The 140763-nt window shown below is 45.4% G+C and overlaps 7 protein-coding genes across 21 annotated transcripts in view; 5 read left to right on the top strand and 2 right to left on the bottom strand.

Moving 5' to 3' along the window:
- Positions 1 to 35922, bottom strand: part of UNC13B (unc-13 homolog B) — a 216894-nt gene extending 180972 nt beyond the window's left edge. For 4 of the 5 annotated variants that reach the window (XM_029203278.1, XM_029203277.1, XM_029203275.1 and 1 more), the window contains exon 1: positions 35602 to 35907. In XM_029203278.1, coding sequence (XP_029059111.1) covers positions 35602 to 35623 — 22 coding nt within the window. In that variant the 5' untranslated portion in view covers positions 35624 to 35907. Of the gene's footprint in view, positions 1 to 35601 lie in introns of all 5 variants that reach the window. The other variant, XM_029203274.1, reaches the window with a different exon arrangement.
- A 26236-nt stretch (positions 35923 to 62158) lies between these two features.
- Positions 62159 to 73770, top strand: FAM214B (family with sequence similarity 214 member B). 5 transcript variants are annotated; one of them, XR_003790622.1, is made up of 10 exons: positions 62174 to 62262; positions 69555 to 69698; positions 69950 to 70919; positions 71079 to 71137; positions 71329 to 71434; positions 71560 to 71718; positions 72046 to 72114; positions 72198 to 72373; positions 72491 to 72722; positions 73077 to 73770. XR_003790622.1 is itself a non-coding variant. In XM_029201369.1 (10 exons), exons 3-10 carry the CDS (start codon positions 70026 to 70028, stop codon positions 72642 to 72644), a joined length of 1503 nt encoding a protein of 500 aa, XP_029057202.1. In that variant the 5' UTR covers positions 62174 to 62262; positions 69555 to 69698; positions 69950 to 70025; the 3' UTR covers positions 72645 to 73769. The 5 variants fall into 5 exon arrangements, 4 of the variants coding, with proteins under 4 accessions (XP_029057199.1, XP_029057202.1, XP_029057200.1 ...); XM_029201369.1 differs by having other exon boundaries at positions 69950 to 70617; positions 70732 to 70919; positions 72491 to 73769; XM_029201366.1 differs by having other exon boundaries at positions 62159 to 62262; positions 72491 to 73724.
- Positions 73771 to 74393: 623 nt separating this feature from the next.
- STOML2 (stomatin like 2) lies at positions 74394 to 77962 on the top strand. The gene is made up of 10 exons (XM_029204021.1): positions 74394 to 74793; positions 75033 to 75170; positions 75640 to 75739; positions 75857 to 75915; positions 76007 to 76108; positions 76254 to 76388; positions 76548 to 76692; positions 76813 to 76892; positions 77128 to 77256; positions 77682 to 77962. Exons 1-10 carry the CDS (start codon positions 74749 to 74751, stop codon positions 77817 to 77819), a joined length of 1071 nt encoding a protein of 356 aa, XP_029059854.1. The 5' UTR covers positions 74394 to 74748; the 3' UTR covers positions 77820 to 77962.
- A 3806-nt stretch (positions 77963 to 81768) lies between these two features.
- Positions 81769 to 89767, top strand: PIGO (phosphatidylinositol glycan anchor biosynthesis class O). Of its 5 annotated transcripts, none has more exons than XM_029201597.1 (11): positions 81769 to 81805; positions 82569 to 83080; positions 83660 to 83802; positions 83999 to 84138; positions 84804 to 84963; positions 85176 to 85355; positions 85603 to 87127; positions 87697 to 87900; positions 88118 to 88332; positions 88943 to 89013; positions 89167 to 89767. In XM_029201597.1, the coding sequence occupies exons 2-11, from the start codon at positions 82570 to 82572 to the stop codon at positions 89426 to 89428; spliced, it is 3411 nt and encodes a 1136-aa protein (XP_029057430.1). In that variant the 5' UTR covers positions 81769 to 81805; position 82569; the 3' UTR covers positions 89429 to 89767. The 5 variants fall into 5 exon arrangements, with proteins under 5 accessions (XP_029057430.1, XP_029057429.1, XP_029057432.1 ...); XM_029201596.1 differs by having other exon boundaries at positions 81775 to 81805; positions 82540 to 83080; XM_029201599.1 differs by lacking the exon at positions 81769 to 81805 and having other exon boundaries at positions 81812 to 83080; positions 83686 to 83802; positions 84015 to 84138.
- A 254-nt stretch (positions 89768 to 90021) lies between these two features.
- Positions 90022 to 97107, top strand: FANCG (FA complementation group G). Of its 3 annotated transcripts, none has more exons than XM_029201604.1 (15): positions 90022 to 91147; positions 91290 to 91396; positions 91582 to 91672; positions 92416 to 92547; positions 92779 to 92981; positions 93488 to 93623; positions 93801 to 93931; positions 94032 to 94178; positions 94313 to 94464; positions 94837 to 94903; positions 95162 to 95451; positions 95603 to 95649; positions 95826 to 95981; positions 96441 to 96564; positions 96694 to 97079. In XM_029201604.1, the coding sequence occupies exons 2-15, from the start codon at positions 91301 to 91303 to the stop codon at positions 96800 to 96802; spliced, it is 1881 nt and encodes a 626-aa protein (XP_029057437.1). In that variant the 5' UTR covers positions 90022 to 91147; positions 91290 to 91300; the 3' UTR covers positions 96803 to 97079. The 3 variants fall into 3 exon arrangements, 2 of the variants coding, with proteins under 2 accessions (XP_029057437.1, XP_029057436.1); XM_029201603.1 differs by having other exon boundaries at positions 91230 to 91396; XR_003790650.1 differs by having other exon boundaries at positions 90022 to 91396; positions 96473 to 96564; positions 96694 to 97107.
- Positions 97108 to 98271: 1164 nt separating this feature from the next.
- On the top strand, positions 98272 to 112749 carry VCP (valosin containing protein). The gene is made up of 17 exons (XM_029201602.1): positions 98272 to 98579; positions 101778 to 101889; positions 102075 to 102247; positions 103348 to 103490; positions 104060 to 104190; positions 104913 to 105044; positions 105994 to 106096; positions 106749 to 106882; positions 106961 to 107096; positions 107455 to 107567; positions 107976 to 108140; positions 108230 to 108352; positions 108613 to 108825; positions 109024 to 109332; positions 109613 to 109768; positions 111297 to 111451; positions 111602 to 112749. The coding sequence occupies exons 1-17, from the start codon at positions 98563 to 98565 to the stop codon at positions 111705 to 111707; spliced, it is 2421 nt and encodes an 806-aa protein (XP_029057435.1). The 5' UTR covers positions 98272 to 98562; the 3' UTR covers positions 111708 to 112749.
- Positions 112750 to 117207: 4458 nt separating this feature from the next.
- CUNH9orf131 (chromosome unknown C9orf131 homolog) lies at positions 117208 to 121162 on the bottom strand. Its single transcript, XM_029203462.1, has 4 exons — positions 121152 to 121162; positions 120896 to 120970; positions 120387 to 120517; positions 117208 to 118727 (listed from the first exon to the last, which is right to left on the bottom strand). Exons 1-4 carry the CDS (start codon positions 121160 to 121162, stop codon positions 117208 to 117210), a joined length of 1737 nt encoding a protein of 578 aa, XP_029059295.1.
- Between the last annotated feature and the right edge of the window lie 19601 nt (positions 121163 to 140763).

Raw genomic sequence — 140763 nt, 5'->3', positions numbered from 1 at the left:
TTGGTGGTACGCGGGCCTCTCACTGTTGTGGCCTCTTCCGTTGCGGGCCCAGCCGCTCTGCAGCATGTGGGATCTTCCCAGACCGGGGCACGAACCCGTGTCCCCTGCATCGGCAGGCGGACTCTCAACCACTGCACCACCAGGGAAGCCCTATTTCATTCTTTTTTATGGCTGAGTAATATTGCATTGTGTATATGTACCACACCTTCTTTATCCATTCATCTGTTGATGGACATTTAGGTTGTTTCCATGTCTTGGCTATTGTAAATAGTGCTGCTAGCAACATACGGATGTATGTATCTTTTTTTTAATAATTTTTATTCGAGTATGGTTGCTTTACAATGTTGTGTTAGTTTCTGCTGTACAGCAAAGTGAATGAGCTATTGCATGTATCTTTTTGAATTATAGTTTTCTCCAGATATATGCCCAGGAGTGGGATTGCAGGATCATATGGCAACTCTATTTTTTAAATTAATTTATTTATTTGGCTGTGCTGGGTCTTAGTTGCCGCATGTGGGATCTTCACTGTGGCATGCAGGATCTTTAGTTGTGGCATGTGGGATACTAGGGTCCCCTTCATTGGGAGTGCAGAGTCTTAACTGCTGGACCACCACGGAAGTCCCCTGGCAACTCTGTTTTTAGATTTTTAAGGAACCTCCATACTGTTTTCCATAGTGACTGCACCAATTTACATTCCCACCAGGTTCCCTTTTCTCCACACCCTCTCCAGCATTTGTTATTTGTAGACTGTTTAATGATGGCCATTCTGACCAGTGTGACGTGATACCTCACTGTAGTTTTGATTTGCATTTCTCTAATAACTAGCAATGTTAAGCATCTTTTCATGTGGTTATTGGCCATCTGTAGGTCTTCTTTGGAGAAATGTCTCTTTAGGCCTTCTGGCCACTTTCCGATTGTGTTTTTTTTTAATTTTACTTATTTATTTTGGTTGCACCAGGTCTTAGTTGCAGCAGGTGGGCTCCTTAGTTGTGGCTCATGGGCTCCTCAGTTGCGGCTCAGCAGCTCCTTTTTATTTAGTTGCAGCACATGTGCTCCTTAGTTGCAGCTGGTGGGCTCCTTAGTTGTGGCATGCATATGGGATCTAGTTCCCTGACCAGGGATCAAACCCATGCCCCCTGCATTGGAAGGCAGATTCTTAACCACTGCACCACCAGGGAAGTCCCGTGTTATTTTTTTGTTGTCAAGTTGTATGAGCTGTTTGTATATTTTGGAAATTAAGCCCTTGTCAGTCGCATCATTTGCAAATATTTTCTCCCATTCTGTAGGTTATCTTTTCATTTTGTTTATGGTTTCCTTTGCTGTGTAAAAGCTTGTAAATTTGATTACATCCCACTTGTTTATTTTTGCTTTTATCTCTATGGCCTTGGGAGACTGACCTAAGAAACCATTGCTATGATTTATGTCAGAGAATGTTTTGACTGTGTTCTCTTCTAGTTTTATGGTGTCATGTCTTATTCTTAAGTCTTTAAGCCATCTTGAGTTTAGTTTTGTGTAGGATGTGAGGGAGTGTTCTAACTTCATTGATATACATGCGGCTGTCCAACTTTCCCAACTCCAGTTGCCAAAGAGGCTGGTCTTTTCTCCATTGTATATTCTTGCCTCCTTTGTCAAAGATTAATTGACCGTAAGTGTGTGGGTTTATTTCTGGGCTCTCTGTTCTGTTCCATTTACCCACATGTCTGTTTTTGTGCCAATACCATGACGTTTTGATTACTGTAGCTTTGTAATATTGTCTGAAGTCTGGGAGGGTTATGCCTCCTGGTTTGTTCTTTTTCCTCAGGATTACTTTGGCAATTCTGGGTCTTTTATGGTTCCACATGAATTTTAGGATTATTTGTTCTAGTTCTGTGAAAAAGGTCATGGGTAATTTGATAGGGATAGCATTAAATCTGCAGATTGCTTTGGGTAGTATGGCCACTTTAACAATATTAATTCTTCCAATCCAAGAGCATGGGATATATTTCCACTTCTTTCAATCATCTTCAGTTTCCTTTGTCAATGTTTTATAGTTCTCAGCATATAAGTCTTTCGCCTCCTTGGTGAAGATTATTCCTAAGTAGTTTACCTGGCAGGTTGCACTTTTATTTATTTATTTTTAAATATTTATTTTATTTATTATTTTTTTGGCTGTGTCGGGTCTTAGTTGCAGCATGCAGGATCTTCGTTGAGGCACATGGTCTCTTTGTTGCAGCACATGGGCTTCTCTCTAGTTGTGGCATGCAGGTTTTTGCTTCCCTAGTTGTGGCACACAGGCTCCAGGGCACGTGGGCTCTGTAGTTGTGGCTCGCAGGTTCCAGAGTGCATGGGCTCTGCAGTTTGCAGCACGCGGGCTCTCTAGTTGAGGCACACAAGCTCAGTAGTTGTGGCATGTGGGCTTAGCTGCCCTGAAGCATGTGGGAACCTAGTTCCCAGACCAGGGATCGAACCTGTGTCCCCTGCATTGGAAGGCAGATTCTCTACCGCTGGGCCACCAGGGAAGTCCTGGCAGGTTGCGATTTTAAAAGTTACTGTTTTTTTACATTCCCTTTCTGATATTTCACTGTTGGTGTAAAGGAATGGAACCAATTTCTGAATGTTAATCTTGTATCCTGCTACCTTGCTGAATTCATCTATCAGTTCTAGTAGCTTTTGTGAGGAGTCTTTAGGGTTTTTGATATATAATATCATGTCACCTGCATATAAGGACAATTTTACCTCTTGCCTTCCAATCTGGATAACTTTCATTTCTTTTTCTTGTCTGATTGCTGTGTCTAGGCACCTGCTGATTGTCTAACACAAATTGACAAAAATATTACCTTGAAACAATAGTTTCATAATAGTCTAAAGAGTATGAATAGTTAATATGAAAGGGTAGATCTGTTTTAGATTATGCCTCCCTAACAACATTTAACTATATGAATGCCAACGCATCACTGAATGTTCCAGGCAGGGTATTAGTTGATCTCAAAGTGGATGGATGCCTTATTAAAATGGAAAGCAAACTACAGCCTGAAAGTAATTGGTCTAGAGTTTTACTATGAATAGAGTCTGAAGAAATAAAGCAGCAGGCAGGGGTGACTGCAGGTAGACTCATAGGAAGTACTGCCCCAGAAGGAAAGTGTACAGATTGGAAAAGTAAAACCTTTCTTCTAACCACAGGCTTTTAAAAGTATAATACATAGCTACCTACTGACTGGAAGAGATAACCAGGATGTATTGTCAAGTAAAAATATGATACACTTTGTATAAATATAATTTTACTTTGTGAAAGCAAACCAAAAACCCCATACCATATACAAAAATTAACACAAAAGAGATCAAAGACCTAACTGTAAAAGCTAAAACTGTAAAAACTCTTAGAAAACAACATAGGTGTAGGGGACTTCCCTGGCAGTCCAGTGGTTAAGACTCCATGCTTCCAATGCAGGGGGCACAGGTTCGATCCGTGGTTGAGGAACTAAGATCGACATGCTGTGCGGCACAGTCAAAAAGTTTTTTAAAAAGAAAAAAGAAAACAATATAGGTGTAAATCTTTGTGACCTTAGATTAGGCAGTGGTTTCTTATTTATAACACCTAAAGTACAAGCAACAACAAAAAAATAGATAAATTGGACTTCAAACTTAAAATTTTTCATGTCAAAGGACACTTTTAAGAAGGTGAAAAACCATAGAATGACAAAATATTTGCAAATCATATACAGGCATACCGCGGCACTGTGCAGATTTTGTGTTTTTTAAAATTGAAGGTTTGTGGTAACTTGCATCGAGCAAGTCTATCGGAGCCATTTTTCCAACAGCATTTGTTCACTTTGTGTCTCTGTGTCACATTTTGGTAATTCTCAAAATATGTCAAACCCTCCACCAGCAAAAAGATTAGAACTTGCTGAAGGCTCAGATGATGGTTAGCATTTTTTAGCAATAAAATCTTTTTAAATTAAGGTATGTACATAACATTTTAGACATAATGCTACTGCACACTTAACAGACTTCAGTATAGTGTAAACATAACTTTTATATGCACTAGGAAACAAAAAATTCATGTGACTCACTTTACTGTGATATTCACTTTATTGCAGTGGTCTGGAACCAAACCCACAGTATCTCTACAGGGTATTGGTGATACACCAGTATATAAATGAGGTATGCCTGTAACTGATAAGCGTTTTATATCTAGAATATATAAAAATTCTTACCACTTAATAAAAAGACAACCCAATTTTTTAATGAACAAAGGAACTGAATAGGTATTTCTCCAAAGAAGAAATATAAATAGGCAATAAACACATGGAAAAGATGTATAACATCATTAGTCATTACAGAAATGTATATAAAAACAAAGCTGTAAATCAAAATTGGTATTAGCAAATGAGATACCATTTCACACCCACTAGGATGGCTAAAAAGCAAAAAAACAGAATAACAACAACTGTTGGCTTGGATGTGGACAAACTGGAATCCACATAACACTGCTGGTGGAAATGAACAATGGTACACTTTGAAAATCAGTTCACAGTTCCTCAAAACATTAAACACAGAGTTACCATCTGGCTTGTAGGAGCAGTTATATATCTGAGGGAAATGAAAACATATGCACTCACAGAAACATGCACACAAATGTTTACAGCAGCATTATTCACAATATCCAAAAGGTGGAAACAACCCAAATGTCCATGAACTGATGAATGTATAAACAAAAGGTGGTATAGCCATACAGTGGAATATTATTCAGCCACAAAGAAGAATGAAGTGCTGATATATGCTACATGGCTGAAGCTTGAAAACATGCTAAGTGAAAGAAGCCAGTCGCAATGGACAACAGTCTGTGATTCCTTTTATATGAGATAACCAGAATTGGAAAATCCACAGAGCCAGAAAGCAGATTAGTGGTTACCAGGGGATGGAGGGAGAGGGAGTGATTACTTAGTAAGTATGGTATGTTTTTCTCTAGTTTGAAAGAGAAAGGTGGTAATTGCACAACATTGTAATATGCTAAATGCCACTGAACTGTTAAAATGGTTAATTGTATGTAATGTGAATTTTACCTCAATTTTTTTAAAAGTCTACACCAAATACTGTATACAGATATTCACAGCAGCATTATTCATAATAACCTAAAAGTGGAAACAACCCAAATGTCCATTAACAGATGAATGAATAAACAAAATGTGATACATCCAAACAATGGAATAGTATTCAGCCATAAAAAGGGACAGAATATGATAAAACCTACAACTTGAATAAACCTCAGAAACATTACACTAAGTGAAAAAAGCCAGCCGCAAAAGACAAATATATTGTATAATTCCATTCATATGAAAAATCCAGAATAAGTAATTCTGTAAAGAAAGAAAGTCGATTAGTGGTTGTCTATACCTGGAGAGGTTGGGAGAAAATGGAAAGAAGTGATAGCTAATGGGTAAGGAGTTTCTTTTGAGGGTGATAATAATGTTCTAGAATTGACTACTGATGGCTACACAACTCTGTGAATCCAGTAAGAACCACTCGATTGTACTTTAAATGGATGAACTGTATGGTATATGAATTATATCTCAAGCTGTTAGAAAAAAAGTAAACCAAAACACCCTAATAGAGGGGCTTCCCCGGTGGCAGAGTGGTTAGGAATCCGCCTGCCAATGCAGGGGACATGGGCTCGAGCCCTGGTCCAGGAAGATCCCACATGCTGCAGAGCAACTAAGCCCATGCGCCACAACTACTGAGCCTGCGCTCTAGAACCCGTGAGCCACAACTACTGAGCCCGCGTGTCACAACTACTGAAGCCCACACACCTAGAGCCTGTGCTCCACAAGGGAAGCCACTGCAATGAGAAGCCCGTGCACTGCAACAAAGACCCAATGCAGCCAAAAATAAATAAATTTTTTTAATAAATAAATAAAATTTGTTTAAAAAAACAAAAACAATAAAACACCCTAATAGATGTGTAAATATGCTTGTATAGTTGTTGTGAATAGGAAGAAAGGTATGGAAAGATACATACCAAGTGGGCTGTTTACATTAGTTACCTCAGGAAATGAGATGGGGACAGATGTGAGGTTATCAGGTTTTCACAAGTTTTTAAATCTTTATTCACCATTATATTGTTCACTTATTAAAACTTTAATTTTAAAGTCTGAAGAATTTTGAGTTTGAAAAACATTAAGTATATATTTAAAATAAGAAAACACTGTAAGGCTCTACACTATAAACTATTCCCACTAACTGTTAAAACATAACAGATTGGGGCTTCCCTGGTGGCGCAGTGGTTGAGAGTCTGCCTGCCGATGCAGGGGACACGGGTTCATGCCCCGGTCCGGGAAGATCCCACATGCCGCGGAGCTGCTAGGCCCGGGAGTCATGGACGCTGAGCCTGCGCATCCGGAGCCTGTGCTCTGCAACGGGAGAGACTACAACAGTGAGAGGCCCGTGTACCGCAAAAAAAAAAAAAAAATAACAGATTGATCAACAAACTTGTTATCCGTCTAAATATGAAGTTAATTTCAAAGTAGTATTTTCATAGTCAAAGCTGAGAGGAGCTACAGCTACAGCACACAATTCCTCATCATCTAATTCCATGCTACTAACAGGTGTGAAAAGCAAGGAGAAAAGTAAAAGGTGCAAAAAAGGAGATAATCATGACTGAACACAAGCTCTTTAAGATTCCACCAAGCCACGGAGCAACTAAGCCCGTGCGCCACAACTACCAAGCCTGTGCTCTAGAGCCCATGAGTCACAACTACTGAGCCCACGCACTACAACTACTGAAGCCGACGTGCTCTAGAGCCCGTACTCCACAACAAGAGGAGGCACTGCAATGAGAATCCCGCGCACTGCAACGAAGAGTAGCCCCGCTCGCCACAACTAGAGAAAGCCTGCGCACAGCAACGAAGACCCAATGCAGCCAAAATGTAAATAAATTAATTTTTTAAAAAAATTTAAAAAGACTCCGCCAATATGAAAACCCGAGAAGTCAGGGCTAAAGAGAAAATGGACAGGCAGAGCATTTGGCTCCAGACTGCTTACACTTAAAAGCAAAAATAAGAGAAGATTATTTCTTTTTTATTTACGCTATGCCTAATCCTCAAAAACGCTGTAACTTCAGTTCCTGAGTTTCCTTGACCTTGCTGAAGAATCAGATCTACAACTGGCACCCTTGAGATTACAGGAAATAATCCTATTCACACTGACTCTGCATCCAGTGACCTGGTTCCTCAGGCACTGGGAACGGCTAACCTGCCTTGTTCTAGCCTGTCCTTCTTATGAAATAATTTCCAAAGACTTGCGGCACTAGTTCCCCGGTTTGTAACCTCCTGTTTTAGAATCTAGCATTAAAGAAGTGTCACCTGTCAAAATCGATAACCACCATTTCCTTCTTATTTAAAAGTTAGCATTTTAGGGCTTCCCTGGTGGTGCAGTGGTTGAGAGTCCGCCTGCCGATGCCGGGGACACGGGTTCGTGCCCCAGTCCGGGAAGATCCCACATGCCGCAGAACGGCTGGGCCCGTGAGCCATGGCCGCCGCAGCCTGTCCTCCACAACGGGAGAGGCCACAACAGTGAGAGGCCCGCGTACCGCAAAAAAAAAAAAAAAAAAAAAAGTTAACATTTTAAAAGATAGGAATCATATATAATCCTACTGCCCTGTTTTCAATCTGCTATAGTGTATATATATTTTTAATATAGTTGCAATTATTAATGTGCGTATTTTGTTGTATTATACTTTTACATTTGTCAAATATTTGGACATAAAGATGCACTAACTGTGACATCTGTCAAACAACTGAACACAGGAGTTGACTCAGGTGTTCTTACTGGCTAGCAAGATGTCCTTTTCCTTCCCTCTCCTTTATGATAAACTGTCAAGTGGCAGACCATTTTCTAGTGCAGCAAAGGTAGCTACACCAAGCAGATCCATTCTCTAGGAGAAAGTGGGACTATTCTGGTACAAAGCAGCGGGGCAGCCATACCAGATCTGAACCTGATATAGCAACTTTGCCAAATACAAATAAAATTCTACACAAAGAGAAGTTTCCGCTAATAAGATGATTTGCAGCCAGGGCTCCCTCCTCACTTCCTGAGGTTGCTGGATCACTTAACTGGCAATCAGGGCCTTATGTTAAAATCTAAGTGGAGGCTTCTAACAGGAAATGGAGAGTGAGGCCATCTAAGAAATACCCTGTTTCTAGAGGGGAAAAAAGCCACATATGAATGAATATCTCATTATTCTTGGGTAGAAAAAAAATTTTTAATTGTTTTTTAAGAAGACCATGAAATGATTCTAAAACAATGTAATAAGAAAATAGCACTCAAAAGTAAACATTTTTAAAATTACGCATTGCAAAAAACAAAATTTAGGCAGTATTTCACAGCTTCTAAATATTTAAAAAATGGAGTCACAGAGCAAAATGAAAGACTAAAATAATAAGGAAGCCTGCTGAGAGGCAGATAAAGAAAGGAAGCTCAGTGAGATAAGAATATTAAGGTAAACATAAGAAAAATTATAGGGAGTTCCCTGGTGGCCTAGTGGTTAGGATTCTGGGCTTTTACTTTCGTGGACTGTTTTGATTCCTGTTTGGGGAACTGAGATCCTACAAGCCACTGCACAGCCAAAAAAAAAAAAAAAAAAAGGAATAAAATAATGATAAAAATATTTTTAAAGAAAAATTATAAAAATTCATTATAAGTAGTGAGAGAAGAGTCAACTTTGAATAAACCGAAGCGATGATTTAAAGAAGAAATTTAAGAAAATCTCTAAGAATGAAAAAGGAAAAAAAATGAAAAGATTAATATAATTTTAAGGGGTGAGGGGACGGGTGCAAGAGTAGCAGAGCTCTAACACATTGATAATTGGAGTTCCTGAAGTTGATACAAGAACAAATGGAACAGAAGTAATATTCAAATACAAAAGGAAGTCTTCTTCAGATGAAGAAAGAGCTCAAGCGTATCAGATAAGATTAATAAAAAAAAAAAAGAAGGGATCAGTACCTAAAAATATTTTAGTGAAAAGCACCATCTATAGACATTCTTCTAATGACAAAATGACAAAAAATGGCAATCCAGGAACTCTATACCTAGCCACTTGGCATTCACCTATGAAAAGGAGTCCATTATGCTCTAGGTGCCTTGCTAAAATAAACACTGTATCATTGACCCTGAGCTAAGGAAAGCAACCCAGTGCAATTCTTCATGTATTTAAGTACCTATATCTACAACATGACCCCACCATCCTGTCCCTCTTTGATTAAATCAAGGGTGATCATCAGCCCCAAGGATAATCAGTAGACTACATAGCATCTTAACAGATGTTTTGAAAGAAAAACTATGCTAGAAATAAGCATTCATAAGGGATAGTGACTGACCAAATCAATCAGCACCTCATTTAGGGAAGAAAAATGTGAATCACACAGACAAGTCTGAGAAAAAGTGAGGACAAAAGTAAGAAAAAAAAAATCAAGGAGAAAAACCAAACACTTATTATGTCTCCACTCCACACTGACAAATTCCTGAGGTTCAAGTGGTAACAAGATAGCCTGTTTATTACAATTGCATTCACACTGAACAACCTTTTAATTCCCCAAGTAAGCTCTATTCTCTTGAGGGTCTGATTCCTGTTCTTCCTAGGAAACCTAGATGTGTGGCTTTGCTGGTTTTCACAAGGGTAGGCTTACACTTGACAATTATCTTCATATCTTTACTCCTTATGTATCCAGAAGTGAGAAGGAAAACTGCATTTGAGGGATCTCTAGTAGTTCGATTATGGTTGGAACTTAAAGAGTGGGGACAGAAAATGGAAAGAGTGAAGGTGAAAGCCAGGGATGACCATCAAGTGCCTTGGAAACCAGTCCAAGGAATTTGGAGATCGACTTTATCCTAAGGGATTTTAAGCAGAGTAGTACCCTGATCAGATTTATATTTTAGAAAAGTAATTCTGGCTGCTGTATGTAGAATAAACTGGAGAGAAGCAAAAACCAATAAAAAGGCTATTGCAGAAGTCCAGGTGAGAGAGAGAGAATGGTAGCCTCTACCTAGGTAGGAAGAACTAGAAGGGAGATGAAGCTAAGAAGAAAAAGGTGATGACATTCTTGACATGAAACCCAAAGACTGAGAAAGCTGGAGCAACCACTACAACTCATGGCTATAATCTTGTAGAACCGGAGATGCACTGAATGCTGGCCACCCTATACCCACAGATAAGATACAGCATAAAGAAAGCAAGGAGGAAAGAGATGAGGGGGAGAGAGTAACAAATAAATAGCTTCTACTTTAACACCTTGCTTGCCCTTGCAAGTACTAAACAAGTTCGCCTTGGGAATTCCCTGGCGGTCCAGTGGTTAGGACTCGGCACTTTCATTCCCATGGCCAGGGTTCAATCCCTGGTTGGGGAATTAAGATCCCACAAACCGCATGGCATGGTCAAAAAAAAATTTTTTTTAAGTTCCCCTTAAAGAAACTTCCAATGTGAAGGAGGGGAGACTGCTGTTTATGGTAACAAAATGTATAGTACTTACTGATTGACCCTTTAAACTATACACACATATAGCTTTGATAAAAATTTCTTTTTAAAAAAAGCAATGTCTGGCAGGAAAGAACAAAGCAGAAAAAAAGTTAAAATACAGATAATAGATATATGAGGATTAAGTTAATAAAGGTAAAGCACTTAGGTTCTGGCACATAGTAGGCCATCAATAAATGTTAGCTATGATGATAACTGTTAATGTTGTTACCAAAAATGGCAGAAAGCAATTATGCAAAAAAGAAAATCCATTAATAAACATAGGCTCCTGTCCTTAATAAGGACATCCACAATACACTTCATTTCCACATGTTCAAAATATTCATTCTTCAACACCACACATTAATATTATCTCTCTTACCAAATTTCCCAATTTTTTTCCAACATACTATCAGTCAAAGATAGTCTCCTTGCTCCAAATTCCCACAGCAGTTTATATGCATCTCTTACTTTCTACCTCCCCCTGGCAATTACTTATATCAAAATCTTAACTCCTATAATGGGCAAAAACTCTTTAAGGCCAGAATTCTTTTTTTACTCATCAGATTACTTCTGTAAAATTCCTTGAATGTAATCTTGGTAAGGGGTCCCTGAGACAATTCCTTTTTTGGAACCCATAACACTCCCCCAAACAAATACCATAAATACTTCTTTGCAACAAGACTTTCCTTGGTAACCAATTTGGTAACTACAAATTCCCTCACATAATTAGAAAATATGGGCGTTACATATAAAATTGATTGATGCAATGTAATTATAATAAGGCAGTTTTGAGTTTAGATGCCAATGCTACACCTAAAATATAAACATGGAATTGGCTTTTACTTATATATTTTTAGGAATAATGGATTATCCGTGCCCAATCCTTGAATGCATAGACATATTAAAGAGTAAAGGCCACATCTATTTGGCCCCATAAAACATAAGGACCAATGGCCATTTCTCTGGGATAGTTAGAGACAATAGAACTAGTAGCTGAAGGACTGAGGTTCTTCGGGGACCCAAAGGCTGTCAGAAGAACTCTACCCATCATTCTTTGATGTTGATATACAATGAAACAAACAAAAAAAACCCCTCAATTTTCATATTTGACAAAGGAATCCTCCCTTTCTTCCCCACTAGACCTTGGGAGACAACATTAAAGCTTGCTTATGCTTTATCCAGATTTTGTAAGTCTGTATTCTCTGTACTAGGGGCCACTAATTTAGAGGTGTTAAACATTAGTCTTTATTCAGATTAACCCAGATGTACATTGTGTGTCAAGTATACTAGGCGCTAGTGGAATACAAATTTAAAAATGGGTGTCTTAAAGTCTGTGGGAAAATAGATGTAGAAATAGAAAGTTACAACACAAATGCTACAATGGAGATAAATACAAGACACTGGAATGGAATAGGATTATAGTGATGATAGTGAGAACTGCGAAAACAACAACTACAACTAACAGTTTTGAAAACACAGTGCCACTTAATCCCTTAAATGCTGATTTAATCCCCACAGAACTATGAGATAAGCAGTGGTATTATTTCCATGTTACACATAAGGAAACTGGGTTTGGGAGAGGTTTATACAATTTGCTCAAGGTTACATAGCCAGTAAGTAACAGAGCTGGGGCTCAAACTCAGGCAGTTTGACTTCAAGACCTATCTACATTCTTAATCACTATGGTAAGTTGCCATTCTCCTGGTCTGGAGAGTATAGATATCTTTCCAGTAGGTATCCTTGTTAGCTTCCTCCATTTTGATTAGAAGAAGCTTAAAGAATTTAGTAATCTTTTCATTTCTCTCCTCAGACCTAGAGAAGGGCTCAATAAGTGACACCATTATATGAAATGCATGTACACTAGAGGGCTTTCCTGAGGAATTAGATGAGAAGGTTGCAAAGGTATATTGACCTTTACATGGATATTTTAATTGGATCTGGGTTTGTTTTTTTTTAAAGGGAACCTTTATATATATTATTTATTTATTTATTTATTTATTTATTTTTGGCTGCATTGGGTCTTTGTTGCTGCGCGCGGGCTTTCTCTAGTTGCGGCAAGCGGGGGCTACTCTTCATTGCAGTGCACGGGCTTCTCATTGCAGCGGCTTCTCTTGTTGCAGAGCACGGGCTCTAGGCACACAGACTTCAGTAGTTGTGGCTCGCGGGCTCAGTAGTTGTGGCTCGCGGGCTCTAGAGCTCAGGCTCAGTAGTTGCCGCGCACGGGCTTAGTTGCTCAGCGGCATGTGGGATCTTCCCGGACCAGGGCTCAAACCCATGTCCCCTGCATTGGCAGGCGGATTCTTAACCACTGCACCACCAGGGAGGCCCTGGGTTTTTAAAATATATTTGTCCCTCTCTTTTGAAGCTTTTCTGCCTGCTGCTAATGATGTTTTCTCTGTCTGTGTGTGTGTGTGTGTGTGTGTGTGTGTGTGTGTGTGTGTTTGGCAGGGGGGAGTAGAAATACTGTATAAAAGAATTTCTCGTTATCAGAATGTCAGCTCTCCTAACTCAGGAATGTAATAGATTTAAAAAGTGAGAGATATATACTGGGAAGCCATTGGAAGGTCAGGGTAGACAGGTAACATGATCTGATTTACATTTTTAGAAGACAGCTCTGATTACTCTTTGGAGAATGTACCTCAGGGGAGCACAAATGGAAGAAAGAAAATATATATATTGGATAGCTATTGCAGTGGTCCAGATGAGAGATGATGGTGGCTTGCACTAATGTAGTAGAGGTAGAGATGGTGAAAAAGATCTGAGAAAATAAAGTATGTGAAGGATTAAGAATTAGTTTCTGGAGCCAAGGCAGAGCAGATGAGCATTAGCAGTCTCTGGTATGCAGATGTTTTTACATTTTAGGTTCATTACTTCAATATTTACTGAGGGCCTACTGTAAGGCACTGTGCCAAGTAACACGGAGATAAAGATACCCTCTCTGCCCTCAAGGGTCTCAATCTCAAACTAGTATAGGAATGGCAGCACTAGACAATGTGCTGTTGATGCCTCAGATTCTGTTTGACTCTAATCAAAGCTGAATTACATTCTCCAATTTCAAGATCAAATCAACAATTTGATTTGCATCCAGGACCTTGAAGGGTTACAGTACTCAACATCCAAAAAAATCAAAACCAGCAAAAGACCTGATATTCTCAACTCAGTCCCCAATTGTTTGCCTAGACCCATCTTAAACTCAATTTCCCAAACTGTAACTGAGCTCCTTGGTCTTCATTTCATATTTTCATGGATCTAACTCATCCCTGCTATTTGATGATTGGTGCTGTTTCTCTAAATCTAAATAGGCAGACTGAAGGAATTACAAAATTATGAGGCTGGAAAATAGTAATTCTCTCTTTTCTGTACTCTTTCAACAGAGCACTGACAATGCCTTCTCCTTAGAAAGTCCCTGTGGCCCTAGGGATATAAGCAGTGCTAAGGCCAGAAGAAAGGAATCGAGGTAGTTTCTTAGGCCTGGATCTGCTCTAGGATTTAAAAGTGCAAGATAAAAGCTGGGTGCTGAGATTTCCTCAGTTCCCTACTTTGCTCACTGGAGAAGGAAAGGAGAAAGCAGATATAGGATCAAGAATCAGGACAAAAGCCCTGGCTAAGAATAAAGAGTGTATATTAACCTGAATAATCTGCTGGATGTGTCTCTCTTAAGACCCCTAAATACAGTGAAAGGTATATAAAGGGAAAGCACAGAAATGTTCAAGGCAAAGGAACACTGAAAGGAAAAGAGTAAAGTGGGAAGAACTTAGGAAAATATACTCACAAAGGAGAAATAACTAGCATAAGCTCAAGACTTAAAAACCAGCTTAGAGAAACTAGTGATTGTGAAAAGGGAATAACTGTGTTGATAAAGATGCCCACTAAGTGTTTTCATGGAAGATATACAAGAAAAAAAATTGGGCAAAATTCTTAGAAAGGTAGAGAACATTTATAGGTATGAATGAATATAAAAACACCTTCAGTTCTTACCTTTTCAGGCTTCAGAAATGATGGCTAAGAAGCAGCTTTATACAAATGTAAAATAACGTAGAATAAACTTAACATATCAAGTATATACTTTTTAAAAAAAACATGAAACCATGAAAGGAGAAAAAAGCATGCTCCAAAAAAAAAAAAATCTACAGGACATAAAAAAATTTTCTTAATAACAACTAAAAAAATACATTAAGAGGCCCTGAAGAATTAAAAGCAGAAATTTTTATGATAAATAGATTTGAAAGAGATTAATACTATAAAGTAAAATGAATAGTATGTTGTGCAAACTACAAGGTGTTTTATTCATTCAACATTTTATCGAGGGCCAATTATGTATAAGAAACTTAAGGGAGGTCAGAAAAGTGACTATGACATCACCACTGCCCTTAAAGAACTGAGTCTAGCAGGGAAGCAGCCATATTATCCAAACAGGGAACAAGAACTATAAGAGAATTGTTGACACATATTTGTCTCTACTTCCCCAATTCCCAGTGATTCTTAACCATTCTAGTCTGGCTTCCACTCCCACTACTCCACTGAAACTGCTCTCGACAAGGCCAGTCAACTCCATGCCACCAAATCCAACAGACACTTTTCAATTCTCATCTGACTCTATTGTAAATTGACAACTCACTCTTTGAAATAGACTCATCTTGACTTTCATGACATCTATTGATTTGTGTGCTGCATATGAGTTTGCTCCTTTACAGTCTCCTTTGCCATCACCTCCTCCTCATCTACCAACCCCTCAGATTGCTGGAGTCCCCTTGAGCTTGGTCTCATACCCTCTTCTCCCTTTCTATTTATTCTGTAAATGATATCATCTGCTTCCACGGTTTAAAATACAATCTCTATGGTTACAATTTCCAAATGCCCATCTGCAGACCAGTCTTCCAGGTTTCTCAAACTTAATATTTCTGGAAGTGAACTCTTGATTGATCCTCCCACCAAGTCTATTCTTTCACCCAATCTTTGGTACCTCAGTAAACAGCACTGCCATCCAGCTGCTCAAGCCAGAAACCTGTGAATCAGCTCTGAAGGACCCCTTCTCTGTCACCCTCCATTTCCAATCAATCAAGTCCTGTCAATCCACCTACTTAATAGTGCTCAAATCAATCGACTATTCTGTATCTCCACTTCCACTAACCTAATAGTTTAAGCCATCCTCATATATCACCTGGTCTACTGCAGTAGACTACTAATTAGCCTCCAATTTTCAATCCTGCCCTCTCCAATGTATTCTACACCCATTCTACCCCATGAGTTTTTTGGGTTTTGTTTTTTGGGTTTTTTTGGGCATACCACATGACTTGCAGGATCTCAGTTACCTGACCAGGGATTGAACCCAGGCCATAGCAGTGAAAGCCTGGAATCCCAACCACTAGACCACCAGGGTACTCCCTATCCCATGATTTTTTTTAATGTAAATTAGGTCCTTCAATGGCTGCCCATTAGAAATCGAAACTCTTTACCACAGCCTAAAATTCTGCCTGATCTGGCCCTGCTTACTTTTCAACTTCTCTGGCTTTACTCTCTTCCCTCTATTCTAGCCTATCATTGGGCCTTCTTTCAGTTCCTAGAATACTATAATCCCTTTTCACCCACAGGATCTTCCAATGGGACCATTTCCTCGATCTGGAAGGCTCTTCCTCCACCCCATCCCCAATAGTCTACTGATTAGCTCCTTCTCACCTTTCAGGTTTTAGTTTAAATGTCCACATTTCAGAGAGGCCTTCTTTAACCATTCATAGCAAATATAAAACCCTCTTATTTATTCCCAGTTCTTTTTCTTTAAAATATTTATGACGATTTATATTTACATATTTATTTTTGATCACCTATTATCTTCTCACCCACTAGTCTATGACTTCCATGAGAGCAGGAACCATGTTCTGTTATCTACTACTCACTCAACCTGGCACCCTGTCAAGTGTCTACAACATAAAAGGCACTAACAAATACCTGCTAAATGAATGATAAATGGATGTACGAAAAGATGCTATAAGGGACCTAAAGAAAAAAAGATTCTGATTTTCAATTGGGATTTTCTTTGGATTTAGTTTGGTGTGGGTTGTGGAGAGGGAGGCAGATATAAGCAGGATCACAAACAGGTAGTCATTCTTCAGCTGGAAAACGAGAATACAAGTAAGAGCATATGCAAAGGCATAGCACTATGGAAATGCATGCCTTCTATAATTAAAACAGTATTTCACACAGCTCCTTGGGGCAGAGTCCCAAGTGAGTTTTCTATAAAGTCCTGGAACTCATGGTGCTTTTTACAAAACACTAAGAACACTTTTCTTTTTTTGCGGTACGCGGGCTTCCCACCACTGCGGCCCCTCCCGCCACGGAGCACAGGCTCCGGATGCGCAGGCCCAGTGGCCACAGCTCATGGGCCCAGCCGCCCCGCGGCACGCGGGATGCTCCCGGACCAGGGCACAAACCCGCGTCCCCCGCATCGGCAGGCGGACTCTCAACCACTGCGCCACCAGGGAAGCCCTAAGAACACTTTTAAGAATTTACTGAAATTACTGTAAGGAGAAATTCTAACCACAAGGATATTAATCACAGTTACATTTGTATAACATGGGTTCGTGCCCCAGTCCGAGAAGATCCCACATGCCGCGGAGCGGCTGGGCCCGTAAGCCATGGCCGCTGAGCCTGCGCGTCTGGAGCCTGTGCTCCGCAACGGGAGAGGCCACAACAATGAGAGGCCCGCGTACCGCAAAAAAAAAAAAAAAAAAGGAGATGCTGTGACAAGCCAAGGAATGCCACAGATTGCCAGCAAGCCAGCAGAAGTTAGGGGAGACTCATGTAACAGGTTCTCGAAAGGAACCAACCCTGCAGACACCTTGATCTTGAACTTCACGCCTCCAAAACTGTGAGACAATAAACTTCAGTTGTTTAAGCCACCTTGTTTGTAGTACTTTGTTACAGCAGCCCTAGCAAACTAATACAATTGTAAATAATCTTTGATGACTATCCTTACAGATAATCAGGAATGTGTAAAAACTGTATTTTCCTAGGATCAAGTCCTAGAAGTGGAACTGCAATTAAATAAGCAGCACAGTTTTATGGCTCTTATTATAGCTAATCCTTGAACAACACCAGAGTTAGTGGCCCTGACCCTCTGCACAGTTGAGGTCACTCCCTGTGCGCAGTCGTTCCGTCTGCGAGGTCTCTCCAGGCGGTTTGGGATCCATGTATTCAAACTGTGGGGACTTCCCTGGTAGTCCAGTGGTTAAGACTCTGCGCTTCCACTGCAGGGGGCACGGGTTCAATCCCTGGTAGGGGAACTAAGATCCTGCATGCTGCACAGCTTGGCCAAAGAAATTAAAATCTGTGAATCATGTAGTACTATAGTATTTAGTACTACTGAAAAAAACCCCACGTATAATGAATCCCAGCAGTTCAAACCCGTGTTGTTCAAGGGTCAACTGTACATAACATCCCATGTGACTAGTCTTTTCTCAACAGGCTCTCATATATCCTTTAACTTCTCTCTAGGATCCCCAGAGGTGGTTAGGACAAGAATTACTAGTCCCCTTTTAAATACAGGAGAACAGGCTCAGAAAATTCAGTGCTAGTAATCAAACCTAGCCGTCTTTTCAAGACTAGAGCGGCACTGTCCGGTATGATAGCCTGCAGCCATATGTGACTATTTAAATTTAAATTAATCAAAATTAAGTAAAATTAAAGATTCAGTCCTAGGTTGTACCAGCCATGTTCAAAAGCTCAATAGCTACATGTGACTAGTGGCTGCCAATACCAAAGAGCACCGATGTGGAACATTTTCATCATCACAGCAAGTTCTATCAAATAGCACTAGATTAGAGCATACTGAGAATCCAGAATGCAGGCTTACGATGCTTAGCGCAACAGATCTTTGAATAAGTACTAAAACTGGTTAACCAGGATCTTCAAGAAATTGCTCATGATGATTCAGCAGAGGACATCTCTAACACAATAAGGGCAGGAGCCAAGCTAAGACACATTGAAGCACAACTATAACAAAGTCCATCTGAGAAACCACAGGAGCCTCTCAAGGGTAATCACAAATGCTGTGACTCATCCTAGAAGAGCAGTGGGCAAATAACATGCATAGTAAGGTGGCAGATTCACACGTACAAAGAAAAATGTCTAGGTTGAAGCTCTGGTTCCATATGATAAAAACCGACGCTCAATAATTCTACTTTCTGGTTTTTTAACCTATGTCTACACTGAACTGAATTATCATCTTACTGGAAATCCTGGAAGATCACCTAAGTAGGTTAAGCCCTAGTTCTCAGGAAGTTCATTGTTCTCTAGACCTCAAAACAATGTGCTATTTTTAATAGATACCATTGAGTATTTAATCTGTGCCATGAATTGTACACTAAACTTTGTAAAGAAATGTGTGTTATTATTTAAATATTTTAAACATACAGAAAAAAATTATGACCGCCCCTGTACCTAATAGCTAGACTGACCAGATCTCAACATTTTGCTATATTTGTTTCAGATCTTTTTTCCCCCAAGATTTAATAATACATTACAGATACAATTAAAATACCTACTTAATCCCATTCCTTCCCTCCCTCCCTCTCTTGAAGTATCCATTATCCCGACAGTGATATGTGTCATTCCAGGCCAAAATTTTTTTACTACATATATTTGTGTCCATAAACAATATATAGTACTGTTTGGATGTTTCTAAATGTTAAATATATGGCATCAAACTGTATCTGTCTGCAACTTGCTTTTCTACCCTTTTTGGTTTGAGATTTATCATTATTGATAAATGAAGCTTAGTTTATTCATTTAACTTAGTTCAGTTTAGCATTCTATTTGATGAACATACCACAATTTATTTATCCAAACATCTACCGCGGGACTTTTAGGTTCTTTCCAAATTCTTGCCATTCAGATAATGCTCCAATGAACATCCTCCTGCATGTCTCCTTTGACATAAGCACATGGATTGGAACTCATTAGGATGTAAAGTATACGTATCTCAACTTTACTAGGTATTGCCAAATTGCGCTCCAAGTGGTCGTATAATCATTCACTTCCACCTACTGCGTATAAAAATTCCCCAAACAATACTTTCCCAAAAAACCTTTATGTGTTAAATAATTTTCTAAATAAGAAATAATTTTCCATGTGCAATAACATTTTGAAGTAACAAACCAGCTTTCAGTTTTATAGCTCTTGGAATAAAGACCAAATCTGTATAAATACAACAAAATCCAACAAGGCCAAAATATCCCTTATGACTTCTCCAAGGTTGTCTTTCTTTCAATGCTTATCTATGAAACAGGAGCTGTGGTAGGCACTTAATCCTAACAACATTACAGAAAAATGGTTTTCAAACTTTTTTTTAACCCAGCCTATAGTAAGAAACATATCTTACATTGCAACAAAGTTCCCATCTGCTTACATCCATGTGTATTAATATATATGTATACTATGAAACAAAAGTCTCACAGAATAATACTTTCCCTTATAGCTGCAACTCTATTCTCTATCTTTTTCCCCTGATGCTGGTCACTCACTCAGCTGATTTCAAGACTAATGAATTGTACCTACAGTTTGGAAAAAACACTGCAGTACAGTGTACAACTTCCACTTTACATATTAACTAAAACAGAGGTTAAATAACTTACCCAAGGTCTCGGACTTAAATAAACAGTGAAATCTGGAATTCAAACCCAGTTTCAAAAGCCACACTTCTTGCAGTCCATAGCATTCTCCCTGCAATACACTATTAGTACTAAATCCACACCAACGGAAAGAGCTAATGCTTCAATTTATGCTCACATGAACCAAAGCAAAGAAAAATAAATTCTGTAAAAATATGGTGATATGATTAAACAAAAGTTGCAAACCAGTAATATACATATGATTTCATTCATGCATTATATTCCTGAAAGAGTCAAATATCAGTGCTAATCTTCCACGTTACTATGCTATTTATCATAACTTAAGTATGGATGAAGTATAAATATGCTACCCTGTCCTTGGAAAAAAATAACTTAATTTCTCAAAGAATCAAAAATTTACTGCCTGTGAGCTCCTTCTCAAACCAAAAGACAAACAACTTACTTACGTCAAACTTTAACAAAGCCAATGACTAATTCTAAAGTAAATACAGTCCAGGTTATAACCGAGCATGTGCAAGTGTGCAAATGTATCTTTTTCAATGTTTTCTAAATAAATAAACCTCAGTTGGAATTGAGTTTACATCAATACACAACCAAATTTCTATGGTTACTATTTATTAGAAATAATTCCAGCTTGGTTATACATGGATAGCACAAGGTCAGTCTAGCCATCTATCCACCTAATTCCTCCATTAGGCAGCTCATTCAGGCTACAGTAGAATGTAAAGAAAAATTCGAACATTATTTGATTCATTTGGCTTAATGTTTTAACTTCAATACCTAAAATTATTATAGTAAAATCTCTTACTTTGCACATATATCATAACTACTTCTTGGTCTTTATTAAAATCCATTAAATATCCCACAAGGGAGCCCACAGGTTATTAATTGCTCATAAATAGCTGATACATACACACACTAAATCAAATCAAATGTTTATTGAGCATTACTTATTATGTGAAAGATTCTGTGGCCCTGTTTAAAATATCTCAAACTAGCTACAAGCTAGAATTACTCATTAATATGTGTGTGGGCGCACATCCACACGTGCTCGTGGTATAGTTTTTAACAACTCCCTTCTCCAGTTGCAACAAAAAGTATAGACCTAGATCTCAAGAAAGGTAGAGAACAAGTTTTCTGGATGTTATGGAAATAGCATTTACAGATCATAGCAAGAAACACCAGTTAACACCCTGACAGGAGAACAGAGGTTGTAAGTGACTTTAGACTGGAGTTCTGCTAGAAATGTCTGGATCATTCCAACCAAAGCAACAGCTACTGACACCACAAAGACATGTTTTGCAACTAATCCTCAAATATCAAATACTGGTATCATTTCATTTCAATGAGTTATTATGATTTCATTACAGTGATCTCTTTTGGTTTTTTTAATAAATTTATTTTTTTAATTTATTTTTGGCTGCATTGGGTCTTCGTTGCGGTGCGCGGGCTTCTCACTGTGGTGGCTTCTCCTGCTGCGGAGCATGGGCTCTAGACGCGTGGGCTTCAGTAGTTGTGGCGCGTGGGCTCTAGAGCGCAGGCTCAGTAGTTGTGGTGCACGGGCCTAGTTGCTCCATGGCATGTGGGATCTTCCTGGACCAGGGCTCGAACCCGTTTCCCCTGCATTGGCAGGCGGATTCCTTTTTTTTTTTTTCTTTTGCGGTACGCGGGCCTCTCACTGTTGTGGCCTCTCCGGTTGCAGAGCACAGGCTCCGGACGCGCAGGCCCAGCAGCCATGGCTCACGGGCCCAGACACTCCACGGCATGTGGGATCTTCCCGGACCAGGGCACGAACCTGCGTCCCCTGCATTGGCAGGCAGATTCTTAACCACTGCGCCACCAGGGAAGCCCCCCCAAAGACTCTTAAACCGCTTTAATATGATGCGTACTCTCACACTACTCTAATGAAACTTGCTCTAGTTTTCAAATCCAATGACATTGTTTTTCTTTATTCTCAACCAGTATCATTCATCTCTATCATTTGATCGTTCCTTCTTGAAACTCCCTTTAGTCTAGGCTTCAGACACTGACACAGCACCTCCATTTTCCTACAGTTCTGATCACACCTATCAATTCTTCTGCCCATTCCCATAGGTACAGCATTAGCTCATTTTTCTCCTCTATTATCCTCTATGTACAATTTTATTCACGCTAATGGCTTTATTACCAAATAACTACAACTCCCAAAATTTATCTCTAATGCAGGCTTCTCTACTAAGCTACAGATCTACATTTTCAGGTACCATTTTCAAGGGTGATCTGCAACAAGACAAATACTTCCCAACTCAACATATTTTTTAAGTAACTTATCTTACAGACACCATGAACTCAGCTGAACCTAACAATTTTCCTTCCTCTCTATATATTTTCTTCCTCAATTGAGAAGTCTAGGATGACTTTCTGACTTAGATAAATAGATGTCACAGAGCAGGATGAAGATCATTAACACTATTTTCATATTAAAATAAGTGCTCACTCAATGCCTGGGAGAGTGCTAATCATCTTCCCAATTATCTCAGCAATACTTTGCTATAGCTATTGTCACCATCTCTAGTACTACTACCTTAGTGCAAGCCTTTATCCATCTCTCACCTGGACACTCCAAGTGGACCCCCTGCTTCCACTGTTGCTAGCCATGGCTTCCCACTCCAGTCCATTCACCACAAACTGGACATTTGCAAAATATAAATCAAAGCATCTTTGATTTATAGTCTCTGCCTACCACTCTTCCAATAACCCCTTCCTTTTCTCCTTCACCTCAAAATATTTGCTTCCAACTCACTTTGCATGAAAAACTTACCTCAGGTCTCTGATGGATGGTTCCTTCTCATCAATCAGGTCTCAGCTCAAATGTTACCTCCTCAATGAGGCCTTCCTTGAAAATCCTCCTTCAAATAGCTCTCCCACTCAGATCACTCTCAATCCCTTTATCCTACTTTCTTACCTTCACTGTACTTATCATTGCCTGAAATCATATTATTTTTTATTTGTGTATCTCCTTTTAATAGGAGCTTCATAAATACTTTGAATGGATGTATAAATTTTAAAGATGTAGAAATTAAGGTTCAGTGGCGTTAAGTAACATATGTAAGGATATACAACTTATAAGTGGTGGAGCTGATATATTCACCAACTGAGGTCTGCCTAAAACCAAAACTTTTAACATCTACCCTATATCACACTAGTAAAGCATAGTAAGAGTAAAAGCTAGAAAGACAGACTGGGGAATATAATCAGATAGTCAGATAATGAAGTTTGAAATTATAAAAGCAGAGCACCATTCCAAGAAGTGACATGCTCTATGATGTGATCATGGGTTTAGATGGCTGAAATGAGGTGGACAGAGGTTTATATCTGTATCATTCACCGCCCTCTCCTTGGCAACCAGACTTCTTGTATCCATTTGCAGATGAAGGCTCTACAAATCTGGCTCATAACTAATAACAGTAGACAGAAACACAAGTGAGCTAGCCCTTTGAATCATCTTTATCCCACTTTGAATCACATGTAAAAGCAATTACCTTCCCACTACCCAGCCCCTCCTCAGTTGCTAGGCAGATCTTCCTCATTCATGGCCCTCTGGCCTCTTCTCAATATCACTCATAGTAAAACACTATGGAAATTAATAAAGCAAACAGTTGTAAGAGAAAATTAATAGCCTAACACAATCCACAGGCCTATTTGTTCTCCAGTCTCAAATAAGTACTAAGAACTAAATGGACAGAAATAGAAGAAGTAATAGAATTTTTAAAAAGATTTTTCTTTTTGGAAAGCTGTACTTCCTAGTGATTAAGAATTGATTTTTTCCTATTTTATATATTTAGCAGAATACAGTTTGTATACATACACCGTAACACAAACTTTCTCCTGTCATATTTTTACCACATATTTTATCACTATGGGGTTCACTAGCACAAAAAAAAAGAAGCCCTGATAACTCATTTTCCTTTGATGCCATGAGCTGCTCTCAAATGTTCAGTGGATAGTTGCTTTTGGAGATTACACCTGAGAATTACCAGTTCACTTTTACTGAAGAGACAAATAGAAGAATGCAACAATTTCCTTTATGAAGCTGAACACAAAATTCTACCACATGCCTACATTTTTATTTCATTTCTCAGTAATCACAGAAAGGATCACAACAAAGCATGAAATGCAAAGCTGGTCATCTAAGCTTCCTCATCAGAAGCAGCTACACCTAAGTATTCTATACAGAAGGAAGTAAGTTATTTTTCAATAGCCCTAGGAAAATGGAGCTCACTGCTCTTCTGTGACAGTTCAAATCTCATCAAAAAATTTGGTCCTTTAGTATCCTCCAATAGTTACCTATTAGTTGCTGTTGTTTTCAGTATTATGAAGTCATGGATTTAAGCATAGTTGATATGCTTCAATTCTTGTGGTTGTTATCCTTATTGATATTGCAACTTGCCCATCTTTGGCCATTAGGAGCCTCTCACTGATAATATCTTGATATGTATCTTTTCAGCCTTTTCCCCCATATAGTTACATACCATTTGACCATTCTCCTCACCCCTTTTTTCTTTTCTCATTGAGCTCCATTTTCACATGCATTTTCTCATGTCAGTAATTTTTTTAAATTTTTTATCTTGCAATTTCAGACTTACAGAAAAGTTGCAAAAATAAAAATATGTTAACTGATCTCTTTAGAAAATGATATTCTTTTTTAAAAGTATGTAATGTCACTAAGTTCAGGGGCTATGCTGTTATCTTGTTAGGCATCATAAACATGAACTCAATATTTCTTTCAAAAAATGAGGGCCGGGCTTCCCTGGTGGCGCAGTGGTTGAGAGTCCGCCTGCCGATGCAGGGGACACGGGTTCGTGCCCCGGTCCAGGAAGATCCCACATGCTGCAGAGCGGCTGGGCCCGTGAGCTATGGCCACTGAGCCTGTGCATCCGGAGCCTGTGCTCCGCAATGGGAGAGGCAAAAAAAGTGAGAGGCCCGCGAAAAAAAAAAAAAAAAAAAAAAAAAATGAGGGCCACAAATGATGTGAGGCATCATTTTGAGCATAACGGATCTCGTCAGGTCATTAAAAAAAAAAAAAAAAAAAGACATTACCAAGCCTACAGGACTAACATGTAAAAAGTATGTATTAATGCCTGTGAAGTAGTTTGAGAACCTGGCCAAACTCCCTTTTTTTAAAAAATGAATATTAGGAATACAGTTACTAGGAGGTAGGTTTTGGAAAACTGTTTTATATTATCAGCTACAGTTGAACATAACCAATGACCAAGAAATTTTAATCCCAGATATATATATATCAGATAGACATACAAAGGTAGGACTAAAAGATACAAAGTACATTTGGAGTGGTATTATAAAATCATAGTCCAAGATGGAAAACAAAAATGTCCAGCAAAGGTAAATAAACTGTGGCATATTCATACAATGAGATACTACACAGTAATAAAAATAAACTACTGCTAAATGCATCAAGAGGAGGCATCTGACAAGCATAATGTTAAGCAGAAGCAGCCCAAAAGAAATATCTTATAATTCCATTTATGAAAAGTTCAATATGTCAATAATACCTCAATTTTAAAAAGCTCAAAAACAGGCAAAATATACTCTATCTTGCTATGAACCTAAAACTGCTCTTAAAAAATAAAGTTAATTAATTTTTTAAAAACAGCTAAACTACAGTGTTAGAGTAGGATAATGTTACCTTTGGGAAGATGGAAGGGAGTAATGACTGAGAGGAAGGGTACGGTGGGCTTCTGGGGTGTTAGTAGTATTCTATTTCTTGACCTAGGTGGTGGTCACATAAGTGTGTTCAGTTTGTGATAATCCAGTGAGCCATACAAGTTAAGATTTGTGTATTTTCTTTTTTTTTTTTTTTTTTTTGCGGTACACGGGCCTCTCACTGTTGTGGCGTCTCCCGTTGCAGAGCACAGGCTCCGGACGCGCAGGCTCAACGGCCATGGCTCACGGGCCCAGCCGCTCTGCGGCACGTGGGATCCTCCCAGACCGGGGCACGAACCCGTGTCCCCTGCATCGGCAGGCGGACTCTCAACCACTGCGCCACCAGGGAAGCCCTAGAGATTTGTGTATTTTCAAATATAAACTCAAAATGGATTAAAGACCTAAATGTAAGGTCAGACACTATAAAACTCTTAGAGGAAAACATATGCAGAACACTCTATGACATAAATCACAGCAAGATCCTTTTTGACCCACCTCCTAGAGAAATGGAAATAAAAACAAAAATAAACAAATGAGACCTAATGAAACTTAAAAGCTTTGGCACAGCAAATGAAACCATAAACAAGACGAAAAGACAACCCTCAGAACGGGAGAAAATATTTGCAAATGAAGCAACTGACAGGGGATTAATCTCCAAAATTTATAAGCAGCTCATGCAGCTCAATATCAAAAATACAAACAACCCAATCCAAAAATGGGCAGAAGACCTAAATAGACATTTCTCCAAAGAAGATATACAGATTGCCAAAAAACACATGAAAGGATTCTCAACATCACTAATTATTACAGAAATGCAAATCAAAACTACAATGAGGTATCACCTCACACCAGTCAGAATGGCCATCATCAAAAAATCTACAAACAATAAATGCTGGAGAGGCTATGGAGAAAAGGGAACCCTCTTGCACTGTTGGTGGAAATGTAAATTGATACAGCCACTATGGAGAACAGTATGGAGGTTCCTTAAAAAACTAAAAATAGAACTACCATACCACCCAGCAATCCCACTACTGGGCATATATCCTGAGAAAACCATAATTCAAAAAGAGTCATGTACCACAATGTTCATTGCAGCTCTATATACAATAGCCAGGACATGGAAGCAACCTAAATTGTCCATCGACAGATGAATGGATAAAGAAGATGTGATACATATATACAATGGATTATTACTCAGCCATAGAAAGAAACAAAATTGAGTTCTCTGTGGTGAGGTGGATGGATCTAGAGTCTGTCACACAGAGTGAAGTAAGTCAGAAAGAGAAAAACAAATACCGTATGCTAACACATATATATGGAATCTAAAAAAAAAAAAAAAGGTTCTGAAGAACCTAGGTGCAGGACAGGAATGCAGACATAGAGAATGGACTTGAGGACACTGGGAGGGGGAAGGGTAAGCTGGGACAAAGTGAGAGAGTGGCATGAATACATATACACTATCAAATGTAAAATAGATAGCTAGTGGGAAGCAGTCATGTAGCACAGGAAAATCAGCTCGGTGCTTCGTGACCACCTAGAGGGGTGGGACTGGGAGGGTGGGATGGAGACCAAGAGGGAGGAGATATGGGGATATATGTATATGTATAGCTGATTCACTTTGTTATAAAGCAGAAACTAACATGCCATTGTAAAGCAATTATAGTCCAATAAAGATATCAAAAATGTAATAAAATAATTAAAAAATTAAAATGAATGACTAATCAAAAAAAGATTTGTGTATTTTAATATACATGTTATAAGTCAATAAAAAAATTTTAATATACAACTATCAAATCTTCTCTGAACTTTATTAAAGACAGTCCACTATAAGGTATGTATAAAACACCTCCCAAACTTAAAGAATCTTGCTTTAAAAGTTAGAAAAAATAGTGTGGTATTTCCCTGCTCTAGCAGGAACTTAACTTACTCTGCTTATCCCAAATCAGACCTAATAATCCTAATGGATTCTGAGTTTATCTAAGAAAGGAGATATTTTAAGACCTATGTAGATTGCTTGGGCTCTTATCTACTACATAACAAGCACAGAGAAGGTACTCAACAAATATTTACTAATGATACACAGCCCAAACTTTAAACAAACTCACATAGCAAAATCTGAAATATCTAGCACTGGTAAAATAGGATAAACAGTCTGTTGGCCTAGAGTGCAACTTCCAGAAACCCCACCTCTAGAAACTAAAAAAATTACAGAATGTACCGCTTATAAGGAAGAACACAATTTATGACACTATCTTTGGCAGAGGAAATTGGTCCTTTCCCCCTTCTGCCTAGCTCAGACAAGGCACAATCAACTTCCTGATGCCATAGCTAAGCAAAAGACACCCAGAAGCTACTCTGCCTGTAAGGGCAGGGACTACTTGAACCATGTTGTGATGAAAACGTAGCAGCAAGGATTTAGCTGAGGCAGATGACAATGTTGGAGAAATAAGATGAGAAGAAAGCACTTGAGCAACCTGTTCTTATACCTAAAAACTCTAAAATAATTACTATTCCTACTTTCCAGAGTGGCAGTAAATCAAAATATATCTTTGGAGTCTCCCCAGGCTAGAATTAACCCACAATCAATAGGTGTCCTGAGTGTCCATCAGAGTTCACCTCCTAAGAGTTTCCCAGTAGTATGTGTTCAGTTAGTTAGATGGCTGATATGTAGTGATAAATTATGATAAGCTTTTCTAAGGGCAAGTCACAACATACATTGACTTGGTATAGTTCTCATCACTAGTGACATTGTTTTGTTCTGTTTTAAAAACACAAGTAATAAATGTTCAATATAGAAAAAATAATTTTTAAATAATACAAAGAAGATAAACAAGAAAAGTACAGGAAAATCACAGGTCAAACTTAAAAGAGCTGAGGTCTTTGGTATTTCTGGTAAGCATAAAATATTACCTACTGGTGAAGGACCTGCTTCTAATAGAGGATTACTGATATGAGAGATGTTGAGGCACTTGGTTTGCTAATGGGTCCAGGTGAGTGTAATTATTATGCCAAGAAAACAGCAATGAGCAAATCACACAGAAAGACCAGGTGGAAAGCTGATTGGCGATCTCCAAACATAATAAAACCATCTACAGGGATGTTCATTGTAGCATTGTTTATAGTAGCAAAATTATAAATTATATTGTTTATAAAGGCAAAATTTATAATAGTAAAAAAAATTCTGATCATCAATATGAAACTGGTTAAATTATATATGCTCATATAAGGGAATAGTACTCCATAGCCAGTAAAATGAACGATTTAAACTCACATAAGCTGATAGGAGGGACCCCCCTCGTGGTCCAGGGGTAAAGAATCCGCCTTACAGTGCAAGGGACACGGGTTCCATCCCTGGTCGGGGAACTGAGATCCCACATGCCACGGGGCAACTAAGCCCTCGCGCCACAACTACTGAGCTCACGTGCCTCAACTGGAGAGCCTGAGTGCTGCAAACTACAGAGCCCACGGGCCCTGGAGCCTGCACGCCACAACTAGAGAGAAGCCCACGCGCCCCAAGGAAGAGCCCGTGCGCTGCAATTAAGACCCAATGCAGCCAAAAATAAATAAATAAAATAAATAAATAATAAATCTTTTTTTAAAAAGCTTATAGGAAAATATATCATTAAGCTTTTTAAAAAGTTGAATAATATTGTATACCTCCAACTGTAGAATCTATATACTCATACCTAATGAAAATTTCTATGATGGCCAAGAAAGAGTAAACAGTAGTTACCTCTGGGGAGTAAGAATAGGGAATGGAGACAGGAGAACTTTTTCCTTTAACTTCACATCCTAAATTGTTTGAATTTCTTATCATGCATATATATTATCTCTATAATAAAAACAAAACAATGAAAGCAATGAACAAAAAACTTAACAATGGTGTTGAGTGGGTGGTAGGACCATGATGATTTTTATTCTCCTTTTTACACTTTTCTGCATTTTCTCAATTTTCTATGATTAACAATATATTAGCATATATTGCTTTTTATACCTCCAAGACTATTTTTTTGTTTTTGATTTTTTAACAAGCCAAGTGTAGTCACTTCTGGTTCAAATTAGGGAGAGAAATCCAGCGCTCAGTTATAAACACTGTGGCAGTTACAAAGAAATATGGAAAGACTCAATTCTCAAAATGCTTATTTGTTTGGAGAAAACAGTCATGAACACCAAGACAACAAAAGTTAAAGAAAATCATTGATTTAATTTACTGGAGTTGCTTATGTGGTACTGGCTCCTATGGAAGCAAAAAGATATCAGTATTGTGAAGAAAGCTGTGCCGAATGTTTGAAGAAAGACTAAGTGAATTCTATAAAAGGGTGTTTTTTAAAATTCAAGTCTAACGTCCCACTCAACGTCAAAATTCCTTTTACCACTCATTCAGTCTCTGCTTAAAGTATCCTATGTCAAAAAATCCTCAAAAGTAGTCCATGCCATTAGTTAAGAACAACTCTGTTAAAGTTCTTCCTTATGTTAAGCTAAAATCTAATTTCCTATCATTTTCAATCACTGGTCAACTTGTCCTAGTTCTGTCCCCTGGAGCGACAGTTTAGACAATTTTCATTTACTATTATGATCCTCCCCCCTCTTAAATCTTCTCAAGAACTAAACCTCTCAATTCATCAAATGGTTTCTACACCATTATTCTAATTATTCTTCTCTGAAGAAATTCCAGTTTCTCAGTGTGCCTCTTAGAATCAAGTACCCTGACTGAACACAAAATTCCAGAACTGATGTGACTAGTGCTTTTATCTCCTTTGTTTGGGTCACCATGAGCACAGCACAAGACTAGTTGCTAGGCGGTATACAATTCATTGTCAATTTAATGGCACTGTTCAGACCATAAGTAATTTATGTTTTAAGGCATTTAAGAGTTTAAAGAGTGTAAAGAAGAAAGATCACTGTGGACTGAGGAACTGAGGACATTTTCAACAATAAAAGTTGAGACTGTAAGCTGGGAAATGAAGAATACATTTTTGATAAGCGGAAAACACAAAAAGACTATTTCAGAGAGTATAAATGTGGAACACTGCCAAGGCAGGAATGAACAAAGTTAGTGCTAATAAGGATAGGCAAGAACATAGGACCAAAAGGAGGGCTGGAGTCAGACTATTGAGAGCCCTTAACCTGCAGGGAATAGGCAGGTTAGACCAAGAAATTGACTTCTTGATTGAGATATCTGGAGATGATTAAATCAATACCAGTTTGCCAAATTCTACATCAGGTTAAATACTGTTTGAAATTTTTTTCTAAATTGAGGTATAATTTACAATGTTGTGTTAGTTACAAGCGTACAGCAAAGTGATTCAGTTATAATATATATGTATTCTTTTTCAGATCTCTTTTCCATTATAGGTTATTATGAGATACTGAGTATACTTTCCCATGCTATATAATAGGTCCTTGTTGTTTATTTATTTTATATATAGTAGTGTGTATATGTTAATCCCAAACTCCTAATTTATCTCTCTCCCCCAATCCTCTTTGGTAACCACAAATTGTTTTCTATGTCTGTGAGTCTATCTGTTTTGTAAGTTCATTTGTATCATTTTTTTAGATTCCACAAATAAGTGATATCATATAGTATTTGTCTTTCTCTGCCTGATTTACTTCACTTAATATGATAATCTCTAGGTCCTTCTATGCTGCAAATGACATTATTTCATTCTTTTTTATGGCTGAGTAATATTCCATACTGTGTGTGTGTGTGTGTGTGTGTGTGTGTGTGTGTGTGTGTGTGTGTACATATATATCTCACATCTTCTTTATCCATTCATCTGTCGATGGACATTTAGGTTGCTTCCATGTCTTGATGATTGTAAATAGTGCTGCTATAAACACTGGGGTGCATGTATCTTTTTGAATTAGAGTTTCCTCCAGACATACGCCCAGGAGTGGGATTGCAGGATCATATGGTAACTCTATATTTAGTTTTTTAAGGAACCTCCATACTGTTTTCCACAGTGGCTGCACCAATTTACATTTCCACCAACAATGTAGGAGAGTTTCCTTTTCTCCACACCTTTTCCAGCATTTACTGTTTGTGGACCTTTTAATGATGGCCATTCTGACTAGTGGGAGGTGATACATCACTGCAGGTTTTTTGTGGGTTTTTTTGATTGATTGATTTCTATTTTGGGCTGTGTTGGGTCTTTGTTGCTGCATGTGGGCTTCTCTCTAGTTGTGGCGAGCGGGAGTTACTCTTCATTGTGGTGTGCAGGCTTCTCATTGCGGTGGCTCCTCTTGTTGCAGAGCACGGGCTCTAGGTATGCGGGCCTCAGTAGTTGTGCCTTGATGGCTCTAGGCAGGCGGGCCTCAGTAGTTGTGCCTTGTGGCTCACGGGCTTAGTTGCTCCACGGCATGTGGGATCTTCCTGGACCAGGGCTTGAACCCGTGTCCCCTGAATTGGCAGGTGGATTTTCAACCACTGCGCCACCAGGGAAGCCCTATCACTGCAGTTTTGATTTGCATTTCTCTGATAATTAGCAATGTTGAGCATCTTTTCATGTGCCTATTGTCCACCTGTATGGCTTCTTTGGAGAAATATCTGTTTAGGTCTTCTGCCCATTTTTTGATTGGGTTGTTTATTTTTTGTTATTGAGTTGTATGAGCTGTTTGTATATTTTGGAAATTAAGGTATTGTCAGTCACATCGTTTGCAAATATTTTCTCCCATTCTGTGGGTTTTCTTTTCATTTTGTTTATGGTTTCCTTTGCTGTGCAAAAGCTTTTAAGTTTCATTAGGTCCCATTTGTTTATTTTTATTTCCATTACTCTAGATAAAAATATTGCTGCAATTTATGTCAAAGAGTCTTCTGCCTATGTTTTCCTCTAAGAGTTTTATAGTATCCGGTCTTACATTTAGGTCTTTAATCCATTTTGAGTTTATTTTTCTATACGGGTTACAGAATGTTCGAATTTCATTCTTTTACATGGAGCTGTCCAATTTTCCCAGCACCACTTATTGAAGAGACTGTCTTTTCTCCATTGTATAGTTTTGCCTCCTTTGTTGTAGATTAATTGACCATAGGTGTGTGAGCTTATTTCTGGGCTCTCTATCCTGTTCCATTGATCTATATGTCTGTTTTCGTGCCAGTACCATACTGTTTTGATTACTGTAGCTTTGTAGTATAGTCTGAAGTCAGGAAGCATGATTCCTCCAGCTCTGTTCTTCTTTCTCAAAATTGTTTTGACTATTTGGGGTCTTTTCTGTCTCCATACAAATTTTAAGGTTTTTTTGTTCTAGTTCTGTGACAACTGCCATTGGTAATTTGATAGGGATTGCACTGAACCTGTAGATTGCCTTGGGTAGTATGGTCAATTTAAGAATATTGATTCTTCCAATCCAAGAACACAGTATGTCTTTGACTACATGGAAAAAGTTTCTAATTCAATTCTACTCCAAGATAGATGAACTAAAATTGAGTTATTATATAATATCATTACACAGGTTTCTTTCTGAATATGAACAACATTCCTAACTCCCAAAATATAATACAAGGAATGTCACTTTAAAAAGATTTATTTTTCAGGGCTTCCCTGGTGGCGCAGTGGTTGAGAATCTGCCTGCCAATGCAGGGGACACGGGTTCGAGCCTTGGTCTGGGAAGATCCCACATGCTGCGGGGCAACTAGGCCTGTGAGCCACAATTACTGAGCCTGCGCGTCTGGAGCCTGTGCTCCGCAACAAGAGAGGCTGCGATAGTGAGAGGCCCGCGCACGGCAATGAAGAGTGGCCCCCGCTTGCCACAACTAGAGATAGCCCTCGCACAGAAACGAAGACCCAACACAGCCAAAAATAAATTAAATAAATTTTTTTTTAAAAAAGATTTATTTTTCAGCTTGGTGCTTTGTGATGACCTAGAGGGGTAGGATAGGGAGGAAGGGAGGGAGGCTCTAGAGGGAGGGGATATGGGGACATATGTATGCATATGGATGATTCACTTTCTTGTACAACAGAAACTAACACAGTACTGTGAAGCAATTATACTCCAATAAAGATCTATTAAAAAAAATAATAAATAACAAAAATATTTTAAAAATAAAAAGATTTATTTTGATCCATTTCTGTAAGTTTCTCCAGCATGAATACCTTGCCATTTAATATGACTACTTCTGTACAAGGTAGCCACTTGTTTCCATAATTAATAATCTTCAGGATCTACATTCAAAAGACAATGACCTGCTGGTCTCCAATCCTCCAGGTTCAAAAGGAGAAATATGACTAATGTAACATTAAAAAGAAAGAGTTTAGTTAGCTAACAGAATTTCTAGAAAATGAAAGCTTCCTGATATGAGAACAAATGAAAACAGCAGCAGCTCCTTCTCTAAAGTTTAAATTCAATTAAATAGGAATTTCTGGTTCAATAATGCTCCTGCCTGAAGAATCTTGCATAAGGGCTAGCTCTGTAATACAGTGTGGCAGCAGAGATTTAAACTGTCCAATAGACATTGCAAAACCCAACCTCTCCCAAATCCTGCTACTCAACAGCAGGGATCTAAAGGAAATAATAGATTCCCAGCTGCTGAGAGAAAATGTCTTACTAAAATCAAAGCAAAATTCTCATTAATGAAAAATCAACCATGAAAGAAGAAAATTTCTGTGTGTCTCATAATCCCTGGAAAGAGCCAAATCCATTCTGGGTTAAAGCAGATTTAACAACAGTGGAAGAGAAGAGAGGAAATCAGTTCCATTTGCCAGAAGCTGGGGGAAACGCTTAACAGAGATCACAAACAACAATGCTTCTAATCCATAGAGCCAAAAGAAACATGAACTCTATCCAGTAAAAGGTGCCAGGAAAAGGTTCTTGTGGATAAATTCTCTCACTCACAACGAAGCCACCTTATTCCACCTAGCTCAACACAGATGTGATAGGCTGTAACTTGAATTTCCCAAGATCAAATTCAATGGGTAATCCAAATCCTGCTTTTTCTGATCAGATAATCTCTAAAATCACAGTCCCTGCATTCATTCAAAACCAGCATTGAGTTTCTACTACGTCAGGCACCCGGAATACAAAAACCATTAAGAAACAGTCTCTACCCTCATGGAGCTTAGTCCATGCACCTTGCCTCATCTTAAATCCCAAAGCTCTTGCCTTAAAATATTTTCTTAGGTGGGTCAGTGGAAAGGCAATAAAGGACTTCACCTTTAGTTACTGTGATAGAAGTAAATAGATAAATCATACTTCTTATGCTCTGCTCCAAAAGGAGAGAAGCCGACACACCTTTCCAAGTCGAATATGAGCACATTCTTAGCCTGGAACCCACAGAAGGAGCAGGGGACAAAGACAAGCAATAAAGGGGTGCAAGCCAAGAAATACGCTGGAAGAAGGGATGTGACAGCTGTACCACTACACGTTCAAAGCGTGATTAAAAAGAACCTGCTACTAAGCCGACTGAGGTTTTACGGTGCAGGGAGAAGGAAGAAAAGAATAGGGGGCTGCCCGCTATGAACAGACACCAACTATCCGCGGTCCCTAGCTCGTTCACTCTCGCTAGAGGAGAGCGCCAGACACTGTTTAATAGGATCTGGGCCTGCCAGCCAACAACACTGTCACATGGCCACCGGCACGGAGAGCTAACAGTCCCTCCCCTCATAGGAGCATGAGGAAAAACAAGAGAGAATGGAAAGAACTCTTTAAATGTTCAAAAATGAGTTAACATAATGGTTCCCCGAGGCACGGATGGGACGTAAAGTTTGTAAAAGGTGGTAACCCGACGCCCACTGGAAGCCCGTGGAGACCCCAGGGAGACGTCCGCCCTTGCACCCCAGTCCGCGCACTCACCGCGCACACAGAGCAACGACATGGCCGAGGCGCCGGCGAGTCTCCGCCGCGTCCCAGCCCCGCAGCTGCGCCGGGCCGCTCCCTCTTTCCTCTCAGCAGGTGCAGCAGCTGTTCCCGCTATCGACCCCACGGGTCTCGCCGCTCCTCATGGTCCCCTTCGCAGGCAGCCTCCCGCCGCTCCCTCAGACCCGCTCCAATTTTCACCGCCTGAGCGGGCTCCCGATAGTGGTGAGTACCGGCCGGCAGGCGAGAGACTGGGCGCGGCACCGCGGCGCCATCGCTGAGAGGCAAGAGCGACCGGGACACCCTCCCCTCACTCCAGCCGGGATCCGGGAGAGCGCCGGGACAGAGCCAACCCGTGGCGCCCCGCCTCCCAGCCAATCAACTCACGCCCAGTCCGCCGACCCCGCCCCCTCACGGGCACGTAGGAGGTGGGGTCCCCTTCCGCTTTTCTTAGTGAAAAAATGAAGGCGGCTCCGCACACTAATTAGGCTTACTGCAGAGAGGGGCGGGCTTCCCCCTCACCTGTGTGGGGCGGGAATTGAAGCCTTCTGCCCCTCTCACGTGGGCGGGGCTTCCACCCAAGAACAGATTCTTTTCATTGAGAATTTCTATCGGACTTCCTTCTGAGTCTATCCCTTGCAGCTTACTGTAACAATTTAAAAAGATCGTACCACACTTTGCTGTACACCTGAAACTAACATAATATTGTAAATCAACTATACTTCAATTTTAAAAAATGGACTTTAACAAGAAAAAAAAGCTTTTGAAACTTTGTATGGTGATGGATGGTAACTAGACTTATTGTGGTGATCAGTTTGCAGTGTATACAAATATCAAATCATTATGTTGTACACCTGAAACTAATATAATGTTATATGTCAACTATACCTCAATAAAGAAAGGGCTACTATGCTTCCCCAGTGGCGCAGTGGTTAAGGATCCGCCTGCTAATGCAGAGGACACGGGTTCGAGCCCTGATCCGGGAAGATCACACATGCCACGGAGCAACTAAGCCTGTGCACCGCAACTACTGAGCCTGCACTCTAGAGACCCGGAGCCACAACTACGGAGCCCACGTGCCACAGCTACTGAAGCCTGCACACCTAGAGCCCACGCACCACAAGGAAGAGTAGCCCCAGCTCGCCGCAGCTAGAGAAAGCCCGCGTGCAGCAACGAAGACCCAAAGCAGCCAAAAATAAAAATAATAATATTAAATAAATAAAAAATTTTAAAAGAATGGGCTATAGTTAATATTTAAATAATAATAATAAACTTTAAACAAATGTCTCACCCTCCTTAAAAAAAAAAAAGACAGCCTAAAGGAAGATGTCTGGAGACCTCAGTTCTCATCTAGACCTTTTTTCATGGTCTCCATTGTATTTGCAATGTCTGTATATAGTATATAGTGCCTAGTTTATAGTAATCAGTCCGTAAATGTTGTTTTGTTTGTTTTTTGCGGTACGCGGGCCTCTCACTGCTGTGGCCTCTCCCATTGCGGAGCACAGGCTCCGGATGCACAGGCTCAGCGGCCATGGCTCACGGGCCCAGCCACTCTGCAGCATGTGGGATCCTCCCGGACCAGGGCACGAACCCGTGTCCCCTGCATCGGCAGGCGGACTCTCAACCACTGCACCACCAGGGAAGCCCCGTAAATGTTTATTGAATGAAGAATGGAGAGAAGATAGTCATTTTAAACTGAGGACTTCTGGCAGGATGATGTACATACATGCGAGGAAGTGAAAAAGACCAGAGCAGAAAACAGGAATGCACATAATATCATGTACAGATCCAGCACCTCATCCACCCCACATTTTGGATTTAATTGGTTTGTGGTAGAGCTCAGGCATCCTACCTTTTAAAAGCTCCCCAGATTATTCTGTGATGCCAGGGTTGAGCACCATTAGACTAGGTACTTTCTAAGTCCTCATTAGATCAGCTCAAGTTTCCGTGTTTGCAAGCCCTTGGTCCAGTTGGATTCTGCCTGTCAGACCCAGGAAGGGTCTATATTAATGTAACACCGTCTTTGCCCTCCAAAAACAAGCCTAGTTAGCATATGACTCCTCTCACTGGAATATAGCATTTGGAGAGAGTGACACTCCAAATGATATAAGTAGGAACCTGGAGAAGGAAAGAAGACTTGGCCTATGCAGTGGTTGTCCAAATTTGGAGAAATACCCTGAGAAAGATTTTGAGCAGGGCAGCTGAGCCAGGCTAGTTAACAAAGATGCCTGACCCTAAAAACATTGGGCATTCTCTGGGCTGCTGGAGGTTGAAATATCTAGCTATTTAGCCCAGCTGTCCTAACCTCAAGAGCAAGAGACTAAAAAGGTGTTAAACTTCTGCATTCTGGAACTAAGAATGGAGACAACAAAAAACAGACCTCTTACGGAACCAGGGATTCTCCTAGGGGATGCAGAGGCCATCCAAGAAAGGATGGAAAGTCAACCTCACTTGGAAACAGTATAGAGTAGTGGGAAACAACCTAAAAAATTGTGAAGAGCGTGAACTTTGAAACCAATCAGATTCACCTGGTATATTACCTATTGTCATGTAACAAATTACCCAAAACTTTAGTGCTTTACAACAACATTTATTATCTCACAGTTTCTGAACAACAAGGTCCTACTGTATAGCACAGAGAACTATATTCAATAACCTATGATTAAACCCTAATGGAAAAGAATATTTTAAAAAAGAATGTATAGGTATGTATAACTGAATCACTTTGCTGTACAACAGTCATTAACACAACACTGTAAATCAATTATAGTTCAATAAAAAAAATTTTAATTAAAAACAATTTTAGTGCTCTTTTTTTTTTTTTTTAGTGCTCTTAATATATATACCATGTTGACTTCAAAAAGTCTGTACAAGCATGTTTCCCATCAGCAACCTGGGAGTGATATACTGATATGTACTGTGTAACACTGAACAGTAACATTTAAAAAATCTTTGTCAATTAAAGAAATTATTTCAATATTATCTCAGTTTCTATGGGTCAGAAATCTGGGTATGGCTTAATCGAATCTCTGGTTCAAGGTTTCTTACAGACTGCAAGCAAAGTTTCAGCTTGACTGCAAAATGATCCACTTCCAATCTCACTCCTATGATTGTTGGCAGGTCTCAACTTCTCCTGGGCTCTTGAACTGAGAGCCTCAGTTCCTTCTTGGCTATTGGCTGCTCTAAGTTCCTTGTCATGTGGACCTCTCAACATGGCAGCTTGCTTCCTCAAAGCGTGCAAGGTGAGAAGGCAATAAAGTCTACTAGCAAGAGGGAAGTCACAATCTTTTTTAACTTAATAACAGAAGTGCCATCTCCTCATTTTTGCTGTATTCTATTCATCAGAAGGAAGTCACACTCAAGAAAAGGGAATTCCACAGGACATGAATACCACCAGGAGGCAGGATCATTGGGGGGCCATCTTAGAAATCTGCCTATCACACCTGGGCTTGAGTCCTAGCTCTGGTACTTGTGACCTTGGGCAAGCTACGTGACCTCTATTTCCCAGGAAATAATAACAGTATCTACTTCATAAGAGGGTTTTGAGGTTTAAATGAGGAAATGCATTTAAATTACCTGGTACAGGGGCTTCCCTGGTGGCGCAGTGGTTGGGAGTCCGCCTGCCGATGCAGGGGACACGGATTCGTGCCCCGGTCTGAGAGGATCCCACGTGCCGCGGAGCAGCTGGGCCCATGAGCCATGGCCGCTGAGCCTGCGCGTCTGGAGCTGTGCTCCGCGGCAGGAGAGGACACAACAGTGAGAGGCCCGCGTACTGCAAAAAAAAAAAAAATTACCTGGTACATACTAAATGCCCAATACATGTTCATTACTACTTAGGTTGTGGACATGAGGGGGGATTGCATCTGGGAGGTGAAAAGACACTAAGCAGAGCAAGAGTCAGTGTCTGAAGGTTGTGATGTAGGCTCTGAGGCACCCCAGTTTCCCAGTTAAAAGTTCAGAGAAAGAAGGCACTAAGGTCCTCTGCTCTCTGGGCACTTGACCAGGACCAGTTATAATCATCAGCAAGGTAAGGATATCTTCAGAAGCAACTCAGAGATGAAAAGCCAGAGCCTTCTTGTCCCACTGTCTTCATTAGTTTTTCCAGTACACTACTTGAACGTTCTTCAGCATTTGAGTGGAATTCACACTTAGATTTAGCTGGCAGGTAGCTGACAGCTAAGACTCTTTGAGATCCAGGAAATGAGGAGGAAGGAGAGAGAGATCAAAGAAAGTAAGTAATAAAGGAAACTCAAAAATCTCAAGACAATAAAGCCAAAATACCCAGGGCTGGCATTGCTGCTGTCTTTTTGGAAACTCTCAGGCAGAAGGAGCAGAGTAAGAACCCTGTTGCAGGGGAACCCTCTACTGACTTTATGACCACCTTTAAGTCATGCTCCAAGGCTATTAAAAGTTTGCCCTTCTTGCAAGTTCCATATCTTTGGGAAATGTTTCCCAATGTCTTCACAGAGAAATTTAATATAAATAACTCGATTCAGGACTTCCCTGGTAGTCCAGTGGCTAAGACTCTGCACTCCCACTGCAGGGGGCATGGGGTTTGATCCCTGGTTGGGAAACTAAGATCCCACATGCCACACAGTGCAGCCAAAAATAAATAAATAATAAATAAATAAATAACTCATTTCAACAAATATTTATTAAATACCTTTTAAGTCAGGCATAGAGAGAGGATACAAAAGTAACAAATCATAGTTCCTATCCTTGAATAGTTTATAAGGTGATAGGAAAGGTCTATGAGAGATAATAAGAAGGAACTAAACTAGGGCAGTAAATATGGAACTGAGGGGGAAGGAAAGGGGCAATCCCTCTAACACTTCCCTCGTGTTAAGGAGCCAAAAGTGATATAACTTGGCACACAGTGACTATGAATATAGTAGAGAATATCCTTTCTTTTGTAGCCAACAACTGGGTGAGAAGGCAAAGGAGAGAGTTTTGCTTTTTTGTTTTTTGCAGTACGTGGGCCTACAGGGCACGAATCCGTGTCCCCTGCATTGGCAGGCGGACTCCCAACCACTGCGCCACCAGGAAAGTGCAAAGGAGAGAGTTTTAAAGTCAGATTGGGGAATTCCTCGGCAGTCCAGTACTTAGGATTCTGTACTTTCACTGCCTTGGGCCCGGTTCAATCCCTGGTCGGGGAACTAAGATCCCACAAGCTGCAGGGTGCAACCAAAACATAAATAAATAAATTAATTAAAATAAAGTCAGATTGGCTAGGAAGATGACGATGCTACAGTTAATGTAGTTTTGGGAAGAAAGATGTGTTTCCTTTGGACACGTATATTAAGTTTGAGATTGCCTAGGATAACCTTCAGATACACCCATTAGACAGTGATGCATAACTGACCCTAAGAGAGCAGTCCAGGTTAGAGATAGAGATTTCAATCAATAAAGGTATAACTATTTTAATCCCTATTTTGTTGATAAAGAAAATGAGGCAAAGCCAGAATGCATACCCAGCTGTATCTCTCACCAGAGCTCAAGAAGTTAGCCATAATGCTATATCATCTTTCAAGTACCAGAGGAACTGAGCAGAAGCTATGGAAGGAATCAAGATAGGCTTCACAAGGGAAGTAGCATATGGAGGAGACGGATCTCAAAATATAGATAGCACTGGACATGCAATGATGGAAGAAAGGGTGTTCTATACACAGAGAATAAGTGGCACAAACAAATCAGGAAATGAAAACATTCAACCTGTACAGGTATTTAAGAAGAAGCTGCAAAGAGCTTGAGAGTTGGCACTATAATGTTGCCAGGAGACTATAGAATGAGAAGGGAACAAAGGTCGGCTTGCAGAGGACACCTACCAAGAGTAGGGAGACAGGAACGGAATGGTCAGAGAGGGAAAACAGGAAAATAAGTAAACCAATTGTATATACTTCCATTATAAATCTTATCGTATGGAAGAGTAATTGCACATCTGTCTTTTCTTTAGACTCAGCACGCCTCAACAGCAAAGGATGTTTTCTCTATCTTTCTGTAACACATAGCACAACATTTGGCAAAGTTGCCCCCAAAAGATTTGTTGACTAGAATAAATGAATGAATGAATGAGTGAGTGAGAATGTTTTAAGGATTAGTTATTGTCAAAGATAAAGCTCAGGGGGCTTCCCTGGTGGCGCAGTGGTTGAGAGTCCGCCTACCGATGCAGGGGACACTGGTTCGTGCCCCGGTCCGGGAAGATCCCACATGCTGCAGAGCAACTAAGCCCGTGTGCCACAACTACTGAAACTGAGCACTAGAGCCCGCGAGCCACAACTACCGAGCCTGTGTGCTGCAACTACTGAAGCCCGTGAGCCTAGAGCCCATGCTCCGCAACAAGAGAAGCCACTGCAGTGAGAAGCCCACGCACTGCAACGAAGAGTAGCCCCTGCTCGCCGCAACTAGAGAAAGCCCAAGCACAGCAATGAAGACCCAATGCGGCTAAAATTAAAATAAATAAATAAATAAATTTATTTTAAAAAAGATAAAGCTGGATACCAGTCAAAGTGGTAAGGACAGATTTCAATCAGTACTATACTTTTGCAATAGGGAAAATAGTCTAGAGTGAACTGAACTCAACTTCAATTTGTACAGAGATGACTGGGAGAATGATGGAACAGGGAGGAAGTTGGGAGGTTGGGCTCAGTAGAGTCAGAGAAGTGAAAAATTACAAGACCTAGGAAGGAAGGGGATTGGTCCATGCAAAACCCAGCTGGGTTTGCTAACTGGTGCTTATTGAAGTCAGGCTCCTACCCTCCCACAGAGACTGGGAGACAGGGGCCCTATCTTTAGGTGTTGGCTGGAACAAACAGTAAATTTTTTTGGCAGCCTTGAGTTTTCTCAGGCAGGTGCTTTAAGAGTCATCCTTAGGGATGCAACCTTGAGCTATTAGAAACTATGTTAGTGTTTTTTCAGCGTTTGTAGGCTGAGGTTGAGGACAAGCCAAGAAGAGGGCTCAGAGGAGCCTAGCTAGAGTTTGGTTAACCAGAGAATCTTTGTCATTACTAAATATTGTTGAATGCTGCAGAGATTTCTTTTCAAAGGCTCTATTGAGATATAATTTACATATCATAAAATCCACCTGTTTTAAGTGTACAATCCAATGATTTTAGTAAATTTTCAGAGTTGCACAACTATTACCACAATCCAATTTTGAAATATTTCTGTTGCCCCCCGCAAAGGTCCCTTGTACCCATTTGCAGCCATTCTGTGTTCCCATCCACAACCCCAGGCAATCACTAGTCTACTCTATGTCTCTATAGAGTGGTAAACAATATTTGGCAGGAAAGAGCTCTCTGCAGGAGGCCCTTTGTCTTGCCACTAACCTTAAACCAGACACCCCCATGCTCTACTCAACTTCGGCCCTAGCACAGCTTTCAAATCTTTTGATCACAGAATACATTGCCTAACCTATTGGTGCTTTCCATAGATCAAAGAAATAGAAATGAAAAATAAGTAATTAACAGATGACCAGATCTCTTCCCTAGCTTCCCCTTCAGTAATCGCGCCAACAAACTATATGAACAAACTGTGTGACAAGATAGCATCTACAAGCCTGTGAGACAATTCTGCACACAGTGGGGGACAGCAACGACTCTGACCCCCTATCTTAATGATTAACTGAGATTACTTCCCTTTTACCCTTTAAAAATTTTCATCACTGAGTAGAATCTTCAGAGGTGGTTTTTGGGAGACACTGAATCCACCGTCTCCCCAGATTGCTGGCATTCTGATTAAAAGCAACTTTCCTTTCTACCAACATTTGCCTCTCTTGAGTATTGATTTTTTTTAAAAAATATTTATTTATTTATTTGGTTGCACCAGGTCTTAGTTGCAGCAGGCGGGCTACTTAGCTGCAGCTTGTGGGCTCCTTAGTTGTGGCACATGGGCTCCTTAGTTGTGGCACACAGGCTCATTAGTTGCGGCATGCACGTGGGATCTAGTTCGCCGAGCAGGGGTCAAACCCAGGCCCCCTGCATTGGGAGCACAGAGTCTTATCCACTGCACCACCAGGGAAGTCCCTGAGTATTGATTTTTGAGCGGCAAGCAGCCGGACCTGATTTGGTCACAGATTTGCTTTTCTGTACCTTTCATATAAACGGGGCTATACAATGACACAAAGACCTATGTCTTTTGTGTCTGGCTTCATTCACTTAACATAATGTTTTTGATATTTATCCATGTTGCAACATTTATCAATACTTCATCCTTTTTACTGATGAATAACCTTCCATTGCATGGGTAGAATTTTGTTTATCTATTCATCATTTGATGGACATTTGAGTTATTTCTAGCTTGGGGTTATTAAGAATAATGTTGCCATGAATAATCACATATAGGTCTCTGTGTGGACATAAGAAACTGTCAAACTTTTTCAAAGTAGTTACACCATATTTCATTCCCACCAGCAATGTATAAGGATTCCAATTTCTCCATATCCATACCAACACTTGGTATTACCTGTGTTTTTTATTGTAGCCATTTTAGATATGTATGTATGTAATAGGATCTCATGATTTTAATTTGCATTTCCCTAAAGGCAAATAATGATGGGCACCTTTTCGTATGCTTCTTAAACATTCATGTATCTTCTTTGGTGAAATGCCTCCTATTCAAGTATTTTGCCCATTTTTAACTAGGCTATTTGTCTTCTTGTTATGCTGCAGAGATTTTGAGGACTTGGGCAAAGGCCTTTGAATTTGGCAATTTGAGGTCATTGCTATGGTAGACAACTGTCATTTGGGGAGTTTCACAATATCTCTAAACACATGGTTGACACTTATCTAGGAGCTAGAAATTCATTTTCCCAGTTTCCCACTGGTTTCCTTCCCCCACCTCAGGCTTCAAAACAGAAGAAGCCAGCATGAGGAGGTAGGTGCCCTATGGGATACGTTTTCTGGAGAAGGCAGTGTTTGGGCCTCCAGCTTTCAGAGTCAGTAGCAATAGATGGTCTGGTCTAAGTAACTGATCTCTGTGACATTTGTTGCGCAGTGGGGTCTTTGCTGGTGCAGTTCTGTGGTATAATTTGGGTACTTCTTGTTCTTGACTGCTTAGCCTCTAAGCCTCCCAGAGATTAAATAAACTTTCCAATAACCCCAATTTTTTTCTTCTTAAACTAGCTAGAGTGCTCATTTGCAACTAAGAATCATGACTAATATAACAGGCGACCTTTGAAAGGTTTCAAAGGCAGAGACTGAATCTGTACTGAAAAGTGATAAAGAGTAAAAGAAGTAAAGGTAATAAGTTGTAGACACCCATTTAAAATGTCTAACATTTAGGAGAAGATTCATTAACCTATAACAAATTCAAAAGAAATTGCAAATTAAAACAGCCAACCAATGACTTTCAACCTATAAAATTAGCAAAATTAGAGAAAAGTTATAAATCCCAAAGCAGCAAAACTAGAGTAGAGGGACTTCCCTGGTGGTCCAGTGGTTAAGAATCCACCTTCCAAAACAGGGGATGCGGGTTAGATCCCTGGCTGGGGAACTAAGATCCCACATACTGCAGGGCCACTAAGCCCGCACACCGCAACTACTGAGCCCGTGCACCACAACTAGAGAGAAGCCCATGTGCTGCAACTAGACAGAAGCCCACGCAACTAGAGAGAAACCCACGTGCCGCAACGAAGACCCAATGTGGCCAAATAAATAAATTAAATTAAATAAAAGGAAAACAGCTTGAAATAATTTGCTTTGTTTTTATTTTTTAATTTTTAAAAATTTTTAAATAAATTTATTTATTCATTTATTTATTTTTGGCTGTGTTGGGTCTTCACTGCTGCATACAGGCTTTCTCTAGTTGCAGGGTGAGTGGAGGCTACTCTTTGCTGCAGTGTGAGGGCTTCTCATTGCGGTGGCTTCTCTTGTTGCAGAGCAGGGCTCCAGGCGCATGGGCTTCAGTAGTTGCGGCACACGGGCTCAGCAGTTGTGGCTCGCGGGCTCTAGAGTGCAGGCTCAGTAGTTGCAGTGCACGGGCCCAGCCACTCTGTGGCATGTGGGATCCTCTCGGACCAGGGCTTGAACCTGTGTCCCCTGCACCAGCAGGCAGACTCTTAACCCCTGCACCACCAGGGAAGTCCCTGCTTTGTTTTTAAATTGGCTACTGTGTTGCTCTTACTGGGGAAATAAAACAATCCTGCTAGCAAAAAGACCGATTCCTGCCAATATAGAAAAAGAACATACTTTATTATTTAGTAAGCACTAACAGATTACATGCATGTAAGTGACCCAGGAGGGAAGGGGGCAGGGCACAACCATTAAAAGAATGACACAGCCATTGAGGATACAACAAAAATTAGTTAGAACCAACTAGGCCCAAGATGGTGGAAGATTTGACTTCCAGTAGATCTTGAGCCTCATTATACACTCATTCTAATATACTAGCATGCTAAATGACACACCCACCCGTGCCATGACAGTTCTTTTTTAATAAATTTATTTATTTATTTGTTTGTTTGTTTTTGGCTGTGTTGGGTCTTCGTTGCTGTGCGCGGGCTTTCTCTAGTTGCAGCAAGTGGGGGCTACTCTTTGTTGCGGTGTGCAGGCTTCTCGTTGTGGTGGCTTCTCTTTGTTGCTGTGCACGGTCTTCAGTAGTTATGGCAGGTGGACTCAGTAGTTGTGTCTCGCTGGCTCTAGAGCGCAGGCTCAGTAGTTGTGGCGCACACGGCTTAGTTGCTCCGCGGCGTGTGGGATCTTCCCGGACCAGGGCTCGAATCTGTGTCCCCTGCATTGGCAGGCAGATTCTTAACCACAGCCCACCAGGGAAGTCCCTTTTTTTTTTTTTATAGGCATGACAGTTCTGAGGCTGACCATAAAAGGCCATAAAGTAGGCAGTGGCCCAATTCCTGGAAATCCCCACCTCTTTCCCCAAATAATTGGGATAATCCTCCCGCTCATTAGCTTATGAAATTACCCAGCCCATAAAAACTAACCACGCCCACAGCCCTGGGCCTCCCTCACCTTCTGAGAGGGACCACATTCTGCCTATGGAATGTGTATCTCCAAATAAATCCACTTTCACTTTACTATGGCTCACTCTTTTTTTTTTTGGTTGCTCCAAGTGCGGCACGTGGGATCCTAGTTCCCTGACCAGGGATCGAACCCGTGCCCCTTGCATTGGAAGCGTGGAGTCCTAACCACTGGACCACGAGGGAATTCCCATGGCTCACTTTTTTTTTTTAACATCTTTATTAGAGTATAATTGCTTTACAATGGTGTGTCAGTTTCTGCTTTATAACAAAGTGAATCAGTTATACATATACATATGTCCCCATATTTCTTCCCTCTTGCATCTCCTTCCCTCCCACCCTCCCTATCCCACCCCTCTAGGTGGTCACAAAGCACCGAGCTGATCTCCCTCTGCTATGCGGGTGCTTCCCACTAGTTATCTATTTTACATTTGGTAGTGTATATATGTCCATGCCACTCTCTCGCTTTGTCCCAGCTTACCCTTCCCCCTCCTCGTATCCTCAAGGCCATTCTATAGTAGGTCTGCATCTTTATTCCCGTCTTGCCCCTAGGTTCTTCTGACGATTTTTTTTCTTTTTTTTTTTAGATTCCATATATATGTGTTAGCACACGGTATTTGTTTTTCTCTTTCTGACTTACTTCACTCTGTATGACAGACTCTAGGTCCATCCACCTCACTACAAATAACGCAGTTTCGTGCCTTTTTATGGCTGAGTAATATTCCATTGTATATATGTGCCACACCTTCTTTATCCATTCATCTGTTGTTGGACACTTAGGTTGCTTCCATGTCCTGACTATTGTAAATAGAGCTACAATGAACATTTTGGTACATGACTCTTTTTGAATTATGGTTTTCTCAGGGTATATGCCCAGTAGTGGGATTGCTGGGTCGTATGGTAGTTCTATTTTTAGTTTTTTAAGGAACCTCCATACTGTTCTCCATAGCAGCTGTATCAATTTACATTCCCACCAACAGTGCAAGAGGGTTCCCTTTTCTCCACACTCTCTCCAGCATTTATTGTTTGTAGATCTTTTGATGATGGCCATTCTGACCGGTGTGAGATGATACCATGGCTCACTCTTGAATTCTTTCCTGAGCAAAGCCAAGGACCCTCACTTGGTGGACCATCCCAGGAACTCACCTGAGACCTGGGACATGACCATTCTCTTGTTCTCCATTTTTCTGCAACATAAGGCAGCCTGAAAAATTAGAATAAAATCTCACATAATTTATACAGCAAAGCAGTAGAAAGAACAATATCTCCTCAAGTGACAAAAGGCTGCACCTCTTAATAATCTCCTATACATCTCCAAAGAGACCCTTGTTTAAATATCTAGAGATCATTGGTCCACAACCTAGGAGATATCTCTATATTGTAAAAACTGGAGACCAGACTTAATCCCTAGAGAGATTTATCTTTATTCTCAAGGTTAGAGTAAGGACTCAGATTTACCATGTCTCCAAGAAAACAATCTGAGAAAGAGGAAGAGGGTAAATCGTCCCTTTGTCTTTTATAAATGGAGAAAATAATTTTTGTTTATCCTTAAGCTTCCAATGTCCTCAACTCTCCAAGCAAATGTTCTCACCAAAAGGTGAAGAGATAAAATTTTATTATCTTTGGACATATTTCTTCAGCTACTACAATCAAACATTTCTTTGCAGTGGGAGTACCAGGGAACACTAAAGGAATCTTTAATTGTCCAAACCATTTTGGATCCTAAACTGATGTTTCCTGCAGTTTGAAGGCAAACTCCAAAAGAGTGTGCTTGCAGCCTGGGCCCTGCAGACTAGTGGCCTCTACTACCAAATCAGGGGAAAGGGGCAGCAGGGCAGATGTCAGCTGTTCTCAGATCTTTTACAATCTCTCCTGAGGCAAAACTGAGGTCTCCTTAGAGACACACATTTACAGTTCTCCTAATTCATTTGAGAAACAATTCTTTAACAGAAAGATAAAAAGCAAATCAGCATTATCTCAAAACAGAGGTCTTTCAACAATTTGTAAGTATTAAATTTTCTTTTTTTTGGTATTACAATATATGGCCTATCTTATGGGAAAGGAGGCACACAGATCTTAAAGTAACTTGTTTTAAAACAGTGAATAATGCTCCAATGAGCTGCTAATTTATTTTCCTTACCAAAAAAGAACATACGTCTTCAGGATTAGGGTCAGAGAGACTAAGGTTTTCTTTAAGGGTTTTGTCTTCTATAACAATGAGCCTTTTGATATGCAAATATAAACTCCCCAAAGAGATGGGTATGGAAAATTTGTTTGGCTTAATAAAGCATTGTGAATAGAGAGATGTGGGTGGGAATATGAGAGAGGGTCAAAAAAATATCCTGAAATGGATGAAGGACTTTTAAGAATATTTAAGGAACTGGGATGTTCAAATATTCAATTTTAATTGTTTGGGTAGATATCTTTCTACCCCTTACATCACCCCCCAAAGCTTCAGTAAAGCCTGCCATTCACAAATGCCTCCCATGAGAGGTTTTGGGGGAAAAAAGAATTCCATGTCTAGGTTAGAAAAAACAAAAGAAAGATCAGCTGTGGGAGGTGAAATACCAGTGAACTACAGATTCAGCAAGGGCCAGGGACTCTAGGCCAAGAATGGTCATGAGAAATCAAGGTCCTCCCCAGTCCTGGAGTTCACAGAAGGCTCCAGGATGGCACTGACTTCCCACTTAATATGGGGTAAAGGGCTAGATGCAATTTTACTCAATCTCAAAGGAAACGGTGACCCCCAACTACCATCTCAGTTTCACCTAAAATAGGGAAAGTTTGTTTCATCACCAAGATTATATCTATAAAAGCAGGAAGGCTATTTGAGTAGGACCTGTGCATAGACAACATTTACACAATCTCTCCTTCTCTAAAGGAACAAGCTGCAAATAGACTGTACAAAACATGTCTTTTTTTTTTTTTTTTTTTTTTTTTTTTTTAGTTTTTGTGCTGCACGCGCAGCTTGTGAGATCTTAGTTCCCCGACCAGGGATCGAATCCAGGCCCCCTGCAGTGGAAGCGCAGAGTCCTAACCACTGGACCACCAGGGAATTCCCTAAAACATCTGTCTTTTGAGCCAAAGGCTCCCAGGAATTTGATAAAACTAGGGCCTAGCAATGTGGACAAAAGGAGAGGGAATGACTGTCAGGGGCTGAGGGCTAATCCACAGCGCAGAATGCTTCCAAGGACAGAGGGTATGGTAGGAGAAATCCTAAAAGAAAGTCCAAATTCAATTCCCATCTTTATGAACCTAGAAAGATGGGCAAACTCAGGTGTCTGGGGACAGTCATCCCCAGCTGGCAAAAAGAGAACAGGTACCAATTCTGAGAGCCAAAACACACAAAGATTTAGTAATGGTGGGGAGAGGGGGAGTAAGTGGCAGGGGGTAGGTTGGGAGGGGCAGGTAGTAGGGAAAAGGAACTCAGGACTGACAAAGCCCTGCCCAGTGGTCAAGGCACAATGAGGAGCTCTCTGGCACAAATCAAGACCCGCTCCCACCCTAACACACGTATTCGCAAGATCTAGGGTCCCCTTGCTCCTTAATCTGCTGCTCAGGCTCATTTTATTGCTCAGACTATACAATATAGATGTGAAGTGGAGCCCCAAGTCTCTATGTACAGCCTTTGTTTTTCTCCCTCCACAAACTCTATACCTTGCCCACATATATCTGCTATCTATGTATGTCAATAGGTTCCAAATCTGTACCTTTAGTTCTGACTGCTCTCCTCAGCTCCAGACCTAAATGTCTAATAACCTGCTAGATTTCTCTACCTGAATATCACTCTGGTACCTCAAACTCAGCATGTGAAAATTTAAAACCATTGGGATGCCTTAAAATATATATATTCTACTTCTTGACCCAGAAACTCTACTTGGCAAAGTAAAATCTCCTTGAATGTTTTGTTTTAAAAGATCAGTGTGCTTAGAGTCACCAAATTATTATTTTTCCTTTGGGCCTAAAGTGAAAAGATTCTTATAAAGTTCTACAACTCTTTTACTAAGTAAGGAAATGTTAACCTTATTTGGAACAGCAAAGAACCTAACTGTTTTGTCTGTAGATTTAATGCAAGCCTAATGAAAATCCTAGAAGATAGGGGTGTGTGTGTGTGTGTGTGTGTGTGTGTGTGTGTGTGTGTGTATGACAACTGCCAGCTGATACTAAAATTTATATGGAAATGGAATGGGCCAAGAATAGTCAATATAATCTTACAATCTTAAAGCTGGAGGGTATGCACCACCAGATACCAAGACAGTAATTAAGACAGTGAGATAATGGTGCAAGGATGGACAAATAAACCCACAGAACAGAGGGTCCAGAAACAGACTACATATTATGAACACTTGTTTTATGAAAAACAGACACTGCAGAGGAAAGGGGGAAAGGATTGTTTTGTTAATAAAAATCATCCAAAACTTGGAAATGCTGCAAAGAAAAGATAGCAGGGGCAGCCAAAGATTAATTAATCCAGGCAACAAACTTTTGCTTTACTCATTAACTATTATTGGTTAAAGGCTAACCCTGTGAAGTCATATGTTAACCTATAGATTTTTGTCTGGTAATGAAGCAAAGGACTTCTGATTAGTAGAAAATGTTATGGTGCTATTGTACTATAGACATTAACTACTTTTATATCTAACCTAAAATCTTATTCTAGCATTCCTTTTTCAAATGCCTATAAATACCCATTATGGTTAATTTTATGTGTCAACTTAACTGGGCCACAGGGTACCCAAATATTTGGTCAAACATTATTCTGGATGTATCTGTAAGGATGTTTCTGGATGAAATAAACATTTGAATATGTAGACTGAGTAAAGCAGATTGCTCTTCTTAATGTGGGTAGTCCTCATCTAATCAGTTGAAAACCTCAATAAACAAAAGGACTGAATAAGAGAATTTCTCTCTGACGGACTTCCTTTGAGCTGGGACGCGGTCTTCTTTCCTGCCTGTGGACTTGAACTGAAGCATCAGTTCTATCCTGAGTCTCCAGCTTGACAGCTATAGATCTTCAGACTTGTCAGCCTCCATAAGCCTGTGAGCCAACTCCTTATAATAAAACCTCTCTATCTCTATCTCTAGATATACACACACCCAGATCTCTGACTAATATAATCCCTAATTTCCTCAGATGCTCATTGCACATGCTTTACCTGCTTATTCCCTCATTAAGAGTTAAATAAATCTTACATATGTTCATTCTATATTCTTTTTTTTTTTTTTTTTCTGTACACAGGCCTCTCACAGTTGTGGCCTCTCCCATTGCGGAGCACAGGCTCTGGACAGCGGCCTATGGCTCATGGGCCCAGCTGCACCGCAGCATGTGGGATCCTCCCGGACTGGGGCATGAACGTGCGTCCCCTGCATCGGCAGGTGGACTCTCAATCACTGCGCCACCAGGGAAGCCCCCATTCTATATTCTTATGAGAATCTTGCTCTTAACTTTTTGGAAATTATACTATGACAGTATTTTCGAAAGGTGCTGGATCAACTGAATAACCATGTGGGAAAAAAATGAATCTTGACATCTACCTCACACCATACAGAAAATCTATTCCAGATGACTAATGAAAGGTAAAATAATAAAGCTTCTAGACAATAACCCAAGATAATATATCCATTACCAGGGTAGGCAAAGACTTCTTAAACAGGGCATAAAAAGCACTAAGAGAATAAATAGGCAAGTTACAGAGTGGGAAAATGTATTTGCAATAGATTTCTCTAACAAAGGATTCATATCCAGAATATACAAAGAGCTCCTACAAATAGACAGGAGAAAAAAGACAGACAACCACACGGAAAATGGGCCAAGAACTTGATCAGGCAAGTCACAAAAGAAGATAACCAACACATATATGAAAATGTGCCCAACTTTACTAGACATGAGGAAAATGCAAACTAAAGCCACAATGAGTTACTCCCATATATACCCTATAATAGCTGAAATTAAAAAGACTAACAGAGGGCTTCCCTGGTAGCGCAGTGGTTGAGAGTCCGCCTGTTGATGCAGGGAACGCGGGTTCGTGCCCCGGTCTGGGAAGATCCCATATGCCGCGGAGCGGCTGGGCCCGTGAACCATGGCCACTGACCCTGCGCGTCCGGAGCCTGTATTCCGCAACGGGAGAGGCCACAACAGTGAGAGGCCCGCGTACCGCAAAAAAAAAAAAAAAAAAGACTGACAGAGACTGGTTCAAGATGCCGGAGTAGAAGGACGTGTGCTCACTCCCTCTTGCGAGAGCACTGGAATCACAACTAACTGCTGAACAATAATTGACAGGAAGACGCTGGAACTCACCAAAAAAAGATACCCCACATCCAAAGACAAAGGAGAAGCCACAATGAGATGGTAGGAGGGGCACAATCACAATAAAATCAAATCCCATAACTGCTGGGTGGGTGACTCACAAACTAAAGAACACAGGGCTTCCCTGGTGGCGCAGTGGCTGAGAGTCCACCTGCCGATGCAGGGGACACAGGTTCATGCCCGGGTCCGGGAAGATCCCACATGGCGCGGAGCGGATGGACCCGTGAGCCATGGCTGCCAAGCCTGTGCGTCCAGAGCCTGTACTCCGCAACGGGAGAGGCCACAACAGTGAGAGGCCCGCATATCGGTTAAAAAAAAAAAAAAAACCTGAAGAACACTTATACCACAAAATTCCACCCACTGAAGTGAAGGTACTGAGCCCCACATCAGGTTTCCCAACCTGGGGGTCCGGCAATGGGAGGAGGAATTCCTAGAGAATCAGACTTTGAAGCCTAGCCGGATTTGACTGCAGGACTTTGACAGGACTGGGGGAAACAGAGACTCCACTCTTGGAGGGCACACACAAAGTAGTGTGCGCATCGGGACCCAAGGGAAGGAGCAGTGACCCCAGGGGAGACTGAACCAGACCTACCTGCTAGTGTTGAAGGGTCTCCTGCAGAGGCGGGGGGTGGCTGTGGCTCACTGTGAGGACAAGGACACTGGCAGCAGAAGTTCTGGGAAGTAATCCTTGGCGTGAGCCCTCCCAGAGTCAGCCAATAGCCCCACCAAAGAGCCGGGTAGGCTCCAGTGTTGGGTCACCTCAGGCCAAACAACCAACAGGGAGGGAAGCCAGCCCCACCCATCAGCAGACAAGCAGATTACAGTTTTACTGAGCTCTGCCCATCAGAGCAACAGCCAGCTCTACCCACCACAAGTCCCTCCCATCAGGAAACTTGCACAAGCTTCTTAGATAGCCTCATCCACCAGAGGGCAGACAGCAGAAGCAAGAACTACAATCCTGCAGCCTGTGGAACAAAAACCACATTCAAGAAAGATAGACAAGATGAAAGGCAGAGGGCTATGTACCAGATGAAGGAACAAGATAAAACCCAAGAAAACCAACTAAATGAAGTGGAGATAGGCACCCTTCCAGAAAAAGAATTCAGAATAATGATAGTGAAGATGATCCAGGACCTTGGAAAAAGAATGGAGGCAAAGATCAAGAACATGGAAGAAATGTTTAACAAAGACCTAGAAAAATTAAAGAACAAAGACCTAGAAAAATTAAAGAACAAACATCTAGAAGAATTAAAGAACAAACAAACAGAGATGAACAATACAACAATTGAAATGAAAAATACACTAGAAGGAATCAATAGCAGAATAACTGAGGCAGAAGAACAGATAAGTGACCTGGAAGACAGAATGGTGGAATTCACTGCCATGGAACAGAATAAAGAAAAAAGAATGAAAAGAAATGAAGACAGCCTAAGAGACCTCTGGGACAACATTAAACGCACCAACATTTGCATTATAGGGGTCCCAGAAGGAGAAGAGAGAGAGAAAGGACCCAAGAAAATATTTGCAAAGATTATAGTCAAAAATTTCCCTAACATGGGAGAGGAAATAGCCACCCAAATCCAGGAAGTGCAGATAGTCCCATACAGGATAAACCCAAGGAGAAACACGCCGAGACACATAGTAACCAAATTGGCAAAAATTAAAGACAAAGAAGAATTATTGAAAGCAGCAAGGGAAAAACGACAAATAACATACAAGGGAACTCCCATAAGGTTAACAGCTGATTTCTCAGCAGAAACTCTACAAGCCAGAAGGGAGTGGCATGGTATATTTAAAGTGATGAAAGGGGGCTTCCCTGGTGGCACAGTGGTTAAGAATACGCCTGCCAATGCAGGGGACACGGGTTCGAGCCCTGGTCTGGGAAGATCCCACATGCCACGGAAAACTAAGCCTGTGCACCACAACTACTGAGCCTGTGCTCTAGAGTCCATGAGCCAAAACTACTGAGCCCTCGTGCCCCAACTACTGAAGCCCATGTGCCTAGAGTCTGTGCTCCGCAGTAAGAGAAGCCACTGCAATGAGAAGTCCACGCCCCGCAACGAAGAGTAGCCCCCACTCGCCGCAACTAGAGAAAGCCCACATAGCAATGAAGCCCCAACACAGCCAAAAATAAAATACATAAAATAAATTTATTAAAAAATTTAAAAAAATAAAGTGATGAAAGGGAAGAGCCTACAACCAAGATTACTCTACCTGGCAAGGATCTCATTCGTTTTCAATGGAGAAATCAAAAGCTTTACAGACAAGCAAAAGCTAAGAGAATTCAGCACCACCAACCCAGCTCTACAACAAATGCTAAAGGAACTTCTCTCAGTGGGAAAAACAAGAGAAGAAAAGGACCTGCAAAAACAGATGCAAAACAATTAAGAAAATGTTAATTGGAACATACATATCAATAATTACCTTAAACATGAATGGATTAAATGCTCCAACGAAAAGACACAGGCTTGCTGAATGGATACAAAAACAAGACCCATATATATGCTGCCTACAAGAGACCCACTTCAGACCTAGGGACACATACAGACTGAAAGTGAGGGGATGGAAAAAGATATTCCATGCAAATGGAAATCAAAAGAAAGCTGGAGTAGCTATACCCATATCAGATAAAATAGACTTTAAAATAAAGAATGTGACAAGAGACAAGGAAGGACACTACATAATGATCAAGGGATCAATCCAAGAAGAAGATATAACAATTATAAATATATATGTACCCAACACAGGAGCACCTCAATATATAAGGCAACTGCTAACAGCTATAAAAGAGGAAATCGACAGTAACACAATAATAGTAGGGGACTTTAACACCTCACTTAACACCAGTGCACAGATCATCCAAAATGAAAATAAATAAGGAAACAGAAGCTTTAAATGACACAATAGACCAGATAGATTTAATTGATATTTATAGGACATTCCATCCAAAAGCAACAGATTACACTTTCTTCTCAAGTGCTCATGGAACATTCTCCAGGATAGATCACATCTTGGGTCACAAATCAAGCCTCAGTAAATTTAAGAAAATTGAAATCATCTCAAGCATCTTTTCTGACCACAACGCTATGAGATTAGAAATGAATTACAGGGAAGAAAACGTAACAAACACAAACACATGGAGGCTAAACAATATGTTACTAAATAACCAAGAGATCACTGAAGAAATCAAAGAGGAACTCAAAAAATACCTAGAGACAAATGACAATGAAAACACGGTGATCCAAAACCTATGGGATGCAGCAAAAGCAGTTCTAAGAGGGAAGTTTATAGCTATACAAACCAACCTAAAGAAACAAGAAAAATCTCAAATAAACAATGTAACCTTACACCTAAAGGAACTAGAGAAAGAGGAATAAACAAAACCCAAAGTTAGTAGAAGGAAGGAAATCATAAATATCAGAGCAGAAATAAATGAAATAGAAACAAAGAAAACAATAGCAAAGATCAATAAAACTAAAAGCTGGTTCTTTGAGAAGATAAACAAAATTGATGAACCTTTAGCCAGACTCATCAGGAAAAAGAGGGAGAGGATTCAAATCAATAAAACTAGAAATGAAGAAGGAGAAGTTACAACAGACACCGCACAAATACAAAGCATCCTAAGAGACTACTACAAGCAACTGTATGGCAATAAAATGGAAAACCTGGAAGAAATGGACAAGTTCTTAGAAAGGTATAACCTTCCAAGATTGAACCAGGAACAAATAGAAAATATGAACAGACAAATCACAATTAATGAAGTTGAAACTGTGATTAAAAATCTTCCAACATACAAAAGCCCAGGACCAGATGGCTTCACAGGTGAATTCTATCAAACATTTAGAGAAGAGCTAACACCCATACTTCTCAAACTCTTCCAAAAAATTGCAGAGGAAGGAACACTCCCAAACTCATTCTATGAGGCCACCATCACCCTGATAGCAAAACCAGACAAAGATACTACAAAAAAAGAAAATTACAGACCAATATCACTATGAATATAGATGCAAAAATCCTCAACAAAATACTAGCAAACAGAATCCAACAACACATTAAAAGGATCATACACCATGATCAAGTGGGATTTATCCAAGGGATGCAAGGATTCTTCAATATACGCAAATCAATCAATGTGATACACCATATTAACAAACTGAAGAATAAAAACCATATGATCATCTCAATAGATGCAGAAAAAGCTTTGACAAAATTCAAAACCCGTTTATGATAAAAACTCTCCAGAAAGTGGGCATAGAGGGAACCTACCTCAACATAATAAAGGACATATATGACAAACCCACAGCAAACATCATTCTCAATGGTGAAAAACTGAAAGCATTTCCTCTAAGATCAGGAACAAGACAAGGATGTCCACTCTCGCCACTATTATTCAACATAGTTTTGGAAGTCCTAGCCACAGCAATCAGAGAAGAAAAAGAAATAAAAGGAATACAAATTGGAAAAGAACAAGTAAAACTGTCACTGTTTGCAGATGACATGATACTATACATAGAGAATCCTAAAGATGCCACCAGAAAACTACTAGAGCTAATCAATGAATTTCGTAAAGTTGCAGGATACAAAATTAATGAACAGAAATCTCTTGCATTCCTATACATTAATGATGAAATATCTGAAAGAGAAATTAAGGAAACACTCCCATTTGCCATTGCAACAAAAACAATAAAATACCTAGGAATAAACCTACCTAGGGAGACAAAAGACCTGTATGCAGAAAACTATAAGACACTGATGAAAGAAATTAAAGATGATACCAACAGATGGAGAGATATACCATGTTCCTGGATTGGAAGAATCAATATTGTGAAAATGACTATACTACCCAAAGCAATCTACAGATTCAATGCAATCCCCATCAAATTACCAATGGCATTTTTCACAGAACTAGAACAAAAAATCTTCAAATTTGTATGGAGACACAAAAGACCCAGAATAGACAAAGCAGTCTTGAGGGAAAAAAATGGAGCTGGAGGAATCAGACTCCTTGACTTCAGACTATACTACAAAGCTACAATAATCAAGACAATATGGTACTGGCACAAAAACAGAAATATAGATCAATGGAACAGGATAGAAAGCCCAGAGATAAAACCACACACCTATGGTCAACTAATCTATGACAAAGGAGGCAAGGATATACAATGGAGAAAAACTAAATAAGTGGTGCTGGGAAAACTGGACAGCTACATTTAAAAGAATGAAATTAGAACACTCCCTAACACCATACACAAAAATAAACTCAAAATGGATTAGAGACCTAAATGTAAGACTGGATGCTATAAAACTCTTAGAGGAAAACATAGGAAGATCACTCTTTGACATAAATCACAGCAAGATCTTTTTTGATCCACCTCCTAGGGTAATGGAAATAAAAACAAAAATAAGCAAATGGGAACTAATGAAACTTAAGAGCTTTTGCCAAGCAAAGGAAACTACAAACAAGACAAAAAGACAACCCTCAGAGTGGAAGAAATATTTGCAAATGAATCAACAGGCAAAAGATTAACCTTCAACATATATAAGCAGCTCATGCAGCTCAATATTAAAAAAACAAACAACCCAATCCAAAAATGGGCAAAAGACCTAAATTGACATTTCTCCAAAGAAGACATACAGATGGCCAAGAAGCACATGAAAAGCTGCTCAACATCACTAATTATTACAGAAATGCAAATCAAAACGACAATGATATATCACCTCACACCAGTTAGAATGGGCATCATCAGAAAATCTACAAACAACAAATGCTGGAGAGGGTGTGGAGAAAAGGGAACCCTCTTGCACTGTTGGTGGGAATGTAAATTGATACAGCCACTATGGAGAACAGTATGGAGGTTCCTTAAAAAACTAAAAACAGAACTACCATATGACCCAGCAACCCCACTACTGGTCATATGCCCAGAGAAAACCATAATTCAAAAAGACACATGCATCCCAATGTTCATTGCAGCACTATTTACAATAGCCAGGTCATGGAAGCAACCTAAATGCCCATCAAGAGATGAATGGATAAAGAAGATGTGGTACATATATACAATGGAATATTACTCTTCCACAAAAAGGAACAAAATTGGGTCATTTGTAGAGACGTGGACGGATGTAGAGACTGTCATACAGAGTGAAGTAAGTCAGAAAGAGAAAAACAAATATCGTATATTAACGCATATATGTAGAACCTAGAAAAATGGTACAGATGAACTGGTTTGCAGGGCAGAAATAGAGACACAGATGTAGAGAACAAACGTATGGACATCAGGGGGAAGAGTGGCTGGGTGGGGGTGTGTGATGAGTTGGGAGTTTGGGATTGACATATATACACTAATATGTGGATAAATAATAGGATAAATAATAGGAACCTGCTGTATAAAAAAATAAATAAAATAAAATTTTTTAAAAAATTGACAACCTCAAGAGTTGGCAAGGATGTAGAGAAACTAGACCTTGTTGTGGGAATGTGAAATGTTAGAATCTCTTTGGAAAAAAATGTTGGTGATACCTACTAAAGCTGAACATAAACATGCCCTATGACTGAGCAGTTCTACTCCGAGGTATATACCCAATAGAAATTCATGTACATCAGTCAATAATTTTATTCTTAAAATTGCAGAGGAAAAATAAACACCAATTCAAGATATTGGTTACTTCTGGGAAGAGAAGATGAAGAACAAGGGAGAAACAGGAATGAGATTAGGAAGAAGTATATATAAGCTCAACTTTATCTGAAATATTAATTTCCTTAAAAGAGAATTTGAAGCAAATGTGGTGGTAAAATACTAAGATCTGATAAAGCTGTGTGAAAAGAATGTGGGTTTGTTACAGTATTCTTTACAACTTTCTGAATGCCTAAAATATTTCATAAAGAAATTTTTAAAATCTTGTAGAAGAATAAAGATTCAGAGAATGTTTAGGATCCACTAGTTTAAAAAAAAAAAGACTGTAATAGGAAAATACAGTATAAGGCCAATGTTGTATATGTAAACATACCATAGATACATATTCACATACAGATACTAAGTGATGAAACTGACACTTTATCTCTGGGATCTTCCTCCCAGAAACCTATAACCCCAGTCTAATCATGAGAAAATCATCAGACAAATTCCAACTGAAAGACATTCTACAAAACACCTGATCAGTACTCTATAAAACTGTCAAGGTCGGGCTTCCCTGGTGGCGCAGTGGTTGAGAGTCCGCCTGCCGATGCAGGGGACACGGGTTCGTGCCCCGGTCCGAGAAGATCCCACATGCCGCGGAGCTGCTAGGCCCGTGAGCCATGGCCGCTGAGCCTGCGCGTCCGGAGCCTGTACTCCGCAACGGGAGAGGCCACAACAGTGAGAGGCCCGTGTACCGCAAAAAAACAAACAAACAAAACAAACAAAAAAAACCAAACTGTCAAGGTCATCAAAAACAAGGAAGTCTGAGAAACTATCACAGTCAAGAGGAGTCTAAGGAGACATGACAACTAAATGTAATGTGCTATCCTGGATGGGATCCTGGAATAGAAAAAGGACTTGAGGTAAAAACTAAGGAAATCTGAATAAAGTATGGACTTTAGTTAATAATAATGTATCAATATTATTGATTAATTGTAGCACACAAACCATACTAATGTAAGATGTTAATAAGAGGGCAAATTGGGTGTGGGGTATATGGAAACTTTCTGTACTATCTTCACAAATTTTTTGTACATCTAAAATTAAAAATTTATTTTTAAAAAGTCGAGTAATTTACCCAAATTCATACAGCTAGTAAATACTCCTTACCCAAAGTTCAGAGACCAAACCAAATGACTTCAAACTTTGAGCTTTTTCCACTACACAAAACCCTTCCAACTTTACTCTCTTGGATTATAGAGGTATTTGTATGACAATCGGAACAAGTTCCATAAGGGAAGAAAAAATTTTTTTTTCTTTTTCTCTTTTTACATTTTGCCTAGCACACCACTGGTGTTCAGTAAAGCCGCTTAAGTTAACTACTCACAGAAAGAAAGTCACAGAGATCTAAAGAATCTGAGACTTTGAGAGAACTTTAACATGTCCAGTCCATCACACAGCCATCAATACCGCTGGCTCCAGAGAGAAGCCCGCCAGGCCCCGGGCTCAGAGCCACTGAGTTCTGCAAGGGTCCTGTGCTGCCATCTACCGGTAGCTCGTAAAGCGTCGACTTCCCCTGCTGTATCTCGGGAACCCGTGGGGCTGGGGGTAGTTGGAGAGAAGATTCAAGCGCTAATTAAATTACAGAATATATGTAACTGTCACATAGTTCAATCGACACTTGTACAAAGCAAAGGCTCTTCTTTTCTCCGGCGATTGTAGGCTCCCATAACTCCGTATTAATACTTAGGCTCATAAATTTACAGACTTCTTGCTGACCTACCTCCACAGGTACAGATCTGACTTGTACTGCCAGTCTCTCAAAATTCAGAATCTCCCGCAAAGCGTAGGCTGCGGAAACTGCTCATCCTCACAGTCTTGAGATCCCGCCAATCAGATTCCCGCATTTTCACAGAATCCTGAGACTCATGGCACTACTTTGCAAACCCCACAGACCTCCCCCATTAGGGCAAATAAGCGCGCTAACGCAGACGGCTTCACTAAGAGGTTCAAGTTTCGCAGGCAGCTCACACCAGCTCGAAAGCCTAGGAGGGCCCCACTCAAGCTTGGCGCTCGCAGGCTGACGCTTTGGCGCTGGTTCTGGCTCCCCACCTCTGGCAGGATCCGGTCAGCCTAGGCCGCCGACTGCGGACCGAGGTCCCGCCCCTCTAGACCTGTCATCACAGCAGCCGCACGTGGCCGGGGTGGGACCTCAGGCGACCTGCAACCATCACTTTGTCTCCTCCACCATCCATTGGGGCTGCCGCAGCCAATCAGAGCCAGCGGTTCCGGGCTGGAGAGCCAGCTCCAGGGTGAGGCAAGCGGGAGAAGGGGAGAGGGGGAGGAGAGGCTCCGAGATGGGAGGGGGCTAGCAGGGGAAGGGAGCCTGGCACGGGTTCTGCCAGCCTGGAATCCGAGGGGGCGGGTCCTAGTGAAAGGCGGAGAGACCAAAAGGGGGCGGGGATCAGGGGTGGGACGACGGACAAGCAGAAATTCAATGGGGAGACGCCGAGAGGAGAAGGGGCGGAGCCAGGGAGGGGCGGGACCTGGATTACAGGGGAGGAGCCCCAGGATTAAAGAAACTGGGAGAGGGGAGGAGCCAGGGGAAGGTGGGAGGTGGGACAAGGGGGAGGGTGGGTCCCGTCGTTGCGGGGGCGGGGCTCGGACCAAAGGGGCGAGGTTTGCAGGCCGAGGCTGCAGCTAGGGCTGCTGTGTAACTGCCTCAATCCATTACCTCCCCAGGTGCAACGGGACTCACGGAACTACAGGTGTGTGGCGGGGTGCATGTGGAAGAAGGGACAAGGACGGGGGTGCGCTTGGGCAGACATGAGGAGGTGGGGATCACGTTAGGGAAGGAGAGGATCTAGAGAAATGCTGGGTGGGGGTGGAGTGAAACAGTTGGGGGAGGAGTTGGGGGCTCAGTGTAGGGGCTAGGAGGTGCATTCTCCAGTAGCCCTTGCGCGGGAGGGGCGGGAGTGCTTTGTGAGGTGGGAAGTACAATGTGAGGGGGTCAGGTCGCTATCAGAAGTGGAGGGTTCAGACGACACTTGAGGGGGAGGGGATCTGAAGCGCTTTAAGGGAAAGGGGGGGTGTCGTGTGATGGAGACGGGCTGGTGGTCCGGAGTGTGGGATGGGCTGTGTGGAGGAAGAAGGGATGGGGCTGTGGGCACTGTGTGAGGGGAAGGGGTTGCAGGTCCCATCTGGGGAGGGAAGAACCCCTAGTGCTTTGAGAAAGTCTGGGGGCATTGTAGAGACTCCGGGATGTTTGTGTACTGTGTTTCAGGAATGAGGGTGTTGGAATTAGGGGGGTGAAGAAGCCAGTCCGTGGTGTTCCCGGCTCGTCAGCTCCTAACTCCACCTTCAGGCCTGAGCACTCTTAGAGAGGATCCAGGCCCTACTTGCCACTAGGGCTTGTGTGACTCTCTCAGTCGGCTTTGGATCTGTCTGGCTGAGACAGGTTTTTTCCCCCTTAGCTGGTGTCCCTGGGGACCCTTCCCCTGCTTCGGTTCCTGTTATCCCCCCACTCTAGTTCCTGTTCCTCCTAGAAGCTTGCCTTGGTCCCTGTCTTCCCCCTCCTCCCCCACTTTGCCCTGCTCTTATGCTCTGGGTGTGCTCATTTCCCACTTCCTTCCTCACCCTGGGGCCTGGCCTGGTCCTTGCCTGTCTAGGAGCTGTGCCCTGCCCCAGACTTCGTACTCCGTGGCCAGAGACCTAAGTAACCAGCAGCAAGGCCCAGACCTCGCCCTCACTACTGCAGAGGTCTCTCCCAACAGCCCCCCAAGTGAATGGTAGACACCTTTTTACCACTTGCCGCAAACTGATTTCCCCACACTTTTCCTTCTCCTGGGTAGGGAACCCTAGGCCCCTCGAAAATTCTGGGCTTCTGTGGGAAGGGGAAATGGTGAGAAGTACTGAAAGTCTATGAGGCATGTTTTGAGAGGTGGGCCACTATTGTCGGCTGAACTTGGGCAGGGATGTGAGGTTCCAGTCTCTGCTGGGGGAGGGAGGGGGAATGGCTCCCCACCCTCCTGGCTTAGAAGCTATCAGAACTGAGACTAGGGCCTAGTCCTTGTGGCGGCTCCTCTGGTTCCCTGAGGGGACTTGATGTAGTGCCAGAGCTCTTTTTTGCCCCTGGGCAGGCTGGGAGAGGGTGAGAAAGCCCTGTTTTCCACACAGTGGCTGAATGAGCGTGACAGTGTTGCTGAAAGGGGCCCCAAGCCAGTCTCCTCTGGCTGAGAGACTGGCTGGGGAGGGAGGGGGTGCTGAAGCCAGACAAAGCCGTGGGGTAGGGTGGGGTAAAGGAGGGCAGGCTGAAACCTTTGAGGAGGAGCTGATTGCTATGGCAACACAGCTTCCCAGACTGTCTCTCTGAGAGGCGGGCTTAGGGCGGACTCACTCCAGCTTCCTCAAGACTGAGGCATTTGTGTGAGTGGGTGGAGCGTGAAGAGAAAGGGCATCAGTTTGCTGTGCAGAGGCTGGAGTATATAGACTTTCTGCTTCGGTACAGGCAGCAGTGCATTCAGATGCTTGGATCCATCCTCTGAAAATGGATATGAGTGAACAGCAGCCATTAGAATTATAGCAGTATAAGGTCCGAATTGTAGAGGCCCTCAATGTCTATACAAACGCTCATTTTTACAGATTTGGAAATTAACAAAGAGACTGAGATTTTCTCCAGGTCTCACAGTGAAAGAGCAGGTGTTAGGATCCAGGTCTCCTGATTGCTCTTTACTCAGCCCAGGGCTCATTGTTTCTTTCAGCCAGTGTTTATTGAGCACCTATTATGTGCCAGGCACTGATGCTGATTCTGGGAATACCAGCATGAACAAAATGGACGAAGTTGCTGTTCTCATGGAGCTTCCATTCTAATAGGGGGAGAAATAAATGTGTGTGTGGCTGGGAAGGGAGAGAAAGCGGGGAGAGGGAGGGGGAAGGGGAAAGAGGGAGAAGTGTCAGCTGGTGATAACTGTTATGAAAAAAATAAAGCAGGGTAAGAATTTAAGGCAGCTAGGTAAAGCCTCTTGATTGTACCATGCTGCTTGCTTTCCCAGTACACACTGAGGCCTAGAACATCTTTGATCCTTCCCCCTGAACTTCTGCCCCCTGACTTTTGCAAATAACTAAGGCCTGGGCCTATGGTAGTGGCAGTTAGATAGAACAAGGTGGGGTCACCAAGGAATTACTCCTTTCCTACAGTGTTCTTTGTCTACCTGTCTTCCCAGTAAGCTTTTACTAAGGCAAGTGGGCTTTTACATTGGTACTCTGCAATTTTGTTCAGGGTGTTGAAAATTTCCTAAATCCTGTTCCTTAGCATTAGGGAACCAGCAAGGAAGTCAGTCCACGGCAACTGGGTTCTTTTTCAGCGTTTTTCCCCTGGTCTGAGGTAAGGAGAAAGGAGGCTAGAGGAACTGTTACTTGGTTGTCCTTCCTAAGTCTAGGGCACAGGGAGGAAGTAGGGGAGGAGAGCCTCATTTTACTGTCCAGTGACAACCTCAGGTCCCTTAGGGCCCACCACTACAAGCAAGGTAGAAACAAGGACCTTGGGGCTTCTGTGGCTTCTGAACTATAAAAGAATGCACTCCCGCTCTTCTGGAGGCACAGCCAGGGAGCCTGCCCTGGCTGATGCTAATTCTTTAGGGTCTCAGTTTGAGTCTTTCCTCTTTTGGCTCTGGTGTTTGCCTCTTGTTTTGTGGGAGACCTGAGTCTTAGAAACCTCTTAAGCTCCAAACTGTCTGACTTCACAAGTGCAGAGGGAAAGGTAGGCAGGACTGTTTATTTTCTTAGCTTGCCCGTAGATCAGCCCCTCTAAAAAGTGTCTTTTAATGTCTAATCCTTGCAAAGGTTTCCATCCTGGTCATTTAAAGGGTAAGAGAATAAGAATTAGGAATGCTGGTTCTGCTGCCACTTAATTTGGTTGGGTCTGGGCTGGGCTTGGGACCCAGTGACTCAGGGAGAGGGTGGGGAGTTTCGAGGGAGCTGTGAGTCATGGGGGTGAGCTCTGTCAGAAGAGTTGGGCATATTTCCCCCTACTCTGGGCAGGAGCCTTCCTATCCCACTTCTTCCCCTGGGTGCTCTGCCTCCTTGAACAGGGGCTGATGAATAGAAAGAGTGCAGAAGGGCTGAAGCAGCCTGATCTCAGAATGGAAGTTTAGAGGCACAAAGGATGATGTCTAGTTCCTGAATTAAAAGGTATCCCTATCTCGGGAGCCCTTGGGGCCCCTCTAATGAAGGCAAAAGAACATCAATATAGAGTAAGAGTGGAACAATACTATTTCTCAGTGGAAAGAGATGAGATCCCACTTCAAGACCTTTTCATCTGCCCTGGCACGAAGGAAGCTTCCTGGGATTCAACAGCCCTCTGGTCTCTGGACCTCTGGTTTGCAAGGCACGGAGAGATGAACGGGAGTGGGGATATTTGGGATCTGGTGTTGAAAGAGCAAGCTGACTTTGGGGATTGTCGAACTTTGTCTGTGAACGCCCTAGGTCGTCCTACTGACCCGCCTCTGAAGAGGAAGGGAGGGGTGAAAAGTGGGAGGCCTACGTCTTTCAAAGGGTTAAAAGGCAGGGCTGAGAGCTGCTTTGGACTCCTGCAGCTGAGAGGTTAAGGAGATGGGCGGGGCGACCCTATGTAGGCCGGCCCCCCCTGTGGACCAATGGGCTTGCGTCTCTTGGAGGGGGCGTGCCTCACGCTTGAGGTCGTGGGGAGGCTGGCATCCTTTAGGCCAATTAGCATGGTCGCTGCCCATGGGGGGCGGAGTTTGAGGGGGCGTGGCGGCCGCGGCTGCAGCGGTGGGGGAGTGGGGGCGCTGGGCGGGGCGGGCTGCCCCATCAGCTGGTAGGAAATGGCCTGTGAGTCAGAGGGGCAGCGGAGTCGGCAGTGCGGAGCCCGGGCGCCCGCGGGGAGGGACAGTCGCGGGGAGGGGCGAGGCAGCGGCTTGGGGGCTGCGGGCGCCAGGGCCCGCTAGTGTTGCACACGAAGCTGAACAGAGAAGATCCTAACAGAGCAGGGCTCAGGCTGAGCCACCCTTTGTCTGGGTTGGGGGCCCGTGGTGGGGAGGATCGGGCATTCGAGGGGAGGGACCGGGACGGGACGGAAGGGCCTGGAGCAGCGGCGCCGCGGCGGAGCCAGTCTGGGAACGGGGTGAGTTTGTGCTAGGGGGAAATAGCAAATCTCCGAAGCTCCAGTAGGGAATGGGGCCTGTCCCAGGCTGTGGGGAGGAGGGGGGAGAGAAAGGACCTGGGAGGCTAAGCAGGGGGTGGGGGGGATCGGTCAGAACAAGGAGTCCTGGAGCCGGGGTGCTGGGGTGAGTCTACTGGGCTCATTTTGGAGGAGGTGCTAAGATTTGCTTCCTCTCCAAGGAGGGTGGAGGGCTCTAGGCCAGAGAGAGGCAAGGGGTTGGTGAGAGGGCAGAGGTTAACCTTTCTACCCACAGTAGTGGTCCATGGGAACAGCCCCCGTAGCTAGTGTAGACATGTGCAGGTACAAAATGTAGAGCAGCGGGCAGCAGTTCCTTCTGAAGGGCGTGAAGGTGAAAAGCACATGGAGAGGAATTCTCCTTCCGGCCACCTTCCTTGATCAGGGTAGAAATGGATATCTTTAATACTGAAGGGGAGAGTGAGCCTGGCAGCTCAACACCCACCTACCCCACCTCCCAGGCCTAGCAGGTGTCTGAGGGTACAGACCCCGTGGTATTCTGGGACTTGTTGTTTTTGCTGGCCTTGCTCCCTTGGTATGTTGGGAGCTGTAGTCCTTGCCAGCCACAGCCTGGCACAGATGTTTGACGCCAGCTGCTGCCCACCCCCTGCACAGAGTGAGATTTGGCCTACCCTGCCCCTCCCCTGCCAAGTCCTGCCCCATGAGTCAGCTTGAAGCCATGGTCTAGAGCCAGACTGGCTGGGTGGCAGGAAAGTGAGTCTTAGAGATTTTCATTGACAGGGCAGGAACTGAGAGGACTCTGGGGTAATGAGCAGGTGCCAGCCATGCTGGGGTCAAGTAGGGCATCATGTCATCACCTGGCTTCCCCAGGGCAAGGGCTCAAGAGGTCAACTGGGATGATGGGATGACTTAGGGGTGGGAGTGCTAAGGAAAAGGCCCTTCCTGAATCTGTATAGCATGGGTAGAGGAAAGGAGGGAAGAGATTAGTACAGGTCGTACCCTCTGACAATGCTGCCATTGGCGTTCTGCCCTTTCCAGACGCCCCACCCACCACAGGGAACCAGAATTTTCTTAGGGCTTCCAGTTCTAATGAGAACTTGGTGAAATAGGATAGTGTAGGATAGTGCAGCGATGGGAACTTGGTGTAGGAGAGTTTTCCAGTCCCTGGATGCAAAGCTCCCCTTTCTCCCTGCGTCCCACCCCCATCTTTAATTTATTTTATTTATTTATTTTTGGCGGCGCTGGGTCTTCATTGCTGCACGTGGGCTTTCTCTAGTTGCGTCGAGCGGAGGCTCGGGCTTCTCATTGCAGTGGCTTCTCTTGTTGCGGAGCACAGGCTCTAGGCACGTGGGCTTTGGTAGTTGTGGCACACGGGCTTAGTAGTTGTGGCTCGCGGGCTCTAGAGCGCAGGCTCAGTAGTTGTGGCGCACGGGCTTAGTTGCTCCGCGGCATGTGGGATCTTCCCGGACCAGGGCATGAACCTGTGTCCCTCGCATTGGTGGGCAGGTTCTTAACCACTGTGCCACCGGGGAAGCCCCCCACCCCCATCTTTGTTGTTGCTGATTTTCCCTATACAGTTAATCTCCCTGCTTCTCTCATATTCTGGGAGTTTTTCTCTGCACTGTCAGGACTGCTGCCCAGATCTCTGGGACTTGCATTTTACTCTTTTGAGCCCTGCTATGTGCTTACCCCTGTGCTTGGAGTTGGGCAGAAGAGTGAAGTACAAACCTATCCTCAAGAACCCTATGGTCAGTCTACGAGATGTCTTACCCACAGGAGCAAACAAAGCTGTCACTGGGTTACAGGAGATAGTGGTACTGCTATAGGTGAGGTCTCAGAAGAGACAGACATTTATGGTCCAGGGTGGCCGTAGTAGGCTTTATGGAGAGGATGGCATTTGGCCTAGCCAAGGAAGGTTAAGACTCCGGTAGGCATAAGGGGACATTCCTTGGATGAGAAAGGGTTTTGTGGATAGCAGGCAGCACAGGCTACTGACCAAAGGATAAGCTTGATCCTGGGGGCAATGTTTTCTCCCATGAAGGAAGATGGCCTTCAACTAGACATCCCCTCACCCAATATGGACTCCTGAGGGTGGACTAGTCAGTGAAGACCATCTTGTACCCTGACAGAAAAGCAGTGGTTTTGGTTTTTGGGTGTTGGATGTGTTGGGGAGGAGTGGCGAGGTACTCCTGCTCTCTGACTGTCACTGTCTTATCACTAGTTTGCAGGGCCTAGGTAGGGGGAGGGGTAGGCCCTGGAAAGTGCCTTCTAGCAGTGCTTCCTCCCCCACCCCGCCCCCTCTAGACTTGTTTTTGGTTAGATTTGTTGCTTCCTGTTAAAGGGACAGACTGCTGGGGCCAATTGGGAGTTTAATGCTGAAGGGCCCACTTTGAGATGACCTGAAGTTTGTACTTCTAAGGAGCGCTGTTGGGGATGTAAGTTTCTGTAAGACTTCTGCCCTTAGGGTTATGGGATGGCACTTGTCCCTTTAGAGATAGGTATGTGGGAAGGAGTTGTGCAACTCAGTGGCCTTGACTAGGAGAGTTGAATTCTTGCTTTGGCCACCTCTCAGTTGACATGGTCTCTTGGATCTTGGGGTATCTCATCCCCCCTCTCATTCAGGGCAGGAGTCCCCTAGCTGGTGGGCCTGATAAGTAGTTATCCTGCCTCAACTTACTTGTCACATCCTTATTACAATGAGCTAAGACCTGCCTCTCTGTGACTCCTTGTGTAGCCCAGTTCTGCCCTCTGGGCCCTGGATCCCAAGACTGCCCCTTCTGTTTCTGAAGGGCTCCTCATACTGGAGGAGGATGTCCTGGCGTATACTCTGTTAGCTGACAGTTGGAGAGCAGCCTTACTGCTGGCTCCAGAGATCCTGGCTTATGTCTGTTTTTCTCTCCTCAGGGTCCAGCTGAGCCTAGGAGCTGCACGGAATGGTGGCAGTCACCTCGCCAGTGCAGCAGGCATGGACCAGACTGCAAGCTAGGAGAGCAAGGCATCAGTCAGGAAGAGGGAACACACAGCTAGGCTTAAGGCCTCTTTATCGGGGTGAGTGCCAAGGAGAGGGAGGAGGAGCAGGTACAGTTAGAAACCTGAGCTAAATGTGTCACCTTCTCAGAAGTTCTGCGAGTGGCCTTTATATTCCATTAGTCCATCTGAAGGTATTAGATTGGGACACCTTCGCCCCCAGGAACCTCACAAGCTCACCTCTTCAGTCCAGGGGAGGATCTGAAATTCACCTGGGAGGGAGATGATTCACTGATTGCCCTGACCATCTTTTCTTCTCTTCTCTTGCACAGATGTCCCCAGGCCCCCCAGCCCAGGCCCAGCATAAAGGCTCTGGGGGGGGTCCCCCCTGACCCAAGGGGGGGCTTCATGCGCCACGTGCAGGCGGAGCCGTCTCCATCCTCAGAGCCAGAGGCTGGCCCTTCACAGCCTGCAGTCAGGCAGGGGGCCCTCCAGGGTGGCCTGCTCATGGGCTACAGCCCGGCGGGGGGGGCAACATCCCCCGGGGTCTACCAGGTATCCATCTTTTCCCCTCCAGCTGGTGCCTCCGAGCCTCATAGGGCCCTGAAACGGCCAGCCCCACCCACTGAGGGTCCCCGGGAGCTGAAGAGAGGCCCTGGGCTGGGGGCCAGAGAGGGACTACCCCCTGAAGAACCACCTACTCTGGGGCTATTGGGCCCAGAGGGACTGGGGCTGGGACTGGGCGTGGCCAGCCAACATTTCTGCCATCATGGCCTCTGTGTTGTGGAACAGGGAGGTAGCTCCACCTCACCTTGGACTTCAGGGGCCCGGAGTCCCCCCTGGCCCCCATCAAATGCTTCCTGCAGTACTTTGCACACCAGAGACTGGGCTTCCCCACATCCTGGGGGACAGGGGTCCCTGGGGGAGTCCCCAGGGCCAGCCCCTCCGGGCCAGCTGCACACACTTGACACTGATTTGCACAGTCTTGCACAAATAGGGGGTAAGAGCCTAGTGGCTGGCGTGGGCAATGGGGGCAGCCCCTGGCCTAGGGAGTCCCCTGGCACTGCCAATGGGCACAGCCCCGAGCACACACCCCCTGGCCCTGGACCTCCAGGCCCCTGTCCCACCAAGCGAAGGCTGCTTCCAGCTGGAGAAGCCCCGGATGTCAGCTCTGAGGATGAGGGGCCAGCCCCTCGGAGGCGCCGGGGAACCCTGGGCCACCTTCCTGCTGCCAACAGTTCTGATGCCAAAGCCACACCCTTCTGGAGCCACCTGCTGCCTGGGCCCAAGGAGCCTGTGCTGGTAAGCCAGGAGAGGAAGTGGTCTGCTCTTAAGTGGACATCTGTGTGAGGAAAGGTGATGGGCTTGGGAGGATGTTCCTATGAGAGCTTGTGATGAGCCCCTGCTCCAAACATACCTGGCCTCCACCCAATCTCTGTCCCTAATCTTTCCTCTCCATAGGACCCAACAGACTGCAGTCCCATGGGGCGGAGGCTGAAAGGTGCCTGTCGCCTGAAGCTGTAAGTGACCAGCTTCTCCCTCTGCCCCTCCCTGAAAATGGGGCAGATGTCTGTAATTCTTTTTCCAACCCCAAGGTGGGGGACCTCAGGGAAGGAGCCCTAGGTAGTAGCAAATTGTGGGGCCCAAGGACAGTAGCAAGCGTAGCAGAATACATCAAGCCAACCCACTTGTGTGTCCCCTCCCCTACCAGGAGCTCCCTTCGAAGCCTCCGGAAGAGGCCAGGCCTGCTGAGCACCCCCAGTGCCTCCCCTGTTCCTACCCCCGCCATCAGCCGTACCCTGTTGGGCAACTTTGAGGTAGTTCCCCTTGGGTTCCTTGATTGGTGGATCTTGCGGGAAGGGATGGTGGTGTGTGTGGCTTGGATGGGTAAGGAAAACAGCTAGCATCTGTCTCACAATATGTTTTCCCACCCCATCCCCAGGAATCATTGCTGCGAGGACGCTTTGCACCATCTGGCCACATTGAGGGCTTCACAGCAGAGATTGGAGCTAGTGGATCCTACTGCCCTCAGCATGTCACGCTGCCTGTCACTGTCACCTTCTTTGATGTTTCTGAGCAAAATGCCCCGGCTCCCTTCCTGGTATGACCTGACCTAAACCCAAAGTTAGCTCATGAGGGGCATGAGGGATTGGGGGCAGGGGGTATTCTTTTTTTTTTTTTTTTAACTGACAAAGCAAAAGACTTTATTGGGAAGGGCACCCTGGGCAGAGACCAGCAGAGTTAGGGAACCCAGGAGAACTGCTCTGGAAGTATTCTTTAGATGTTCTCGCCTAAGAGTCAGAGCCAGGTGGGGAGAACTCTAGTGTAGGGCAGGGGCCAGGTCCCAGAATGAGAGATTGTGGAGATGGATGAGTGTTCAGGGATCTCCCAGACCCTACTTTGTCTGATGGCTCCATGGCCTTCCCAGGGCGTCGTGGACCTGAACCCCCTGGGGAGGAAGGGTTACAGCGTGCCCAAGGTGGGCACCATCCAAGTGGTGAGTTTTCCCTGAGGGGGAGTGGGAGTGGGGACAGGAAAACATCCCCTAGACCCTACCAACCTTGCCCTTCCTGTCCCCAGACCTTATTTAACCCCAACCAGACTGTGGTGAAGATGTTCCTCGTGACCTTTGACTTCTCGGACATGCCTGCTGCCCACATGACCTTCCTGCGTCATCGCCTCTTTTTGGTGCCTGTGGGTGAGGAGGGAAATGCTAGCCCCACCCGCTGCCTCCTCTGCTACTTGTTGCACCTCAGGTGAGGACAGGGCCCTGGATATCCTTTCCACAACCCAGGCATGTCCTCCCTGAATAGCATCTCTCCTTGCTTGTCTACAGTCTGGGGTCTTACTTTGATCACCCTGTCCTCCCCCAGGTTCCGGAGCTCCCGCTCAGGCCGCTTAAGCCTGCATGGAGACATCCGCCTGCTTTTTTCCCGCCGGAGCCTGGAACTGGACACAGGGCTCCCCTACGAACTGCAGGCTGTGACTGAGGCCCCTCACAATCCACGTTATTCACCTTTGCCCTGATTGTCAGTGCCCTGAACCCATGTGGGCCAAGGACCTGCCCATCCTGCTCCATCCTGGACAGAGCAAACACGTGGAGAGGTGCGAGAGACCCTTCAGGCTTGAATTAAAGCCCTCACCACGCTCATGCCCAAACTGATTATTTGGGTGTTTAAAGCTTCTGATCTTACCACACTCTGCCCTACTCTGGGTACTCCACGTGCCTGCCCCCTCCCTTGGATTTCCCAGGCCAGCTGCGGTAGTGGGGAGGAACTGGAGCTACCCTGAGGTTGTCCTAAGTTCCCAGGCAAGTCATGCCAGCGTTGCCTCCCTGTCCTGGGCAGGGGCCACTTATTATTTTATTTATTTTAATTTATAATTTATTCAAATTGGATTGCCTTGGTAACGTCCCAAACCTGATAATTGGCATTGCCCCTCCTCCTTTCCCACTCTCAGATATTGCTCCAACCTCAGGAGTTGAAGAGGCTGATATGGGGGCTGTAGGAGAACCGCTCTCCCTCAGCTGAGAGCAGAGAAGTATTCCGGAAGGACTGAGTCACCAGCCAAAGACTCAGCTTCCCCTGTCCTTCCTTATTCCTTTCACTTCCCCGACCCTCTCACCTCTCTCTGAAGGCCAATTTGTGTGTGTGTGTGTGTGTGTGTGTACGTGTATGTGTGTGAGAGAGAGAGCATGCGTGCAGGCACACACACACAGGTGTCAACCACACCTCATCTAGGACTTCAGACTCTGGTTGTCCCTCTCCTTCTGCCTGTGTCTCCTTGCTTTGGGGTCCTGACTGAGGAAGGTGTTCAGGGGACAGAGTCAGGGCCAAGGACTGGGGTGCCTCCTCTCACCTGGCCAGACTCTGACCCACCTACCTCAGTTGGGGTGAGGGGCACCCCTCAAACTCAGTCATGTAGTTATCAACTACCCCATTCCCCACTCTAGACTCTGACCTAGCCTTAGCCCTGATACCTGGGGCTGGGCTGAGGGGAACAAGCATTTGCTAAAACTTGAAAAAAAAAAAACAGGAAAAAATTGTACCTGGTACTTTTTTTTTAAAAAAAAAGAAAGAAAGAATAAATTCTTGTTTGAAACTTGAACTAAGCCTTCCTTTTTCTGTTCGGGAGAGCATGGGGATGGGGATGGAGAGCCTAACTAGAGCCGGGACTCTGCCCTTTCCCCAGGAAAAAGGCCTGAGGCAGGGAAGTCTTAGGGGAGGCCCCATGATTCTTAGGGTCTGGTCTTGCCCCTTTCACATAATGGGGTGGTGTGGTGGGGAAGGTTCTGCTGTAAAAGCTGAACTCTGAATGCGGATCTGGATTCTTACACTGGTTCTGTTGATGATTTTAGCGCCTCTGAGCTTCAGTGCTCTGATATGTAAAATGAGGGTGACTGTGCAAGTCTCCTAATGCATGTGACAGAGCATCGGAGATGTGTGCAGGGTGACATGCTCCAGAGAAGGCTGAATGTTGGGGCTGTGTGCCGGACTCTGTATGCGAGGGAACCTGGCCTGATAGACCCCGACGGGGTAGAGGAAGAAAAACCTATGATGCCTTGGGAAAAGAGGGGAGGGGGAAACCTCAGTCCAATCACCGGGCAATATTAGGCCCAGTCACCATGGTAACGGGAACGGGGTCGGTCCCCAGTGGGAGGGCTGGGTACAGCACAGCAGGACTACCAGAGAATGTCACTATGGCAACCACGGCAATGAGTCAGCTCCAATCGCTCGTCGCTATGGTGAAAGATGGCGATTATACGCTCAGAAGGGTAAACTGAGTCTCACAGTGGGGATAAAGAATTCTGTGGGAAGCTTTTCTGGGACACCAGCACGCGAAAAGTAGCCTCCATTTGGTCACCGTGTTCGGGATCTTGGGCTTGAACAGCGAGAACAAGAAAAAGCTCCAGGCTTGAGCCCTCTCTAGAAAGTCTGCGTCTCCCAGCGAGCAACTTGATGCACGCTTCTGCCGAGTAACGCTGATTGGCTGAATGTGAAAGAGGGAAGGGAAGGCCGGAAGTACATCCGGGGGAGTGGAAATACGGGAGGAAAGGCTCAGGTCCGGGCATCTAGAGCGACCGCTCTGCTCCGCGTCTCGTTGGTTCCGGAGGCCGCTGTGGCAGTGGGAAATGCTGGCGCGCTCGGTGCGGGCGTCTGGGGCCCTTTTGCTGAGGGTGAGTGCAAGGCATCCTTTTCTAAGGGTCGGGCCAGAGATCACCTGGGTTTTCAACTGGGAAGGGGCCAGATTCTAAGTGTGGGGAGAGAACTGGGATCGGAGGTTATGGTACTCGCCTGAGTTCCTTTCCGAGAACCCTTTACGGTCGCGGTTTAGGGACATGCCTCCGGGACAGGCACCGAGAGGGGCGGGGTGCCCGGCCGACTGGGTCTCTGCTGATCCTCGTCTTCCCTTTAGGGCTCCGTGCAGGCTTCTGGCCGCGCTGCGCGCCGCGCCTCCTCTGGATTGCCCCGAAACACCGTGGTGCTGTTTGTGCCGCAGCAGGAGGCTTGGGTGGTGGAGCGAATGGGCCGATTCCACCGCATCTTGGAGCCTGTGAGAACCTCTTCTGCCCACCCCGGGCCAGCCTGAATCCCAATTCCCTCACGACATGGGGGAATGGGGTGAGACCTCGTTGGGGCCTGCCTTCACCTTTGGCTTCTGACACCCCAGGCCAGACCTGGCAGGGCCCAGACTGCTGACGGTCATACCCATCTTACCACCTTTTCCCATTGCGCTAGCATCCCACAGGCCCCACATTAGGAATCTCTTCTATTAATCCTCTCAGCTCCACCTGTCTGCATGGAAAAGGCTACTCTGCTGGCTCCCATCTCCTTGACTGTCCCTTCCATTCAGAGATCCAGCCTTACATTCCTATCCTTATATTCTTACGTACCGGTGACACCCCAAGCCTTCTGTTTTTCTGGGCAGAATCTATGTTGATTCCCTACCCACTCCAGGCCTAGCTTCGATCTCAACCCTACAGCCCCCCATCCTTCTGAAGACCTGTAACTCCTCTTCCCAGGGCTTGAATATCCTCATCCCTGTGTTAGACCGGATCCGATATGTGCAGAGTCTCAAGGAAATTGTCATCAACGTGCCTGAGCAGTCTGCCGTGACTCTTGGTGAGGGGTGCGGGGTGACATGGGTGCTCTGAGGCCATTAGGATGTGGTTGCAGGAGAAAGAGCTGATTGGGACCTGGAGGCCTGACCTCCTTTCTCTCCTGCTCCTGCACCTACAGACAATGTAACTCTGCAAATCGATGGAGTCCTTTACCTGCGCATCATGGACCCTTACAAGGTACCTGTCCTCTGCTTTATTCAGCTCCTGAGTTGCTCTCCTCACTAAAATCCTGCATGCAAGCTACTGACACTGTCCATGCCCCTTTCAGGCAAGCTATGGTGTGGAGGACCCTGAGTATGCTGTCACCCAGCTAGCTCAGACAACCATGAGATCAGAGCTCGGCAAACTCTCTCTGGACAAAGTCTTCCGGGTAAGGGGATCTGAGCCAGAGTTAGGGTTTGAAGACACATACCTGGCACTCTCAGTCCTTTCTGGGGATCAGTTCCGGGACCTTCTCGGTTTAGCCCCCTGAAGGTTGGGTTGAGGCCATGGAGCTTACACCTCTCTTCCTCCAGGAGCGGGAGTCCCTGAATGCTAACATCGTGGATGCTATCAACCAGGCTGCTGACTGCTGGGGCATCCGCTGCCTCCGTTATGAGATCAAGGATATCCATGTGCCACCCCGGGTGAAAGAGTCCATGCAGATGCAGGTGGGGGCCAGAGAGGGATGAGGTGGAGTACTTCAGGATGCTCCAGTTGCATAGGGACCTGGACTCCCTTCCCTGTTGTGATGGGTACAATTGCAGGTCTGTGTAAGAGTTTACTTTTACTCTGGTTTCTTGTTGATGGGGCTTGCTGGGGGCTTCTAGGTGGAGGCAGAGCGGCGGAAACGGGCCACAGTTCTAGAGTCTGAGGGGACTCGAGAGTCGGCCATCAACGTGGCAGAGGGGAAGAAGCAGGCACAGATCCTGGCCTCTGAGGCAGAAAAGGCTGAACAAATAAATCAGGCAGCAGGTCAGCAGAGGGTAGAGGCTGAGTGATGAACAGGGTATGGGTCTTTGAGGCTTGGTACTGGGACAGGAGCTTTTGGGGTACCCTGACCTCATAGGTTAAGCTCTGTCTCTTTTCTTCCAGGAGAGGCCAGTGCAGTTCTGGCCAAGGCCAAGGCTAAAGCTGAAGCTATTCGCATCCTGGCTGCAGCTCTGACACAACATGTGAGAGACCCCCTAGGTGGGATTGGGGATCAGGAATTGGCAGTAGAAGAGGTTCTCTCATCTACCCTTGGGAGAAATTCCTGCCTTTTTGGTTCCATTGAGCCACATTACATGATCTCTTGTATTGTGATCTGCATATCCTCTTTCTAGGAACCTGATTTCTCTCCACTTCCTTTCCTCCCCCGCCCCCATCCAAGTCTGTGATCTCTGATTTTTATCTTCCCTGTGGCCACAGAATGGAGATGCAGCAGCCTCACTGACTGTGGCTGAGCAGTATGTCAGCGCATTCTCTAAACTGGCCAAGGACTCCAACACTATCCTGCTGCCCTCCAACCCTGGCGACGTCACCAGTATGGTGGCTCAGGTTAGAGCACCCTGAAGACCCAGCATAGAGCACCAATGCCAGAGACTGAGACGCTACCACCACCACCATCACTTTCCCCATCGAGTCCTCTAGAGTGCCCTGAGACCTACATCTCTCTTCATCCCCTGAACGAGACACCCCCAGTCATCCCTAGCAATAGGGAACCTCTTGAGACATCTTTCTTTTTTTTTTTCTTTTTTTTTTTTTGCAGATGCCTGTATTAGTATTTTGAGGGTGACCCTGCTCTGGTAGTTTGTAACATTCCTAGAACCGACTCCAAAGCTTTTAAGACTGAGGCTTAAGAGAGAGAAAGGAAAAACAAGCTTACTGGCCCTGGCTCTACCTTCTTCCTTTGAGCCGTTGGTGGGTTGGGCTATGCCTTCTGCCATGTGTCATCATGGCTCTCTCTCTGTCCCTCTCCTCAGGCCATGGGTGTGTATGGGGCCCTCACCAAAGCCCCGGTGCCAGGAGCCCAGGACTCAGTCTCCAGCAGGAGCAGCAGAGATGTCCAGAGCACAGATGCAAGTCTTGATGAGGAACTTGATCGAGTCAAGCTGAGTTAATGGAGCTGGGCTTGGTCAGGGAGGCTGGGGACAGGGAAGCAGCACTCCCAGATTCTGGCTCTAGCCTCCCTGCCAAGATTTTGGTTATTATTTTTTTATTTGAACTTTAATCATGTAATAAACTCACCAATGGCAAACCAAAACTGTCCTCTTTGATTGGGGAATGAAGTTGGGAGAGTCACCGGTGTTCTTCTTGGATGACCACTGCCACCTCCAGTCCTGTCAGGTCTTGGGGACTGATTCCTCCATGAGCAAGATTAAATGTCATGTAAAGGGAAATCATCCTGCCTGTCTTCAGGAGAAGCTGTGGGATACAGTGGAAGGATTAAACCACATGTCTACTGAACTGCCAGCTGGGGAGTGTAGTCCCCCCTCTTGCTAAGTGTAGGGCTGTGAATTTGAGCAGGTGTTGGTGTTTTTTTTAATGGGAAAGAGGACTGTCCTGGTAGAGTAGTGCTCAAAGGGTCCTCAGGGACTGAGGACACTCATTCGTTCATTCAAAACCATTCAATGCTCAGCCATAAGAAGGAACGAAATTGGGTCATTTGTAGAGACGTGGATGGGCCTAGAGACTGTCATACAGAGTGAAGTAAGTCAGAAAGAGAAAAACAAATACAGTATATTAATGCATATATGTGGAACTTAGAAAAATGGTACAGATGAACCAGTTTGCAGGGCAGAAATAGAGACAGATGTAGAGAACAAACGTATGGACACCAAGGTGGGAAAGTGGCGGGGGGCAGGTGGTGGTGTGAAGAATTGGAAGATTGGGATTGACATGTATACACTAATATGTAAAAAATGGATAACTAATAAGAACCTGCTGTGTAAAAAAATAAATAATTAAAAAAAACATTCAATGATGTCTACCATGTGCCAAGCTCCGTGCTACAGGAGAACCCAAATCTTATGGTCCCTGTTTTCACAGGAAACAGAGCTACAAAGTGATAAGTGCTGAGGTGGAGGAAAGTTCTGGCTGAGGGATCCTTGGGGGAGGATCATGTCACTTTGTGGGCAGCAAGGTTACTAACTCGGACATTGGGCTCAGGCTGGAAAAATCAATGCTTTCATCAGGCTACGGTTGGGGACTGGAATATGCAAAGGCCCACAGCTCCAGAGAAGTTGGAGTATTCACAGTTGTTCTCTGTGGCTGATGGGTGGGGTGTTAGGGGGTGTGACTATGTGGCAGGGGCCAAATCTCAGGGAGATAGGGTCCTGAAAGAGTTTGGCCTTTATCTGGGGATCAGGGGGCATGAAGGGTTTTTTCCCTTCCTGTGAAGAATTTTAAGAAGATTAAGGTAATCACATCAGAGTTTCAGATGGAGCTGTCCTGCTGCAATGTGGTCAGGGGATTTGAAGGAGAGATGGGAGGCTGGAAGGACAGTAAGAAGGCTACTTCAGTGGTCCTGGAGAGGGTGGTGAGGCCTGAACATAGGTAAGGGGCTTTGAGGATGAAGGTGGAGGGATATTTCAACATATTTCTGAATTAGAATTTATTCATTTATCCATTTAATGATTTTTTTGAATCCCAACTATATGCCAAGCACCGAGGATATAGTAATAAAGAAAACAAAATTCCCTACCCTCAATGAGCTTACATTCTATTTGGAAGGGACAAATCATTAATAATATGTATAGTATTTCAGATGCTGATGATTTGTACTAGAGAGGGAAGTAAAGAAAGGAAGGGAGGGCTTCCCTGGTGGCGCAGTGGTTGAGAGTCCGCCTGCCGATGCAGGGTACACGGGTTCGTGCCCCGGTCCGGGAAGATCCCACATGCCGCTGAGTGGCTAGGCCTGTGAGCCATGGCCGCTGAGCCTGCGCATCCGGAGCCTGTGCTCCGCAACGGGAGATGAGGAGGGGACGGCCCATTTGGGCATCTGGGAGTAAAGCTGACAGGAGTTGGAAATGCAAAGGTCCTGAGGCAGAGCGTGGCTGCCTTGTAATGTGAAGAGCAAAGCAACTACAGTGGATGGAACTGAGTTAAGGAAACAAGTGGCAGCTAGATGAATCAAAGAAGGAAGTGGGGAGTCAGTGTGTAGATTTGTAGGGCCATGTAGAACCACTGCAAGAATTTAGGCTTTAGTCTGAGATGAGAAACCATTGGAGAGGTTTTTTGTTTTAAATGGTAGCTTTTCTGAGATATAATTCACATACAATGTGATTCACCTGCTTAAAGTGTAAATTCAATAATTTCTAGTATATTCACAGAATTGGGCAACCATCACAATTTAGAACATTTTCATCACTGCTCCCCAACCCCACCCCGCCACAAAACCGCTGTACCCATTAGTAGTCACTCCTCTCTCCCCTCAACCCTAGACAACCACTAATTTACTTTCTGTATCTTTAGATTTACATGTTCATGTAAATGGAATAATACGTGCTATTTTGTGATTGGCTTCTTTCCCTTAGCATGTTTTTTTTTAAAATATTTATTTATTTGTCTGTACCAGGTCTCAGTTGTGGCACCCGGGCTCTTCGTTGCCGTGTGCGGGATCTTCATTGCAGCATGCAGGATCTTTAGTTGTGGCATGTGGGATCTAGTTCCCTGACCAGGGATCGAACCTGGGCCCCCTGTATCAGGAGCGTGGAATCTCAGCCACTGAACCACTACGGAAGTCCCCTAGTGAGCGTGTTTTTAAGTTTCATTCATGTAGTTGCATGTAACCACTTGTAGTACGTCATCCCTTTTTTTATTGGCCAAACAATATTCTGTTGTATAGATATAGCATATTCTGTTCATCCATTTATCAGTGAAGGCCATTTGGGTTGTTTCCACCTTTTGGCTACTATGATAATGCTACTATGAACCTTCATGTGCAAGTTTTTGTGTGGCCACAGGTTTTTCTCTTAGGTATATACCTACAAGTGGAATTGCTGGTCATATGGTAGCTCTACGTTTAACCTTTGGAAGAATTGCCAGACTTCTTTTCAAAAGCTGCTGCACCATTTTTCAATTCCAACAGCAGTTTATGAGGGTTCACATTTCTTCACACCCACATCAATACTTGTTATTTATCTTTTTTATTATAGCCATCCTCCTGTGTTCAAAGTGGTATCTCCAGCATTTCCCTGATGGCTAATAATGTTGAGCATCTTCTCATGTGTTAATAGTTCATTCATATATTTTCTTTGGGACTTCCCTGGTGGCACAGTGGTTAAGAATCCGCCTGCCAATGCAAGGGACACGGGTTCGAGCCCTGGTCCGGGAAGATCCCACATGCCGCAGAGCAACTAAGCCCTTGTGCCACAACTACTGAGCCCGCATGCTGCAACTACTGAAGCCTGCGTGCCTAGAGCCCGTGCTCCGCAACAAGAGAAGCCACTGCAAAGAGAAGCCTGCACATCGCAACGAAGAGTGGTCCCCGCTTGCTGCAACTAGAGAAAGCCCGCACACGGCAACAAAGACCAACGCAGCCAAAAATTTTAAAAAGCCTTCTTTGGAGAAATGTCTATACAGATCCTTTGCCCATTAAAAAAATTTTTTTTAATTGAAATATAGTTGATTTACAATGTTGTGCCTCTTTGCCCATTTTTGAATTGGATTGTCTTATTACTGAGTTGTAAGATTCATCCTTGGAAAGGATGAATAATAAAATCTATCAGCTGGAGTCAGCTTGGCAAAAAGGGGGAAATAAATATTATCCCTATTTTACAGATGAGGTAATGCCCAATAATGACAGTGAGTGGCAGGGCTAGGATTCAAGCTAAGTTTGGTTCCAGAGGCTTAGATCTTAGTCTTAACCAAGAATGGACAGTGGCTCCCTGAACTCCTCTAGTTTAGTGCCTTGCTCCCAATTCTAAATTACTATACTCTCCCATCAAACTCCCGTCTCTGGCCAGCCTTGCGTTCCTTGCCGAACTTCCTCGGAGGCGCCAGCAGATGGCGATCGGGACCCCCCGAGGGTCGCTCTAGCCAGCGCACGCACCTCTGTGGTGCCAGGCCGCAGGTGCCGACGCTGCACTTCCGGGCGCCATTCAAGGTGAGCCAGGGTCTCCCCAAATCCCCTTGCGCTCGCTTTTGCCTGAAGTTGGGGGCCCTTCCACCCCACTCAGAGCTCGCAGTCTAGCGGGCCCCGTACCCAGGTCAGGGTGCCGAGCCGGAGGCCGAGGAGGCAGAGCCATCCGGACGTCTGGGTCCCAGCGAGGCCCTACTGCCTCAAGACCTCGCACCTCTGCCCTGCTGCGCCGGGGAGGTCGCGCTTCTTGTCTCCTGGCGATCCTGGCTGTCCGGAAGCGGAGTAGGACTCCTTCCCTTCGTCCCCTGGGTCCCCACCAGGCGGCGCCATCAGCCTGTTCGGGATTCCCCTGCGGCTGCGAGCCCTGGCCACTCCAGGGGTGTTGAAATTGGCGAGGAGAGAGGAGAAACGGGCTGTCAGAAAGCAGTCTACCACTTGGAATAAGTTTCCCTCGTGGGCTGTGTTTTCCATCATTAGGATCTCCTGGCGTACAAATTCCTATGCTCCACCCCCGAAGATCCTGATTCAGGGCATTTGGGGTGGCGCCTGGAAATCACCATTTTAAAACAGCTGCTTCAGGTTGATACCCATAGTCTGCGCACCTCGCCTTCAGAAACTCTGGTATAACTGGTGGAGAGGAACATTGCATTGGGTTGGCTATGGGACTGTTTATCTTCAGGAAGGCTTCCAAGAGGAAGTGATTCTAGCTGGGCTTTGTGTTGAGAGACTAGACTATCTGCTGGTTCTTTGCCTCACAGTTATGAATTCCCTCCCCCGCCACCACCAGGATGCGGAAGATCTCAGTGCTGCTCTTCCTGGCCTGGGTGGGCTTCCTCTTCTACGCCGGCATTGCTCTCTTCACCAGTGGCTTCCTGCTCACCCGTTTGGAGCTCACCAACCATAGCAGCTGCCAAGAGCCCCCAGGCCCTGGGTCCCTGCCATGGGGGAGCCGAGGGGAGCCCGGGGCCTGCTGGATGGCTTCCCGATTCTCCCGGCTTGTGTTGGTGCTGATAGACGCTCTGCGATTTGACTTTGCCCAGCCCCAGCTCTCACATGTTTCTGGGGAGCCTCCCGTCTCCCTGCCCTTCCTGGGCAAACTGGGCTTCTTGCAGAGGATCCTGGAAATTCAGCCCCACCATGCCAGGCTCTACCAGTCCAAGGTTGACCCCCCGACCACCACCATGCAGCGCCTCAAGGCCCTCACCACCGGCTCACTGCCTACCTTTATTGACGCTGGCAGTAATTTTGCCAGCTACGCCATAGCGGAAGACAATCTCGTTAAGCAGCTTACCAGTACAGGTTAGTCAGGCCTCTTTGGTGGCCAGGAGTACCTTGGCAAATTTCTTTAGACGTCAGAGAGCCAGAACTTTGGGTGCCCAGCTGCCTGCTTGACTAGGAGTACAGGAAGGAGAAAGAGACCCTGGCTCTGTATGCAGGGAGCTCAGGTCCGGGCTCTGTCCTTCTGGCGTTTCTAATCTGCATGGGGTATTGGTTTTACTTTGGGCGAGCTCTCAGTAAAGGGGCAGGGGAGAGACGAAAAGAAAATGTGGGTCTGGTATTTTCAAAAGCGTGGAGAAGAGAGCAGAGGGTCCAGGCCCCGTCCACTCACTGACTGGGAAAAAGCAATATGTACCCAGGAAAAATAGAGCAGCAGAGGTAGCCAGGGGCTGAGAACTAGCAGAGCTTTTTATAGGAATAAGCAGTAAAAGGTCTGGGTGGAGTATGGTTACCAGGGAAAGCTTCCTGGCAGAAAATTTTAGGCCTTGAAGGATAAAGAGTTGTTTGGATGGAACTGCTATGCCTTATAGTGCATGGTTGGGATTTCTGATAGATCTTTAAAAGGCCTCTCCTCTTCCCCGTCTCCTGACTCCTGCTCAGGCTGTGACCCACTCATGTCCCTGCAGGAAGGCGTGTGGTCTTCATGGGAGATGAAACCTGGAACGATCTTTTTCCTGGAGCTTTCTCCCAAGCTTTCTTTTTCCCGTCCTTCGATGTTAGAGACCTACACACAGTGGACAATGGTATCCTGGAACACCTCTACCCAATCAGTGAGCACGGGGCCAGAGGCAGGCCTAAGACTGGGAGCTGGGGAGGGCTACGTCAGTCCACAAATTCTGAACCTCCCATGGATGCAGTGGCCTGGGCTTGTGCCCCTGGACATAGGAGCATCAGAGCCTGGCTGGGGGTGAGGAGTGGGCCTTAGTCCCCTGTGCTCAGGTTCTCTCCTTCACAGTGGACAGTGGTGAATGGGATGTGCTGATTACTCACTTCCTGGGTGTGGATCACTGTGGCCACAAGCATGGCCCTCATCATCCTGAAATGGCCAAGAAACTTAGCCAAATGGACCAGGTGATCCAGTGAGTGTGGGATATTGGCTGGGGTAGTGGGTTTTTGTCTGAGAATCTCATAATATATGGTCCCAAGAGAAAAAAAATCTTTATTTGGAACTCTTACTTGGCTGAATTCTGTCTTCTCTAGGCCTTTTTCTGAAGCTAGGGGCCTCATCCGTTTTGAGTAACTTAGCATGTGATTTTGGGCAGTAGGGTTATGACCGAAGAAGTGTTTTTTTGCCAGAGGTCTAGGCCCTACTAGTGGAAGTTAATTGGCTGGGGGTGAATGGGCCCCTGAGAAAAATCTTTTTTTTATTAATTTATTAATTAATTAATTTATTTTTGGCTGCGTTGGGTCTTCGTTGCTGCGCACGGGCTTTCTCTAATTGCGGCGAGCAGGGGCTACTCTTCGTTGCAGTGCGCGGGCTTCTCATTGCGGTGGCTTCTCTTGTTGCGGAGCACAGGTTCTAGGCACGTGGGCTTCAGTAGTTGTGGCTTGCGGGCCCTAGAGCACAGGCTCAGTAGTTGTGGCGCACGGGCTTAGTTGCTCTGCGGCATGTGGGATCTTCCCGGACCAGGGCTCGAACCCGTGTCCCCTGCATGGGCAGGTGGATTCTTAACCACTGCGTCACCAGGGAAGTCCCTGAGAACAATCATTATCCCTACCTTCTGACACATTTCTTGGCCCCCAGGGGACTCGTGGAGCGTCTGGAGAATGACACGCTGCTGGTAGTGACTGGGGACCATGGGATGACCACGAGTGGGAACCATGGAGGGGACAGTGAGCTGGAGACCTCAGCTGCACTTTTTCTGTATAGTCCCACAGCCCTCTTCCCCAGCGCCCCACCAGAGGTGAGGCCTGAGCTGTGCTTTGTGTGGTTTCCCGCTATTCAGTCCGCATCATAATCGTAGCATCCTTGTGGATCCCTCCATTTTAAGCCCCCAAATTCATAACCCTGGGCATCCCCCATTCTTATTTCCTACCTAGGCCCCTATGTCTTCCATCCTAAACAACTGACCTCAGCTTTTTGTTGAACCCGTTGACCCCTGTCCTTGTTCTCTAGGAGCCAGAGGTAATTCCTCAAATCAGCCTTGTGCCTACGCTGGCCCTGCTGTTGGGCCTGCCCATCCCATTTGGGAACATCGGGGAGGTGATAGCTGAGGTGTTCTCAGAGGTTGAAGACTCCCAGCCTCACTCTTCTACTCTGGCCCAAGCCTCAGCTCTCCATCTCAATGCCCAGCAGGTAGGTAATGGGCTGGCCTTCAGGTGACAGAGTTAGGTTGAGCATGGGAGAAGCATAATGACCCACTCTGTTGTCCTTTGTTCAGTCTTAATATCACATTCCATAGCCAAGTACGCCCTCTCTCCCTGTCCTGGACGGAGTTTGGGTCCCTGATTTCTAGGTACCCCACATGGTAATACTTGTCCTTGTCTGTGTCCCAGTTCACGTCTCTGAGCTTTTCCCCTTGGTCTCTGATCTTTTCTGCCAGGTGTCCCGATTTCTTCACACCTACTCAGCTGCTGCTCAGGACCTCCAAGTTAAGGAGCTTCATCGACTGCAGAACCTCTTCTCCAAAGCTTCTGCTGACTACCAGCGGCTTCTGCAGAGCCCCCAGGGGGCTGAGGCAGCACTACAGACTGTGATTACTGAGCTGCAGCAGTTCCTCCGGGGAGTTCGGGCCATGTGCATTGAGTCTTGGGCTCGTTTTTCTCTGGTCCGCATGGCAGGGGGTGCTGCTCTCTTGGCTGCTACCTGCTTTCTTTGCCTACTGGTATCCCAGTGGGCAGCATCCCCAGGCTTCTATTTCCGCCCTCTCCTAATACCCATGGCCTGGGGTTTGACTGGGGCCTTAGTGTGTGCTGGACTCCTGGCAACTACTGGGCTGAAGCTGGATTCAGTGGTTCTAGGGGCCATGGCTGCAGTGGGCTCACTTCTGCCTTTTCTGTGGAAAGCCTGGGCTAGCTGGGGAGCTAAGAGGCCCCTGGCAGCCCTGCTTCCCATGCCTGGGCCTGTCCTGTTACTCCTGCTCATTCGCTTTGCTGGTTTCTTCTCTGATAGCTTTGTTATAGCCGAGGCCAGGGCCGCCCCCTTCCTTTTGATCTCACTCATCTTGCTCCTGGTTGCCCAGCTTCACTGGGAGGGCAAGCTGCTGCCACCTAAGCTACTCACAATACCTCGCCTTGGCTTTCTGACCCCAGCAGGCCCCCCACGTCACAATGGCACGCATGCCCTGGGGCTTGGAGTTGGGTTGCTTTTATGTATAAGGCTAGCTGGGCTTTTTCATCGCTGCCCTGAAGAGACGCCTGCTTGCAGCTCCTCTCCCTGGCTGAGTCCCCTGGCATCCATGGTGGGTGGTCGAGCCAAGAATGTGTGGTATGGAGCTTGTGTGGGGGCTCTGGCGGCCCTGTTAGCTGCCGTGCGCCTGTGGCTTCGCCGCTATGGTAATCTCAAGAGCCCTGAGCCCCCTGTGCTCTTTGTGCGCTGGGGGCTGCCGCTGATGGGACTAGGCACTGCCGCCTACTGGGCCTTGGCATCAGGGGCGGATGAAGCACCCCCACGTCTCCGGGCCCTGGTCGCTGGGGCGTCAGTTATGTTACCTAGGGCTGTGGCCGGGTTGGCTGCTTCAGGGCTCATGCTGCTGCTCTGGAGGCCTGTGACGGTGCTGGTGAAAGCTGCAGCGGGTGCTCCACGGACCAGGACTGTCCTCACTCCCTTCTCAGGCCCCCCCACTTCTCAGGCTGACCTGGATTATGTGGTTCCTCAAATCTACCGACACATGCAGGAGGAGTTCCGGGGCCGGCTAGAGAGGACCAAATTTCAGGGCCCCCTGACGGTGGCCGCCTATCAGTTGGGGAGTGTCTACTCAGCTGCTATGGTCACGGCCCTCACCCTCTTGGCCTTTCCACTTCTGCTATTGCATGCAGAGCGCATTAGCCTTGTGTTCCTGCTTCTGTTTCTGCAGAGCTTCCTTCTCCTGCATCTGCTTGCTGCTGGGATACCCATCACCACCCCTGGTAAATACATATCTCAGCCCTGATTCATCCAAGGACAGTAGTGATGTGAATTCAGCCCCTCTTAATTTCAGGGAGGTGTTGCTCCTCAGGTTCTTCACCTTGATACAGGGTCTCATGCCCCAACAGTTGAGAGGGTCTTCCTGATGTCCTGTCTCTTATCTGCTGTAGCCAAGCTAATTGATCCCTCCCATTGGCTTTCAGGGCCAGCAGGGTTCATGGAGGAGGGAGACAAACAGTACTCCAAGACTCAATTCTTAAGGAAATGTTACATCCTCGTGAGCGCATTTCCTGATTCTCCAGTGATGAGAGTGGTGAATTGAGCATATTCACCACTCATAGTGAGCTGTGTGTATATGAGAGAAAGAGGCTGACCACAGATTAGAGCAGTGGGGCTTTGTGCCACGGAGGGAATTAGAATAACAGAGTGTTGACTGTTAGAAGCTTGGGGTGATGGGCATGCTCGTGTGTAAGAGACAGCACTAAGGTCGTAGGTGTATATGATCTTGGGGCAGTGGGCTGTGGGTTAGGGAGTGGGATGTGACTGTAAAGAGGCATATCTCTTCCCCCAGGTCCTTTTACTGTGCCTTGGCAGGCAGTCTCTGCTTGGGCCTTCATGGCAACACAGACCTTCTATTCCACGGGTCACCAGCCCGTCTTTCCAGCTATCCATTGGCATGCTGCCTTCGTGGGAGTCCCAGAGGGCCATGACTTTACCTGGCTGTCTGCTTTGCTGGTGGGAACCAACACCTTTGCCTCCCATATCCTCTTTGCAGGTACCTCCTCATTCCTCCCTTGCTTCCATTGTTTACTCTGGCTTCGTGGAAGGAAAGGAAACCCCAGGATTTGAGTGGGGAAATGTGATTTTGTTAGATCTTTGGCACCCCTTGGCCTTTGCTAATTGGAGGCTGAGCCAACTAGGGTAGTTGGGGGCCAGGGTGGCCTGGTCCCTGGGTCCTCCATTGATTCTAGCCCTGCCTTCCTCTGAGGCAGTAGGTTGCCCATTGCTCCTGCTCTGGCCCTTTCTCTGTGAGAGTCAAGGGCCCCGGAAGAGGCGGCAGCCCCCAGGGAATGAAGCTGAGGCCAGAGTCAGGCCTGAGGAGGAGGAGGAGCCACTGATGGAGATGCGGCTCCGGGATGCGCCTCACCACTTCAATGCAGCGCTGCTGCAGCTGGGCCTCAAGTACCTCTTTGTCCTTGGTATTCAGGTGGGTGCAGGGGAGAGATCATGGAGTTAGTGATATTTTCTCATGCTGTACATCACATTCTTTCACACTTTGCCAAAACCCTAGGAGAGAGCCTTGACTGAGGTATAGATAAGTAAAGTGATTGCCCAAAGGCCAGTGGCCTCAAATGGCAGTACTAAGACTTGAACCTAGGTCTCCTTCATCCTAGTCTTGGATTGTTTCCTCTCTACAAGCTAGATCTGGACCTGATGGTTTCACCTGGGGATTACTCCATTAGTGGACAGACTGGAAAAGCTGAGGTGATGGCCAGGATTCTTTCCCAATCTGTGATCATTGATCTTCCTTTCCTTCAGAGGCAGAAGGTGTGACTCTGACATTCCCTCCACCCTGGGAGGCAGAGCCTGAGTGTCAGCAGCACAGATGAATAGTGCTTGCCCAAGGTCACACTGCAAGTCGTGGCTGGGCCAGGAAAAGAATTAGGCCTCCTAACTCCTAACCCAGGGTTTTTTTCCACTGACACACACTACTTTCCTTCCCCTTCCATTCTTCACAGGGACCTGCAGCAATTCTCTATACGACCTGCTTCCTCCCCCCCTTCCTTAATAACTTGACCCCTCCTCTCTTCCCTTAGATTTTGGCCTGTGCCTTGGCAGCCTCCATCCTCCGCAGGCATCTCATGGTCTGGAAGGTGTTTGCCCCCAAGTGAGTGGATTTGCTTGAGAAGTATTGGTGTGGGGGAGGGTGAAGCTTGGAGCAAACAATGAACATTCAGAGTGGACAAGGTTTTGCCTCAGCAGGGAAAAGGCTCTAGACCTCCTGTCTGTGTCCTTTGAGATTCTCCACCTTTCTTTGCAGGTTCATTTTTGAGGCCATGGGCTTCATTGTGAGCAGCGTGGGACTTTGCCTGGGCATAGCTTTGGTGATGCGAGTGGATGGTGCTGTGAGCTCCTGGTTCAGGCAGTTAGTTCTGGCCCAGCAGAGAGCTGGAGAACAATCTAGCCTGGTCTATACGGGTGCTGGATCATCTGCAAGAGAGGCTCAGTCACACCTCTTACCACCATGCAGCCAGGATCTACTGGCATCTGGGACTTCATTATTTTATAATTCAAAATCATAGTGGAGCCTAATCCGTAACTCCTGCTTTGGATACATCTGAGAGACTGAGGGGCTGCCTCCGAAGTGGAATAAAATAATGATGTAAATATGTGTGTCTGAGGTGTGGGGGAGCCCCCACTGTCCTGTAGGGGATATGTGGAGGGTCAGTCTCCCCTCATCCAGGCACAAATGGGATCAGCCGTCTTATGGAGACCTGGCCACATCTGAGAACTCTGGGAGGTGGTTGGAGTTGTCTTAATTCACTTCTCCCAACTCCTCCCAAATCAGTACTGTTATTCCACCTGCCATTTTCCTTTGCCATGGAACATATTTTATTAAATTCTTTTGCTTTGGCTGATAACAGAGATGGCTGAAAAGACAGGCCCAGGCATCATGGAGCACACAGACTTTCACTGTCTAAAGCCCCAATAGTGCTGTATCTCCTCCTCCTCAACTGTGTCCTTTCACTTCAGAACACCTTTGCCCTTCACGTCTGTGGAGGCTTCCCTGGTTTCCCAACCTATGCTGCCTTTTATCAGACCTACTCATCCATCTAACACACCTTGTCCCATTGATTATTCCTGACTTGAAGCCAAAATTGTATGAGTCTAATGCTCCTCACACGTCTCCTGTGCCCTCCATCCACCTCACCACTCCTGTGTCATGTTGAAGTGCTGGCATGAAATCCTCATGGAAACATCCATCAAAGAAGTGGGGAAGAGGTTCTGAGAAGGGTCAGGACTGGGGTTTGAGGTTTGAGGGTGCCCAGGACAGGAAGAGATGACGTATATGATTTGCAAATAATTTCTCCCACTTTGTGACTTTTCTTTGAGTTTTCTTTTATTTCTTTTTTTATTGAGGTATAATTGACATCTTTGAATTTTCTTTTTTTCCCAGTTTATTGAGATATAATTGACATACATCACTGGATAAGTTTAAGGTGTCCAGCATAACAGTTTAACTTACATCTTTCAATTTTCTTGACGGTGTCTTTGTAGCACAAGAGTTTTTAATTTTAATGAAGTCCAATTTATCCATTTTGAGTTGACTTTATAGATGGCAAGTGTCACAGCTTGTTTCTTCTTTGCGTACGGATCTCCAATTCTACCTCCATATGTTGAAAGGACTGGGCAGGTATATTTGAGCAGGGCAGGCTGCACAGGCACAGGGCTGCGCTGCCAGCTAGTCGGACTGCATGTGGTTGAGCAGACTGTGGTGAGCGTGTTGGTGCTCCATGGTGAGCAGAGGTAGGATGGGCCGATTACCGAGGGCCTCGGTCTCAGGTCAGTTCTTTTTGAAGACACTTCTGGGGCTGGACCTTTTGTGGCGGCTCCCGGCGATACTACAACTCCCAGCGTGCATCGCGCGGGCCAGTCCTCCGCGGCGGGGGAGATCCCCGGCCGACCTGGCTGTGTGGCGGCAAGGGAAGAGCTGAGCCGCGGGTTCCGGGTTTTTGAGGTCGACTTAAGGCTTTGGCCTCCGCGAGGGCTGAGCAACGGAACTGCGAGCCGTGTGACCTACCCACTCAGACACGCCCCCGGCCTCTGGCCCGCCTCTGCCTTCCCCTCTGGTCTGGCCCCGACTCGTTTCTTCTTCCAGTTTCCCGCGGGGAGTAACCCTTGACGACGACCAACCGCAGCCGAGCATTTTGCCGGCCGGGCCAATCTGAGGCGCGGGTGGAAGAGGCGGAGGTAGAAGCCCCGCCAGGCAGCCAGCGGGGTGTCCGTTTCTCCCGGAAAGGGTAGGCCACCCCGGCTGGAACCCCGAGGGGGGCAGAGGAACCTTGGCGGGGTGCGGAAGTGCATAGGCCTCTCCGCTCTCAGTGGGGCGTCGGAGGGGCCAGGCTCACCCTTCAGCGGCACTCTTCACGTGTCTGGGCCCAGTCTCGGCCGCCATGGCTCACAGGACCCTTCCGGGCTCTTCAGCCTCACACGCCAGCTGCCTGGACCTGTGGAGGGAAAAGAATGACCAACTAATTCAACAGGCCAAGGTAACGCGGTTGCTGGGACCCTCGCTTTGCAACCTCAAAATACCAGGAAAGGGGTATGCCGTGGATTCACGCACCCTTTAGGAGCGTGACCTCCCCTAAAGAGCCAGAAATGGCTGGTGAATGACATCCCTTGCCACAGCTGCAAGGGGAGAGGGAAGGACTGTACCCCACCCCACATTTGTTAGGTTGCTCAGGACTCAGGTCTGTCTCCGAGGCGACAGCAGTTGGCTCAGGATGCACTGGAAGGGCTCCGGGGACTCCTCCATAGTCTGCAGGGTAAGTAGCGCCCTCCCCAGGATGGTCACTCTCCTCCTCCACAGCCAGAGAGCAGTTCCACACAGACACACACACACACACACACACACAGACACACACACACACACACACACACACACACCAGCATTTGAAGAAGTGCACGCACACACACACACACACCATTTGAAGAAGTGCACACACACACACACACACACACACACCAGCATTTGAAGAAGTGCACACACACACACACACACACACACACACACACACACCAGCATTTGAAGAAGTGGTCTCCAGGATGGTCTGTTTGGAAAACCTGCCCTTTCCAAATTCTCTGTCCAAAGGGTGGATTCTTTTTCTTTTTTTGGCTGCGTTGGGTCTTTGTTGCTACGTGCAGGCCCTCTCCAGTTGCAGCGAGTGGGGGCCACTCTTCGTTGTGGTGCGCGGGCCCCTCATTGCAGTGGCTTCTCTTGTTGTGGAGCACGGGCTCTACGTGCGTGGGCTTCAGTGGTTGTGGCTCGCAGGCTCTAGAGCGCAGGCTCAGCACCTGTGGCATACAGGCCTAGTTGCTCCGAGGCATGTGGGATCCTCCCGGACCAGGGCTTGAACCCGTGTCCCCTACATTGGCAGGCAGATTCTTAACCACTGCGCCATCAGGGAAGTCTCCAAGGGGTGGGTTCTTTATTGAGGCCATTTTGGTTGGGGTGGGGTGATCTCTTTCACCTGAGAGTGGTATGTGAGACCAGCATTTGTTGCTCCAGGGCTCCCTGCGGCTGTTTCTGTTCTCCCCTTGGAACTGACTGTCATCTGCAATTTCATTACCCTGAGGGCAAGCCTGGCCCAGGGTTTCACTGAGGACCTGGCACAGGATATCCAGCAGGGCCTAGAGAGAGGTGAGGGCCAGAAATTGCCTTCCATGCCCCTGCCAGCCTCAGGCTGGGCTTAAGTTCTTGCAAGGGGGATAGGAGGAGCAACATAATCTGTCACCTCCACGGAGATGCCCTTCTCTGATCCTCCATGTGCTCCTCGGACCAGGAGCACCTTTGTGACCTTTGGGCTCCTGCAGAGAAGAAAAGCCAGAGATGAGGTCCCACCTCAGCTGTATGTGTATGTATACTCTACAGTGCTGGAGACCCAGGAGCAGCTGAAGGCCAGGCTGGAACATGGGCTCAGGGGGCTGTGGGACTCCGTCCTCCATGTTTCCTCCCTTCTGCCGGAGCTGCTCCCCGCCCTTCACCACCTTGCTGGCCTGCAGGCTGCCCTTTGGCTGAGCACTGACCGTCTTGGGGACCTGACCTTGCTGCTGCAGACCCTGAATGTTAGTCAGGTAATTCAGGTAGTGATCTGGATCTAAAGGTCTCTTTCCTCCTCCCACCCTTCCTAGCTGCAGTATCATCATTATGTGTTGGAAAGGCTGCTGGGTTGGTGTTCAGAAGACCCAGGTTCTCTCAGGGACTCTTAGGTGACCTTGCTCTGGTTTGTTCCTCATTGGAGGGATTCTCTTGGGAGCTTGATTATCTTGGGTAGAATTAGAGCTCTCATGACCTTGCTGAAGTCACCTCCCAGTCTCAGTCTTTTCATCAGTAACCCAAACATGGTCGTTGCCCTGTGTCCTCGTGGGCTTATCCTGAGTGAGGAGACTCATTAAAATAGATCATCTCTGCCCCAGGTTTTTCTTCCTCCCTTTATCCTTGCCCCACAGCTATCGATCTCTTAGAATTGAGGGAACAAGAATCAGGAGGATCCTTAAGTTCAAAGTCCAGCCAGGGTGGACTGAGATAGGTGAAGGGGTAGTTACAGGCTTGGAACCTCTGATCATCCTTCTTTCCCCAGAGCAGAGCCTCTGAGGATCTGCTGCTGCTCCTGAAAACTTGGAGGCCCCCAGCTGAGGAGTCAGATGCTCCGTTGACCCTGCAGGATGCCCAGAACTTGAGGGGTGTCCTTCTGACAGCATTTGCTTATCGCCAAGGCCAGCTAGCAATCTGACTTGTCCCTTCTTCCCCACTCCCTGTCTTAAGGGGTCCTCTGGGCTCATGTCTTCTCTATCCTCTACCCTTCAGCTCAGTAGAGCTTCTCTGTGCTCTTCTTCCCCATCATGCCCCCTGCCCTATTGGCCTCTCTAAGCTCACACCCTGGTTGCCCACAGGCCTCCAGGAGCTGATCACAGGGAACCTGCCCAGGGCACTGAGCAGCCTGCATGAAGCGGCCTCAGGTCTGTGCCCACGGCCTGTGTTGGTCCAGGTGTACACAGCCCTGGGAACCTGTCTTCGTAAGATGGTAAAGACAGTCTTAGGGTGGGTTGGGGAAACCAGGGGTGTTAGGAGCAGCTTTCTGCTTTGTGAGGGTAGCTGAGGCTTGTGTCCTCTCACCACTCTAGGGCAGTCCACAGAGAGCTCTGCTGTACTTGGTTGCAGCCCTAAAAGGGGAATCAACCTGGGGTCCCCCGCTTCTGGAGGCCTCCAGGCTGTATCGGCAACTGGAGAACACGGCAGCAGAGATTGAGTGTCTGGAGCTGCTGGTTGAGGTAAGGAACTGTGTCGGGCGAAGATACGGGGACTGCTGAGATGCTTGTGTTGGGGTAACTAGTCAAGGTATAAGTAGAAGGAAGTATGGTTCTCAGGGATTATAGATATACGTTCTTCTTTTTGTTCTCTCTAGGCCTTGAGTGTTGCTCATATCCCTGAAGCCCCACAGCTTCTCATTGAGGTAGAGTTACTACTCCCACGACCTGACCCAGCCTCACCCCTTCACTGTGGCACACAGAGCCAGGCCAAGTACCTGCTGGCAAGCCGATGCCTACAGACGGGAAGGTGAGGTTCACCTTGCTCACCTGAGCTCCTCTTCCCACTTCTGACGCCTCCCCTGTGCTGTGACTCTGCTTCTGTTCTTATGGGTTGGGGTGAATGGACAAGTCAGGGGCAGGACATGGTTCCCCACTCTCAGCTTCCTGCCTTGCTGCTGGACCTGAGCTGAGGATTCTTTACCCAGACACTAACCTCGTGTATCTTGAAAACTCTAAAGTCTTCTCCCAAATCCAGTCTGTAAGTAGTAGAGATCCATACTGAGCCCCAGTGTTGGAGTCCCCAAACCTCGCCCTCCCCACACCCCAGTGTCCTTAGCTAAAAGTCCTTGGAGTGCCCTGCTATGGCCTAAGGTGAGGCTCATGGGTTATGACTCTTCAGGGCAGAGAATGCTGCAGAACATTACCTGGACCTGCTGGCCCTGTTGCTGGATGGCTTGGAGCCAAAGGTGGGTATGTCGTGTTTCTCTGCAATGGGGTGGGAGGGTTGGAGTCTCCTTTGGAGTAGAGCAGGACTGCTTTTTTCTGACTTTTCCTCTGCTGTTCTTTCTGTCCAATCTGGGGCACCAGACTGGGAAGGTTCCCAGAGCAACGGGGGATCTGGGCAGCAAGCAATGGGTGGTCTCTGCATGATACAGAGCCTGGTGAAGAGGTTGGGGGTGGTGGCTCATGTCTCTTCAAGACACTGCATTCTCCTCCCACCCCAGTTCTCCCCACCCCCATGCCCCCGAGGACCCTGTGTGCCTGAGGTGTTCTTGGAGGCAGCAGCAGCGCTGATTCAGGCAGGCCGAGCCCAGGATGCTTTGACCGTGTGTGAGGAGCTGCTTAGCCGCATGTCATCCCTGCGTCCCAAGAGGCCCCGGCTGTGGGAAGATGCCAGAAGAGGAACCAGAGAGTTACCACACTGCTCACCCTGGGTCTCTGCCGCCTATTTGCTTCAGGGCCACGCTCGGGTGCAACTGGGGGCCCAAAAGGAGGCAATTAGTGAATTTAGCCGGTGAGCCCAGGAAGCCAACCAGGACCCTCCAGGAAATGTGGAGGGATAATTTTCTAATTGGGACCTGAGTTGGTGAGCTCCATTCTTATCTACTCACCCTAGAGTTTCTGAGGTTGACTCTTCTTTACCCCTGCTCTGTGTCCCACTTCAGGTGCCTTGAGCTGCTCTTCCAGGCCACACCCACGGATAAAGAACAAGGTGATCTAGACTCTCAGTTTTCCTCTGTGGTGGTGGTGGCTTCCTTTCCATGTGTCCTAGCCCACCAGGAGATTTAAGAGAAAGGGACTCCAAACACAAGAGATAGAGAGGGGACTTGAGGTGTTGGTGACAGTGTGGCAGGGAACACATGTCTTGACTTTGGGAGTGGTCCCCAGGGCCTGCTTCCAGCTGTGAGCAGGGGTGTACATCAGATGTGGCACTACAACAGCTTCGCGCAGCCGCCCTGATTAGTCGTGGACTGGAATGGGTGGCCAGTGGCCAGGATACCAAAGCCCTACAGGACTTCCTTCTCAGTGTGCAGGTGTGCCCAGGTATGTACATGTGCAAGACATCAGCTATGCACAGATGCATAAGGACAGAGAGGGCCGTGGGGGAGGTACTTGGGGATTAGTGTAAGAGTGATGTTCCTTGATAGGAGGGGTGAATGGGGTTGTGCCTGTATATATATAGGGATATATCCAGGTGTGCAGACATATGGAAGACATATACAAGTGTGTATGAAGGCCTCTCAGGAGTTCTCTAGGCTTCCCAATGTCTTCAGACACAGAGACCATAACTGTGCTGAGAATGTGTTGGGCAGGAGCAGGGTCAGCTGGGCCCTTTGTCCTGGGCAGGCAGTACCCAGGGCTAGGCATGGTTGCCAGTGATGTACCCCTGGTACCATGTAGGCAAGACACTTCCCTGTTCTAGGCCTTAGCTTTCCCTTTTATAAAATGGTGCTTAAGTTTGTGTCAAGTTCTAAGGCTCTCTACTCTGGGGTGGGGCTACAGGTAATCAAGACGCTTCCTTTCACCTGCTTCAGACTCTGAGGAGGCTGGATCGGAGGGATGAGGCCACTGCTCTCTGGCGGAGGCTGGAGGCCCAAACTGAGTTGCCACAGGAGAATGCTGCATGGTGAGGTTGAGAGGCAGCTGGTGTCCTGGAGTCCTTGGGCCTGTTGCGAGTGGTGGTGAATGAAAGGGAGGGAATGGCTGTGCAGTCTTCTGCCTGTCCTCCCTTAGACATCACCCTTTTTGCTTTCAGGTCTCTCCCCCTGTACCTAGAAACCTGTTTGGGCTGGATCCATCCCCCTGACCGTGAAACCCTTCTTGAGGAATTTCGGACGTCTCTGCTGGAGACTTGTGACCTGTAGCTGCCACGTTTCAAAGAACCTGAGCTGGGGCCTCAGTGGGCCATCTGTGGAGAGGGCTTTCTGCTATACCGTCCTTGGGGAACATGGCTGGAGCTGACCATTCCAATATAAGTCTGGCATTGGAGAGGCTGGTGGTAGTTCTCCAAAATTTGGTCTGGTTATTGCTGTTCTGGTTCCAGAAGAAGCCCCCCTTCCACCAACAAGGCATTGACTTTGCTCATAGCACCTTTTTTCCTGTTTGCCTTTTCATGTGTTGAGTAAAATTTCATGCCTATCTCTTGTCTGCCTACTACGTACACTTGAGTGGGAAGACAAAGCTGTCTGATTCAGTTGAGTGCTGGTTGTCTATGATACCTTCTCCCAACATCATCTACCTTATGAGCCTCAGGAGAAAGGGCTACAGGAATCCTTACTCAGGTGGCAGTGCATTTAGTCCTTCTTGTTGCCTAAAAGTAAAACCCCAAAGCCCAGGATCCTTTGTGAGGTGACAGAATGAGTGGAGTTATGTCTGGAAGGTGGTGCCCTCAGGAGAAGGGCAAGTATCTGATTCTTAGAGCAGAGAGACAAGCAGACCTCTGAGTCTCTCAGAATGACTCCCCACCCCCTCCCTCATCCCAGATTTGGATTTCCACTGTCTCAGTCAAATGTGTCTGTGTGGATAGGGGGTAAAGGGTGAATTCAGTCAACAGGTCCCCAAAGCTGCCTATTGAATATAGTCAGGGCTAGCTGGCATTTTGGGCCCGAGGACTTCAAGTCTCAGCCTACAATTTTCTTGCTGCTTCGGGTTCTGTTGAATCTGCTGTGTGTTCTGTAGTTGCCTATTGACTCCTCTCTGGACTTGACTGCCCTCCCTCGTTTAGCCATAAATATTAATACCTGTTGGTAAGAGGAAGCATATATCTCTAAGCCCTGAGGAACTGTAAAGCCTATGGGATTAGGATTACCAAAGGGTGCGATGACAATAAAGTAGAGTGGATTAAGAGCTGGGATGCTAGTCAAAGAGTCCAGAATAGAGATGGCTGGAGCCAGCATATTGAAGGAGCAAGGAGAGGGGTTAGGGTGGAGACTCAGGTTTTGGGAGAAGATGGGTGTGTAGGTTATCACTACAACAGGACTAGACTAATACAAGGGTTCAATCCATTGTGCCAGGTTTTAACAGCAGTATAAACTCAGGAGCCAATGAACTGGAGCCAAGTGGGAGAGCCTGCCTCCCAGGGATAAAGCTTCTCCTTTCGCCAGTCGATCTGGCCCTCTTCCTTTCGTTGATTGGTCGAGAATCCCAATCCGTCTAGGAAGCGTAGCGTTGCGGCCAATTGCCGTGGCGTTACTAGGCGTGTTGCATCCCTGAGGCGGGAGCCGGGCAGCAAGCGAATTTCCTGATTGGCTCCGGTCCGCGGGTTGCTGGGGAGAGGCGCGGAGAGGCGGGAGGGAGTCCCCAGGGCAGGCGCTGATTGGCTGAGGTGAGAGCACCTCTCCTTCCGATGATTCGGCTCTTCTCGGCTCAGTCTTAGCGAAGCGTCTGCAGCCGTCGTTTGGGTGGTTGCTGCCGCTGCCCCCTCGCGGATCAGGCGTCAGCGTCTCCCGCCCGCCCACCGCCCTGGTGCCGCTGGGAGGAAGCGAGAGGGAGGCCGTCTGCGGGTTTGTCGCTCCACTCGTCCTCCGCCCGGGAGACCCAAGCCCCGGCACAGTCGGTCGCCTGCCACCCCTTGTAGCCGTTACCCACGGGCCGCCACAGCCGCCGGCCGGGAGAGGCGCGCGCCATGGCCTCCGGAGCTGAGTGAGTGTGTGCGCGCGACCGTCCGCCCGCCGCGGGTGCGCGCACCGGCTGACCCGCTTCGCTGGGTAGGCCCGGCCGGGCCTGGCTGTGGGCGCGTCTAGGAGGTGGAGACAGGGAAGGAGGGAGAGGAGAGGAGAGGAAGGGGGCTAATGAGGAGCCGCGGACCCATCTGGGCCCGGCTGCGTCCCCGCGCGCCCCCTAGGCAGGGCTTGCGTTGGGCCTGGGTCGGGGCCTGGGCCAGATCGTGCTGTGTCATGCAGGCCCGGGCCGGCATGACTGGCTCCTCTGGGCGGCCGTCCCGGCCTAGTGAGGTCTGCGGGCCCACACTGCTGGCGCGGCGCCCCGGGGCCTGGGGGCGCCCACCTGCGATCCGGCCTGCCACCCGCTCTAGGCCTTTGGTCCCCAGAGAGTGCAGGCCCTGCGGGCCCAACGCCCTAACTGCGCCCGGTGGGCGTGGACTTTGGGCCACGTGAAGGCCTTAGGAGCCCGGAGACCAAGGCGGAGGCCGGAGCAGGGGAAGGCCTGGCGAGCTCGGGGAAGCTCACGACGGCCACTTTTAGAGCCGGCTCGGCCTGGCTTGTGGTTGGCATCGTCTACGACCTGAGTGGTGAGAGGCTTTTGGGGAGAGGCGGGCCCAGCCTTTCGCATCTGGCCGCCTTCATACTTTAGGCCTGTTGTTATTCATACGAGAAGGCTTTAGTCAGTTTTCCTTGATGTTGTGAAATGAGGTTCATTAGGTTCTTGCTAAAATTCAAACTTCAGTTCGTATTTTGTGAGCTTTCTAGATTTCAGCCTTTGAGGTGTGAGAGTTAGAGATGCCTTAACTAGTCAAAGACACGTTCCTTTCCCTAAGCAGTTATGTTGAGCAATCCTGGGCCCTCTACTCAGAAAAGCATCAGATAAAACCTGGCCACCTCTACTTATTTTAGAATTAAGAGCTTTAGATACTGGTGGGGGGGGCGGGGGAAGACACCCTCATCCTATGGAAACCCTTCTATGCAAATCACCTTCCTGACTTGAGAGTTTAGTTTTTTTTGAGATGTGTTCCTTTTTCTCAAGTTTCTGAATTGAGATGAAGTATTACTCAGGTGCCTATTTAAAAGGACTGCTTAATAAAGAAAGTAGTCTCTTAGTCTTTAGTTTCCAAGACTAAAAGTCCAAAATTCTTGGAACCTGGCATCATAGACAGTTTCTGATCTCTAGGTCATCTTGATGACTTACCTGAACTCTGTCCAAGTCCCCTGTGGCCCATTGGGGTTCTGGAAAGGGCCTGACTCATGCATAAGACCAGTGGGATGTCCCCAGAGAGCTCCGGGACAGCTCTTGGCCCATGATCAAACTGAATTCCCTCATTTAGAGATTACTTCCTTTGATCTCAGTAGATAGATGTGGAATTAAAGGTCCTCACTTCAAGGCAAAAGCATCCCACTCATCTCCAGTGCTGGGGTCAGGAATGGTAGGCAGATTGGAGGTTTTCCTAGGATGCAGCTTTGGGGTTAAAATACAAACTGATGACTAGAGGCATCTGGCATTTTGTTTTTCTCTAGCCCTGGTCCTATACATCAAATGGAAGATGGGCAGCCCTTGAAGGGTATTTTAATGCACAGGAGAGAGGGAGAATGGATGGATTTAAATTGCCCTCAACTCTCATATTGACCATGCTTGCTTTCTAGGGTGTTGATAAGCATTGGAAGAGTATGCAGCATTGTGACCACCACTTTGGGGTTGGGGGAGGCAAGTTTAAACCTAAGGAAACTCCACTCTTGGAAACTAGTTTAAAGGGAATGAATAAAGATGCAGCCTATGTGAGAGGGTCAGCAGAAAACTTTCAACTTTTTTAGATGAATGGGATTTGTATTTCTTTTAAGTGTATCAGGACCAAAAGAGGTAAAAAATCCCGTAACTCCCTAGCTGGTATTCTAGAGCATAGGCATCTTTTTTCTTGCAAGTTGTGAAGGTATTTCCAATAGGAATACTTTCTTGTCTTCTTTTGTTGACTGATAGATGCTTAGAACGATGCGTGATGTATTTTTTATGTATATGTATACACACACACACACACACACACACGTGAATTTGTTGAGTGAAGAAATAATCCGTGGAAAAGGTTCCTTTTTATTTATTTCTTGGCTTCTTCCATTGTCTGGCCCTCTTATTTTGGTTAATGCTCATGTTTTCCTGAGCCTTACTAAGAGGAGGTAGCTCTTCAGAGGGAGAGCCCACTGTGTCTAGTTAGTGAAGGCTGGAGATGAGCTAAGTGAGAAATTGGTGTCAGATGAATGATCTTAGCTTCTAGGAAATGGTAGAAACTATTTAGGTAGTTTAAATTCAGTTCAGACTCAGGCAACCTTGATTTGGGTGAGAGGGATTTGGCTTTGCCCCATGTCTCAGCATTTCTTGGTTTTAACTTTTTGAACCAACCCCATGGAGTTGTGTGTCTTTGCAGAGGTTTCTGAGATTCCTTTTGAGCTTGAGCTTCTTTCTGATGAAGGTTCCAGATGTGTTAGTGTTTTGTGTGTGTGTTTTTTTTTTTTTCCAAATATGATTGTCTTTATACTTTGCATTCCTGTGGTACATAGAATGCTCTGGCGTTCAGCAGGTTTAGCCAGTAAGAAGGGTAATTCTAATGATTCTTCATTGTTCCAGGATTGCTCTGTGGGGTTTGGGGCCTCCCTGAGCCCTATGGGAGACTGTCTTGCTTGCTTCCTTCTGCAGGAAGGTTAGCAAGGAAAGAGCTTGTGCTATGTTCTGCAGTGCTAATCATTCTGGCCGTTGATACCATATGTCAGGCGTTGTTTTGAACTTGTATACAGTATCTTGCTTAAGACAGTAATCCTCTGAGATGGGTGCTACTATAGTCCCCATTTTACAGAAGAGGACACCAACCTCCAGAGAGGTTAAATAACATGCCCAAGATCACAGTTAAGTGGCAGGGTTGGGATTCAGACCCAACAGGTCTGACTACAGAGCCCCTTCTCTTAATCACTATTCTGTACTGTCTGAGACTATTTTCATTTTGCTAAATACTGCTCAGTCTCCACTTTTATTTTGTTTTCTTAGTTTCCTGACCCTGGGGCAAGATCACCTGGGGCCTTACAGCTAGGATACCAGTACTCAGAATACCAAGAATTGCTGGTAGAGACTGGTGGGGCCCTTGCTGGAATATGTTTTGGAACTGACTTCATTTTCTGTTTCTAGTTCAAAAGGTGATGATTTATCAACAGCCATCCTTAAACAGAAGAACCGTCCCAATCGGTTAATTGTTGATGAAGCCATCAATGAGGACAACAGTGTGGTATCCTTGTCCCAGGTAAGTTGGGTCCACAGTCCAATCTTTGCTTATTGCACTTAATCTGAGGGCTTTTCCCAGGTTTCTTTTCTCATTTTTCTTGCAGTGACCACAGATAGAGTGGGGTTTACTGGGAATCCCAACCTCCAGGGCTGCTGCTTACCCCCTGGCCCAGTGACCCAAAGGCCTTAACCTTCTTTCCTCAGCCCAAGATGGATGAGCTGCAGTTGTTCCGAGGTGACACAGTGTTGCTGAAAGGAAAGAAGAGGCGGGAAGCTGTGTGCATTGTGCTTTCTGATGACACATGTTCTGATGAGAAGATTCGAATGAATAGAGTTGTTCGGAATAACCTTCGCGTACACCTGGGGGATGTCATCAGGTGTGTGTGGGGTTCTTGGCCCCTCAGGGATGGGAGGCCAGAGACAGCCTGCATTACAGGCAGTACCCCCACCAAGGCCTTGGCAGCTGCAGATATTGGGAGCTTGCAGGCCATGGGAAGACTTATGTTTGTAGGTTGTCTTTAGGTTTTGGTTCTGCCTCTGGGATTTCAAAACCTGCCTTTGCATGACCCTTGGGACAAGTTGGCATTTCTATGACTTTCTTGGTACCTTTATATTTTTCTACCAGAGGTATAACTTATCACACCTTAGACCCTGGTTTAGGGTGCCATTTGAGTGTTTGTATCTGCCAAGTAACCTTACAGCTGGGTTGCATTAATGGCTTTTGTTGGGGCTGGAATGAGATGGGAGTATGGGCTGCGAGGTGGACTCGTAGCAGGTTTGTATAAAGATCCCCAAGTTAATCTAGGAGAGAGGCATAGTTTGAGCCACACCTAGGATAGCACCAGTCTGAGTGATTTTAGACTTAACTTTAGGCAAGAGGCTTCCCCATCTTGGAGTCATCTCTAGCCACTGCTACCCAGCCATCTGTCACTTGGCCAGGAGCATCTCAGGCTTCTGATTCTTTTCCATGGATTCTAGGTTTCATGTAGCCTTCTTCCTGGAGGTGCTTAGTCACTTTCTCAAGGTGCTCTGACCACCTGACTGAGATTATTTTTTCACTTCTATTTCTCTGACCCTGACACTTGTCAGACTAAGGTCTCCCTTTGTAACATTGGGTTACCAATACTGACCAGAATGGGTCATCGTTGGATATCTCTCACTGAAGACCTTCCCTCTTGTGTCTTTGTGAGGGTTCCAGATGTGTGGGTCTTCCTTTTGGCTCACTGATTGGGAGTGGGCCACCCCAGCATCTTCTTCTAGAGGCTCCCCCTACTACCCCACCCTGCGTGTGACCTGTTCTGCTTGGCTGTTTCTTTTCCCTCACTCCCACCCTACCCTCCTGCCTCTCTTCACCTAAAGCCATTCCCTGCCTTTTCTCTTTCGCTTGCCATCGGCTCTCTATGCCAGGCCCTTTTGGACACCCAGTGCTTGGGGCTGCAGTTTGGTTGGTAACGTGGAGTCTGCTTGTCGTCCTCAGCATCCAGCCATGCCCTGATGTGAAGTACGGCAAACGTATCCATGTACTACCCATCGATGACACGGTGGAAGGCATCACTGGCAATCTCTTTGAGGTTTACCTTAAGCCGTACTTCCTGGAAGCTTATCGACCGATCCGGAAAGGTGAGAAATAATTCTAGGGACTGAACTTAAGGGTGATTGTTTGTAGGGATACCCAAGAGTAAACCTTGGGATATCTTTGTCTCATTCTCATATGTGTGTCTATACACACACATTCTGTACACATGCTCATGGGTACTCTCTCCTTCCCCCCTTCCTTCCACTCCCCCATTTCCCCATTCCCACTCCTTGCTCCAGTAGAGTAAGCTGTCTTCTCTTTTATCTCTGAAGGAAGAGGTGGGCCATTTTGGCTGTCCAAAGTGTACTTGATATTTAGCACAGTTCTACCATTGGTGGTTGTCGTGAAAGCCTGGGTTATCTATACCCCAGAAGTCAAAAACCTTATGGGCTTCTTTCTAACACGTCAGGTTTTGTTCACTGTCTTGAGTGGCAGAGGGACTCTTCACAGTTTACTTTCTCTTTTTGCCTAATGCTTAATAAGATGTGGATGGGAAGGAGAAAGGGCAATATCTAGTGAACTTGGCATTCTAGATTCTAGGTTTTGATGAGGAATTCTCACTTGGCCTGGTAATAGATACCTCTAACTGCTCTTGTGCTGATTGCTCTCACAGGAGACATTTTCCTTGTCCGGGGTGGAATGCGTGCCGTAGAGTTCAAAGTAGTGGAGACAGATCCCAGTCCTTACTGTATTGTTGCTCCAGACACAGTGATTCACTGTGAAGGGGAGCCTATCAAACGAGAGGTGAGTTCTCTCCCTGATCCCGGTACCCTACTTTGTGATTACTTAGTGGGACAGTTGTGTGGTAGTTCCAAAGAATATCCAGACTTGATAGCTAAGCTTCTTCCCAGAGGTGGAAAACCTAGCTATTCATTTCTGGGCCTAGGTGTTTCTTGGAAGTATCTGATACCAATAATTTTTAAAAACCTAGATTGAACCTAAAAGGTCTAAGTGGTTGGAATAATTTTTGAGGAAGTGGTGCTGATGCTGGCATCTAGACCCCTGTGCATTTCCCACAGTTTCTAGCTTCAGGTCTTAGGGAAGCCCATCCCAGTAAGACTAAGGACAGTGTGATAGGGAAAGGCTATGCTAGAAATCTTTGCCTTGGCATAAATAAATAATTAAGTAAGTAAATAATTAAAATAAAACAAAAGCAAAAATTGGGAATTCCCTGGCGGTCCAGTGGTTAGGACTCTGCACTCTCACTGCTGAGGGTGCAGGTTCGATCCCTGGTCAGGGAACTTAAGGTCCCACAAGCTGCACAGCACGGCCAAATAAATAAAAACAAAAACAAAACAAAAGAAATCTTTTCTTTGGGATTTTTAGAGTTTTCCTTTGAGGCATGATCCCCTTAGAGGAGAATCTTCTCGTACAGCAGATTTCTCTACATCAGATTTGGAGAAACTCACCTTTTGCTGATAGTAGTATTCCTGCCTTCTCCTTTTCTTTGTCTCTTCCATATTCAGGATGAGGAAGAGTCTTTGAATGAAGTGGGCTATGATGACATTGGTGGCTGCCGGAAGCAGCTAGCTCAGATAAAGGAGATGGTGGAGCTGCCCCTGAGACATCCTGCTCTCTTTAAGGCAATTGGTGTGAAGGTGAGCATCCTGGGCTCTGTAGGATATAGTCTAGGGTCGTGATTAACAGCTACTTGCTGTCTAATTCTAGGATGTCTTCATATATGTGTTTCATCATTGCCTTGGATTAGAGAGGAAGTACTGTATTTGAGTTCATAGAGGGCTCTAAATTCATTCATGCTGCTAATGATCTACAACAGAGTGGGCCAGTTAAGTTCTCTGTTGCTTTTTTTTTTTCTTAATTACAACCCTTCGAAAGGTAAAAACCATTTTCAACTAATGCACCCTGTAAATAAAATCTCACCATAGTTTGCCAACCTGTCTAGAACAGTGCTGCCCAGTAGAAGTAGAAGTTAAGGAAATTTGCAGAGTGTGAAGGCTCCTGAGTCCAAAATATTTGAGAACTGCTGGTCTGAAATGTAACATCCCAATCATTCCCATATCATGGGACACCCTGAAAATGAAAGACAACTTCAAAGAGGAATACTTGTGGTAGTTGGTAAGGGAAGGCACTCCAACATGATAATAAATCCTGGAGGGTTGGGATAACTGGAGTGAGTGAGCCTCTGGCCAACACTCTTAAATGCCTAAGCTAGTCCTTGGTTCTTGTCTGTCTAAATTCAGGCCCTTGGCCTAATGGCCTCTTGCTTTTCCTAGTCCCTTCAGACTTCAGACTCAGTCACACTAAGAGTCTCTTGGTGTGGTTTCTCTGCTCTTTGTCTCCTATGCATTCATAAGTATTGTCAGCTTTCTAGCAGTATTTTCTCTGCTGCTAAGAGAAGTGAGTATGGTCTGAAGTAAACTGTCTTCCTAGCAGCTGCTGCTTGAGGGCTCACTCTTACTGGTGTCAGAGTTGAGCTCTGATACTCACCCTCTCTAGATGGAGCCCTTGTCAAGCCATTTTAGGGTGGCTGGGGTTGGGAGAAGGCGGGAGACTGAACCTAATCACACCTTCTGTACTGGTCCTCAGCCTCCTCGGGGAATCCTGCTCTATGGACCTCCAGGGACTGGAAAGACCCTGATTGCTCGAGCTGTGGCAAATGAGACTGGCGCCTTCTTCTTTTTGATCAATGGTAGGAGCCTTGGTTCACTTTGTGTTTGGCTGGACTCAACTCTGAGCTGAGCGTGACCCAGTCTCATGAGCTGGAGAACTCATGGACATGTTCATTTGTATACCTATGCTTGTGTATACTTCAGTAACTTTATTCTAAAGTACATTGCAGACAGATAAGGATCAAGGGGATGGTATTCTACTCTGGTGCCGCCTGATCTGTCCCCACCTTGAGAAAGATTGTGGACAGACTGAAGACATTTAAGAGGAGTAAGTTAGAATGAGAACTCAAAATGTCCATGCTTACTTATTTGAGAGGGTTTGGGGGAAGACTGGCTGAGATCAGCTATCTCTTTGAGAATGATATTTAGCTGGTAGGGGTCCAGCTGGTGTGCTGCTTCTGCTCTGGCCAGAGGTCTCATAGCATCTGCTGTGATCATTTCATACTTCCAGCTCAACTGTTCGATAAGTGTATTGAGCTCCTTGACTTTTTATCCTGGCTTGGTGGCTACCCTGGGATAATGGTTGGTAGGGGCTGTGAGAAAGTAAGTAGAGGTTATTACCATATTCTCACCTAGGACCTGTCTCTGGACTGGGCGAACAAGATAGCTGATTTCTTTTGAGATTGAGAAAGGATATAGTTTTGTCATTGTATCCATTCTATATGCTTTCAGGTCCTGAGATCATGAGCAAGTTGGCTGGTGAGTCTGAGAGCAACCTTCGTAAAGCCTTTGAAGAGGCTGAGAAGAATGCTCCTGCTATTATTTTCATTGATGAGTTGGATGCCATTGCTCCCAAAAGAGAGAAAGTAGGAACTTACCCGAGGGGATAGTGGGGTGTTGAAAGGTCCTGACTTCACTTCTGACCAGACATTCTGTCCCGACAGACCCATGGGGAGGTGGAGCGGCGTATCGTATCACAGTTGTTGACCCTCATGGATGGCCTAAAGCAGAGAGCCCATGTCATTGTTATGGCAGCAACCAATAGACCCAACAGCATTGACCCAGCCCTACGACGATTTGGTAAGGACCCCAAATTTCTTTTTTTGCTGTCCTTGCTCTTGGGGAGATTGTGGCTCTACTGGCCTTAATCCCATTGATCCCACATCTGTCCTTCATCTAAGTCACCTATTCCTGAGGATTTCTTGAAGCTTTTTGCAGTGTTAGGGCCCAGGGTTCCTTTCCCTTATTCCATGTCATGTCTGGGGTAACCACCCATCCTGGTTTGCCTGAGACCAAGGGATTTCCCAGAATATGGGGCTTTCAGTGCTAACTCCAGGACATTCCTGGGCAAACTGGGATGGGTGGTCACCTTAGGCCTGCCCTTTCTTCCCTCTGCACCAGAAATGATTCCTGTCTATGTTTACGCACTGTCTCACAGGTCGCTTTGACAGGGAGGTGGATATTGGAATCCCTGATGCTACAGGACGCTTGGAAATTCTTCAGATCCACACCAAGAACATGAAGCTGGCAGATGATGTGGACCTTGAGCAGGTGGAGTGATGATGAGGGCTGGCCAGAAGTTAGGATATCTCTTTCCAGGCAGTTGAAGGGAACTGACTAGGGACATAAGCTTCAGATGTGAGGCAGTTGATTTTGATTCTTGTGCGGGGGAAGGGAAGTGATCTCAGATTGAATCCAGGAAACTAGGGTTGGCATGTTTCTCGGTTGACACTGAATTAGAGTGAACCAGAATTTGGGGGGCAGCTTTATTTCCAGACCCCGAGTCCAGGCTTGAATACTTAAAACCCAGCCGATGAAAGGGCCACTAGTATGTGTTCAGGGAAATGGAAGGACCCAGAGATAGAAGTCAGGGGAAGGGACCAGGATTCTGTTGTCTCTGAGCTTCCTAAGGCAGCTAGGTCTCAGAGACAGCATAGTAAGAAGATCTTCTCTCTGCAGGTAGCCAATGAAACTCATGGGCATGTGGGCGCTGACTTAGCAGCCCTGTGCTCAGAGGCTGCTCTGCAAGCCATCCGCAAGAAGATGGACCTCATTGACCTAGAGGACGAGACCATCGATGCTGAGGTCATGAACTCCCTGGCAGTTACTATGGATGACTTCCGAGTAAGGGCCTCTCCCATATCTCAGGTACACACACATGCACTTTGATATCCCCTGGCAAGTCTCATCCCCAGTTTTTCTTCCCTTTTTAGTGGGCCCTGAGCCAGAGCAACCCGTCAGCACTGCGGGAAACTGTGGTAGAGGTACCACAGGTGACCTGGGAGGACATTGGGGGCCTGGAGGATGTCAAACGTGAGCTTCAGGAGCTGGTCCAGGTAGGGTGCTTGGTCCAGGGTGAGTCACTGCGTCAGTACGTTGTAATTGAGCTGGGTGATATTGGGGTGTTGTCACATTCATTGCAGAAATTGTGAGCATAATTCAGGAACCTGCTATTCTCTGGTTGGAGGCACTAAGGAGCCTGCTTTTAGGGAACCTGGGTCTTCACCATGGGATGGTGTGGGAGGATGCTTCTGTTTGGTTAGGTTTCTTTCAAACTATGGAGGTATCCCTGAACCCTCTTTGCTTTTCCTTCTAGTATCCTGTGGAGCACCCAGACAAATTCCTCAAGTTTGGTATGACACCTTCCAAGGGAGTACTGTTCTATGGACCTCCTGGTTGTGGGAAAACCTTGCTGGCCAAAGCCATTGCTAATGAGTGCCAGGCCAACTTCATCTCCATCAAGGGTCCCGAGCTGCTCACCATGTGGTTTGGGGAGTCTGAGGCCAACGTCAGAGAAATCTTTGACAAGGTGAGCTATAGGTGGCTGGGCTATCAATTCACTTGCTTGGGGACAAGTTAAGGGTGGAGGCTGTTCTTTGGGAGAGTAAAAACCATCTCATTCTGGCAGCTCAGCTAGGGCAGTGAAGGTCACTTTATCTTCCGTTCCTTCTCCCATCTGAGAGATCCGATTGTGCTAATGCTTGAGTCCATCTGTCCCCTCACACAGGCCCGCCAAGCTGCCCCCTGTGTACTGTTCTTTGATGAGCTGGATTCGATTGCCAAGGCCCGTGGTGGCAACATTGGAGATGGTGGTGGGGCTGCTGACCGAGTCATCAACCAGATCCTGACAGAAATGGATGGCATGTCCACAAAAAAAAATGTGTTTATCATTGGCGCTACCAACCGGCCTGACATCATTGATCCTGCCATTCTGCGACCTGGCCGCCTTGATCAGCTCATCTACATCCCACTTCCTGATGAGAAGTCCCGTGTTGCCATTCTCAAGGCCAACCTGCGCAAGTCCCCAGTTGCCAAGGCAGGTGCAAGGTCTTGGGGTTGTGGTGACTTCTGTGAATCTGCAGGCTGTGTGGAGTGGTGATTGGTTCCTGGACAAGATTCCATTGGGGATTTCTGGGGTTATGGTTGAAAAGGGAATATGGAAGGTTTGAGGGTATTAGCGTAATCTAGAATAAGGAACAAAACGGGGTGGCAGAAGATGGGACAGACTGGAATTGGGAATGTTTGGATGGTCAAAGATCCATGTATCACAGGGGAGGAGAGACTGAATGCTAAGATAGATATGTTGCTTCTTTTAGGATGTGGATTTGGAGTTCCTGGCTAAGATGACTAATGGCTTCTCTGGAGCTGACTTGACAGAGATTTGCCAACGTGCTTGCAAGCTGGCCATCCGTGAATCGATCGAGAGTGAGATCAGGCGAGAACGGGAGAGGCAGACCAACCCATCAGCCATGGTGGGTCTGCATCCTTTCCCCAGATGTGCCAGTTGTGGGAAGCCAGGGGACAGTCTCCACAATGCCCTAGAGTTAAGAGTATAAGATTTTGGAAAGATCACCTGACTGAGATGTTTAGCAGGGCATCAAAGAGAAAATGCTGAGCATATAACCCCTTCAATCAGGAATTATAAAGGCTGAGAAGAGATCAGCAGAGAAACACATAGAGCAGGGCTAAGAACCTAGTGTCTGTGGACCTATCCTGGTGTTCCATGGACCCCTTGAATTAAATGCAGTTTGGTGGAGTGTGTGTGTAAGCTCAATAAAGATAGGGACTCTATATCATCTTGCTTGTTTCCCATTGTATCATGGCACAGTGTTAGAGACTGACTTCGCGACTAAAGAAATAAATGGCTTTCTTTACCTTTTAGAGGGGGCCTGTGACATCTCTCCTTCCTCTCATCAAAGCTTATAAACTAGGGCTTCCCTGGTGGCACAGTGGTTGAGAGTCCGCTTGCCGATGCAGGGGACACGGGTTCGTGCCCCGGTCCGGGAAGATCCCACGTGCCGCGGAGCGGCTAGGCCCGTGAGCCATGGCCGCTGAGCCTGCGCGTCCGGGGCCTGTGCTCCGCAACGGGAGAGGCCACAACAGTGAGAGGCCCGCGTACCACAAAAAAAAAAAAAAAAAAAAAAAGCTTATAAACTACTGATACACTGATCCAAGGGCAGTCTCATAAATCATAGCAATTGAGTGGCTTCTCAGTAGAAGAGATAGGGTGTGAGCCTGGGCTGTGAAGAGAGAGAATTTGGGTAAAGGAAATAAGGCACCCAAATAACCCGCTTGAGAAGTAGGATTACAGGAACTGGGAAAACCTGGGTAGAATTGAAGACATCATATGTTGCTGGAAGTGAGGCCAGTAGGTAAGGTGTAATCTAGATGTGATAAGCACTTTGACATTTTCTTTTTAAAAGTTTATGTTTTTGAGGTATAATTTACATATTGTAAAATTCGCCCTTTTTAGGTGTACTATTTCTGTGCTTTTTGACAAAATATATAAGTTCTATAACTACAGTTGAGATAGACAAATTTCCATCATCCCCAAAAGTTCCCTCGTGCCACTTTTTAAATTTTTAAAAATTTTTTGGCCATGTCTTGCAGCACACGGAGTCTTAGTTCTCCAACCAGGGGTCAAACCCCTGCAGTGGAAGCGCAGAGTCTCAACCACTGCACCGCCAGGGGAGTCCCTCTCATACCACTTTAATCAGCTTCTTTTTCCCACCCTAAGCCCTTGGTAACCACTGATAAGAATTCTGTCCCTACAGTTTTACCTTTTCCAGAATGCATTGACAGGTTTTTAAGCAGGGCAGTGACTCGGTTTTAGGAAGATTGGCCTGGCAACCTATTCAGGAGAGGCCCAACTTATTGGAGAGGCCCAATCCTCTAAGCCTCTGCCATAAGCTACTGCAGTAATGGAGTCAGGAAGGCCAGGGAAGGAATGCAGGCTGAGCCTTAACTAGCCCCGGTGGTCTGTGTTTACCTTTCCTGCAGGAGGTAGAAGAGGATGATCCAGTGCCTGAGATCCGCCGAGATCACTTTGAGGAAGCCATGCGCTTTGCCCGCCGTTCTGTCAGTGATAATGACATCAGGAAGTATGAGATGTTTGCTCAGACCCTTCAACAGAGTCGGGGCTTTGGCAGCTTCAGGTACCTAGGTTTCAGTGGGCAGTGCTTAATTTGTCTTGGGGAACTCTACAGCCAAGGTAGTTGGAGCCCTAAGGGGGCTAGAATGGGTAGTTGTGAAAATCCTACACAAGCCCTGCCCTAACCCTCCTTTTTGCCTCTGCTCTCATGCAGATTCCCTTCAGGAAACCAAGGTGGAGCTGGCCCCAGTCAGGGCAGTGGTGCTGGCACAGGTGGCAGTGTGTACACGGAAGATAACGACGATGACCTGTATGGCTAAGTGGTGGTGGCCAGCGCGCAGTGAGCTGGCCTGGCTGGACCTTGTTCCCTGAGGGTGGGGGCACTCGCCCAGGAGGGACCAGGGTGCGCCCACGGCCTGTTCCGCTCCTCGGTCTGAACAGTTCAGCCGCAGCCAGATTCTGGACCGGGGCTTGCTGTTGCAAAAAAATACAAAACAAAAGCGATAAAATAAAAGTGATTTTCCATTTGGGCGGCGGAGAATGAATTACCATCAAGAAATTGGGCCTTGGGCCCATGCTGTTTCTGTTGTAGTTTGGGGCAGTGCAGGGGACCTCTATGGGTGTGAACAAAGGCATTATCGCCATTCCCCACGGTAAAGCATCTGCACTTCACTCAGTGCTGCCCAAGCCCTCCCTTCTTCCCCCTACCCAACCTGGGTAGGAGGGTGAAGGGCTACAGTTGCTGGGTGTTTATATAGAGAGTAGGTTGGTTCTTATTTTACATGCTTTTGAGTTAATGTTGGAAAACTAATCACAAGCAGTTTCTAAACCAAAATGACATGTTGTAAAAGGACAATAAACATTGGGTCAAAATGGAGCCTGAGTCCTGGCCCCTGTGCCTGCTTCTTTTCCTGGGAAGGGCCTTGGGCTACTCCAAGAGTGCCAAGGCACTCTTCCAAATGTGAAATTCTAGAATTAAGATTGCACCCTCTTCCCCTACTGATAAACATTGGTATACTGCTGCCTCGCCCAGTGTCTGCAGTATCACTGGATAGGACTGCGGTGGAGGGAGAGCAGCCTGATGGAGCTCCAGATGTGGTGAATGTGGGATCCTCTACCTCTATTTGATGTGGATGGGGAGATTAGGCCTGCAGAGTCCCCTTTTCCTGACCAAGGCTGAATTGGGGTGCCCTCCAAAAATATAAAAGTTGTAGAAAGATACAGTTTCTGTCTGGAGATGGATGTTCTCTTGATGCATCTAAAAATTTCATATATTCATGTTCTGGTTGAAGATCACTTACAGTTATGTCCACCTTTATGTAATTTGTATTATGAAAACATAGCTTTTTTTCTAATATAAAATTCTAGTATTGGATGTGTTTCTTTCTAAACGAAACATCCTCCCCTGCTCCTCGTTTTTCAGATGATTGCTTGCATAGTTTTGTCCAGGTATAGAGTATCCTCTTCGTTCAGCAAGTACTAACGTAATCACTTTGTGCTTCTGGGATCAGTACCTCGATTACTTATCGAAGAAGGAGTATGGTGCAGAGAAAATAATCCACTGAGTCAAATTAGTCATTCTAGTACTTATACCAGCCTCTGGTTTGATCTACATAGGTAGGTAAACTACAAGGACTCAAGATAGTCTGATTAAACTAGGGGTGATTAAACTAGGGCATCTTGAACTCATGTGCTGTGAAATAGATATTCTTGCACTTTTGTGATTTGCATTGACTGTCCCTTGTGACACTTCCTACACTGGATCCTGTCTTTGGTCCTCCTTTGGTTTTCCTACCATTTTAGGTATCCTGACGGCTTAGCTTTCAGTCTTCCTACTCTGGACATTGTCACTCTACCTCATCCCTGTGGCAACCTAACCTCAGTAAGACCAAAGACAAGGTCTTTTGTGGTAAAGACATTTGGTACCTCTGCATCAAGCTATGGGAACAGAACAGAAGGCAAGATCCCACAAAATAGGTAGAGGTACTGGTTGATATGTGATAGAAATTTGTGTTGGAATGATTGCTTTGCACTCCCTTATAACACGAAGTGTGTCTATAGGGAAGATGGTTGGAGCTTTATAGATTCTTTAGGAAAAAAATAAGAGCAGACTTGTGAGAGGCCTGGTTTTGCTTCTCACACTTGTGCTTGTAGCAGTGTAGCGTCACACAAGGCACGGAGCTCTTCTGGGGCCTCGAGATTTCTTAGTCTGATAAAATGATTGACAGTGCTTTGTAAACTGTAGAAAGCAGAGTGAGGGACTGTTTATTGTCAAAATGCACCTGCAGAAGCCTGCATACTTAAACCAAGAGGCAAATTGTATAGGCAGTTCATCTTTCTCCCCACAGGGTTCCCAGAAAGAAATTGGAATGTGATCTTACTGTAGCCATCTTCCCACAGGATAAGTGCTGTGATTAGAAGATGGGTTTCTAACCAAAAATATGGCATCAAATTAGATCATGGAGGACCAACAGTTCACCACAGAGGCGAAAGCAAAGATGGAACTATAAATCTAAAATCTTGAAATATATTGGGGTCCAAGACACTGATCCTGCAAGTAGCCCTGAGAGTAGTGGTTACATAGTGCCCAGGATGCCAGTCATTAGTTTGACCGAACTGAACAAATGTTAAATGGTTTGTTAATCTTGTCCAGTCCTACAACCTACTGAGGGCTTAAAAAGACTTAAGAATATAGGACTTGGATGTTTCATAAAGCTATTCAGAGTTGCATAGACTCATTAAATGGCCCTATGTCAAGTGGAAATTAAGAATTGCATTGTCTTTGAGACTATGAGACTATTTTTCTGGGGGTAGATAGGTGGGGAGAAGGAAAGTACCTTCAGTTCCACTCCTGGCCAGCAGGTGGTAAGTTGGGCTCAGACCCTATAGACAAGTTAGGGCTAAATAAAACTTTGGAACAGAATAGTAACATTAGTGAGAGGAGGCAGAGGGAAGCATGTACCTTCTGACTGTTTTTCTCAACCAAATATACAGAGTAGAGCGAATGTTATAGATTGGGAAGAACACTGGTTTGGGAGTGTGAACTTGACCTCACAGAACCTCACTGTCTTTGAAAGGCTTGATAGCGATAATATCAGGAAAGCAGTGCTATCAACAAGACATAAATTGTTATGGGGCTGCAAAGAAGGGGAAACCGTACCAAGATAGGAGAATCTGAGAAGGCTGTGGAGGCAGTCTGAGCTGGGGGTTAAAGGAAGATGGGAGGCTTGACATGGGGTCAGAGCATGCTTAAGAAGCATCAGGTTGACTAGCAAGGGAGTGAATTCTGAGAGGCCAAACCACATTGTGAAGAACCTCAAATGCCAGGTGTGAACTTTATTCTAATGATCTTGTGGGTCCTCTGGGGGTTTAGGCAGGAAAGTAACCGTCAGATCTCAGGGCTAGAGAACTTTTTTTTTGTTGTGGCAAAATAACGTAAAATTCATGCAAAAATTTCCAAGTGTACAGTACAGTATTGTCAACCACATGTGCATTGTTGTGTATAGACAATTCACTTCTTTTTCATTGACAGTTCACTTTTTTTTTTTTTTTTTGCCTCACAGTGCGGCTTGTGGGATCTTAGTTCTCCAACCAGGGATTGAACCCAGGTCCCCGCAGTGAAAGCACTGAATCCTATCTGCTGGACCGCCAGGGAGTTTCCAACAATTCATGTTTTTGTTGTTTTTTTTTTTCCTTCGGTACACAGGCCTCTCACTGTTGTGGCCTCTCCTGTTGCGGAGCACAGGCTCCGGACGCGCAGGCTCAGCGGCCATGGCTCACGGGCCTAGCCGCTCTGCGGCATGTGGGATCTTCCCAGACCGGGGCACGAACCCGTGTCCCCTGCATCGGCAGGCGGATTCTCAACCACTGCGCCACCAGGGAAGCCCAACAATTCACTTTTTAAAAAACTTTTATTTGGGGGAATTTCCTGGTGGCCCAGTGGTTAGGACTTGGTGCTTTCACTGCCGTGGGCTCGGGTTCAATCCCTGATTGGGGAACTAAGATCTGTAATGCAGCCAAAAATTATATAGTATTCCCAATAACCAGAGATAATCATTTTTTTTTTTCTTTTTTAGATTGGGGCGTGAGGTTAAAGGAGGAGTCAGGAGCAGGCTTCTGGCTTCAGTACTGGGGTGGATGTTGTACACCCCTTCAATAGGAATTCGCACATTGGAGGACAGGGTTAAAGGGAAAATGAGTAAGTTTTAGACAGGTTGTATATGAGACAATACTAGTAGGTGGTAAGATAGGTGGATCCTGAAGCCTAGAGATGGTTAAAAAATGACCCATGTTTTGAAATATGGCACTTAATGGAATGGGTTCAAGACACTATGTTTTTAATGGTATTGGTAAAATTGGATATCTTTTTTGGGGGTTGGGGGAGTTAGATTCTCTCCTCATACTGTACTCAGAAATTAGATTAACAATCTAAACATAACATCTATGGGAATTCCGTGGTGGTCCAGTGGTTAGTGCTCTGCCCTTCCACTGCAGGGGACACGGGTTCAGTCCCTGGTTGGGGAACTAAAATCCCACATGCTGCACGGCATGGCCAAAAATAAATAAACAAACAAACGTCCATGAGGGTGCTAGAAGAAAGTGTTTTAGAATCCATAAGGGAACATGTTGGTAGATTTAAACTTTGGCATGGTAAAATCGCTTTAAAATTAGAAAATAAGCTGCAGATTGGGAGAAACTATTTGCAGCATATTAACAGGTTGAGTTAATATCTGTGACAGACAGGATAATGCCATTCCCAAACCCCCTGACCAATGCCCACGTCCTAATCCTTGGCACCTGTGAATATATTGTGCTACATGGCAAAAGGGAATTAAATTTGCAGATGGAATTAAGGTTGCTAGCCAACTTACTTTAAGATAGGAAGAGTATCTTGGATTACTGAGGTGGGTCCAATGTAATTAAAAGTGTCCTGAAAAGTGGGAGAGGGAGGAAAAAGTGATGTGAGAAGAACTTGACTTGCCTTTGCTAGCTTTGAAGATGGAGGAGGAGGGCCAATAGCCAAGGAGTGTGGGCAGCTTCTAGAAGCTGGGAAAGACCAGGAATGAATCCTACCCAGTGCCTACAGAAAGGAATGCGGCCCTGCCAACCTCTTGATTTTAGCCCTGTGAGACTTCTAATAAAATTAATTTATGTTGTTTTGTGATAATTTGTTATGGCAGCAGTAGAAAAGTAATAAAATACCCAGCAAACAGTGCAGTAGAAAAATGGGTATATGATATGAACAGGCAATTATAGAAGAAATCCAGCAATCGCTAAACATATGAAAAGGGACTTGTTTTTGTGGCCTTGGAGATGCATGAGCTAAACTAGAGAGAGAAAAGAGCAGAGGGCTGACAAGAATTGGCTAGAAACATATGTGGGGAACTTGTGTATCAAGTATGTGAAGAAGGGGACCATACCCAGGACCAAGAGCAGCTGCCTAGACCCAGACCAATTTTTCTTCTGTTGACTTGCTGTGAAGTATTTCTCAAGGGCAGCATTGGTCTGTGCTCCCCTGGCCTTAACAGCTTCACCCTGTAGAGTGAGGACTCCAGGTTATAGACTCCAGGTTGATCATCTGTGAACAGCTTGAAAAGAAAGTTAAGCCTATAGAATCCTGAGCTCTCTACTTCTGGGACCTGATCCTGAGGAGATACAGCTGCAGCAGAATAGGGAACCGTCATTTCCAGTACCCCAGACTCCAAAAAAGACATGAGTGGGGTTTGTCTAGTTCAGCTAGTTTATTAGGATTTCCTTTGGGTCTCCACCCCCCAACTGGTTTGGCTTCAGGTCTTGGGGTACTTATATTGGGTGCCAGTACTACCAGCCTTTTCTCTGCTGACTGGATTTGGTGGGCAGGGGTCCATGGGTACCCAGAAATTTGGCTAACATCCTTCGGAGACCCCTGGTAAGGGGAGCCTGAGGTGTGGGGGAGGAAAGACGCTTCTGGGCCCAAGGGCAGTGCTTACAGTGCCGAGGGGCCAGGATGTCACCAGCTCCCAGCCTTGCCCCTCTCTGATCTTGGGAACCTGAAGCCTTGGAGTGAGGCTGCGGGGAGGGAGCAGTGTGTCGAGAGCTCTGGTCCCTGTGCTGAGATCTTTGCAAAAGTCTGCTTACAGGGGCCTCTGCTAGTCTGGCCTGGGCTAGGTGGCTTTTCCCTGTAACTGTGGTTGACCCCAATTTTGCATCCCCTTCTCCGTGGTCTCCTTCTTTGGGTTTCCTGGGGCTCTCTCTCTTTTTGGCTGAAGATAGAGCTGAAGCCTTGTCCTGTCTCTTGCCTGAGGCTGGAACCTCAGGGTATGAGGGCTCTTCCAGGCCTGGGCAGTGAACACATGACCCCTGGGATGACATCTTCACATTCATTCTTTGCTCTTTCTGAGACTCTTGGTCTGCCCTGCCAGACTTCCATAGCTGAGGTTGGATAGAGGAGTGGGAGTGATAACAGTGGGGGACCTGGACAGGCTGAGTTACTGTGCTCTGAGGTTTAGGGGGATGACAGCTTGAAGAGTTGGGGCACAGACTGAGGGGATGAATCTGCTGTGGTGGGCAAGAAGAGAGTCTCCGGGTGGCTTGAGTTGTGGAGCTCAGGGCAGGGGAGCTGCCAAATGATTGACTTGGGCCAAGAGATCTGGAAGCAGGGCTCTGCTGTAGTTTCTTCAGCCTGAGTTCCAACTCTTTACTCCAGTGCCAGGCCTGGATCCCAGAGTGTGTGGGCACCTTTGGGACAGCCTCACCCTGGGAGGATGGAGTCTCTGCCTTAGCCCCTGGGAACAGCTCTCCCTTGGGTAGGCCAGGCTGGTTGGACTCAATCTTTAGAGCTTCAGCTTGGGTGGAAGGCCAGGGTATTGGCTGGAGGGGATCCACTGCTGGAAGGCTGGGGTCCTGGGGGATCCCTCTTTGTTGCACATTCCTCCACACAAACTCAAGGTCAATGTGTGGATCTGGTAGAGGAGCAGAGAGTGACCTGGGGATTGGGGCTGGGAGTTCAGTGGTCCAGCAGTTCCCTCTCTGCTCCACTGTTTCCCCCTCAGGTTTACAGTTGCATTGGTCTCCAATAGGCTCACTTGTGTGAGACTTTGACATAGAGTTTGGGCATGGGCTGGGACCCCACAATGGGGACACAGGAACACAACAGGTTTCTTTCTGCTCCATGTGCCCCACAGTAGGCTCAGAGTCAGATTGGACTCCCAAGGGGTTGGCTCCACGTGGGTCTTGGGGTAAGCTGCAAGCCGGGAGCTCAGAGGCCCAGGAGTTCTTTCTCCTTTCTATGTCCCCACATGTAGCTTCAGAATCAAACAGGACCCCCGTAGGGCAAACTCTGAGGGAATCCAGTACAAGAACTGCGGGTGGGCTGAAGGCCAGAGATGGCAATTGAAAAGCCCAGGAATTCCGGGAATGATCAGTGTCCTTCCATGCAGTTTCTGACCCAGTGACCCCTCCCACAGGATTGATTCTGTGGGGTTCTAGAATAGGAGCTAGAGATGGGCTGTGGCCAGGGCCTGGAGATTCTGAGGTCCAGAGGTTGTCTGTCTGCCTCACGGCCTCCCACGAAGCTTTGGACTCAGACAAGACTGCCTGGGCACCCGTTCCTAGGGACTCCAGCAGAGAGGCTGAGGGAAGGCTGGGAGATGAAACTGGGTCTGCAGAGACCCAAAGATTTTCTCTACTCTGTGTGCCCTTCCACGGAGTCTCAGATCCTGATGGGACACATGCAGGCATGGTTCCATGGAGTCCTGGGTCGACGTCCAAGGCTGGGGGCTCAAAGGCCCAAAGGTTTGTTGAATTTTCTCTGCATCTCCACTGGGGCTCATATCCAGATGGATCTCCCAGGGGACTGCCTCCCTGGAGTTCTGGCAGGGGATGTGGGGGAGGGCAGGGGGCTGGCGTTGGGGGCTGAAAAGCTTGAGTACTCTCTTTATGTCCTGTGGTTCCCCACTGAGTCTCATATACAGGTGGAACTTCCAGGGTGCTTGTTCCTTGAGGCTCTGTCATGGGGGCTACAGATTGGCAAGGGACTGAGGTCGGAGGCTCAGAGATCTGAGGATTCTCTCTTCGCCTTGTGGTTTCCCAGAGGGCTTCAGGTCCAGAGAGGCCTCCTATAGGGCTGACTCCTTGGCATTCTGGCAGAGAAGTTGGGGTTAGGCTGGGAGCTGGCACTGCTGGCTCAGGGGTTTTGGGGTCCTCATTTTGCCCCGTGGTCGTCCATGGGGCCTCAGACCTAATTAGGTCTCCCAGAAGGCTAGCAGGATTTTCTGCTAAGGAGGCACAGAGTGAGTCTGGAATGTGTTGTTGGAGGCCAGGATCCCATGGCACCTTCCACCAGACCTCAGATGAATGGAAGAGTTTGGAGGGCCTGGTTCTTTGGAGGTTAGGCTGTGGGTGCAGGGCTTGATCCTCAGAGACCCAAGGGACCTCTCTCTGCTGTGTAAGCCACTGTGTGTTTGCCTCAGTGCCAGATAGGACTCTCTTATGGTCCATGGGAAAGAATTTAAGTTGGAGGGGAAGTGATGGGACAGGAGGGGAAGATGGGGAGGGAAGTTGCTGAGGGTCAGAGGCCATTCCTTCCAAATCTTCTGTAGTATGGACTTCATGTGTAGGAAGTGGGGTTGGGGAGCAATACTGGGGAAGCAGCAATACTGGGGTTCTAGGCAGGAAGGCAAACTTGTTAAAGAAGACAGAAGGACTGACAGACAACTTCAGGGGAGAGAGGCCACCTGAGCTCAGGAAGATGGCCTCCAAGGACTCACTGTGCAGAGAGGGGAGACCCCAGAAAAGCTGGCTTTCTCTCTGCTGTAGGTGGCTCCCTGATGCTGTCTTGTGCCTCACAGGCAGGTTGGTCAAGATCTGAAAGGTGGGGAAGGATCTGGAAGGGTCTGGGGTCTGCGTGAGTACTTGCTCTAGTGTCCCTATGGCCTTGTGGAGGCCCTCAGAATCACAGGATGGCTGGGATGGGGCTGTGGTGGCTTGTTCTCCAATAGGAGCTTCTTTGGGAAGAGAACATGGCTTCAGTGGATCCAGAGATACCTCCTCTTCTTCTTCCTCCCCTGACTTCTGCTTCCACAGGCGATCAAGGAAAGCCACGCGGTACAGAAGTGGTAGGCCCTGGGGAGTGGAGAAAGATACAATCTTTCTGGGGAGTGGAGAAAGACACAATCAGGCATGAAGGCTTTGTCAGAGACACAAGATGTACCGTTAAGCCCTCAGTCTTTGTTCTACAGTGAGTGAACAGTTGCTCACTGGGGCCCACATCTGTGGACAATAGTCACTTACCCATCTGGTGTTAATGGCCATTACCCAACTACATTTGGAGATCGGCATTCCCTTACATAACCCCACATCTAGGGTCAATGATCATTCAGCTGGCTTGAAATCTAGTGTTAATGGTCACTCACCCAGCCTCACATTTAAGGCTTATAGTCACTCTTTTGAGCCCTCATTGATGTCAATGATTCCTTACCTGAACTCATGTGGTGAGTCATTTACCCAGCTGCACACCTATGTCACCCACCTTGCCTTGCATCTTGTCCCCAGAGTGCCAGGGCTGAAGCTGTCGCCATCTCCCAAGCTGCCACCACCTCTGGATCTGCCAAACCACGAACAAGAATAGTGTTACCAGGTTCCCTGGACTCAGAAGGCAGCTGCTGCCACAGTGTCTGCAGGCCAGGGCATGGGTCAACTGGCCCCAGAGAAGCCCCACGTCCCCCTCAGCCCCAAGCAGGCCCTCTGGCTGCCATTCCATTTTCCTCAGCCTAGTGGCAGTTTACCCTGAGGTCATCACTGCATCACAGAACAAAGAACTCCCATCCCCCACATACCTAACAGCAGTCTCTGTGAATTTACAGCCCAAAAATTGCGCCCACCAGACAACTCATACTTTATTCAGTGAAAGCTTAGTGGTCCCCTTTTGTCTTGATTACCAAGGTCAGAATTATCTTCAGGCATTGTGGTTGAGGACATGGATTCTAGCATCAAACTACCTTATTCAAATCCTAGCTCCGCCACTTCCTACCTGTGAAATCTCAAACTACTTTATCTTTCAGTGCCTCAGTTATCTCATCTGTAAAATGGGGATAATATTATTACTTACCACATAGGGTTGTTTTGAGGGTTAAATGAAAACATGTATATGCTTAGAGTAGTACATAGTATATGCTATGTTAAAACATTATTTCTTTTTTTGCCATAAATGATCAATAACCAATCTATAACAAGAATAGAATAGAGGAGAGTTTTATTTGAGCCAAGCTGAAGACTGTAGCCCAGGAGACAGCCTCTCAGATAGCTCTGAGGAACTGCTCCCAAGAAGCCTGTTTTCCAGCACAGCTTTATATCTTGTCAGAACAAAGGACATCAAACATGACAGGGGTACATTCCTTCAACGTTTCAAAAAAGACAGATTAGCTCGTACACAGCAAGTCAGTATGACCTTGGTGCCTGGGAAGGGAGCCTTATCGTCAAAGGAGTACTAGCGTTGACATCCCAGGAAGGAAGGCATTTATCTCTAATTTCATAACAGATATTCTTTACTTCTGGACAATGCACCCTTTTTTTTTTTTTTGCACGCTTTTCTTTAATGGTTAAAGCAGATGTGCAATGTATGTTTGATAGACCACAAGACAGGCTTGTAGTTAGTATAAAGTTCAAGTCAAATCATATATAAGCCAGAATGACTTCCCTATACCTCAGTATATGAAAATTTCTTCCATCACTTTTAAGGTTCCTGATTACACACCTCATTCCATCTTTAATAGATGGAGTCTGTTTCCTCTTTTACATCTCATGTCTTTAGGTTGCCCGAGAACTTTTTCACAAATATTCATGTTAAGGATGACAAATCAAACATGCTTGACCCTTTTTTTTTTTCATTTGCCCCTCTTTTCCCTAAAACCACCACTCTGTTTCACGTCAACTCCTCTTTTTAGGGTCAAACTTCAACATCTGCCTTTGCAGTCCAATTCAATGCCTCTCTTCTCACCCCATCCCCCATCAACTGCCCGCTTAGTCTGGTAGAAGAGCGCTGAGCTGAAGTTGAGGAGACTTGGATTTTCTAGCTCTGTCACTGTTTGGCCATGTAATCTTGGGCAAGAAAGTTTTCTCCATGGCTACCATGATTTGGACTAGATTTATTCATTCAGAGAATATTTATTAAGTGCTTACTATGGATCAGGTATCGTGCTCAGGCTTGAGGAGGCAGAAGTAAGACAGGGTCTCTGTGCTAAAGTAGGTCCCATTTCAGTGAGGGAAACAGTCAAATAATAGACAATTAAAATAGAGATATGTACAGGGTATTAAGGGGTGTGGAGGACATCTAACCACCTTGGGGTAGGGGGTTGCTTGTCAGGGGGTGCTTCCCAGAAGAAATGACCAGTGCTTGGTTTGAGGAATCAAGAAAATGAGAGTGTAGGGAAGAGAGGACAATCCAAGCAGTAGAAACAGCCTGTGTAAAGGTGGTGGGTCAGAGAAACCATGTCCCGTTAGGGAAATTGAAGGTGCTGCAGTGCAGCTGTAGTATTAGTTGAGGGTTGGGGAAGCAGTAGGATAGACAAGATCACAAAGAGCCCTGAATACCGGACTAAGAAGTTGGAAATTTATCCTGAAGGTGATGGGAAATAATTGAAACTTTCTGAGCAGGGAAGAGACAAGATCAAGTTTGTGTCTTGGAAAGAACACTCTAGCTATATTGAGGGCAAAGAGATTGAAGGCAAGAGATTGGTTAGGGAAACTTTGCTTTAGTTTAGGCAAAATGAAAGATGAGGCCTGAACCAAGGCAGTGATGGTGGGAATGGAGAATAACAGGTTCAAGTAGAATTCTAAAGTTATAGTTGATTAGACTTAGTTACCAGTGGGATAGGGTGGAGTAGGGAGGGAGTTGAGAATGACTCTAGGGATTCTGACTTGGGGAACTGGGTGTGTATGTTAGTGACATTTTACTGAGGTAAGTAACACAAACCTGGTAACCAATTTAGGGTGAGGGGACAATGTGTTCCATTTTAGACATTTGCATTTGAGGTTCCTGTGACAAGGAAATGTCAGGCAGGAGGCAGATAGATACATGTATCTGAAGCTTGGGAAAGTAGTCTGTGGGGGAGATATAAATTTGACAGCCACCAGTATATATGTAGCAGCTGAAACCATAAAACGGCTTAAAGGTACATACTGATATTTAACATTTGGCCCAGACAATGTGGCAAGCAGTTTTTTGTTTTTTTTTTTAAACTTGAATGGTCAACATTATAAGATTAGTAGATTGTACGTAATAATATTTTTGGCTTAAAATCTGGCAACATAGGGCTCTCATTCCCACAAAGTAATAACCATTAATTAATTAATTAATTTTATTTATTTATTTTTGGCCACGTTGGGTCTTCGTTGCTATGCGTGGGCTTTCTCTAGTTGCAGTGAGCGGGGGCCACTCTTCGTTGCGGTGCGCGGGCTTCTCATTGTGGTGGCTTCTCTTGTTGCAGAGCATGGGCTCTAGGCGCAGGCTCAGTAGTTGTGGCGCATGGACTTAGTTGCTCCGCAGCATGTGGGATCTTCCCAGACCAGGGATCGAAGCTGTGTCCCCTGCATTGGCAGGCGGATTCTTAAACACTATGCTACCAGGGAAGCCCAGTAAAGACCATTGAGAGCTAAGGAGCAGGGGCTCCCTTAGTGGCCATGTGCTTTCCAGTTCACCATGTTCTCTTTGTTAAAGCTGAGGCTGAGGGCTAGTTGCTGTTTATCATTGTGCCTATGGTTTTGTTGTTTTCTTACACTTGCCTATTTTTAGTCATTTGCATTACCTGCCTGGTATCTGAGTTTCCTACCTCTGGATGAACAAAGTAAGTTGAGTTCTGATAGGAAATAGAGAAGGCAATGCTGAATTCTGTGCTAGCTAATTTACATTTATGGCAGGATAATCTACTAAGTTGCTGTCTGCTACTCATTGCCAAAAGAGACATTCAGTAGGATAAAAAGGTAACTTTGTTCTCCTCTCTTCCAGGAATTCTAGGTTTCTCGTCTCATGGAATAGTTAATGGATTTTGAGTTTATTAGTCCCAAACTAAAGTTGCAATACACCTGTTCTACAACCTTATCCAGGCTCTTGTGTGGGAGGAGAATTTAATTTAGCTGGGTGCTCTTCAGAAGGAGAAGATGGAGGAGATGCTGGGTGGAAAGAAGAGAAGTTGCCCAAGGATAGCAGTGGGTTCAGGGACTTGGGAAAAAAGAGATATTGCAATAGGCTCCATGAGTGACAGAAGTCAATTAGGAGGCAGCAGGGCTTCTGATGGGGAGAGCTGATTTAATAGGGCACTAAACATCTAGTACATAGTCTTGGGAACTGCAGCAAAAGATGCTGATATATATACTTGGTAGAGATGCTGTGGAGCCATTTGCCTTTGAATGGACTGTATGAGTTTAGATAATGCACATCCCAGTGGCAACCATGACAGGATCAAGACCCAAGTTTCTTTCCTAAGTGGTTTTTTTTTTGGTCAATGTATATCACATTAAAGAGGGGAAAAGCCCCCTTCCCCAACCCAAATCATGATTAATATTAGATGTCTTCCAACCCTGGTAAATGAGAGTTTCGAACCAGGTTTAATTTAATTTAGAAAAATTAAGTAATGTGATGTTTCTTGTGTTTCAGTGTTGTGGAACAAATTTATACTCTAACATTTATCTCATTTAATCTTTACAACTCTTTGAAGTAGGTATTGTTATATTCTTTCACATAGGGGAAACTGAGACACAAAGAAATTAACATATGTTAACTATTATCATTATTATTATATCTATATATCCATAGATATGTAGATATCCCAGAAGGCAGAGTTAGGGATTGAGAACCCCCTTGTATTGTGAGGAATCATTTGTATGTGACAGAAATTAAAATCCAGGGACTTCCCTGGTGGTCAGGTTGGTGCTCCCAATGCAGGGGGCCCAGATTCGATCTCTTGTTGGGGAACTAGATCTTGCATGCATGCTGCAACTAAGAGTTCGCATGCTGCAACTAAGAAGCCTGCATGCCGCAACTAAAGATCCTGTGTGCCGCAACTAAGACCTGGTGCAGCCTAAATAAATAAATAATTTTAAAAAAAGAAATTAAAATCCAATTTAATCCAAATAAAAATCTGGTGTAAACAAATGGGAATGTATTGACTCATATCTGAACAATCCAGGGGTAGGGTTGGCTTCAGGCAATTGGACTGATGCAGAGATTCAATTCGATGTCATCGGGATTCAGTTTTCATTTCTTTTTCTTTCTTTTTTTTTTTAAGATTTATTTTCTTAATTTATTAATTTATTAATCTATTTACTTAGGCTGTGGCAGGTCTTAGTTGTGGCACATGGGATCTCCGTTGCAGCATGCGGAATCTTTATTTGCGGCATGCGAACTCTTAGTTGGGGCATGCATGTGGGATCTAGTTCTCTGACCAGGGATCGAATCTGGGCCCCCTGCCTTGGGAGCACAGAGCCTTTTTTTTTTAAAGTAATATCTTTTTTTTAAAAATTAATTAATTAATTAATTTTTGGCTGTGTTGGGTCTTAGTTGCTGCGTGCAGGCTTTCTCTAGTTGTGGCAAGCAGGGGCTACTCTTTGTTGCGGTGCACGGGCTTCTCATTGTGGTGGCTTCTCTTGTTGCGGAGCACGGGCTCTAGGCATGTGGGCCTCAGTAGTTGTGGCATGTGGGCTCAGTAGTTGTGGCTCGCGGGCTCTAGAGCGCAGGCTCAGTAGTTGTGGCGCATGGGCTTAGTTGCTCCGCGGCATGTGGGATCTTCCCGGACCAGGGCTCGAACCTGTGTCCCCTGCATTGGCAGGCAGATTATTAACCACTGCACCACCAGGGAAGTCCCTGGGAGCACAGAATCTTAGCCACTGGACCACCAGGGAAGTCCCTGACTCTCTGTCTTCTGTGCTGACTTTATTTTTAGGTATTGTGTGGTAGCAAGTTCAAGTGAAGCTGAAAATGTGGTGTTGCTATGACAATATTGTGCTTATGGGTTCCAGCTGGTCATGCATACATCATTGAACTACTCACTGAACTGTACACGGGGGAACAGGATGCTTCCTCTGGCAGGTCTGCGTCACATACACATGCTTGGAGTAAGGGTATGGAGGGAAGAACACTATCTGCACATGGCCTGAGACTGAAGAAGCGGGGGTCTGGTCGTTCCTCCAGAAAACATAGACGTCCTGTTTCCAGAAAGGTGTATGCATGCTGGTATCAAAACAAAATAATAGAGATGTCCATTATAGCTCTAACTAGCCCATTCTGTTTTCTGGCCCAGAGCCATGCCAGATCTTTTGGGATCTGAGGCTTAAGTTAAAATGTGAATGCAGATCCTATGAAGGTTGGTGGAGGGGCTGGATGGGGCCTAGGGCAGAGATCTTGAAGGAGGGAAATCTATGGGAAACCCAAACATCTGTGTGGATAACCTATTAAATGACCTAGACTCTCAATTCCTAGACCTTTTCATCTCAGAGTCCTTTACCTCTGCTCCAATCCAGCTATGGCCATATCTGAAGCAGCATCATCAGGAACCACTCTGCCTTCTGTCTTGCATCACCCTCTGATTTCAACCTCCAGACTTGTCCTAAAATGCCAACTCTTCAACCTTGTCAGGAGTCTAGCCCATTGCTCTTTCCACTTTTTTCCCTGTCCATAAGAAACCTCTTGCCTTTATTTCCTCCCTCTCCAAGATAGACTTCATGGTTCATCACCTAATCAACATCTATCAATTCATTCTCCTTTCATCATTTCCACCTGGCAAAATCCCAACTCTGCCTCTGCCAGAACTGCCCTCTAGGAAGGCAGAGGTCAGCATTATTGGATAAAATCACACTTATAGGTAAGTTGGTGGCCACCATAAACTTACGGTCTACAACTAATGGGCAACTCCATCATCACTTGAAATACATTTATTTATGCATTCCATTTATTAAGTGCCTGCTATGCGCTAGGCACTGTTCTAAGTGTTTGGGATACATGGGTGATCAAAACAGGCAAAGCTTCCTGGGAATTCCCTGGTGGTCCAGTGGTTAGTTACATCATTTATTCCTTAGTAAACTCTCCCATCCTACTCAAAATAAATTCAAACCTTTACTTTCCTCAACTTCTCTTTCTCCTGGCCTCTAGCAGATATGGTAGTCCTGTACTTTTCAGAGGAACCAGGAGCCATCCAATGCGAACTTTTCATCATCAAAAACCATTGCCTCCGATTTCCTTTCTTCCTGTTAGAGTGAAAGGTGTGTTCCTTTGTGAGACCTTCCTTGACCCTCCCAAGCTAGGACGGGTGCCCTCATCCTCCCCTCCCCCACCAGCACTTTCCGCACTAGATTGTTTAACTTGCGTCTTAATTATCTGGTCTACCACGTTCACCGCTTTAACCCAAACATGTGACGCTTAGTATCTGGTTGGAGCTCAGTACCCATGGGAGAGGGCCTGCTGCGGGGCGGGGCCTGCGCCGGGGAGGCCGCAGGGAGCGGGGCGGGGGCAGCCTCAGGGCTGTCCCCTCAGGCTTCTTGGAGGCCGCCTCCAGGCGACACCTCAGGACGCTAAAGTAAGCATCCTAGAGACCAGAGCTCACAGCCAAGATTCGGGTGAGGCTTTTCGGACTCCCCAGCGCCGGTTCCGCGGCAGGACTCCCTCATCCGTGGGGCCTCTGGATGGGGCGTCTGCGCCCAGGTGCCGCCGCGGAACCCGCCAGCGTCCACGCGCGGCCGTGGCTTCGGCTTCCTAAGCTACCCCACTGGTTTTTCTCCCTTTCCCTCCGCCTCACCTCTCCCCTTCCCTGACCACTCTTTCCTTTCCCTCCTTTCCCTTTCCCACCTCCTCCAGAGGGATGCCGAGTAAAAGGCTTGGCCAGCAACTCAGCTCCAGCGGCCGCGCGGGCTCGGCACGCTCTTATCCCCTGCCCCTGAGGGGCCCAGTGTCCTGAAAATGTCAGGACTGGTCAGGACAGTGAGACCTGACGGAACCGCCCCTCCGGGAGGGGCCATCGTCCACAGGAGGGTGGTACACACCGTCCGGGAGGAGTTGTTTCAAGCGGGATGACGGCAGCGGGGAGGCCGCGGGGCTGGGATAGTGGGAGCGGAGGGCGGAGCCGGGCGCGGAGCCGGGCGCGGCCCGTTAGCCGGGCTGTGGGCGGGCCGAGGTGAGGCCGAGTCCTGAGGGCCGGCGGGACAGGCTTCTACAAGGCAGGAAGGTCCGAGGCCACTGCTCTCACATCTCAGGTGCTGGTCCTTTGCTGCATTTATTGGGGGCTTACTATGTGTCAGGTCCTGTATTTGATAGGAACTCTAGCTGTGTCCCGCTAGAGGTAAGAGGAAATGTTACTTTTTAAAAAACAGTTTTTCCCGTTATGATACTATTCTATACCGAATTTAGAATATATAAAAAAGTAGAAGGAAGAATCCCATAAACTTTCAATCTCAAAATAATTTCCATAGCATCTTGACGTAGTTCTTTCCAGACTTGGCTATTCACATTTTTACAGCGTTTAAATAAATGTAGGTTTTCGTAAGGTAAGAAAGCTGTTAATATTTTTTATTTTATTTTCTAAAAATAAATTTATTTATTTTAGGCAGCGTTGGGTCTTCGTTTCTCCACGCAGGCTTTCTCTAGTTGCCGCGAGCGGTGGCTACTCTTGTTGTGGTGCGCGGGCTTCTCATTGCGGTGGCTTCTCTCCGTGCGAAGCACAGGCGTTAGGTGCGCGGGCTTCAGTAGTTCTGAACGCAGGCTGAGTAGCTGTGGCTCACAGGCTCTAGAGCGCAGGCTCAGTAGTTGTGGCGCATGGACTTAGTTGCTCCATGGCATGTGGGATCTTCCCAGACCAGGGATCGAAGCTGTGTCCCCTGCATTGGCAGGCGGATTCTTAACCATTGCGCCACCAGGGAAGCCCTATTTTATTTACTTTTTAACATTTATTTATTTGGCTGTCCCGGGTCTAAGTTGTGCCATGCAGGATCTAGTTTCCTGACCAGAGATCGAACCCGGGTCCACAGTGGTGTCCTAACCACTGCACCGCCAGGGAATTCCCCTAAACATCATTTTTGATGACTGTATTATTCTCTGAAGTAGATTCTGTGAAGTAGTGAATTAGCGACTCATGTGGTTATTTCAGCACTGACTTCTATGAGCTTCAGTCTCATCGATTCCAGTTGCTTGCTAAACATCCCTAAGTTCGATTTCCCACAGGTACCCAGGCCTAACATCTTTATAACTTAGGTCATTTTCTTCTTCTGTCCCAACCTGTTCTTCCTGTTGTATTTCCCAAAGCAATTAGTGTCACCTAATCACCCAGGCAAGAAACACAGGAGCCATTCTACACTGCTCCCTCTTCATCTTTCCTATTTAGTTGTCAGTCACCAACTTTTGCTAATTATATCTGCTATTTCTCAAATCTCTTTCTACCCCATCCTTACTGTCACCCTAGTAGTTCAGGCCCTCCTCATTTCTCCCATAAACTGTGCAGTAGCTTCCTAGCTGATCTCCATTCCTCCAGCTTTATCCATCTTAAATCCTTTCCATTCACTACTGCCAAAGTAATCTACCTAAAACAAAAATGATCATGACACTCGCCTCCTTAAAATCCTTCAGTGAGCCATACTTTCTGCATGGTATAGAGAACACTCCACATGCAGGTTTTTCTCTACTCTTTTAGCTTCTCTAGTCATTACCTGCTGGTGTTTATTATTCTAGTAATAGAAGAATGCCTCTAGTTTCCCCTGAGCCCCCCATCTTTTTGCTCATCAGTATTTTGATTTCTGTCTGGAATGGTGGGCCTCTCACTGTTGTGGCCTCTCCCGTTGCGGAGCACAGGCTCCAGAAGCGCAGGCTCAGTGGCCATGGCTCATGGGCCCAGCCGCTCTGCGGCATGTGGGATCTTCCCGGACCGGGGCACGAACCCACGTCCCCTGCACTGGCGGGCGGACTCTCAACCACCGTGCCACCAGGGAAACCCCCCTGGCTAATTCTTAATTGTCCTTCTATCCCAATTCAGGCATCATCTCAGAAAATTTACCCTGAAGGTCTGGTTTGGGCTAAATGTCCCTTTTTCCTGCTCTACATGGTGAAACGAAGTGGGGCCCTGTGGAGCTTCCGGGCATGGAGGCCTTTTTTGTCCCCCGTTTGTTGTAGGCAAGACTCCAGCCTCCATGACATTCCCTGAGTTCCAAAGGGCAGATTCGAACAGTTGCTAATCAAGGAAGGAGAAGCCACAAAACCACCTGAGGCAAGATTAAAGGGATTAGAGAAGCTCATTAAGATTAGGAGACTTGAGACCCTCCACACAGCCTCACCTTGTCAGCAACCCCACCCTTGGAGCCGACCAGACCCAGTGTTGTAGCCATTTTGAAACTTTGCAGAAGAAGAATGCAAGACTGTTACTGCCTTGATCCTTATTGCATACCTGTGACCACGAGCTCCAACTATAAGACCTCTCCCTATTCCCCAGGGAGGGGGGCACAGTTCTTGAGGTGCTAGCCTGCTGTGTTCCCCTCTCTGCCTGGCAAAGAATAAAGCCACCCTTTCTTTCTCCTCCAGAACTCTGTCTCCATATCTCGTATCTCATTTCGGCATCGGTGTACAAGAAGCCAATATTTTGGCACCAATAGTGATTATCTCTTGTCTTTTCATTTAAAACATCCTTCAAAACCCTTTAAATCTATTACTTTGTGTATAATGACTTTCTTTTTAAAAATTAATTAATTAATTATATTTATTTTTGGCTGCAATGGGTCTTCGTTGCTGGGTGCAGGCTTCCTCTAGTTGCAGAGAGCAGGGGCTATTCTTCATTGTGGTGCATGGGCTTCTCATTGTGGTGGCTTCTCTTGTTGCAGAGCACGGACTCTAGGCACATGGGCTTCAGTTGTGGCACGTGGGCTCAGTAGTTGTGGCTTGCAGGCTTAGTTGCTTCACGGCATGTGGGATCTTCCTGGACCAGGGATCGAATCCGTGTCCCCTGCATTGGCAGGCGTATTCTTAACCACTGTGCCACCAGGGAAGTCCCTATAATGACTTCCTTATAATTTCAATAGCAGCAGTCTGAGCATGTCTTATTTTTCAGTTTGTAGTCTTCCTAGACTTTTGCTTATGGAGGTCTGTTTCCTTGTATGTTTGATATATTTTACTAGGAGCTCATTTGGTTATACTTTTAAACTTTGTAAATCCTGAAGGGCCTGGATTGAGATGATTTGTCTTGGTTTCTCCTGGGTGCTAAGGTACTTGACCAGCCTGGAATTATTGTTTTTTTTCTTGGATTGACTATGTTTATTTCTCAGACTATGAGAATGGTGTAAATTCACATCCCGGGTCTTCATGAAACTAGGGCTATGATTATAAATTATTAGGGAAAACTATTAGTATTAATGTTGTTAGTGTTTCCACTTAGTTTTGCTAATTCTGTTTCTCAAATCTGTCTCTTCTCCCAATTTGATGCTGAAAACTTGGCCTCTGTGCACTGGTGCTGAATCGAATCGAATCTCAGAGACTGAGTTTTGGGTGAAGTAGAAAAAAATAGCTTTATTGCTTTGCCAGGCAAAGGGGGACACATAGGGCTCATGTCCTCAAAAACTGTGTGTCCCAACCCGGGGTGTGGTGGGGGGGCACTTGGTGAGGAGTTTTATAGCAGTGGCTCAAGGGTGGGGTTGCTGATAAGGATCAGGGCGTGTGCAAGGCCTGCATTCCTTTAATCTGGCCTCAGGTGGTCTTCTTGATGAGCTTCTGTGGTTCTCAGGGTTATCAAACTGTGACCTTCTCTCTGGAATGTAGAATGCTTCATCAAGTAGTTAACATCTTCCATTTGTTGGGGGTTTTAGTTTAGAAGAGCTCAAAGATATTGTTATGTGTATCCCTTGAGGCGAGGAGGAACCAGGACCCTGCCCCAAGGCTGCACTGTTGTTTCTTGACTGCTCCTCCCTTGTCTCTGCATCGCCTCCCTTCCCTAATTAGCAGCTCTTTGAATCTGTCCTTTGGAACTAAGGGAAGGTCATGGAGACTGAAGCCTATTTCCTACAAACAAGAAATAGGGGACACAGAAAGACTTCCATGCCCAGGAGCCTCATAAGGTCCTGCTTGGTTTCACATTCTTAGTGTCACCAGGGACAAATTGGTTTTTTATGGCTTTGTTTCCAGCATGCAGATTTTTTTTGTTCACGTGTTCACAATATAGCCCTTTTGGTTGCCTGGCTTTATGTGCAGTTCTCAGATTCAGCTCCCCTACTTTGTCAAGTCTAAATACTATGCCTTGGTGGGGCTGATAACCAGCAAACTTTAGGTTTCTGGGTTGGGCATATTTTTAGGGCAGCCCTAGTGTCTGTGTTGGCTTTCCATCTAATTTTGGCTCTAGAATTTCTTTCTTCCTCCTTTCCTCACCTCTTTCCCTCTTTCCCTTCCCCTCTCTTTTTTTCCCTTTCTCTCTTCCTCTCTCCCTCCCTCCCTCCCTGTCTCCTTTCTTCTTTCTTTCTCTCTTTCTTGCCTTCTCTTTCTCTCTTTCTTTCCATTTCTTTCTCTCTCTCTGTCCCTCTCTCTCTTTCTTTCTCTCTCTCTCTTCCTTCCCTCCTTCCTTCCCTCCTTTCTTCCTTCCTTCCTTCCTTCCTTCCTTCCTCCCCTTATAAAAGTGTATTTGTTCTAGTTAAGCCAGCATTTGGATTTTTGCAGTGCAAGGGCATTTCATAACATCTAGCCTAGTTAAATAGCCAGAAATGGAAATCTTATAGACTTCATTTTAAAAATTGGATTCTATTTCAAGCTTACGTGCAGATTTTTACCATGGAATCTCTGTCAAATACTTTTTTGCTTTTCTTTTGGTTATATTTAAAAGTAGTGTTTTTTGTTTTGTTTTTTTAAATCAGAGTAATATATGAACATTGCTTTGAAAGTCAGATAGTAATTTCTTTTAACAAAAAGCAGGCTTGGGAATTCCCTGGCCATCCAGTGGTTAGGACTTGGCACTTTAACTGCTGGGACCTGGGTTTGATCCCTGGTAGGTGAGCTGAGATCCCGCAATCCGTTCAGCGTGGGCAAGGCTAAAAAAAAAAAAGGCAGACTCTTTGCTCCCACCTTCTTCTACTGCAAGCTCTGCTTACCAGAGGTAACCACTTTAAGTTCTTTCGGCTATTTTTTGCATTGTTCACATCCTTATTTTTTTATTTTTAAAAATAATTTTAGGGCTTCCCTGGTGGCGCAGTGGTTTGAGAGTCCACCTGCCAATGCAGGGGACGTGGGTTCGTGCCCCGGTCCAGGAGGGTCCCACATGCCGCGGAGCGGCTGGGCCCGTGGGCTATGGCCGCTGAGCCTGCGCATCCGGAGTCTGTGCTCCGCAACAGGATAGGCCACAGCAGTGAGAGGCCCGCGTACAGCAAAAAAGAAAAAAAAGTTTATTCATTTATTTATTTTTGGCTGTGTTGGGTCTTTGTTGCTGTGTGCAGGCTTCCCCTAGTTGTGGCGAGCGGGGGCTACGCTTCGTTGTGGTGCGCCGGCTTCTTATTGCGGTGGCTTCTCTTGTTGCGGAGCGTGGGCTCTAGGCGCACGGGCTTCAGTCGCTGTGGCACATGGGCTCAGTAGTTGTGGCTCGTGAACTCAGTAGTTGTGGCTCGTGGGCTCTAGAGCGCAGGGTCAGTAGCTGTGGCGCACGGGTTTAGTTGCTCCGCAGCATGTGGGATCTTCCCAGACCAGGGCTCGAACCTGTGTTCCCTGCACTGGCAGGTGGATTCTTAACCACTGAGCCACCAGGGAAGCCCCACATCCTTATTTTTAAGTAACGAACTTTTACCAATATTTCTTGATTTATTAATTTTAGACAGTATATATTGATTTTTTAATTGAAGTATAGTTGATTTACAATGTGTTAATTTCTGCTGTACAGCAAAGTGATTCAGTTATATATATTCTGTTTTGTATTCTTTTCCATTATGGTTTATTACAAGATAAACAGTTCCTTGTGCTATACAGTTGGTCCTTGTTTATCTATCTTATATATAGTAGTTTGTATCCATTAATCCCAAACTCCTACATTATCCCTCCCCCACCCCCTTTCCCCTTTCGTAACTATAAGTTTGTTTTCTATCAAACACTTGATTTTAAATGTGTTACAGGACATGATCCATTTTCTCATAAATATTTTAAAGTATTTATATAGAAATCTCAAGTTTTTAACAACATACACAGTTGTTTCTTTATGTATTTTTTGGCATGTTATAGTTAACTGTGTCATTATTGTGCACATAATGTTGTGTGTAATAATGTGCACTGCAATTGCTTTTGACAGATGATTTCCTTTATGTCGTGTGGAGGAAATTCATTTAAATGAGTCCTCACAGTTGACTACAGAGTGAGACCCAATGTTCAATGAGGGTCATCAACAATGCTGCAAAAGCCTGTTGTGAAAAAGTACGTTTCTGAGTAATAAACACCAAAAGAATGCTCTACAGCAGAGAAAAATGAAAAGGCTGGTGGTTGTGTAAAAAATTTTCAGATAGTAAAATGGACAATGTTAAGAGACATTTGAGCAAATATTAAGAGATATTAAGAGCAAATTTGGTAAGGAGTTTCCTTTCAACTGTCATTTCAACATGTAAGCAATATGAAAAAATAATTACTGAGACGTCTTTCATCCTTTTTGGTACTGTATTTGAAATCCAATGTATATTTTACACTTACAGCACATCTCGATTCATACTAGCCCAATTTTAAAGTGCTTTAGCCACGTGTGGCTAGTGGCTACCATATGTAACAACACAGGATTAAGTTATGAAGACAGTTCAGGATACTTAGAGAACAGTCTTTCAACACACATTCATCAGTTACGGTACCTTCTCAGGTATCTCTGGATCACATGTTTCCTTTGTGATTGAGCTGATCTGGAGCGCAATGCTGAGATGCTAGAGTCTAAGCTCCATACCCAGGGGACAAAATCCTATCGAATGGAACATTCATGCACTTGTTGGTCTGAGATTATTTACCCTTTTCATTAAGGAACACTGACTAAAAATCAGTTAAGGATCACATACAGAAAACATTTGTTTGAGATTTTCAAAGGAGAAAAATTAGAAAATACTTTAACCATTTTAAAAATTATTTCTGGGTAAGAATCCAGAATTTCATTAATTCAATGTAGAAAATCATATTGTTCATATATAATGAATGTCTGCAGCTTGCCTAGAAGGAGGAGAATAAGAAGTGAGTCCAAGCACCTCATTCCTTTTTTGTTTTGCAGCATCAGTGCAGGGAAGAAAAGGAACAAAGAGGGAGCATTTTGTGGGTAAGGTTCTGCCTATTCAATCTGGAGCTCTCAAGGGTTAACCTTAATCTCTCCTTTCTGTGAGACCCAGGTCCATATCCACAGTCTCTAAGGATGTCAGCTGCTAGAGCTCATCACTCTTAGAAAACAAAGCTCTCAGCAGGGAGAGTCATAGGAAGGAGTCAGAACCGAGAACACTTCTCCAGTTCCCTGCTAGGTCCATCCCTGGGAATGGAAGAATGGTGGAGCGGGCCTGTGGGTCTTGACCACTAGGTGGCAGTGTGAGACACGGTGGAATGGATATCTGGAGGCAGACCTTTTGGGTCCTGTTTTGGGACAAATTGTTTAATTTTCCTAAGGCTCAGATTCCTCCTTGAGATACACTTGACCTTCATCCCTCACAGCGTAGTTATGAGGATCAGATGGGATAAAGTATAAAATGCTATTCCATCCTTGAGCCTGTCTATTGTTGTCACTGACTGTTTGACCTTGTGTACTAATGCTTGGGGCTCTTGGAGTCTAGTCTCCCAAGAGCCTCCCCCAGAGGACAGTTTTGCTCAGCTTCCTGTAAGATCCTTTGCTCCTACCTTCACCGCATGTGACCAAGTCTCCTTTCCCAGCTTGGAGAGTTTGCCAGAAAGGAGCGCACGTGACATGGGACCTGCTTGCTCTTTGGAAAAACGGGTATTGATGAAGCTCTTCTCCTTCTTTCCTTCCCCCCTTCCTAGCACGGCCTCTGTGACTGCAGGGCCCCTGTGCAACCGAGGTTGACATGAGAGGGTAATCCTATAGGGAAGGGAATGTGAAAGAAATCCCTCATTGAGGAATAAAAGAAGCGACTTGAAGTCAGTGACATAGGGAACGTGACTCCTGCCAGGCCTGCTGGGCCCTCCTATCCTCATTCTGCTCCCAGCTGCAGCTTGTACATCCTGTCTTTTGCAGCCATCTGGACAAGCTTCTTGATGAGGACAATTTGTAGCAAGATCCCTGCTGAGAGGATCATGATAGAGTGACTGTAGAAGCTGATCTTCTGATGTCTGGGGAGGTTGGGAAGCTGCTGCTTCCTCTGTGTCCCTTTGGCTGTGTCCCATAGGTTCTCTGCCTGAGCCACCCACTCTCTCTCCTCCCCACTCTCTCCAGACCCTCTAGAAAAGGAATTAAGAGCCCCTCTGAGTGACCTCTGTCACACTGTCCTATTTATCCCTCTGTTAGCCTGAGAGCCTACAGAGACCCATCTTCCCACACTGTACTCAGTTCATTGTCTCCGTTCCTTTAATTGTACCCCAACACCCCAGTGGGCCCCAGGCCTACATCACTCTTTTCATTCACATCACTGGCCTTCTTTCTGCCATGAGAGGTCACTCTGCCATTTGCCCCATATTTTCACTGACTTATTTTTCTTATCCACTGATAGTTTTATCTCCTCCATCTGTAGAGCTTTGCCACTGGGTGCCCTCCTTGCCTTTTTATTCACTTAACCTTCTTAGAGGTGTAGTCACACCTCTAACTTTCTTTTTAAAAAATAAATTTATTTATTTATTTATATTTATTTTTTATTTTTTTGCGGTACGCGGGCTTCTCACTGCCGTGGCTTCTCCCGTTGCGGAGCACAGGCTCGAGATGCGCAGGCTCAGTGCCATGGCTCATGGGCCCAGCCGCTCCGCGGCATGTGGGATCCTCCCAGACCGGGGCACGAACCCGTGTCCCCTGCATCGGCAGGCGGACTCTCAACCACTGCACCACCAGGGAAGCCCAAATTTATTTATTTTGTTTATTTTTATTTTTGGCTGTGTTGGATCTTTGTTGCTGTGCGCGGGCTTTCTCTAGTCGAGGCGAGTGGAGGCTACTCTTTGTTGTGGTGCACGGGCTTCTCATCGTGGTGGCTTCTCTTGCTGCGGAGCACGGGCTCTAGGCACGCGGGCTTAAGTAGTTGTGGCATGCGGGCTCAGTAGTTGTGGCTTGCAGGCTCTAGAGCGCAGGCTCAGTAGCTGTGATGCATGGGCTTAGTTGCTCCGCTGCACGTGGGATCTTCCCGGACCAGGGCTCAAACCCATGTCCCCTGCATGGGCAGGCGGATTCTTAACCACTGTGCCACCAGGGAAGCCCGGACCCCGTCTCTAACTTTTATCTTTGTTCCAGGATCTCTGCTGCTAGACCCTACCTCCCCCCAAACTCTCAAGACTGAGCCCCTCTTTATAACCAGTCTTTTTTATTACTCTCACCACCTTTTGGCCACCGCCCTTTTTGCCACTGATTCCCACTTTCTTATTGGATTGTCCTCCATCTCTAACACTTGCCTTTTCCCCTCTTCCTTCAGAGCACACTCAGATCCTATTCTCTAGCTAGACTTTGTGTCTGGACTACTTCACCTCACTTAACTCCACCTTTTCTCAGGATATCAACCTCTTATGCATGGATCTCTCTTATTCATTTTAAAAAATATTATTTCTAAAAATTGAGATATAATTCCCATACCATAGAATTCACCCCTATGAAGTGTACGATTCATAGTTTTTAGGATATTTTCAAGGTTGTGCAATCATCACCACTATCTAATTCCAAAATACTTTCATCATTTCACCAAGAGGTATGCCCATTAACACACTCCTCATTCCTCCCTTCTCCCAGCCCCTGGCAATCACTAATCTATTTTCTGTCTCTATAGATGTGCCTGTTCTGGATATCTCATATAAATGGAATATATAATATAATTGAAATTTTGTGTCTAGCTTCTTTCACATAACATAGGATTTTGAAAGTTTATCCTTGTTGTAGCATGTACTAGTACTTCATTCCTTTTTTATGGCTGAATAATATTCCATTGTATCAATATACCACATTTTGTTTTTCCATTTGTCAGTTGGTGGACATTTGAGTTATTTCCATCTTTTGGTTATTATGAATAATGCTATTATAAACATTTGTGTGTAAGTTTTTGTGGAAATATATGTTTTCATTTCTCTTGGGTATGTACCTTGGAGTGAGATTGTTGGGTCATATGATAATTCTATGTTTAACTTTTTGAGGAACCATAAAATTATTTTCCAGGTGACTGCACCATTTTACATTTCTCAGCAATGTACAAGGGTTCCCTCATGACCAATGGCATTGACATCTTCTCATGTGTTTGTTGGCCATTTAAATATCTTGTAGTCTGGCAAAATTTCTATTCATGTCTTTTGCCTGTCTTAAAATTGGGTAGATTGTCTTTTTGTTGTTGAGTTATAAGAGTATTTTATGTATTCTGGATAGTAAACCCTTATAAATGTATGATTTGCAAATACTTTATGCCATTCTATGGCTTATCTTTTCACTCTCTTGATGGTGTCCTTTGACACACAAAAGTTTTTAATTATGATGAAGTCCAATTTTTCTGTTTTTCCTTTTGTTGCTCACATATTTGATGTCATATCTAAGAATCCATTGCCAAATCCAAGATCATGAAGATCTACTTTTGTGTTTTCTTCTAAGAGTTTTATGGTTTTAGCTCTTATATTTAAGTCTTTGATCCATTTTGATGTTATTGTTGTTTCTTTTAAATCATTAATTAATTTTATTGAGATATAATTGACACATAACATTGTATTAGTTTTAGATGTAGACTTCATTGTTTTTTATTGTGATAAAATACACATAATATTTCTCATTCGTAAGTGTACAATTCAGATTCAGGCATTAGATACACTCACAATGTTGTGTAATAATCACCACTATCTGCTCCTAAAACTTTTTCATCATCACCAACATAAACTCTGTACCCATTAAATAATAACGCCCTCTCCTTCCCCCTCCCACAACCCCAGCTTCTGGTAACCTCTGTTCTACTTTCTGTCCCTATGAATTTTCCTACTCTAGGTACCTCATATAAGTGGATTCATACAATATTTGTCCTTCTGTGTCTAGTTAATTTCACATGTTTTTAAGATTCACCCATGTTGTAGCATATAAAAAATTTCATTTCTTTTTTTTGGCTGACTTATATTCCATTGTATATATGTACTATATTTTGTTTATTCATTCATCTGTTGATGAACACGTGGGTTGTTTTCAGTTTTGGGCTATTGTGACTAATGCTGCTATGAACATTGGTGTACAAATATATGTTCAAATTCCAGCTTTCAATTTTTTTGGATGTATACCTAGGAGTAGAATTGCTGTGTCATATGAAAGTTCTATGTTTAACTTTTTAAGGAGCCACCAAATTGTTTTCCTTAGTGGCTGCACTAGTTTTACATTCCCACCAGCAATGCACAAGTGTTCCTATTTCTCTATATCCTTGTGAACACTTCTTATTTTCTGTTATTTAAAATTTATTATCCTACTTGGTGGAAGTGGAATGTCATTGTGGTTTTGATTTGCATTTCCCTCATGACTAATGAAGTTGAGCATCTTTTCATGTGCTTATTGGCTATTTGTATATCTTCTTTGGAGAAATGTCAAGTCCTTTTATCTTTGATTTGGATTGTTTGCTTTTTTGTTGTTGAGTTGTTTATATGTTTTGGATATTAATATCTTATAAGATATATAACTTGCAAATATTTTCTCCCATTCTGTAGGTTGTCTTTTCACTTTCTTGGTAGTGTCCTTTGATGCATAGAAGTGCTGAACTTTATGAAGTCTAATTTATCTATATTTTTCTCTTGTTGCCTGTGCTTCTGGTGTCGTACCCAGGAAACTGTTCCAAAATGCATTGTCATAAAGTTTTTTCCCAGTATTTTCTCCCCAGAGCGCTATAGTTCTAGCTCTTAAGTTTAGGTCTTTGATGGATTTTGAGTTAATTTTTTTTAACATCTTTATTGGGGTATAATTGCTTTACAATGGTGTGTTAGTTTCTGCTTTATAACAAAGTGAATCAGTTATACATATACATATGTTCCCATATCTCTTCCCTCTTGCGTCTCCCTCCCTCCCACCCTCCCCATCCCACCCCTCCAGGCAGTCACAAAGTACCAAGCCGATATCCCTGTGCCATGCGTCTGCTTCCCACTAGCTATCTACCTTACGCTTGTTAGTGTATATATATCCATGCCTCTCTCTCGCCCTGTCACAGCTCACCCTTCCCCCTCCCCATATCCTCAAGTCCGTTCTCCAGTAGGTCTGTGTCTTTATTCCTGTCTTACCCCTAGGTTCTTCATGACATTTTTTTTTCTTA

The sequence above is a fragment of the Monodon monoceros genome, unplaced genomic scaffold, assembly GCF_005190385.1.
Source record: "Monodon monoceros isolate NGI ecotype Baffin Bay Population unplaced genomic scaffold, NGI_Narwhal_1 Super_Scaffold_5, whole genome shotgun sequence".
Lineage (NCBI taxonomy): Eukaryota > Metazoa > Chordata > Mammalia > Artiodactyla > Monodontidae > Monodon > Monodon monoceros.
The sequence above is the reverse complement of the archived record's forward strand: the minus strand, read 5'-3'. Positions and strand labels throughout refer to the sequence as shown.

Bases quoted from the DNA above. Each gene is read 5' to 3' on its own strand.
- FAM214B (XM_029201368.1), top strand. From the start codon at position 70,026: ATGCGCCACGTGCAGGCGGAGCCGTCTCCATCCTCAGAGCCAGAGGCT. The intron at 71,138-71,328 runs GTAAGTGACCAG...CTCCCCTACCAG, and splicing joins GGTGCCTGTCGCCTGAAGCT to GAGCTCCCTTCGAAGCCTCC. The intron at 72,374-72,490 runs GTGAGGACAGGG...GTCCTCCCCCAG, and splicing joins TGCTACTTGTTGCACCTCAG to GTTCCGGAGCTCCCGCTCAG.
- CUNH9orf131 (XM_029203462.1), bottom strand. The intron at 120,518-120,895 runs GTGGGTGACATA...TCCACTCCCCAG, and splicing joins GGGACAAGATGCAAGGCAAG to AAAGATTGTATCTTTCTCCA. The intron at 118,728-120,386 runs GTTCTCTTCCCA...GCCCACCCGCAG, and splicing joins TCTGGATCCACTGAAGCCAT to TTCTTGTACTGGATTCCCTC.
- STOML2 (XM_029204021.1), top strand. From the start codon at position 74,749: ATGCTGGCGCGCTCGGTGCGGGCGTCTGGGGCCCTTTTGCTGAGG. The intron at 75,740-75,856 runs GTGAGGGGTGCG...CTGCACCTACAG, and splicing joins GCAGTCTGCCGTGACTCTTG to ACAATGTAACTCTGCAAATC. The intron at 77,257-77,681 runs GTTAGAGCACCC...CCCTCTCCTCAG, and splicing joins TCACCAGTATGGTGGCTCAG to GCCATGGGTGTGTATGGGGC.
- VCP (XM_029201602.1), top strand. The intron at 106,883-106,960 runs GTAGGAACTTAC...CTGTCCCGACAG, and splicing joins TTGCTCCCAAAAGAGAGAAA to ACCCATGGGGAGGTGGAGCG. The intron at 111,452-111,601 runs GTACCTAGGTTT...GCTCTCATGCAG, and splicing joins CGGGGCTTTGGCAGCTTCAG to ATTCCCTTCAGGAAACCAAG.
- FANCG (XM_029201604.1), top strand. From the start codon at position 91,301: ATGGCTCACAGGACCCTTCCGGGCTCTTCAGCCTCACACGCCAGCTGC. The intron at 94,179-94,312 runs GTAAGGAACTGT...TGTTCTCTCTAG, and splicing joins GTCTGGAGCTGCTGGTTGAG to GCCTTGAGTGTTGCTCATAT. The intron at 96,565-96,693 runs GTGAGGTTGAGA...TTTTGCTTTCAG, and splicing joins CCACAGGAGAATGCTGCATG to GTCTCTCCCCCTGTACCTAG.
- PIGO (XM_029201597.1), top strand. From the start codon at position 82,570: ATGCGGAAGATCTCAGTGCTGCTCTTCCTGGCCTGGGTGGGCTTCCTC. The intron at 83,081-83,659 runs GTTAGTCAGGCC...ACTCCTGCTCAG, and splicing joins TAAGCAGCTTACCAGTACAG to GCTGTGACCCACTCATGTCC. The intron at 89,014-89,166 runs GTGAGTGGATTT...CTTTCTTTGCAG, and splicing joins TGGAAGGTGTTTGCCCCCAA to GTTCATTTTTGAGGCCATGG.